The 121,896-nt window shown below is 42.5% G+C and overlaps 3 protein-coding genes across 8 annotated transcripts; 1 reads left to right on the forward strand and 2 right to left on the reverse strand.

Moving 5' to 3' along the window:
* The first annotated feature begins 9,054 nt into the window (after positions 1–9,054).
* On the forward strand, positions 9,055–52,102 carry SLC44A3 (solute carrier family 44 member 3). Of its 6 annotated transcripts, none has more exons than XM_075424963.1 (16): positions 9,055–9,181; positions 9,978–10,280; positions 11,636–11,778; positions 12,363–12,499; positions 13,891–13,984; positions 15,530–15,699; positions 16,269–16,358; positions 17,087–17,211; positions 18,795–18,981; positions 27,866–28,031; positions 34,150–34,306; positions 36,838–36,921; positions 47,577–47,714; positions 48,625–48,861; positions 50,657–50,755; positions 51,846–52,102. In XM_075424963.1, exons 2-16 carry the CDS (start codon positions 10,272–10,274, stop codon positions 51,849–51,851), a joined length of 1,842 nt encoding a protein of 613 aa, XP_075281078.1. In that variant the 5' UTR covers positions 9,055–9,181; positions 9,978–10,271; the 3' UTR covers positions 51,852–52,102. The 6 variants fall into 6 exon arrangements, with proteins under 6 accessions (XP_075281078.1, XP_075281075.1, XP_075281073.1 ...); XM_075424960.1 differs by having other exon boundaries at positions 9,978–10,085; XM_075424958.1 differs by lacking the exon at positions 9,055–9,181 and adding an exon at positions 9,714–9,772.
* A 5,398-nt stretch (positions 52,103–57,500) lies between these two features.
* On the reverse strand, positions 57,501–82,790 carry CNN3 (calponin 3). The gene is made up of 7 exons (XM_075424966.1): positions 82,607–82,790; positions 62,703–62,824; positions 62,194–62,260; positions 60,665–60,802; positions 60,067–60,183; positions 59,170–59,316; positions 57,501–58,606 (listed from the first exon to the last, which is right to left on the reverse strand). Exons 1-7 carry the CDS (start codon positions 82,661–82,663, stop codon positions 58,259–58,261), a joined length of 996 nt encoding a protein of 331 aa, XP_075281081.1. The 5' UTR covers positions 82,664–82,790; the 3' UTR covers positions 57,501–58,258.
* A 15,579-nt stretch (positions 82,791–98,369) lies between these two features.
* ALG14 (ALG14 UDP-N-acetylglucosaminyltransferase subunit) lies at positions 98,370–121,516 on the reverse strand. Its single transcript, XM_075424968.1, has 4 exons — positions 121,293–121,516; positions 118,953–119,104; positions 114,080–114,202; positions 98,370–98,751 (listed from the first exon to the last, which is right to left on the reverse strand). The coding sequence occupies exons 1-4, from the start codon at positions 121,420–121,422 to the stop codon at positions 98,521–98,523; spliced, it is 636 nt and encodes a 211-aa protein (XP_075281083.1). The 5' UTR covers positions 121,423–121,516; the 3' UTR covers positions 98,370–98,520.
* Between the last annotated feature and the right edge of the window lie 380 nt (positions 121,517–121,896).

Raw genomic sequence — 121,896 nt, forward strand, 5'->3', positions numbered from 1 at the left:
GATGTACTGCAGATGTTCTGGGGCTTCACCCTTTTCCAGTGCAGTCTGGATTAGTCCATGGCAAATGGTGGGACTGTGTTTCCACCCCTGGGGCAGTCGATTCCAGGTGTACTGGATGCCCCTCCAGGTGAAAGCAAACTGTGGCCTGCACTCTGCTGCCAAAGGGATGGAGAAGAATGCATTAGCGATGTCAGTTGTAGCATACCACTTGGCTGCCTTTGACTCCAGCTGATATTGAAGTTCTAGCATGTCTGGCACGGCAGCACTCAGCGGTGGTGTGACTTCATTCAGGCCACGGCAGTCTATTGTCAGTCTCCACTCTCCAGTAGATTTTCTCACTGGCCATATGGGACTATTAAAGGGTGAGCGAGTTTTGCTGATCACTCCTTGACTCTCCAGCTGGCGGATCAGCTGATGAATGGGGAGAAGGGAGTCTCGGTTGGTACGATACTGTCGCTGGTGCACCGTTGTGGTCGCGATTGGCACCTGTTGTTCTTCAACCCTCAGCAACCCCACAACGGAAGGATCCTCCGAGAGACCAGGCAAAATGGACAGCTGTTTAATTTCTTCCGTCTCCACAGCAGCTATGCCAAAAGCCCACCGATACCCCTTTGGGTCCTTGAAATACCCTCTCCTAAGATAGTCTATCCCAAGGATGCACGGAGCCTCAGGGCCAGTTACAATGGGGTGCTTCTGCCAGTCCTGCCCAGTGAGGCTCACTTCAGCCTCCAGTACACTCAGCTCTTGGGACCCCCCTGTCACTCCCGAAATGCAAATGGACTCTGACCTTTTGAACTCTGATGGCATTAAAGTACACTGTGCACCAGTGTCCACTAGAGCTTGATACTCTTGTGGATCTGACGTGCCAGGCCACCGAATCCACACCGTCCAATAAACACGGTTGTCCCTTTCCTCCACCTGGCTGGAGGCAGGGCCCCTCTAATCCTTGTCAGACAATTTGCTGCTCACTTGCTGTAAGAATGACTTGGAGGTCCCCTCCAGAGGATCGTAATCAAGATCAAACTGTCTACCTGGTCTGGAGAGCTGGCTTCTGGAAACTGGAGCGGCATTTTTCCTAACAGAATCCCCTTTTGTGATTGTTTTACCTCGCAACTCATGCACTCGTGCCTCTAGACTTGAGGTAGGTTTTCCATCCCACTTCCTCATGTCCTCTCTGTGGTCACGCAGGTGAAACCACAGGGTGCCCCGTGGTGTGTAGCCTCTGTATTCTCTCTTCTGAGCAGAGAAACGCTTGCCCCTAATAGCTGAGATGCTGGCCCGTACAGGTGGGGAGTAGGACATATTCTTCTCGAGGCGCTTGACCAGTTTCTCCACAGATGAGACGGGGGAGGAAGAGAGACTTTCCTCATATTGCCGGAGTCTGACAGCCACCTCATCCACTGTTGGTGCCTCCTTACCTTTCTAGTCTACTACTGCCAGTGAGTTGGCATATGAGGATGGTGCACTCTGCACAAACTTCCTCCACATAGATGCTGTGCACTGGACTTCATCTGGGTCTGTGGGTAACTGGTCATCGTCTATGTTATAGTAAACAAGCTCCCGCACACCTAATTCCCTCAAGTACTGAATACCCCTTTCCATATTGGTCCACTTGCCAGGATGACATACAAAATCGTCACTGAAGGGGTACCTCTCCCTCACGCCTGACAGAAGCGTCCTCCAGAGGCTGAGGACTTGTTCCTTTTTCCCAATGGCCTTGTCAATGCCCTCTTCCCTGGCCAGGGATCCCAGCTGCTTGGCTTCCTTGCCCTCTAACTCCGAGCTGCTGGCCCCGTTATCCCAGCACCGCAGCAGCCAGGTGACAATGTGCTCGCCTGGGTGGCGGCTGAAATCTTTCCGCATGTCTCGCAGCTCGCCCAGGGACAGGGGCAGGGTGATGATCTCTGTCTCTATCTCCCGCGATGACCCTGGCTCATTGTCATCCCTCCTGGAGCGATCTGCTCTCTTTGCGTCTTTCTTTAGTTTTACAGGGGCGACTGCTGCCGGCACAGGTTGGTCATTGGGCTCAGCCACGACGCCTGCAGCTGGAGCTGGGGCTGGAGCCGCTGCCGTGCCCGCTGGGGAAACCGGGGCTGCCCCTGCGGCTGTGGCTGCAGCGGTGGTGGTGCTGGTCGGGGGGGCTGTGACTGCCTGCTGGGCTGGAGGGGCTGCAGGGCCGGCTAGGGGGGCAGCGCCAGTTGCAGTGCCTGCCGCTTCGCTTCCCCCCCTTTCCCCTTTAGGGCACTGAGTCAGGTTGAACAGGGCTCGGTAGGCGTGGGCCAGACCCCAGCACATTGCTGTGACTTATGTCTCTCTGGAGTTCCCAGGATGGCAGCACACTTTTTTCAGATATTTTACCAGATTGTCCGGATTCTGTATTTGTTCAGGGGTGAGTTTCAAAAACACCGCAGGTGCCCACTGCCCTAGGTACTTGCCCATGCTGTCCCACACACCCAGCCACTCACAGCTATCTGGCCCCGGGGCAGGTCTCTGCATGATGTTGTTAACTACCTGTTTAACCCTAAACAAAACCTGCAACCCATTCAGGAGGCAGAACAAAAGGAGCGTGCTGGCCTGAGCATCCCACGGGTACTTGAAATTATCAAAAGCCGTTAGGAACAGCCTGAAGGAGAGAGTGGGGGCAAAAGAGTTGGGAAAGGTATCCCCTTCGGTTTTCCCCACAGATTGGGTTTGATTATTAACAAATTCTAAGGCACAGGATTCGAGGTATGGAAATGACCACAGTGCCGCAAGCAAAGACAAGCCTAATTTCATGCATAATGATGTTATCATGTCATAAGTCGACATCGTACAGTACAGTAAAATCATAATCCTGATCCTTTTCCCGGCGATGATGAACAGCACCACAGGGAACACGTACAGCAAGTACGGATTCAAAAACCACAACCACCTGATCAAAGACAGAAACATTTTTACCGGCGACTATTTAACACAGTAAATGCGTATAAAAAAAATTAACAAAATCTAAGAAAGCTGTTTTAACACCCGCTGCTCAGCCCTGCCATTATCCCCACCCCATGCTTGGGCGCCAAATTTAATGTTATGGTTTGGCTGCGGCCGGCAACAGAAGCGCCATGTGGCCGCCCCTCCCCCCGCCGGGGTGCGGAGGAGAATGGAAAGAAACAGGCAGAAACCGGTGGGTCGGGATAAGGGCAGTTTAACAGAACAGCAAACAAAGGGAACAGGAACAGAGGGCCTCATGTCCAGCCTGCAGTCCAAGCTGTCTGTCTGGATTCGATATGGTTATTATTCACCGGCAAACATTCAGTATTCGCCATGATTATATTTCTTTGGCAAACATTCAATGCCTGAGTCCATTAGTATAATTTGTCCTTACAGGAACTAAACTGTCAATGCAGGATCTTGTGCTGGCACACAAGACTTCTCTCTAGTTCCTGTAATGAATCTGTTGCTTATCTCAGTGTTGATAAAAACCACACTGCCCTGGTGTCCACCCAATTAATGAAAACCTTTTCATTCAGAACTAGACCTGACTGTGTAGGTGACAGATATTTCTACAGACTCCATGTGATCCAGCTTGATGCCATTTGCTAGTTGCCTGTTTAATTTGGGTTTATCCTAGGTTATTCCGTTCTCTTTGCTGCTCTCAAAACGAAGCTGTCCATTAATCCTTCCATTTACATAATTGACAAAGCAAGCCAGCCTTCTTCGACCTTACAAATACATGTGTTTCACTTTTCAATTTCTCTCAAACTCAAGCAATTACCTTCCCTGGCTCTTTTTTGGGGGCTTTGTGAAGAGCAATACAATCACTTCTCTGTTCTCTGTATTGATGCACTCAGATGTACTAGCATGTTGACTCTTTGGACTGGAGAGGGACATTAACAGTCGTGAACAACAGAACTACTTCCAGTTCAAAAGCTTTCATTTTATGCTACCTATGTCATTTATCAGTCAGAACACTGAGTTAAGCACATTGTAATTCTGACATCCCACAAAGCTACAGGTCTAGTGTGGTTCTTGTCTGGGTTGGTATATAAAGTATCATGCAATCCTGAAACACTGATCCTCTTGCTCTGTTCTAAAAACTTGAAATGAGTCAGGTCTGAAGTTTATGATCAGATTCAGCTCAGCAAACACACTCAAACCACTTTCCTACGGTCAGACTGTACTCTAGCTTGCGTATTGACAAAGGGCTCTTTGTGCAGATCTCTGCTTGCTCGTGTGGAAAGTGGAACAAATTAACTTTGTGGCATTATACTTCTTCCCTGAATGATTCATATGGTTGGTAAATCACAGGAGGGGTGGTTGTTAGCAGTAGTAAGCTAAAGCTATATAGCTAGGCTATAAGATGTGCACACTGTATTCCTCTAGATCCCTGGATAATCTGATCAATAATCAATACTCTGACATAAAAAAAAGCTCCTCAATGCATTGGAGATACCCAGAAGAAGGTGAGATTGATGTTCATTGGAAGCTGGAAATCAGCAGATTATTAATTTGTTATTAACTTGTTAAATTCAAGTGACTTCAAAGGCTGAGAAGTGGAGCATCTAAAAAATCATCAAATTACTAGAAAAAAATACTGTTTGTTTTATCTTCAGTGCATTTTCATGATTATATGGATAACAGAGTAATTAACTTTCCAGCTCTAAACATATTATCAGGTGGGATTTTCTAGATAAGCAAACAGAAAAGCTAACATGGAGCATCCTAAAGAAAATAACTCAAGTGATCAAAATTATTGGATTCCCTAGATACACAGGGCAGACCTCTGCCAGCTGATCCAGTGGAACAACTGACAGTGCTAGCGGGCTGATCAGTACCGTGGCAGGGTGATTTGAGTTTCTGGACAGGCCAGAGCGTGACAGTGCACTTTCGAGTCAGCATTGTGGATGTTCGCTGACAGTAGGGGAAAGCTGACATGCCGGCTGTGAAAGGGAGTGGTGGCAGACCCAGATTCCTTTGCTCATGTCCCACACAGTCTTAATCTTTTATGTACCTTCAGGACTTGTGCTATTGCTTGTTTAATCCCCACATAACTTTCATGCTTCTCTGATCTACCCTCTTCTTCCCTGGCCAGTTGTATACCTCCCTATACCAATCCTAACCTCCCTTAGCTCTCATGTTGCTTCTTTGTTGAATCTTCCCCTTCCTTTTCCAGCCAGCTCCTCCTGGCTCAGCCTCATTCACCTCCAGTCCTACCCTTCCCTCCAGCCCTGCATCCTGTCCACCTCTTCTCTCTGGCTGCCCTACCTCTGCCGTCTCAGCCTTCCATTTTCCTTCTGTTCCTAGTGTCTTTGCTGAGCCAGTCCTGCCTTGCAGTCAGTCACAGTTACTGTGGCTCAACAGAGGCATAGTAGCCCACGGTGTACAGCATTGGGTAAATGCTTTAATGATCCTCTCTGATACTGACCTTTATGAATCCCCCCAGGCTCTGCTATCCTTATTAACTAAGGTGTTTCTTACCCTCTCCAACAAGCTGTTTAACAGCAGTAGCCACTGCTCCTTTTGTTTTTCTTTACATTCTCCTCAGGATTCTTCTTTGTGTCTGGCCACCATCAGGACAATCACTGAGGCACAGGCAAAACAGTGAAACTAAGTGGCAGGTCAGAAGCACATTTCAGGGTAGTCCAAACTGTCCCAGGCAGGCTCAGAAGCACACCATGCGGTCTTCAGATTTCTTACCTATGAAGCCCGGCAAGTTAACTGAGCATACACTGTGATTTATCAAAGTGATTTGGGCAAATGTGGATGCAGTTTCTCAGGCATGAGAAAAAGAAGAAAGCACTTCTTTCTCCTTGTCCAATAAAAATCTCTGATCTCAGTAATGTATAAGAATTTCTTTATTACTACCCAAAAAGGGAATACTTCTCTAATTTCGTTCTTAGAAATGACTGAATAATTTGTCTGAAGTTGTCAAAAAATCTTCTGCCATGAGAAATTTCAGGTTGAAAGGTTCAAGTGAGGCAAGGTCATAAACAGCAGGTCTTAGAGTGGAAATTGTCAGAAAACCTGACTAGCAGCTTGAACATAATAGGTGGCATTATGTTCAGTCTCTGGATGTTTCGGTTCAGGATATTCCAAGTAACATAGCTACATATGGAGAATAGTGCCTACTTGCTAAGCTACTGTACATAAGCAAGACCATCTGAGAGTAACAGAAATTATGCTCAGGTGCACCTTTTCTAATTAGGCAGAAAATGTTTGCTTTTAGGCTGACTTTCTCAGTTGCTGTGTCCTGCTACTAAGGCAATTGGTCTCTGTTCCTTGTCTGACCCAGAAGGGGATAAAGGTAGGGGCAGTCATCGCACTTGACCAGTCCAGCAAGCAACTGTCATGCTTGCATTTAAGACCTTCCTCTCCCAGCCCACATTCCTGGCCCAGTTTTAACCAGGTAATATTCTTGGTAAGAAAGCTGAGCCTTAAGTGCAGGCAGCACCAGGGCTCATTCTCCACGAATAAACAACACACTCATAAGAAATAACAAGAACCTTGTGATTAAAGCAGAGGCTTGGCGTCGGGAAGCTTGAGTTTCTGTCTGGTTTTCTTCTATGTATTCTGGGTGGCTTTTGAAAAACAAAGAATCGAAACCAGAGAAAAATTCCCATGAGTTTTCACTGCTGCAGTATTTCTGTTGCTGATAAACATGTCTGAAGATGGGTAACATAAAAAAAGCTGTTAAAAACTACAAATCGTCTTGAAAATGTAAATATTAATCTCCCCCACCACTGTCTTAATTCACAGTTAAATCACTGTGAGTTCCTGGGTACTCCAGGATCTTAACTACTTTTTGCCTTTACAAGAATCATCACATATCTGAGAGAGCAGTGAAGATTCATAAGTGAATGTGGACCCTCATCATACTGATCTCCCAGGGAAATGGCTGTAGTTCGATATGAGATTTAGATGAAGCATATTACAGAGTCAGCATCTTGTGTATGTAGGCCAGGGGACTGAGAGCAAAGGCTCCAACCTCGGCTTCTCACCAGAGAGCGAGAGAGCACAGTGTACACCTCTCTGGCGAAGTCATTAGTGCCCTCATATAAGGAACAGTTCTGTAATCCAGCATGCTTTTTCCAGAACTCTTTTTTTCTCTCATTTCTATTTTAGATTAAACTGGATCCACCCTACCAAATGTCAGTTCTGAAATTCCCAACTCGCCACTGAGTGCTCGAACTACTCAGCTGCAGAACCAGGCTCCCTCCTCTGAAAGCGGTTAAGACCGAAAGTTTAAAATCGATCTCTGCAATTTGGGCACTTGCAGGATTGGACAAATGACAAGCAAGAGTTTTCGGCATTACCTTTTCCATGTGGGTGCTTAAATCCCTCATCCGACCTGAGCCTGCCTTCCTGGTAACAACCATAACATGGAAATCCTCATTTGCGAATACTGGCTAAGCAGGGCGTAAGCCCGCTCTCACCAGCCCGAAATGCGGAGTTCTAACCCTAGGCAAGGAGCAGAGCACCACCCAGTGACACACCATAAAATTACTCATCTGTTACTAAACAGAATAAAACTTTTGTTTGATCAAGTTTGAAATTCAGGAAAAAAAAACCTACTACAATTAAAACATTAAATTTAGACTTTAGTAAAAAATTTTGTTCTAATCCTGAGTTATTTGCTATCAAGTGTATGATAACTTTTCCTGGGACAGATAGAAGGAATACGAGAATTATAACTGATATTTCTTGGTGAAAGCAGGCCTTTACTCCTGATTCCAGTGCTTTTCCATGAACTTCAGTTGTTTGGAATCTGGGTTTTATTAAAAATATTTGTTCCTCTTGCTTTTTTCCTTTATTGACAATAAGAACGTAACACAAAGCTTAAGGAGAGTCTTTCAAAAAAGGCCAGATCAACACTGAAGGCTAATATTAGCATGCGATGACAGCAAGCCATCAAATTCTAATATCAGCCTTCATCATTGGCATTGTTCTTTTGGGATGATTTTTCTTACTCAGATAATGAGGTTACTCTTTGTATCTAGGTTAAAAGTTATTAATTATTTTGGTTATTTTTTTTAATATACTCAAAATATTCAACCTCTCTTACAGAAAAAAATTTTTCACATGAAATTTTACATTTGTATCTCAAGGAAAAATTACTTTTTTCACATATTTAAAAAGTGTAATAGTGCAAAATGAAGGAAAAGTAATTTTCTCTATTTAGGTTCTAAAGAGAGAAAATTACTTTTGCAACATGTATTAAATTTTATAATTTTATTTTGAATTTCACACAAATTACGGAAACTCTCAACAAATTGATGAATAACGAGCATTAAAATGTACAATGCTGATGAGGACAAGCACTACGAATTGGCTGGAAACTATACGGTTTAATAAATCCTTTGTAAGACACCCAGTTGTTAGAAGTCTTTCCTGTCGTGTTTTCTCAGAACCACTTCTTGGGGCAGGGGTGGCAAATTTAGATGAGAATTGTAGCAGACCTTACCAATTCAGCTCTGTTAAATCAGTTAAAAAGTCAATTTCAGAAATATTGCACAAGTTAACTTTTTTGAAAAATGTATTTATTTCCAGCTAGCTTAGAACGACTCTGAAGTGCTCTGGGGCAGAAAGTCATTCTCTTTTTTTAAATCCCAGTTTCTCATCTTACCAATTTACTTCCATGTGTGCTAGTTTGTCACCGAAGTTTCATTATGCGTTTTCCCTTGAGAACTCGAGTAAGTTCTTTTTTCTCAGCAAAGCCAGCCCAACGCTCTGTTCCGCTACAGGACGGACCGATTCTCAGACAGCTTTCAAAAATATCTTCAGTTTCATTCAATTTTCTTGCAGCTGCAGACGGTTCGCTTCTTAGAGCGACATTTTTTCCTTTGTCAGGAAGGGAACAAAATAGTACTTTGAACGCGTTTTCAATCTGTAACATTAATTTTCTCTAACGAACACACAGATAGCGAGGCAGCAGGGACAGCACGCAGAGCGCGGGTCGCCGGAAGCGGCCGCCGGCTCCGGCACCACCGCCCGTCCGAGCCGCCAACCCGGGCCGCGCTCCCTGCGGCTGCTCCCGCGTGCGGGGGCTGCGGTCCGGCACCGCGTCCCCGCGGCAGACGGGGAGCCGGAGCGGGCCTGCGACCGACAGACCGACCGCCGGCCGGCCGACCGACCGACCGACCGTGCTGCCGCCACAGCCGCGCGGGCGCCACGCAGCACAGCAGCCCGCATTTTGTACCGGCCGCAACAGGTCTGCGGCGCTTCCACAAACTAACCAAGAGCGAAGAGCAACCCTCCCGCTCTGCCCGGCGCCCGTCGGTGACCCTGCGGCCGTGAGCGGACTGCGGGCTCGGCCCCGCCCGGGCAGCCCCCCGGCCTCCCCCGCGTCCCCGAGCCGGAGCGGCCGCGCTGCCCGGGGCCGCCGTGCCCGAGCGCTGTCTGCACCCCCGCAGCGACCCGCCCGGCCGTGCGGGGCAGCCACCGTGCGAGCGCAGCGCAGGGCGGGCGAGCTCGGCCGCCGGCGCCGGGGCTCCGCCGAGGGAAATGCCGTTTCCTCCCGCGAACGCAGCAGCCCGGCGGGACCGCGGCCCGCTCGCCGTGCGGCCCCGGGAGGAGCGGCCGGGCCGGGGCTGGCAGCGCCCGGCCCCCGCGCCAGGAGGAGCTGCCGGAGCTGCCGCCGCTCGGCCCGGGCGCGCCTCCCGGGCACCGGTGCCGTCCCCCAGCCGGCGTCGCCCCGCCGCGGCCGCCGAGCCGCCTGCGCCCCAGGCCCGCCCGCCGCCCCCGCGCGGCCCGGCCCGGCCCGGCGGGCGGGAGCATGGAGCGGCGCGGGGGCCGGCGGCAGGTGAGCGCCGGGCCGGAGCGGCGCCCGGGGCAGCGGGAGGGGCGGGGGCCAGAGCCGGGCCCGCGGCGGGGCCAGGCCTGGTGCGGGGGAGCGGCGGGCGGCCTTTGGCGTGCGGGGCTGCGCTCTGCCGGGAACCGCGGCCCACGAGCTTGATCTGAGTTCACAGAAGTTTGTTTCTTCCTTTTCTTTCTTGGTTTCGTTTCAGGATTGCGGAGGTAGCGCTCGGGAGCCGAGGGAGTGGAGGCCAGCCATTCGCAGAGAGTGCACGGACCCTCTGTGGTTGCTCCTCTTCCTCCTCTTCTGGGCTGGTTTGGTGAGCGTGCTGTGTTCTGAAGGAAGAATCCGATCCGAAGCTGATGGGGTTCCGCACAGCGGTGTGCTGCATCGCCGCTGGAGTTGTGAGGGCCGTTGCCCTGGGACGGAGGGGCCGGCGTGGCAGCGCAGTGCCTCACTGCAGGGGCCGTTGCGCAGACTTCTGCCTTCTGACCACACGCTTTGGATGCCTTGTGTGCGCAAGGCTGGGCTGTTAACATTTGCTTTTTTGACAGCGAGCCTAGGCTCTGGCTGAGCTCCTACTGCTCCTCACTCACTGTAGTCTTGTTATCTTGCAACGTGTCTGTCTGATCTTGTATCAGGCCCCTGTCTGTCCTGTGTGTTGAGCAGCAGGCGAGCTTTTTGGAACAGGCTTTGTCTTTCCAAAGTAAGAATGTTCTTTTTCATTATATATCTGAGGCTACCCAGGTTTCTTGTGAATGCACTATTAATCAGTTTTAAATTCAATGCCTGGTAACTCTTTTAATGGAAGCTAATGCAGAAGAATACATGGACATTTTGAACACTGCATAAGCTGAAGCTGAACCTTGTGAACAGGATAGGGTTTTTTTACATGCTGCCTTACACGTAGTGCTCTGATCAGTGGAGGGAATGCCAAAAATTAAACCTGTCAAACGGTGAGGGTTTAGGATTTTTGTTTGTTTTCTCTCACTGTTTTTATTGCTCAGTTTCTGTGAAATAGCTTATTGCATACATGTATCTGTTTTCTTTTGTTTGATCTTATTTTTAGGAGATTAAAAAATTTTTGGTGACACTGATTTGTTCACATAGTGGAAAAAAATTGAAATCACAGTAGTAACTCTGTGGAAATGCATGTCACCGGCATGTATAGACACACCCCTCCAGCGGTCATATAGCCATCTATTACTTAACAATATTTATGGCTTATATCCAGCATTCTGCACTTAAATAAAAATAGCTCACATGTACACAGTATTTGCCATACTGATGGCAAAGGACCTGTAACATCCATCCTTAGAAGGAATTCCAGAATTTTTCTGAAAACATATTTCAGGTTGAGTTACAATGCCAGCTCATTTCTCCTTTTTCTTCTGAGAACAATTTAATTATTAACAAATATTTGCTATGTAAATAAACTGGATCTGAAAATATTTTGTTATTCTAACAAATATCACCTACACAAGTAGTTCAGCTTTAATTGTGGAGTCTCTACAAAGATCTCCATATTCAGACGGCATTAACATGCAGTTGTAAAAAAAATAAAAATTCTTTAACTAGTTAGACTGCAAGCATAGAAGCAAAAATGAGACTACACTGGGGACTAGGGAAGCACGTACTTACCTGCCTGTGTATGAGACTCAGTTTTTGACCAGATCCCATCTTTAGTCACGAGTGTTAGAAGTAGAATAAAAAATAAAGGCTCTGAACCCTCTAAGAAAGCTACTGTGCTGGATCTGATAGGTGCAATCTGGCTCCAGCACAGCTGATACTCACCAAAGTAGTAGTGTTTATTGAATGGGAAGAAAAAGCTATGGTAGCATGGTTTCACATTAAAAAATATCTTAACAGGTGTTTATAACTGGCTATGCTGTGATGGCTGGTGCTGCAGAAAGACTTGTGCTTGGATATGACAGCTTTGGGAACATATGTGGTAGGAAGAACACTCCGGTAAAAGGGGCACCTCTTTCTGGACGGGACATGACTAATAAAAAGTAAGTACATCAGATAATGTCTATATAAATCAAACGTTTGAGAACTTAATAAGATGCACATCTTCTACTTGTCAATCATATACATATCTGTTTGTAAACACGCTTATACTGAAAGGCAAAAACAAGGTGTGAGAATGGTGCAAAATGGTGAGTGAAACTAAGAAGTCAAGATAGAACTTGAGAATGTGCTGCGTTGTTATGCTTTATGCTGGCTTCTGCTAAAATAACATCTAAAGTAGGACTTCAGCCAAACAGGCCAGCATTCTATGTGGCAAATCTTTGTACTTAAGGAAGTTGCGTGTTGAAGTTCCCAGTCATTCTGGCGACTCCTAGGAACTAGTCTTTGATACCCACCTTGGCAGCTTCTGATCCCATTTAAGAACATAAAATGAAGTGTAAGAGAAGTAGCATGTTCTCAAATTGCTTCTTAATTTCTGACTTCAAACTCCATTTTTTTCCATTATATGTGGAAAAAGAGTTTCGTTTTTTTCGTAGTGCTTTAAAAAGATGAAAAGAAGGCTCAGAATTAAAACCTATAAAAAACAGAAATGTGTTTTGAAAAGAGGATCTTTTTTTCTTTCTAGGTATGTGTTCTTTCTGAATTCATGCAGCCTGGAAATGCAAAGCCTCAAAATCAGTTCAGTTTCCTTGTGCGTGTCTAGTTGTCCACAAGAGCAACTCAACTCTTTGGAAGACCTCCAGAGTTTTGCAAGGAATAATGGTGTGCAACAGGGAATATGAATATCTTAGTGTATCTGTAGAACAGTTGAGCAGCTTTCACTTTTTATTCATATGTTTGCTACGCTAGGGAGTTATTTCTTACCATTAATTTCCTGAGCAGACAATGGCAACAGAAAATAATATGTCTTCTTTCTCCTTTGTTTCAAAGCCATAGTTTCTAGAAATGTTACAGCTCTCTTATGCAAATTCAAAAGTTGTTGATTAATTCCTGCACAAGGCTGAGATTATCCAGCAGAAAACTGGCTGCTGCAAATGAACTAGTGTGGTTTGGTGGGGGTGCCCGTAGGTGAACAGAGCTCATCTGCTGCTTGAGAAACTTGTCCAACAGGTTCTTTTAAATTTAGTTAAAGCTGTGTTGGAATTATTAATTCCAGAGATACACAGGTGTTTTTATCCCTTTAGACGTCAGATCCAAAGTTTGCTATTCCACCTATATTTTTTTTTATATTCTTCTGGTGTTCTACATGGATATGATGTCAGAAGTAGCTGTTGTGCAGAAGAGGCAGCTCCAGTTCTTTCATGTCCAATATGTAAACAAAATAACCTGTAGCCTAACCCTTATTCCATAGGGTATGAGTAAACTGCAGACTATATGAATATTAGTGGCTATTTTTATTGGAGGTCAGAATTCCATTCTTTTTGTTTTGTTGTTTTTTTTTTGGCAAGGATTGCTATTTAAATTGACAACATTTGTTTTAATTTCATTTTGGGGTGTTTGTACATACCAAATGATGGTAGGAGAGCTGTAAACACCTGTGATATTATATAACTATTTTCAGTGTAACTGAATATAATTGCATGAAATGCCATCTACATGCTAAAACTGCTTGCAGGTTTATCTCGAGGGAGAGGGCAGTATTGCGTTTTGAACGGCTTGAATGTCTCCAGCCTTCCTTTCCCAGAAGCATTATATAATGGAGCAGAGCATTATTAGCACAGTACCTGGTAATATTTAGCCTAGAGCCCAGAAAATGTTAAGTTCCTGGATACGTATATATTCTGTTCTAAATCATGAGGAGCCTAGTTCTATTGTACCTTCTGTCATTTTAGGCTTTTCTGTTGTCTTAATGTGTAGTTTAGAGCTGAAGTATCGCACTGTGGAACGAATAATGTGCCTGCCCTCCAGAAAGATAGGTAAATGGTAATTATAGTTAAATCTAGAAGGCAACTGATTCTGCAGAGGTTACTTGAGATTTACCCAGTTAACTAATTTGTTATTTACATTCCCACTGGAAAATCAGGGATGAATATGGCCTGCTAAGGGATCAAAGCAGAAGTGTAAACAAAATTTAATTGACAATGTGTTTTTCTCTAAAACTTTAATTAACTTACCTTTTTTCCATTCTTGTTTTTAATTTTTTCATTTCTTAGGTTCTTGCCTTTGTGTTTACAGCCTGAACATTTCCAGTTACACACTAAGTCCAAAGGCAGATGAGCTGTGTCCCACACTGCCAGTGCCACCAAGGTAAGAGTTACTGGGTGCTTTACAACACCCTGGCGTCCAAACAGCTTCTTAAGAATTGTTAACTTCCTCACGTTTTGTATTTGACTTGGTGCTTTACAGTCAGAATGGTCTCATTTGTTTATTTATTTTTGTACATATACTCTTGTGAGTTCTCATGCGCACTTGTGAACACGCCACTGCCCTGTCCCACAGAATGAACAAGGACAGCGTTCCCTCCATTCTGCTACCCTTTAAAGACTTTTCCTCTCCAAATCAGGAGAAAAACACTCGGTTTGAGGAGCAGCTGATCTCCTGCACAGACTTTTTGTTCTCTCCCTCAATGCCAAGGAAGAGGAGTTGTGGTCTTGGGCCTTGCTTATTTTCCTGAACCCAGAAATTTCCATCAGAATCATTTCGTAGCCAGCTGGCTTGAAGCACAGGTCTGTGGATGGCACTGTCTTTGAGATTTGGCATTTGTGGGTTAAAGTCCTTAAACCCATGATTTTAAATTCCACTGTGTCATGAAAATGCAGCAAAGAACTGGAATCTCCATGTTTGGAGAGCTAAGTCATCTGCTCTGAACAAGAGAACGCAGACAAAAAAAGCGATCAGAAGAGAGCAGGAGACACATAAAAACATAACATACAGCGAATCAAAGGAGAGCATGTAACTTCATGACAATGTATGGCATGTTTTAGTTATTGCTTTGACTTATTAGGCTTTTTTTCTGTTTGGCAAGGAACTTGGCAAAGTTATTAATCTTACACAGTAGTATTTCACAGTAGAAGCAAAGCTAGTCAGAGAAGTTTTTAACTATTGATGAACAAACCTCTCCTTTTTAGGTGTGAATATGTCTTTGACTATTGTAGTGCAGCATTGCCAAAGTGGGGCAATAAATTTATTAAAGAAGCTTGGCTGGGAGTGCCAAATAATTGCATATGTAAATATATGGTGATGTTAATTATACCTTGCAAGCATTGCTTTGATGTGACTTTCAGAATGCTTAAATATCGTAAAAACAATGCAGAGTGTTTGTGGTCCAGAATTATCTACAGCAATGTAGCTTACAGCTATGTTAGCATAAGTTTAGGTTTTACATAAACACATGGGATCAAAGCAGATGAAGGCAGATCATAATGGGAATAGGAACAACATGCTAATGGTGGTGGAGACAGGAGTTCATTTTTTTCTTTCAGGTTGGTCTTGAGTGGATGTTCTGGTACAGTGACCCAGGCATGATGCTGCCAGGAGTTTATTTTGCAGATGAAATTATTCTGATGGAAATTTCTGGGTTCAGGAAAATAAGCAAGGCCCAAGATCATTTGTAACCAAGCACTCGCATGCCCAGTACCCTGTTGTGCCAGACTTTGCGTGCGAGGTCTCCTGGCCGGGGGAATGCCTGCTGGGCTGCAGGTCAGACCGGCCAGCTGCGGCTGCACAGCTGTGTGAGGATGCCGGTAGGGTACTGCACAGGGCTTGAAAGAGAATGGTGGAATGAATCTCTGTGGATTTGAAACTTTGTCCCGTAATTAACATTGTTTACCATCTTTGTTTTTAATTTTCCAGTAAATCTTTTCCATTATTTAATCGATGTGTTCCACAAAATCCTGAATGCTATTCCAAATATGCATCTGTCTTAATAAGTATGGTTAATGAAATGGATGGTTTTCACCGAATTCTGAGTGGAATATTGGCAGGAAGAGATACTGTGATAGGACTGAGTTGTCTTGCACTAGGTAAGGTTATAAATAAAAAGTGAAAAATATTATTCAGTTAATAGAAATATTTGAAACTTCATATTTTAACTTTATAATTTAAAAGTGATCTTTTTCATATATTCTGGGCAGAGTTGTTTTTAAGAAAGAGTGATTGTGTTTTATCAGGAAGCATTTAATAGACTGGTGAAATACAGCTATATGACATATCAGATTCTGTATTCCTTGGTGTGGTCATATGCCTCACTTCAAGGGACTGTAAGAAATTGTTGATTGAAAAAAAACATGGCATCAGCATGAACATTTCAACTTAAATCTTATACAAAATACTATTGAAAAGCTCATCAAGGTGCTCATTCCGAAGGTGAAATATTTGTGTTACAAGCTCACTATTAGTAAGTTATAGGTAACTGTATGTTTTAAATGTTAAAAAGGTTGCCTGCTTTACTAAATGCTGTTGCTTTTGAGACCACTAGTTAAAAAGAAAAGCCCAAATTCTGCACGAACCTTAAATTTATCTTTAAAGTAAATAAGAGTTTAGTTAAATGGATTGTGACACTCATCATAAACTTACTTTGTATATTTTTCAGCCTTCTCTTTTATACTGGTTTTAGCCTTCAGATTCATTCGGACCCTTCTGGTCCATACTTTGATTGCACTGGTTGTATTCGGGCTGTTATGTAAGTATATTTCCCTTTTAGCACATGTTTAGTTAAATGGATCAGCTCACTGAACTGGAGGAGAGGCAGCTGAACAAACAGCTGTCCTTCTCCTCCATGGCCATCCTCAGAAGCCTTAAGCTTACCACAGCCATCTCCAAGCTGGGCCCTGCTTGCCTTTGGGTGCCAAGGTCTGGCTGCGCTGTTCCAGCTGCTGAGTGCTGGGATGATGAAGATTTTGATTTTTTTATAGATGCCTGGAAACAACATTGCTTTTGGCAGATGAATGCAGTTAGGAAAATGCTACTGTTTCAAAGAAATTTTAATGAAGTTTTACATTACCTACTTTAGAAAGGGAGAACTACAGGAATGTGTCCAGCTGAAGCTAGTCGTTCTATAAAAGTTGGCTTTGTATCTCCTCAGTGAGAGTGTATGCCTGAGCTTTAGCATAACTGTGAGAAAACCAAGCGTTCTGCTGCAGTTTTACCTGAGGCCAGCAGACCATTATGTGAATTTTCTCTGTGATCATCGATAGTGTTCCTCTCTGCTACCGGACGGTGTTCCTGAGCTGAGCTTGGGTTGGGCGGCAGGGCAGGCAGACGTCAGCCTGGTGCCAGCCCTCTGCTGCAGCCCTGAGAGGGGGTGCGCAGCCCTGGGGGGTAGTGGGGGGGGTGCAGCCCCGGGGAGTGGGTGCCGCTGCTGCAGCCCCAGGGGTGCTGCCCGCCTTCACGCTGCTCTTGTCTGCTCAGTTGGCTCAGGTGTTCTCTGGTGGCTCTATTATGACTACAGGAATGATCCCAGCACTGAATTGGAAACAGAAAAGGAAAACGTAAAATTTCTACTTGGCTATGCTATCTTCTCGACAATAGTTACCGTAAGTAGCATTTTACCCGAAGCAGTGGCAGAGGCTGTAACTTGAAAACTTGAACTACAGTGGTTCTGCAACAGGAAACCTCATTCCTCTAAAATTTGAAAATGAGAATCAATTACAAGATCTGCTTACACTCATTTAAGTAGTTTTATATCTTCATTGTGAAATTTGCTTGTCAGCACAGGGCTCTGCCACACTTCAACCCTGTGCAAACAGTGTTAGCATTGTTGTTGTAGAAACGCAAGAATTGTGTTCCATCCCCGTCCTTCTCTGCATCAGCTAACGGGAGAATCATGTGGCGTGGACAGAGGTGCGCTGGCTGGATATGAACGCGAGAGCTGTGGGTTCAGCCTACCCTGTCAGTAGGAGAAAGGAGCGGCAGCTAAAATGAAAGGGGTCGTGAAGCACAGGCAGCAGCGTCTAGGCCTCAAGTTATGGGGTTAAATGCTGCTTTTCTTTCACTGACCTTGTTTCCCAACAGAAAATCTGAGTGTGGCTTGCAAATTTTAAAGTGATTTTTTTCACTTCAATGCTGCAGTGTTAAAGGAGTTGTTGCTCAGTATGAGTGTACAGACAATTTGTACTTCATGGGACATTTGTAAAAGTAATTGTTCTGTTTTCTTAAAGCAGAGTAGGTTCCATAGACTGGAATTCACCAGGTATGAACAGTCTGACAGTTTACAGTGACATAAATGTGTCACAGATCAGATTTTTTTTTATATCCTCTGTAACTTATGACTTTTTTTACTTCTGTTGATACTAAAGGGGTAAGAAAAGGTTCCTTTGTATGCATGTGTGTTCCAGTACAACTGACTGTCATTTGCAGAACTGTGGGAACATCCACTGCTGCAGGTTGCACTTCTCTTCAGAGCCAGTGGCTTCTTTCTAGAGCAGGCGAGAAAACTAGTGAAGCAGCTGCCACTGGTTGCATGTATTTTTTATAGATTCCAACCTCTCTTTTAATTGCTGCTCATAGTTGCTTGTCATATACAAAGAACTGGGGACATTATGGGGATTTTGACCCACGGTTTAGTTGTTGTTGGGTTTTTTTTTTACTCTGGGAGAAAAAGATTTGTTTAAATGAGGTTTCATTTTATGTCTGCCTGCTTTGCTTCCATACATACATAGCTCTTAAATTATAGTTTGGTTGTGCTGCTATCCTTGCTGCAGAGAAGGACTGGTCCTCCTACCAATGTGAACAGTGGCAAGCTGACCTGAGTAGGAAGAATGTTTAAATGTGCATGACATACAGGGTATGTGAAAGCAATGTGTAGCGTGTAAGGTACATTTGTGTTTGCTGTAAAGCAAAACAGGCTGTTTCCATTGGGTGAGTTACAGTTTTATGAATCCTATTTTCTTTTAAAGAAACAGTAGCAATGATTTCAGAAAATGAGATTTTAATCCACAGGCTCTTTGGGAATATAGACGGTGTCTTAAAAAGCTTTTCCAGGGTGCAGTAAGTTTGTGTAAAATGCCTTGCTGTCATGTCTTTGTGAAATCTGTACACCCTGATCTCGCATTTGACAACTCTGATATTTTCTTAAGTGAAAAAACCCAACAATTTGTCTTTTTATTTCCTGTAACAGGTTGTTCTGCTTTCACTTCTGTTTGTACTAAGAAAGCGGCTTCAGTTCACTGTACAGCTCTTTCGGATTGTTGGTAAAATCATTGGCAGAATTCCTTTCCTCCTGTTCCAACCACTCTGGACCTTTCTGATTCTCATTGTGTTCTGGGTATTTTGGGTGGCTGTACTACTTAGCTTAGGAACTGCAGGTAAGTATAGGCTTTCCATGTTTTTTGATGAATACTGTCTGTTTCCTAAGGTCACTTCTGAAATATGGGACCTCCTGATGTTACAGAAAGTGGGCTAGAATTGTTACATAGCTGTGTTACTCTTCCTTTTTTGTTTATTTTTTTCTCCGCTTGTTGGAGTCTTCAACATTGCCGTAGTTCTGTGAGTCATAGCACTACAGAAGAGCTATTTTTGCTCCTATATGTGGACTTTAGTTTTTTTCTTTCTCAGTTACTTAATTTACAAGTAGATTGTGGCAGATGCAGTATATGTTTGATATATTTACATGAAGAAAGGAAGAGGAGGGAGGAGACAGCTTTTAGTGCAGTTGTTATGAAAATGTTAATCTCCTCTGACTATAAATGATGTCCAGTTGTCATGGAGGCAGAATGTTATTTCTGAGCAGTAGTTTAGTGACAACTGCTATCATTATTTAGACTAGTACAACAGTATTTGGATTAATCCAGAGGTTCTTGCAGTTGTAGGGGAGATGCTCTGTAGAAATAGTCAGTCGCTATGAAAGATCTGCAAGAACAGATTTTGAGTGTGGAAGTGGTATTACTGAGGGCCGTACCATTGTAAGATCTGTCACTGATTGAACCGGGGTAATTTGGATGCTGTCCTTTGGCCCAGCATCATGCCATCTAAGGGAGGGGAAGGTTCTTCTTCCATGCAACATTGCCCAAAGAAGAGAAGCTAAACTCTGCGTAGCTCTGTGGGTAACTCCTCGTGCAGACATCAGCCTTTGTACATAGGCAGCATTATGATTTGGGGGTTAGGCTTTTTTTTTATTTTTCATTTTAAATTTCTAGGGCCAGTGCTGCTCAGTGGTTGTCCTTTGGGTTGGAGCTGATGCAGAACTGATGAGGATAGAGACAGTTGTTTGTCATTCCCATGTTTATTCATGAGTTTTCTATTTTCTGAATCTTGGCCATGGTTTCTGCGTGGAAAACCAAACATAGCCTAGCTCTTCAAATGCTTGCGTGTTACCATTCTACCTTGTATTTCCACCACCCCTTGACATGGTGGCTGCAGTAACTCTGTACAGGCTTACAGATTCCTGCTAGGCCAGAAAAGCCACCAACCTTTCTCTAACTGAGCCCATCTGGCAAAACTGGCAGTATTCCCTGCCTCCATGGGTCAGGTACCTCACTCCTCTTCCATCACAGCTGATTCCATCACAGTCTCACAGAGTTAATTCTGGCTCAGTACAAGACCCACTTCACTTGTACCTGAAGAGTCTGTCTGAGTCCATGCTGGCATTGCAAATTGCTCACCCATTGCTTAGGCTAGACTAGGATCTGTTTCTCTCGAGCTTTTGTTGGACAGTCGTGCAGGTTTGCAAAGGTCTCTCTGTTTCTGCTGCCTTTCCCCCAGCAGCTTGTGTCTGTCAGAAATCGCTGCTTGAAGCTGATAATCTTCTTCTGCAGAATGGTCAGACCTAGCAAGGCCAAATGTCCAACCTGGAGTCTCTTTGTAAGTTGTTCCTGGCTGACCAAATAGTCAAACAGATTCACTTTGCTTTAATTCTCATGGATATTTCTTCTCCACACTCCTCTGAGCAGGAGTTTCCCTTTACAGAGGCAGAGTTACGTGCTAGACACAGCTTTGTGTGGTTGTTAGCTTTTCTGCAGAACCTTCATCCCATTTATGCACCTATCAGCCAGGCAGCAGTAATTTTCAAACTGGCCTTGTGAGGTACCTTATCACTGGTTCAGTCCTTTATGGAAAGGAGCATCTCCTGAGCTATCAACCGACTGTTCGTTTTATGCACCTGCTTGGATCAGGTGCAATTTAAGATAAACATTAACTATAATAAATCTAGTAGCAGGTAGATAAAATGAATGATAACATACAGATTTGCTAAATATATAATTAACAAGAATTATTAGAGGAAATATTAAGTCCTTGATGTTAAGCTGAGCTGGCCCATTACCCACAGCAATGTTCACTGATACTCTTAGTATGCATGCATAGGGATGTAAAGCTTGCCCTTGTGTTCTGGTCTGGCTGCGGCCGGCAACAAAAGCGCCACGCGGCCACCCCTCCCCCCGCCGGGGTGCGGAGGAGAATGGAAAGAAACAGGCAGAAACTGGTGGGTCTGGATAAGGGCAGTTTAACAGAACAGCAAACAAAGGGAACAGCAACAACGACGATATAGAAAAGGGGAATACACAACACAAAACAGACCACACAACACAACAGAGCCGCCCTCCACGACCGCTGCCACCCCGCCCTCCCGAGCTGCGAGTGCGTTCCCGCTGCCCTGCTCCCCCCCACCGGAACCCCGCATGACGGCACATGGTATGGAATACCCGGCTCTGTTTGGCCAGGTGGGGTCAGCCCACCCGGCTGTGCCCCTTCCTGGAGTCCGGTGAAAATCACAGAATCACAGAATGGTAGGGCTTGGAAGGGACCTCTGTGGGTCATCCAGTCCAACCCTCCTGCCGAAGCAGGGTCACCTACAGCAGGCTGCACAGGACCCTGTCCAGGCGGGTCTTGAATATCTCCAGAGAAGAAGACTCCACAACCTCCCTGGGCAGCCTGTTCCAGGGCTTCATCACCCTCAGAGGGAAGAAGTTCTTCCTCATATTCAGACGGAACTTCCTGTGCCTCAGTTTGTGCCCTTTGCCCCTTGTCGTGTCACTGGACACTACTGAAAAGAGCTTGGCCCCATCCTCCTGACACCCACCCTTCAGATATTTGCAAGCATTTACAAGGTTCCCTCTCAGCCTTCTCTTCTTCAGGCTGAAAATTAACCCTGTCCTGGCTGAACCCAGGACACCTTGTTAAGCCTAAATTTAGAAAATGCCAGCTGAGTCTGTTGTGTTCAAAAGCTTTTGGAAATGCAGCAATCGTTAGAGGAGTAGGGATATTTTAGCTCATATGACAGAAAAAGCTTGATGATAAGTGCAGGATGGGGAACTAGTCAGGTATTTCTTGGATGCTTTTACAAACTTTGCTGGAAAGTAGTGATTTGTGCATTATATCCAAAAAGCAAATTCCACATATATTCACAGGGAAATAAAACCCTCTGAAAACTTCCTCTGAGAGGCTTTTAATGCCTTTTCCATGTTGTGCCATTTTCTGTTATTGGTTATATTTTCTGTTTCCTGCTAGACATTTCCATTCAATATTCCCCCCCCCCCCGCCTCCTTGGAGAGTAGAATTGAAACAGGTTATGACATGCTGTTACATTCATAGTGCACCATGTGTCTCCTGGCTCAAAGGTGGCTTATTTTTTGTCTTCTCCCTAGCATAGTAGGATTGCTGATGTTTCCAGCGAGTGACACATACAGTACAGTACAGTAGGCAGCATGCCTTCTACCTTGCTGCACAGTAGGGTGGTGGTAAATTTTCTAGGATGCTCTCAGTTTTGAAAGAATTGACTTTTTGCAGATTTAGCATAAGAAGGGAAGGTCACTTCCAGGCACTTAACTGTCAATATATTGCTCATATGAGGAATCTAGTAAAACATATGTTTTGGCGGAGATCTTCTGCCAGAATATTTTCAGTCTAGATGTCCGGCCTTGTAAGATTTTTCTGTTACCAGTTAGTGTGTTGGTATTTAGAAGGATATGCACGTGTGATAAATAATCCAAACCTATTCTAAGTTACAGCCTAAGCATGAACGCAGACAGAAAACCACCACTCTATGTATCTGATGATTTTTGTGAGTCCAGGGGCCGAGGGGTTTGTGTCGCAAACGCCCTGCAGCAGCGTCAGTGTCCGCTGGGTGCCGATAAAGCAGTGTGAGAATGGGTCTGCTCGGTTGTTTACACCGGCTGTGATTACAGAGTAACTCCTCCTGCGAGGAGTTCGAAGACTACAAAGGCAGTTTTAACCCTTTAATGATCTAGAGAGGTAGCGAAGGATTGTTTTATCCAGCTCTCAGGTTGAGGAGATTTGGCAAGGTGACACGGGAGGTCGGTGTCAGCAAGAAGTGTGGTCGTTATTTCGATTTCCAGTCCCACATTCTACCTTAGATTCGTTTTATAGTTCAAAACTTGGACCAATGAACAGTAGACTAGATTTGGTAGTGGGAATATTCCTTTAGATTTTATTTCAAATTTTCAACCCAAATATGAGTTCTCTGAAATGCTGCCTGTTAAAGTGGCTTACAGCAAGGTAGCTCACTGGGGGTTGTTTTGCTGTTCTAGGATGACTAGTACTTACACATCCTGTAAAAATAAATAAAGGTAGTACTATGTGGTTAATAATGCATTGGTGGAACAGCTTTGTGTTTTTCTGCTAGTTTTCTACAATTGCCCTGTAAATGGAAGACATTTCTTTTGATATTGAGGACTTTTTGCCACAGCTGAGAGTACTTCTCTGAGGATCTCCCAAGATAAGCCCTCTTTGAGCAATTTGTTTTCTCCGTTGACAAATAGTTGCCTGTCCAGGATTCAGTTTGTAAAATACAGGTGGTGGGTTTCTTGGTTTTGACACTTTGACTTTTTATTCTCAGAAATACATTTTCTGGGGCTATGGAGACTGTATTTTAAATGCAAACATACCAAGAAAGCTGAAAAAACGAAATGTTTACAAAAACACTGGTCTTTTGTCTACTACAGAGAGATGGGCAAGTGAAATTGGCTTGCTGCTGTGCCGCACCTGTTCTTAACCTTTTCCTTAAATCTGTACTAGTTATATGATATTTATAGCATCTCTGTATTTTAAAGCTCTGGAGCACTTGATCCTCGCTTCAGCTGTGGTGCACCTGATCATTACATGACCACACAGACACCTTATTTACATCCCCTTCAAAAGTTAGTGTTACCCGGAGAAAAGACTAACTTCTTGGGAGCCATAGAAAACTATAGCCTGCAGTTGGAAAGGTACTTATGCACATGACCAACTTGAAACACATGGATAATCCTATTAAAATCAGTGGGACTACTTATGCATTTTAAGGTAGGCACCTGCTTAAGTACCTTGGTAATTCAGAGTCTGTAAGAGCAGCAGAGAGGGAATTAATGCCAGACCTAGAAAAACAGGAGAAATGCCAGACTCCACGAGACTTGAGACAGCACAGTGGCACCAGTTAGAACCATTAGCAGGCTAGGAATGGAATTCATCTGTGCTTTGGAAAAGCTGATACGACTTAGGGTTGTTGAGTCTTATTGTTTGCTAATTTTGCGAAGCTGAAGTGGCCATGTGGCGCGGCAAAGCATGCCTTTCATCTTAGCAGCATGCAGGAGCTGTGAAGTCCACACAGCATGAATGCTGTAATGTAGGATGAGAAGGCAGTGTGAGATTTTCGTGTGATGAAGGTGCATCCTACAGGCAAGTCAGCAATAAAACTGCCATTTAGAGCTGTGCAGTAGCAAAACCAGCAATAAAAATGTATTTCCTGTAGGGTCCTTGACATTCCAATTACAGTGAGCTAGCTTAGCTGTAAATACCACTACATGGGAAAACGCTAAATAAAATAACACAATAAATTCTGTTGCAGGAAGCATGAAGATACAGTGTGTGATGCCAGAACCTTTCCTCACTTAGCAGTGGGAAGGACACATTGTATTTTCACATTAACCGGACCTGACCTGATAAACAGGTTCTAAGTATTTTCTGGTCAGTGATTCTTTGTTTCTGATAAGGAAATAGCTGCACTAGACTTCCCAGGATTTTTTGACCCTTATAACAGGCTGCTGCTCCAGGCATCAGCAAAACCTTGCAACAGCAGTTGCCAAGTAAGAGCACCTGACATAAGTCTGAAGGTACCAGAATGCAGCTAATGATACTGCATGTGCACACTGACTTTTGTATCATTGCCTCGCTGTGCTGACTGACACGATGGCACAGCGCTGGGCTGCAGAGTCAGATGGAGAAACTGCTGAACTCTGCTGCAAACACTTGTGCCTGTTTGCATTGTTAGCAGCACTTCTTTGAAGTATTTGCAGCAGATCAACATTTGTAGTGATCAGAGGTTTTCCGATTTGGTGATTCAGCTGTAGGGACTTCAGGTCTTTACTGACTTCTTCATGTTATCCCCAAGAGAGTATAATGCACCAGAAAGATTCGTGATTATGTAGTTGGAGAAGAACATTCTGTTGACAAACTGTATTTCGAGGCTTTGAGAAAGTTTAGCTTTTGTGAACAGATAGATCACAATGAAAAGAAAAATGGCATATACTTTTCTCAACAGGGTATCTAGGATAGCTTTAAAGTTTAGCTGTGCTGCTAAGACTGACATATAACAAATAGCATTGCATGTAATTCTGTTGACAAAATTATGCATGCACAGTAGGCCCAGAAGTCAGGGAATCCGTCAGACATAAATGTTTACCTTGGTAAACAGGTTTCTGTGAAGTAACAACAGCAGTTTACCGTACCTAGGCAGCAGAGTGATCAGTGGTATGCTTACATGGGGAAGTGCCTGATTGCTGGGCGGCAGAGCACAGCGCTGCGCACATGCACACGTATAAGGTGAGCCAGGAAAGACAAAGCCATTACTGTTGTTACTGCAGGTGGTTATTTGAGCAAGCTGGTAAAAATCAAACAGAATTAGTTTGCCATACATACATTTGTCAGTCTTCATGACAAAACTGTAGAAGTGAAGCCTGAAATGTGCTTTTTTTTTTTTTTTTTTTTTGAAAAGAAATGTTCAGGTTGATTGTATGGTGGAAAATGTGCTAAATTCTGCTACCAAAGGGCATAATGCCTCTGCATAAAAATGGAGAGGTAGGGGACCATCTTGTATCTCATTGACCTATCATTTCCCTAAAAGTTCCCTCAGTAAGGGCTGTAGGCTATGGTTAATGAGCATATTTGGCTAGTTGTGTGTGCTGCAGGAAAATGGCAATCTAGAGCCTCTGGAAGAGATAAGGAAGTTGAAAAATCCCTTGAATTCAGAACAAGAACGAATGGTACGGCACATAGCTTATTTTAATGTACCAAAGTAAAAGAATCTATCCTCAAAGATTCCCCTAAAAAACCTCAAACCAAACAACTTTTGCGTCCAAACTTAAAACCAGGGGAGAAGAGATCTGAGATATGAGTAGCAGCTTTTTCACACCATCAAGCATTTCACAGGCTTAAAATACATTTGCATATGATGAGATATGAAAATGTATTTGCATATAATGGAAGCAACAATGTTTCTGTGAATGACCAACTGTACAGCACTGCAAAGAGCTTGCCTGTTTAGCTGAAATTTCCTTTCAGAAACATAAAATAGCTAGAATATACGTCTGTGTTTGCACTTCAGCAAAGGCTGCCTTGAAGAACAAGTCTGATACAGTACCTACAAACTCCTCCTTGAGGCCAGCTGTGCTGTGTTGGTGGATGCAAATCATAATTACAAGAGTGCTGAGAATAAGATTGACTCAGCTCTGGGAAGAATGCTTAGTTTGCATGCTACAAATCTGTTTGTAGACTTACTCTTTTCTTGCCCTAGAATAGGATGAATTTCCTGTAGAGCTGTTATAGGAGTAAAATAATTCAATGCATGTTATGCAGATACATATTTAAGCTAACCATATAATGATTATACACCCATGTAGCATTTTTTTAATCCTTTCAAAGCACTTTAAAATAGTTTTGCAGTGCTACTGTGGGGTAGATTAATATTTTTCATAATTTACAGACAAACAGACCTTGGTTCTGAAGACTTTTAAAGCTTGTCAAAACCTGATAGTATCGCTGAAAGCAAATCTTTATTGTTTCTACTTTGAGCTATTCTTCATTATGAACTCTGGCTATAGAAAAATAGGATAGAAATGAGTGAACCATTTCATAGATGTATCTGTGGTAGTTTTGAACTTGAAGGTGATGCGCTCTCCTGTGGGAGAACGTCAGCTATTAAAGCTTGAGTATAATGTTCTAGCAGTAATAGACAATTCTATGTTGCACTTTTGTTATTTCTTTCATGGAGTTAGAATAAGAAACTGCTCACCTCCAGAGACTGTTTTATTCTGTGAACAAGTTTATCTTTAAGGTTAATAGACTTCAGTCTTGGTAAACTAAAAAAATAGCAGGTTATGGACCTAGAGACCTTTCACTAGCAACAGATGTCCTGATGCTGTTATCCCCTGACTAGACTTCAGAGTCAACCGGCATAAATAGAATTGCATAGAGAAAAGTCGGATTGCTATGTTATCTGAGTTACCCATACCTTTTCTGAAAGCCATCTGTTGATTATGGAATAAATTCTTTGTTATTAACAGAAGCAGAGGCAATTTTATTTAGCTTGAATAAGTGAATTTGGCAATGTTCTTGAATAGTAACATTGGAGCATATAACACCATACAGATGTCTGCTTTTCTATTTTTTCTTCTTTCTTTATTGGAGAGGCTGCCGTTATGTATGTGTATTTTGCACCAAGATTGCAAAGTATGGAGAGCAGAAAAGTATTTGCCATGGTTCTAACTAGTAATAGTAATTAAAATACTAATTTTGTTTTGTTGCAATTGTACATTATGCATCCTTAATATTTTTTCTGCAGTCTTTCTCTTTTGCTTCTTATTAAAAAAAATCTAAAATATTTCATAACTGACTGTGAATTTGAATGAAGAAAATTAAGATTTCCTTTACTTCTGAAGCATTTGATTACTCAAATCTTGGGCAATGTTTTCTCAGAAATCTTTACTAATTGGTAGCTGTCCTCTTGCCTTTATCGGCAGCTGTGTCTCAATCCCAATTGAAACCCAAGGTTTTACTTTTTGTAAGGTTTTATTTTTCAAAATTCTGTTCTAATTACAAAATTTTGGCTCTCTGACTTTGTTAGAGTGCATAGAATCAAATAGCACCTGAATTTATCTTTTTATAATTTTATTGAGGAAAAGTACAGAAGCACTTCGATGTACTTCCTCCCTCCCTTGTCTGGTGTGTTATAATAATACCGTGGTGTAATCCCACCTCCAGGTACTGCACAGACTACTTCAGGAGGACAGGTAGAATACAGAACTCTGTCTGGAGTTTCCTACATGGCATGGTATCATTTCGTTGGGCTTATCTGGACCAGTGAATTCATTCTTGCCTGTCAGCAAATGACGATTGCAGGGGCAGTGGTTACTTGTTACTTCAACAGGTGAGTGCAGAATTGCCCCTGATTAGTTTGGGGGATTTTCCAGTGTTTACTTTGTCTTTTTCTAGGCAATCTTTTTCTCAACCAGACTGCAATTTATGTCAATATCTTGGAATCAAATTTAATATAAAATAATGTTGCTTGATGCAAGATCCTGGGTAAGATTTTACAATGTGTATGGTATTATTGTGACTCACCCCTGCCGCTGGAGTTACCAGGCCAAACGGAGCCTTGATATAAGCCAACAGAGCTCAGCTCTCTCTGGTGAAATTACCAGTCGTAAGGCACAGGCTGCGTTTGACCCCTTTTCCAGGAGACTGCATGAACTCTGAATGGAGGTGCAATATATAGCTCCTCAGTAGTTTCATGTATTCGTAGGCAGCTTGACCTTTTCCAAAGTGTTCATCACTGCTCGAGGTTTCCATTTGTTCTGGCTGCACAAATGCCTAGTCTGCTATTCTGTTTTGCGTTCTGTGCAGATATTTTCAGTTAACTGTAAATGCTTTAACAACACTGTTAAGAGTTTAGAGATGTGTAAACAAACTTTCTTGAATTGTATGTTGCCTTGAAATGTAAATGTGGAGGAAATGAGGAATAATCGCTACTTTTCATGATTTATACTGTTTTTTAGACTTGCGATATTGTAAAATGAAATTATATTGATTTCATACACTGGAGCAGTACGATCCTGTCATTGTGGGAGACATTTAAATCTCACAGTACATTGCTGAGCTTTTTGACAATGAAGTGATTAGTATCTTGAAAATGTTTTTCCTTAGAGGTATTTTATGAGCTCTCTCATCCTCATTGCTCTGTTCCTCTGTGCCCAGCGATGAGATTTTTTGATCTGTGAAATACTCTGGCATTTTAAGGCATTTCTTGTTTCTGTATTAGAGGAGTGTGATGATAATCTCAGTTTGTTGGAAAATGAGCCCTGAGGAAGGTGGCCTGAGAGTGAGTCGGGGAGCCTGGCAGGAGAGGGACCGGGGACCCTGGAGCACTGGCTGTGGCCGCCAGGAACCGTCAAGCTTGGGCAACTGGGAAGGGAGACTTTGGGCTTCTCCAAAACCTAGGCAGCAGATTTCTGTCAGTGGCCTCTAGAACATATCCCTGGATGTCCTAGTTGCTGATAGAAAGGCCTCCTGCTGAAAGGTTCCCAGAAGGTCTGTTCCCATCTGCCCAGCAGACAGCAGCCCGGGCCCTCTTGCATCAACAGCTCCATCAGGATTTCCTGCTGCAGCCGGCAGCGGCTCTGCTCCAGTCAAAACAGCAAAGCTGGAAGACCTGGTAGCAGGCAGTGCCTACCATTGTTTTGAGCAATATTTTGTCATGCCATCCAAAAAGCCAAGGCAGGGCAGCGTTTTAACATGTGTCAGGAGCCTGTCTCTGCTAGGATTCTCTATGCAGCTGAGCCACTGAACTGGTGCTAGTAAAAGAGCAGACAAAACCTGAAATGTTGCTTTTTTCAAAGATTGAGATCTGTACACAGTCTCACACTACTATTTTACATGCCATGATAGGACCTGAAAAGAGAGGAACTCGTATTTCTTATGTCCTCTCCTTTTTGCTATTGAAGCTCTAAACAGCGGTAACTAGCATGGCTGTGGTTCTGTGGGTTGTGGGCTGCTCTTTTCTTCTAAATGAATTTATGCTCCTCAAGCTCTAGCAATCGATTCAGCTGTAGCAGCTGAATGCTGAGGGGCTAAGGGTTCATTTAAATTGGCTTGCTTGGGAAAGCACGGGAAAGAAAAGCATTTTTGCTGGCTTACTGTGTTGTGCGCTGCAGTGCATTTTGGTACCATGCTCCATCTAAATCCCCAAGGCAGAGACACTGTCTGTATCTTCTTCACACAGAGTGGGGAAGCACCTGTAGAAACGCTGTGATGACATTCACTGCTCTATTAGGGTCTTCTGCTTTCCAGCTATTTTTTACTGCTGCAGGAACTGGCCACAGAGTACAGAAGGTTCCTCCACCTAATTGTATTGAAATTGTGTTGTATGTCTACTGTCAAGACCTCCTCTTGCTTGCCAGGTGACATATGCTGTGTTCGGAGAGTTGTGCTTGGAAGGGGAAATGCAGTTTTTCTGCGGTGGCGATCCCTCTTCCTGGCCCTCAGGCTGTCAGCACAGCTCTGCAGAGATGCAGAGCGGTGCAGGAATGGGGAGAGGGTGGTTAGCTGCAAGACCAGTCGCACCATCAAGGGCAAGGGTTATCTCAAACTGTTCCAGCAATTCTGAGCTTGTCTGCTGTGTGCTTTTAATGCATTCCTTTGGGCAGCATCATAAAGACATGTCACAAGAGTTTGTTTATGATACCTCCCAGAGAGGCTTTCTTCTTTGCTTGTAAGTGCTCCGAGGAAATGGCACGGCCTTTCCCTGCGGAAGCGTCCTCCCACAGCACACACAGTGATGCGCTGCATGGCCAGCAGCCACGGTGGAGTTGCAGATGGGGAGGGCAGGGGGTCATTTTACCTGGATTAGCTTTACAGGTGACATATGTTTGACCTGTAGTACCTGTAGTACCACCACTGAAAATGGATTTTGCCTTCTTTTATTTCAGATGAAACACGAATACAGGAAAGATTTTATTAATAAAATCAGTAGAACTTTTTTGCTTATAGATTACTTTTCATGACTTGTGAAAAGGGCTCAGTCTTTTAAAAAGCCTGCTTTGTTACTATTGCTGTTTTACACGCGGGTTATTTTCATCTCAGTGTGCTTAGGTATAAAGTGTGTATTTACCTTTTCAGCGAGATGAGGTTTTTTTCCCTCTCTGGGATTAAAGGAAGGTGGTATGGTAACTTGACCCCTGTCACAGGCATCGCTGTCCTGTCCATGTTTGAGCTTATTCAGTAACTCCAGTGTATGTATGTCACTGCGTAGGGTTGAAATTAAGGAAGTGCATAAGCATTTGTAGGATCGGGGTTTGCCACCTGACTCTGAGGTGTTCAGCACCACAACTTCCCATAGATTTGGTGAGAGATGAAATACATATGACTCCCAGTAACTCAAAAATCCAGGTTTATGGATTTGCACCGAAGTCACTGAGAGACGAAGCAGGACCAAATTTTTAAAGGATTCCTCTTCCCTTTTCAAACACATCTGCAATATTTATGAGAATCCTTTGCCCTACTTACATACTTGACCTAACCCATGTAAAAGAGCCATCAGCATGTATGTAGTCAGACCTGTCCCTTGTGGTTTTGAGAGCAGGTAAAAGGGCAGCTGGAAGTACAGTCTGTGTGTTCTCTGTGTAGTCTGATAATGTACCTTTTTTTTATGAATCTTGTAATTTATTGTATTTGTTTAAAAAATGAGATTCATATTTACATATATGATTCATTCCTTAACACTTCGGAAGTATTTTACACTAAATCTCTTTTTAGGCAGTCATTGAAACAGATGAGGCAGGACTGAAGAAAACTATAAGCACAGCTCTGAAAAGGACAGGCCTTTAAAGAAATGCTTTTTTGCCTCCCTTCCAAATGTCTACATCTTTTGGGTGTGCCAAGATTACATTTTATTCTTCAGACACTAAAAAAGTGGTTTTAAAATGAAAGCTGAGGCGCATCTGTGATCATTTGATTCAAGGAACTCAGTGTTAAGAAAGATACCAAGTGTCACAGACCTCACAAGAAAATAAAGGCAATTGGCAGCACTGAAGAAAGAAAATTATTAAAAGATGATGTGGTATGGAGTATACGTTCACAGGATTTTGGAATAGTGGTGTTCTATGTAAATCAAACAATCCCCTGGTAACATAAAATAGGAATACCAAAGAGGAGAAGCAAGCTGTGGCCCTGCTCAGTCTTGTAACCAGTTCTATCAGGCAGATTCCTGTTTTTCCCTGATACCTTGTGTGCGTGCAGTGGAGTCTACGTGCACAGAATTCAATGCACAATATGAACTGCCTACAAAACCTTATACATATGGCTGTCTGTATGCTTGTGCTTAAAGTCATTTCAGGATTGCAGCCTTGTAATATACAAAACTGGGTGAAACTTCATCCTTGAGTGTAATTGGGTGAAAGTGGATGATTGTGCCGATCTTCAGCTTGTCTAGAGCCACAGGCGTCACCTGTGGGCTGTGTTTTAGCTCGCTGTTTTCCTGTGTTTCTTACCCTGAGCCAGAACTACAAGGAAAATCTTTGTTCTTTTTCTAATCTGTTTGGAAGCAAAGCAAGAAACCTAATCAGACCCTGCTCTTGTGAGAATTCCTTTGCTAGGAAAAGAAGGGATGGAAAAGCATCCAAATGTGTAGAAATTTGTCTAAACTAAAATTCAAATTTTGACATTCCTGCTCATTAATCAGTCCTGTTAAAAATATCAAAGCCCTTCTAGATTTTTGTCTTCAGTAGCAAGTAAATTGTTAACACAAGAGTAAACTTTGTCCTTTCTGTATTTCTCATCCTTGGTTAACATTTAACTTGCAGAAACGTAATCTTTTATATTCTGAGATCTGACTGAGACCGTCATATGTAAGGTAGTGTACAAAGGAAAAGGAAACAATGGTGCTATATGGATAGAATAACTCATCTATATTGTGATGTGTGTTTTTCTAACACAGAAACCTGATGACTTAAAAAAAAACCACAAACCAACCCTGCCTTATTCAGTATGAAATTGCATAACCCACAAGGAGTTCCCCTAGTTGTAAGACCAAAAACAATAAATGCAGCAACTGCTTTGCTGGAATTTCCTATTTAAAATAATGCGGTATATTCACATATTTAAATACAATTTCTCAGCTGCAAAATATTTAGTGTTTTGAATGAACTGCAGTGATACCTCCAGGATTCTTGCAGAACTGTGATACCTATCTTGATGTAGTGTGCCTGATTTAAATCCTTCCTGAAGTGAGGATTTAATAAAAATATATTTGTAGAGCTTTTTAGCCCCAGTCAGTCACTCTCTTACCACTGCTTTTTAATTTTTTTAGTTTCTTGTGCAAAGTATTAATTTTCAAAACCTCTGTTATCTTGAAGGAATCACGAAAATAGGAGATCTTATTTGTGCTCTAAGGTCTGATCTTTACTTAACTACTTAGTCAAACTGCTGCTGATTCTAAGTAACCTTTTCAGGGTTGAACCGATAGCTTAAGAGTTGCTTTGCAGAAGTGCTATTTCTGACTATTGATCAGTGGGGTTTTTTAATCCTCTGAAACATATTTTTAAGGTATTTATAGGGTTAACCTAACAGAGTTTTGTTTTTTTTTTTTTTTTTTTTTTTTTACAGTGTTTGAAGATGGATGGGGAGGGGTGGAGGAGTGGCTTTAAGTTCATTTTCTGATTTTCATATAAATTCTTGAGAGCTGTGTCATGCTACTTGCTGTATATGATTGACATTAAACTGATCTTTAGAAAGGAACCAAGAAAAGAAAAATTGTATTTACACCAATTTTTTGTCTTTGCTTTTCAATTTTGGGAAACACATTTTTCCAAAACAATACAGGGTAGTGTACAGTAGAATTGCAAGTTTTTTGGGCCAAATTATAATTCTAAATAATATAGTATGATATTCCTTTTTTGTGTATTCCATTTTAAAACAAATCCTGTTCAGTGAAAAAAAAAGTATTAATTATCTGAACAAAATTTAAAACACATTTTGATCAAATTGCAGTAACAAAAGTAGATAGTAGATCTCAATTTTACACATGAGAGCCTGAGATATTTTTTCTGGTTTTAATTTTACCACTAACGCAGAAAAAGTGGATTCATTCTTTCAGACTAGTGTCTTGCAAAAACAACAGCTGAATAAAAGATTGCAGAGAGTAAGAGAAGTGACAGAAACTGGAGAGAGGTGTTCAAGGAAGAATTCTCAGCTGTTGTTCACTTCTGGTATTTTCCATTGTAGGTTTTTTCTAGATGTTTTTCCATTACTGAATACATCAAAACAGTCATTGCTTAAGAATTAAACTAATCCAATGAAAGTTATAAACTTGGCTGCTTTCCTTTGGACTAAGGTGAACATTGAGATGAAGTCAGTAGGAAAACTGGAGTTGTTCAAGTGGGAAAGAAGATACCAGCTTAATTTTTTAAATTTCCAAATAGTGAAAAGATACAAAGTATATCTTCTTAAATAAGTTTCTAAAACATTTTTTTACTGTTTATTTTTCTTTCTAGAAACAAAAATAGCCCACCCCCTCACCCAGTCCTGTCTTCCGTATCAGTTCTTTTTTGCTATCATCTGGGAACTGCTGTAAAAGGCTCATTTCTAATCACAATACTGAGAATACCAAGGATTGTTCTCTTGTACCTTTATAACATCCTAAAACAAAAGGTAGGTATATACTTCTGTAACACTATAGAAATACTAGTTAAAAGGTGAGATTAATGAAAAAAAATGTGAAGACTATACTTTTTGCATAAAAATGGATGATATGATGATATGGATGATGGCATTTTATATTTTTCTTTTATATTTTATCCTATTTTCTTCATTAAGAAAGCTTTTTCCATGTGCTTCCTTTTTTTCTCTCAACTCAGATGTTCTTAAATGCAGAAAACAGCAACATGAAAACCCACTTTTATTTAGTGTTTATGTATAAAAACTTTTATGAAGGCTAAAGAAAAAATTGGGAGAATGCCCTATTTAAAATTTTTGCATCACAAATTTTAAAATGGCAAGGTTAAGTAAGAACATTATTGTTGCATATAAAATATCTTATAGAAAAGATTATATCTGCCTTGTAATATGAGTTATAGAAAGAATATATGAAATAAGAACTATTCCAGAGATCTGTGTAGGATCCAAACCACACCTTTTAAGATACATAAAAAATATAGCTGGGCCATTTTGGTTGTTGCTTGTCTTCTTTCTGTCTTTCATGCATTTCTGCATTTCTTACCTTCTGCTGGAAACATAGCACTGCACTTAGTTCTGGCACTTTAGCAAGGAGAGAAGGCTGTCGTGACTGCACAGCTCTGATTTTAGAGGAAGATTTAGGCAAAGTTTTTAAATGTAGGTGTTTTTCTCTAGAGTTTAACTTGGCCTTGAAGCATGTTGTGTATCGTTATGACAGGGTATTTACATTGACCGTCCCTGGTACCTATGAGGCGTGTGTGTGGGGTGTAGTTCATGAATGCTTAAAGAAAAGCCCCTTGTAATAAGATACTTCAAAGATGTGCAGGTGTCTGGGGTTATGTCACTTTCATATGAAAGCCTTGGTTACAGAACTTGGTGAAATGGGTCTCTGTTTAAAGATGATAGGTGGGATGAGTTGTGCTAAAAAGAAGACAGTATTTTCTGCCTCTAGAGGAAGCAGAATAAGTGGACTTATTGGGTATGCAGTTTTGTGATCTGAATAGCTGTAGAGGATTTAATTAGCTAAGAAATATTATTTGTGTCTATAGCAGTGTGCTACAAGCTCCTTTTGGTCCAGTTGCTGGGCATTGAGCTGAGGTTGTGACATGACCCATAGCTGCAACTGCTCCTAAAGAGGCTATAAAGTGCTCAGGCCAGCTCCTGTCCCCAGTTCATGGAAGGATGCAACCGAACTTGCTCCTTCCTGTGGGAGAAAGGGCAGGCTGTAGCCCCTTTGCATTGAGGCTCTTTCCATAGAGAGCAGAGTAGTGGTACGAAAGGATGGAGAAGTGATGCTGCATTCTTGTGGAGCTCACCCAGGCTTTGCTCCCCTTGCAAAAAATGCTGCTGTTTTCTGTGAACAGGAGGAAAAGTAAGCTTGCAAGTAAATTCACACATGTTTTCTACACAGCAGTCTTCAAGCAGATTCAGAGAGGAGATTGCAGCTGAAGTCCCTTGCTCTAGGTTTTTGATAAACAGTACTTACTGAGATTAATACCATTTTAGTAAAATCATCTCTTCAGCAATACACAGCAAGATTAAAGTATTTCTCTGCTGTCAGGAGTTTCCATGTACAGTCACCATTTTAAAGGAATTATTCCTGGACAATTTCCAAGAACTCTGGAAAAAAGTTGGGAGGTTCATGGTTTCTGCACAGACCATGGTAGTTGTGGGGACCTGAGGTTTTCAAATAGTGAGTGGAAGATCTCTGCTTTCCAAAACAAAACAAAATCATTCTGACCTCTGGAAAAAGAAGGTTAAAAAGACTCAAGTGCCACTGAACTGAATTTCCTTTTGCAGAGAAAAACAGCCAGTTAAATTTGGAAGACTACTATGGCTACCAAGATGTCTTTTGCTGTCTTGCTTGGTAAAATACATGATGAACAGTTCTGAGGTCATGATGTGAAGGGGATTCAGCAAACACTGAGCTTTTCTGCTCTGTATTTATTATGAAATTAATATAGATTGATGGGCTATGACTGGTCTGTTCTAATACATGCTTTTTTCTCCTGTCCTGAAAAATGAATGTATGCCCTGAGTCAATACACACACGTGCATACAAGCCCTTCTGCCCATTCTTTTATTTTTGTTCGTTAGGGTACCAGTCGTTTCAGAACTGTGAAGGTTTTTTGATAAACAAAAAAGTTAAAAATCTGTCAGCGTACTCTCTGATCACTACAAAGTACTGTAAGGGTTACTGACTTGCCTGCCTGTTTTGTTGTCCAAGCAGCTGTTAGCTCATAAAGCTGCTTGCAGCACTTACTTTCTTTTCCCAGACAAGAATCTTTCATCTACAGGAAGAAAAAAAATGTGCTCAACTCATCAGTCATTAATACTGAAGGGTCTAAATTAAAAACAGTACCTCTAATCCAAAAGGAAATATCTGCTGCCTAGGTGAATGCTGTAGTAGAAGAGTCAGTCACCTGTAAAGCAAGTTTTTCTAAAATGGCAGGTTTTGTTTGAGTCTAATTCTGTGTCCAGTAACCAAACATTTCATTTTATTGCAGGAGAGTGGCTGTGCAAAATGCCTGTTCAAGTGCTGTTTCTGCTGGTTTTGGTGCCAGGAAAGTGGCTTAAGATACTTTAACCAGGTACAGTCCATCATATCTCTGTCTCTCAACCATCTGCGTGCCTAGTCTAGAAACTGTGTGTGTATGCTAGCTCCGTTGAGTGTGACCAACGCAACATCCAGTGCATGCAAGCCAAAGTTTCCTGCTGGCCACCTAAACAAACAAAAAAATCTTCAAGTCTAGATGGAACTTGTTGCAAAGAAACAGGGAACTGACAAACATGCAAGGTGCAAGGTTTTAGAAAACTTGTTAATACAGCTTGAGATAGCCCTTTCAGAGGGCCACGTGCTATTTCTCAAGGTAAGAAGACTTAACATTTTGTTAAGCTGTGCCAGACAGACTACTGAAATACAGAGGGCCCTGGGTGGAAGGAAGCAGCGAAGAAGTAAGAAACCCACCTGGAGATGTGTCATTAAACTAGATACGGTATTTGCCACCTGAAAGTCCTGAATAAAGAAACTCAAACTCCTGGCTGATTTCCATTATGAATATATCTGGGAATATGACCCATGACGAAAAATCCAGATGATATAATATTCTTTTTCTTTGAAAGACATCTTTGCTTTGTTAGCAGCGTTGTTTGAAAAGTGTTTTTCTTGGAAATGGATGATTTCTGACATATAGCAGTTTTTCAGATACCTGAGTCCTACTTTTTCTGTCCTGATCCTTTTCTCCAAATGTTTTGCAGGTCTATATACGTCATTGTAAATAGTAAATTTTTCTCTGTCAGGCCCCTTTTGTTATCTGTGGTGACTGTGGTATTCTTAATGTGAAAGGGAATCAGACGTTCATGCTGATTCCTAACTCTCTGACTGTTTCATTCTTTGCTCTCATTGCGGAGGGCAGCAGTGAAGTAAACGACAATTGTGATAAAGGGTCTGACTTCTCCTCTGAAGTAGGTGCGTGAATTAAGCTTAATCTTTGACAACTACAGAAAGAAAGTTTTTCACTTAATTCAGCCTAGATTAAATACTTGTGCAGTGATATCTCTTGTTCTAGACAATGAATTTTCCAGACTTAGATTTTTTATCTTATGGTCACTGACTGACTTGGTGAGGAATCTCGGAGTTTGTTTTGACTCCAGGCTTTCCATTTGCAGTCACCCTTTCCTCTTGGCTTCCAGCCTTTCAAAGAGATGTCCAGCATCCTCGTGTTTACTTTATCCCGCTGTTGTATGCTATGTGTTTGTTAAAAGAAGAATTAATTGTAATGTTCTTCCTTTTGTTTCAGAAGGCTGTATTGTAGCCCTTGTTCTCTTAAAAGATTTCCTGTTTCCTGATCTATTGTAGGCAAATTTATGTTTTTATATGAGTTGTGGTTTTCAATCTAAATAGCATAATACTGTGTTTGCTGTTAGATAATTGTTTGAACATCTTTTTGGCAAAGATGATGGTGTTCCACATGCTCTAAATCCAGGGCAGTTTGGGCAAAGGTTAGAGGAGAAGTAAAGTAAGAACACACTGTAAGATTTTGATAGAATTTTCATCTGTGGGAAGGGGTAACATTGGTCTCAGATTATTGCATTTCGTAGCGTTAGTAATATAACATAGAGAATTAATATATGTGATTAGCTTTTTCTTTCTTTCATATAAAGAATGTATTCAAGACTATTTTTTCAATTGCGTAAAATCTGCAGCCAAATGTAAAAAAGAAAAAAAAAGGGGGGGGAGGAGAAAAGTCTGCAGTTTTAGGCAGCTTAACGTATGACTTGATTACCAGAAGTACTGAACTCTTCCGAGTTCTTACTGAGATCAGTGAAAGCTGCTGGATACAGCCTTGAAATTTCACATAGGTGTTAAACATGGACTTGAGAGTAGGACTTCGGAGGGGTTAAAAAATTGCTTGTACCTATGTTTCTAACATTTTGAAAGTATCTTTTAGTTCAGATTTTGATTTTGCTGTGAGTTGAAATTACTGAAATGTGGAACAGCTGTTAGAAAAGTTGGTCCAAAACTGATTTCCTTACTATATTTTTGCCCTTTGTTCTAGTATTACTTTCACTATAGTAATAAGCATATAATTACCTGAAATGCTAAAAAAAAAAAACCCTTCCCTGTCACTTCTGTGCTATTTTCTTCAACCTGTAGTTATATTTCTTAGATGATTTAAATTCTTTCTACTCCTTCATTCACAATTTCAATCACGGCTAAACAGAGTCCCTTGTTTTCCCTCTGGGGAACCTGCAGATGAGAAACAGGTGCTGGAGGAAGCGAGGCTGCTGATCACTGCTGATCAAGTGCAAGCTGCTTTCTTCCCGTTCAGTATCAACCAAGTGCTCTGCTGTGTTATCAAAGAGTACTTTTCAGGCCGAGGTGCCGTCTTCCCGGTGGGATTTAACACCGACTTACTTCAGGGGTGCATGCAACTATGAGACTCGTCCTCTGCAGGCTCAGCTAGGTTTTGTTCAGCTCTCCTGGAGCTTAATTGAAAGAGGGCCAACAGGTACCAGGTCGTCTTCCGGTCGTGGCAGGGTGCTGTGCTAGACGCTGACAGTTGCTGTATTTCCAGCGGCGGTTGTTGGAGGAGGGGTAATGTAAACCCAGCATTCTGTGCAGATTGCAGTGTGGATTATTACATTCTGCCTTCCTAAATTTCTCTTGGATTTGCAACTGGATCCTGTGCTAAACTGTGGTGTAGTGTTGCTATGTGCTGTTAAACAGTTCACTTCTTAAGCTGTTCCATTTCAGTCATGGGCAAAGTGATTCATGTGTGTGTATAATCCATTAGTAACAATTGTAAAGCACTCTGGGTTCTATCTGGATGAAAAGTGCTTTGTGAATATAAAGTCATTATCCTTACTTGACAGTTCTGTTTGCCAACACTTGTCAGAATTACCACAGATTTTTCATCTTCTGGCTCTGATTGTTTCAGCGTGTTCCAGATAAACATATCCAATCATCTCAAGTAAAATCTCGGAGATTGAAATTTCTCTTCCGTAAAAAGAATATACTGGTTTTTTTAATGTGGTTTGGGAGCTACAAGGTCTGTCTGTCTCCCACTTTCTTAAATTGTAGTGGCAGTCTTAAATTTTGATACATCAAAGCACTCCTTTTTTTTTTTTTTTTGCTTTACAGCCTTGTTGCAGTGACAATATATCTGTTTCAGGATAGTTTTGCTTTTCTGTCTCTGCTCTGGGTTCGTCTGCATCCAGTTGGCAAGCAACCGCTCCAGAGTGCAGCACATGGATTTCGGAAGGCGTTGCTGAGCAGTATGCGGTTTCTCTGTTTTCGTCAGCACAGTTACTTGCAGTGTAGCATTCCGGGCCGTGAGGTAGCCATTACTGAAATCGGCAGTGTGTTAGCCTGCTTTTGCTGGTACTGAGACTCTTCGCTGATACCGAAAGCCAGCAGCTGTCCAGTGTAAGGAACCAGAAGCAAGTCTGTCTAATGGTCTTATATACAATAGCAGTTGGTTGTCTCTTGAGCTTTGGATGGAAGCCTATCAGGAGGTTGTGGTTAAACTCCTTGTGGAGAAGTGACCTAGATAAAACTAAAATTCATGCATGCTAATGTAAGTACAGTTCTTTGCACTGCTAGATGCATTGTGCCTCACCCCATCAAGTATTTCTTTTGCCTCCCCAAAACAATACTGCATCTTAATGTTACTGGCAAAATTGCTTCTAGGTGTTAAGCTAAATTTTCAATCATCTTGAAAATACAGTTGGCTAAAATGTTCATCTTCAGTGAAATCGTGTTTTAAATTTGATTGTTTTCCCTCTAGAGGCTTTATATATGTGATAACAGGAAATAAGATCCCTTAAGTCTTTACTTGCTCTGTAGGGTGAACCACGTAGGGGATAGAGATGAACAAGACTGACTAACTCTTGCTTTGATACCTTTCTCCTCTTCCCTGTCCCATTAAAAAAAAAAAAAAAGAGGGAGAGAAGAGAGAAACAAAATAAAAGGCAATGAAGCAAGTGACCAAAAATTCAGTGCTTTTAGGCAGAGCAATTTATGAACAACTCTCTGGAAATGTTCAGTTTGATTTTATTTCGGAAATCCAAAATAAGAACATTGTCATGCTAACTGCAGAAGTCACTGTAAGCAGCTCCGGTTATGATGTAATCATGATGCAATGGGCATTTAAAGCAGGATCCTCGTGGTCCAGCCCCTGTGGTTGAAATGGAGCCCAGGTGTAGCAGTGCGATGCTGCAGGAAGGGACACCCAACTACCCTCTGAGGAGAAAGTTGTGTTGGTCCTACGCACTGGGTGACAGCCATGGAGGGAGTAAAAGATACACAGAGTAGGAAGCAAGGAAAGTTGAAGGACAAGATTTTCTCCAGTAAATCCAGACTGCAAATATAAGGTGAAATGGAAATAAAAGAAAGTTGTGCTTCTTGGACTGCTTGGGAAAATTCAGGAGGCTATTGAAGGGTTTCTTGCAGATGGTAATTAGCCTAAGAATCAAAAATAACTGTTTTGGGATTAGCTTGGTGCTAGTTGGTTGGAAGTGGGGAGGAGAATATTCTCCTTGTGTTTGTCAACCACAGGACAATAGCTTTTAGTTAACAAGACTGCAGAAGGTGCAGATTCAGTCCTGGAAGGTATGAGATTAAATACTTGCACCAGAAAGAGGAGGATAAATGCCTTTGTCCAAGTTGCTGGTTAGGTGATCAGGCTTGTCTCACGGGGGAGACTGGAATATCCTGGTGCATCCACTTTGACAGATGAAGGGTAAGAGCAAGCCTGTTAGCCGTCTGTGAGTACATCAAGAAGAGAAACAGCAGGGAGGGATAAGAGCCAAGACAAGATCAGCAGAATGAGTAGATGTAAACTGTTCATGAGTAAATGTTGTCTGGAAGCTGGAAGACGGTTCCTAAAGACAAGAGGGACAAATGTCTGGAATAGCTCCAAATGTAAGGGCTGGGAGAGGGAAAAGCCTTAAGAAGAGTAAAGGGGGAGCTTTCCACTTAAGAGAAGAAATTGTATAATGTGCTAATCTGAAATAGCCAGGGACTGAGTGGCTGAAAGTCCCTTCCAGTCTTACGTGCCCTCATCTCTTCAGTGGGGCCTCACAGGCCCACGTTGCTCTTATTTCCCACCACCATCTGAGAGACGTGATGCAGCTTGCTCACCGGGTTACTAAAGACTGTAGAGCAGCCACAGAAATATCATTACCTCTTGCTAACGCTGGATTTTGTTTTCTGAGGGTATCCCACCGGCAGCTGTGACACTTGCAGGCTAAGACACTTCAAGGTCCAGCCTGAGCTGCACAGTGTTGCGCTGGGTGTAGCTAACCAGGGCAGTCCCCAGGAGAGCTGGCAGCAACGAGATCAGATCAGGCTGAAAATATCAGCAGAGCAAAAAAAGCTGAAGTGGGATGAGAGACAAGCCTGTCTCCTGTTTCCTTTTTGAGAAGATTTTGTTGCTATGGCAATCTTCTCTTCACCAAGCTCGTTTTATTAAAGCAAGTCTTGGAATGGAGGACCGAATTCAGCTGTTACACAAAGTAGCAATTATTCTCAACAATTGGGGAACTTCTGGCCTGGATCTGAGCCACAGTGCCTTTCTCATGAAACTAGCAGGTCAATTTTTCCAAGACCCTTGACATTCTGTGTTGTGAGGCACAGAAGGATGTATTCTTTAAATAGGGTTTTTTTGCATACTGTGGTATTTGGAAATATGTAAACATTCACATTCCTTATTAATTCATCCTGACACTGAGAAACTGGTGTCTAGTTCCCAGGCTCCAAGCCAGAGGAGGCTACCAACGTGCTGGTGGAAGGATAAAGACTGCTCCTGACCCACCATCTCCCACGCTTTCTGATCAAGGGCGTGCTATCGATGCCATTATTACTTGCTTGTCACCATAGCAGAGACTACCATTGTAAAAAGCTGACTCGTTAAGCAAAGAGAAAAAACATAATAGCTATATTGGGCCAGACTGAGTCTCCACCTAGCTCAGTATCCCATCTCCAACACTGGCTGTGAGGAAACGTTAAGGTGGAACAAGTGTGTATTTCCCTGTCCCGGTGCTGCTTCTGAATCTGTTTTCAGCCTAGGGACTCCTTGAGCTGAGTGTGGTTTCTGTGTGTTTAATAACCATCAGTGGAATCCTTTTCCTGAAACTTTCCCAGTCTCCCTTGAGCTCATGCAAACTTTTAGCAGCTAAAGCATCCTTCGTCCAGCAGTTCATAGCTGACAGACTTACAGTGAGAAGAAATAGCATCTGTTTTTAAATTTGGCTCCTGCTACTTCATATGGTCCTCCCCCTGCCTAGCCTTTGTTCTGGAAGAAGCAGTGAGCCATCTGACCTACCTACCCTCTCCCCACTTCTCAGGATTTTGTAGCCCTCTTACCACATCCTCCTGCAGTCATCTCTTTTTCCAGACAGAAGAGCCTGCTGTAGTCGGTTGTTCCCCAGACAGAAGACATTCCTTACCTTTTGGATCATTCCTGCTGCCCTTCTTGCAAATGTTTTCAAGTCCACTGAAGCTTTTGTGCATGGGAAAAGAGGATATGTTCTGTAGAAAAACACATTTAAATAACCTGCTTCTAAAGGATAGCAGGTTCTTAACTGACCGTGGTCTACCATCTTAGCCTTTGCAACTACCTTTTCTTTGAAAGGGATTGGGGTTGTTGCACACACCCTGCAACTGGAAAATTAATGGCGTATCTAAGCTTCTTAGTCCAAAATGATTTGCAAATATTGGTAATAGCTTGCGTGTATTAGGTGTTACTTGGTGGGTGAGAATGAGAAATTATTTGAGCTCATTCTGTGCAACTCTGACTTTCATAGAAACATACATTTGCTTAAATGTTGGACATGTATTTTGTCTGCGAGAATGCGTGGATATCTGTGGGGCTGGGTGGGAGCAGGGTGGGGGGTCTGTATGGGAAACGAGAATTGTGAGGAAAGTGCCTGGAGCCACAGTCTAGGCTGAACGAGAAACCCTCCAAATATTTTTTTTTCTCAGAATTGTGTCTTGCTGACAGGTAGAGATCACTCGGCTAAGTCTTCAGCTTGTATTGGTAACATTCTTCCTTCACCTATGTCTATGACTAGTTTTGTAGCCTTCAGCAGTTCATTCCTTTCTATGTCTCTCTGGTTCCTCCTGTAGTGTTGGATTGTCACCTGGCTGCCTTTCTTGCTTGGGTGTTATCACAGAATCACAGAATGGTAGGGGTTGGAAGGGACCTCTGTGGGTCATCCAGTCCAACCCTCCTGACGAAGCAGGGTCACCTACAGCAGGCTGCACAGGACCCTGCCCAGGCAGAGTTTGAATATCTCCAGAGTAGGAGAATCCACAACCTCCCTGGGCAGCCTGTTCCAGTGCTCCGTCACCCTCAGAGGGAAGAAGTTCTTCCTCATGTTCAGACGGAACTTCCTGTGCCTCAGTTTGTGCCCATTGCCCCTTGTCCTGTCACTGGGCACCACTGAAAAGAGCTTGGCCCCATCCTCCTGACACCAACCCTTGAGATACTTGTAAGCATATTCCTAATATATTTGTAAGCATATATTAGGTCCCCTCGCAGCCTTCTCTTCTTCAGGCTGAACAAGCCCAGCTCCCTCAGCCTCTCCTCGTAGGAGAGATGCTCCAGTCCCCTCATCATCCTTGCAGCCCTCCGCTGGACTCTCTCCAGTAGCTCCTCATCTTTCTTGAAGTGGGGAGCCCAGAACTGGACACAGTACTCCAGATGGGGCCTCACTAGTGCAGTGTAGAGGGGAAGAAGAACCTCCCTCAACCTCCTGGCCACACTCCTCCTAATGCACCCCAGGATCCCATTGGCCTTCTTGGCTACCAGGGCACACTGCTGGCTCGTGGTTAACCTGTCGTCCACCAGCACTCCCAGGTCCCTCTCCACAGAGCTGCTCTCCAGCAGGTCCGCCCCAAGCCTGTACTGGTGCATGGGTTTGTTCCTCCCCATGTGCAGGACCCTGCACTTGCCCTTGTTGAACCTCATCAGGTTCCTCTCTGCCCAGCTTTCCAGCCTGTCCAGGTCACACTGAATGGCAGCACAGCCTTCTGGTGTATCCACCACACCTCCCAGTTTGGTGTCATCAGTAAACTTGCTGAGGGTACATTCTAACTCTTCATCCAGGTCATTGATGAAGAAGTTAAACAAGGCTGGGCCCAGTACCGATCCCTGAGGGACACCACTTGTCACCAGCCTCCAACTAGACTCAGCGCCGCTGATGACAACCCTCTGAGTTCTGCCATTCAGCCAGTTCTCAATCCACCTCACTGACCACTCATCCAGCCCACACTTCCTGAGGTTCCCTAGGAGGAGGTTATGGGAGACAGTGTCAAAAGCCTTGCTTGTTACTTGGTGATCCGCACATGATTTGTTGAAGTTGTAATTCGTATAAATGCCATTTTCTTATCAACTGGTTTGTAACGTGACAAATTACTATGCAGGTAGCATTCAGTCTCCAGTGTTCTTCTCAGTCTTTCCAAGATAACTATTCTAGTTCATAAATATCAGAAATTCTTTTTGTTGTGCATTCCTCAGATACCAGAGTGGCTAATTCAGGAGTGCAAACAAATGGTTATTTATTTTAAGTTTGGAAACAATGTTTGTGGACGTGCACATGCATTTTCAACATTCTTTTTAATTTTTAAAACAGAACGTTTTTTGCTATTAATAACGAATACAGAATCTCTGTTTAATTCATTGGCAAAATTTATAGCGGCCTCCCCAGATCAGGACCTGCTCTACGAGTTGAGTTCCTCAGGGACAGAAACAAGCTTGGAAGCCCCTTCCGCGCTCTGTTCCTCGGTCTCCGCCCGCTGCGGGAGCGACGGGCCGGGCCGGGCCGAGCTCCGCCGTCTGTTCGCGTTCGCGCCGTGCGCCGACAGCTGCGGGGGAAGGCGGGGAGGGCGCGGGGCTGGCGGCCCTCAGCCCGGCCCCCGGCCCGCAGCCGGGCCCTGCCGGGCCGCCCCCGCGCCGGGCCCCTCGGCCCGGGGCAGCTGGCAGGCCGCCGGGCTCCCGAGAAGGCAGAGGCGGTGCGGGCCCTGCCGGACCGAGCCGGGCACCCCTTCCTGTCCCAGCCCTGCCCGGGGGAAGGGGCGGCCCCAGGGTGCAGGAAGGCGAGGGCAGAGAGCGTTTTTCCCTGTTCAGGAACGAAGCGACCTTGCTGGTTTACACAGGTGTTTATGCGGGCACTCTGGGTGTTTCTGTAGAGTTCAGTGCAGTCTTTGATTTTTCGTAGAGTGGGCAATAAGTGCGTGGTCTGTATTTATACTTTTTCTGTCTATGGATGTATTCGCTACTGTGGCAGTACCATATTTACAGGATGCCATTGTTTACTTCTACTCTTTTTTTTGCTATCAGGGAAAAAAAATTCCTTTGTCATGTGTAAAATAAATAATATACACAAGAAAGAGACAAAGGATCTTTGACTGCATTGAAGTTCTTTCTTTCTCTGTAATATTTTAACATAATGTCAGTATAGCTTTGCTACACTACAGTATGTTACTGAAATTGCTATGGGGTAAAACTGAACTCTGCAGAAATAAATTTTCTCTGCCTTCTTCTTTACCTCTGAAGCTATTTTATATTTTGATTTGTAAGTGAGAAAAAACAGATTTGGACAGGAAGCGTTTTACAGCAGGCCAGTTTAAGTCACTTTCAGCAAACGAGGTGTTCTGGGTTTTTTTTTCACTTCCAGGTGAAGCAGAAAGTAGTCAAAGCACCAAGTACACATTGGGGTGTGTACACTCCTGCAGAACAGTGATCCCTTGCACACTGTGGTTCTCACTGACGCTACCAGATGTAACTACAGTTTTCTGGTGTAACCCACGCTCTAATATTTTGAGTAAAGGGAATCTACCGATAAGACTTGCTGGTAAAATTCAGCACACATTTCAGCTATCTTGAGTGCTGTTTTTCTCGGCTGATGTTTTGGACACAGTTTCAAAACTTTGTGCAGGAGTTCCATAAATGGGACATATATGTCGAGTTGTGCACAAGTGCTAAAATAATCCAACTCAAGAAGGTAAATATTCTGTCCTCCCCACCTGTCTCGGCAAGTTTCCAAGAAGAGACATCTTGCAAAATCTCAATACCTCAAAAAACTGTGAGTGTCCCTACTGTCTGTTGCCATTCAGCACTTGCTGATCTAGTCCAGGATCCTTTGCCTGTTCTTTTCCAGCCATTTTCACAATTGGTTTCATCTTTCACAGAAAGGTTTATTTTATGACTATAGTCATAAGCTTAAATTTCAGTAGCATAAGAATAGTTTGCAAGGGCTATGTATAAAAGCTTTTTAATCATCAACTTCGAAGTGACTTGATAACTACAGAACTTCATTGTTCCACTTAGTTTGCCAGCAGTCTTGGAGACAGATTAATAGAAAATAACCAGGTAAGTTTGGATAGTGTGACTCCAGGTAGGTAAATGTTTTGTGGTAATTGTGTCGTATTCATTAACAAAAATTAGGATATAGAACTTTGATGTTTTAAAATAAATAGGATAAAAGTGGGTTCAGAAATTTATTTAGTCACTATTCTAGCATTTGCTAATGGTGGAAATTATGTAGAAAAACTTTGAAGTTAGAAGCATAGTTATTATAGTCACTTAAAACAAAATTGCTGTATTATGCAAAATAACTCTTTATATTCATAAAGTCAGTACTTCCAAATACAGTTTAAGGCTTTGCATTTTGCTGAAGTAAAATCTAAACTGTAAGAGTCTTTCCTGTCTCACTGCATTATGATCTTCTCTCATTGCAGCATGCATACACAGCTACGGCCATAAATGGGACAAATTTTTGCACGTCAGCAAAGGATGCTGTCTTTATTTTGGCGAAGAATTCTACTAAACTTGTGTCCATTAGCTGTTTTGGAGATTTTATCCTATTTCTAGGAAAGGTAAGAGTAAGGAAAGTACTGTTCTGTAAGAATGAAGTGAAAAATCAGGGTTTGGTTCTCTTATACCTAAAGTAAATAAGGTTTATCTTTGTTAAACTCAGTGTTGTTAATGTTGTAAAATGAGTTCAGGAGAGAAGATAATGTTTGAGGAATTTAGTCCTTTTAATAGTCTTTACAGATTTATTTAGTTGTATTACAATAGTGTCCTTGGCGCCACTTTTACAGTTCCCATTGCAGCGATTCTTTGGTAAACACCTAGTAAAAGATTGCCTCTGCCCTACAGAATTTACACACTGAATTAGGGCTGTAAAGATGATGAGGGGACTGGAGCATCTGTCCTACGAGGAAAGGCTGAGGGAGCTGGGCTTGTTCAGCCTGGAGAAGAGAAGGCTGCGAGGGGACCTTTATACCTATAAATATCTCAAGGGTGGGTGTCAGGAGGATGGGGCCAAGCTCTTTTCAGTGGTGCCCAGCGACAGGACAAGGGGCAACGGGCACAAACTGAGGCACAGGAAGTTCCGTCTGAACATGAGGAAGAACTTCTTCCCTCTGAGGGTGACGGAGCACTGGAACAGGCTGCCCAGGGAGGTTGTGGAGTCTCCTTCCCTGAAGATATTCAAACTCTGCCTGGACAAGGTCCTGTGCAGCCTGCTGTAGGTGACCCTGCTTCGGCAGGGGGGTTGGACTAGATGACCCACAGAGGTCCCTTCCAACCCCTACCATTCTGTGATTCTGTAATTGAGCACAAAGTGTGACAACTATGGGATGCCGGAAACTGCATAGCTATCTCCCAGATGAGATGTTCTGTTAAAATATTGGCTGTAATATATTTGCCTTGGGGCTTTGGTTTTTTAAGAAACATTTCTATGTGATTAATGAGACTGCATTTCTCTCTCACTGCCCTTTACAGGTGTTTGTTGTATGTTTTACTGTTTTTGGAGGATTGATGGCATTTAATTACCATCGGGAATTACAAGCTTGGGTGGTTCCTTTGTTGCTGGTTGGATTTTTTTCCTACCTAATGTCCCACAGCTTTCTGTCTGTGTTCGAAGTGACAGCAGATGCCATGTTCCTTTGCTTTGCTGTTGATATGGAAACAAATGATGGATCTGCAGAGAAGCCATACTTCGTGGATCAAGAACTGCTGGTAAACCTCAGTGGTAACAGCAAAGATATCTGAGCCATTTAAAGCTTTTGGGGGCTTTTTCTTTCCCCAAGACCTTGTAATTTGAACTCACAACCCATGCTATTTCCTTTCAAATGCCTTAGAACAGCATGGGCTCAGGGACACAAATCATATGCAAATTTATAAACTGAAGTAAATGGCTCCCGCTGGCTCCTGTGTGCTAGCTATGATCTGCTGCCGCCCTTTAGATCGTACCCTGTAAGTAATGGCTGACTTCTTGGGCCTTATTAGGTATATGTTCAATATATTGTTGGTAATAAAAAATACAAATAAATAGATGAGCTAGCTGCAGAGACTGATCCATGGGGTGCCCTAAGGTTAGATGTTTATATTTGTTGTGACTTACTGTAGAGTGACAAGCGAAAGTAAACAACAAGGAGCTTCTTGTTGACAGCAGCAGGTCGGGTATCCATCCACATCCTGTGGATGCTGTAGTTCGGAACAAACTTCGTGCAATCTCGAGCTGCTCGGCTCCATACCTATACAGATCCTTTTGCCAAAATACTGTCTTCTGTCTCTTGATTAGATTCTTCTGCCCCTGGACTGATTGTTCTGTGTCTTTACCCTCAATTACTGTATTGTATTAGAAGCATTTCCATGGAGGATCACTGTGTAGCTAATAGTGGTGGAGAGCTTTAGTTAATAGCTGTATCTGAAGGATTTGAGTGTATATATGCAATCTCTTTCATATTAAGAGAATATTTGAAGATGCAGATGTTTTTTCCTTTCATGCTTTTTTTGCCAGTTCTGTATTTTCCTTCATAAACCATGCAACAAAGAAAATCTTAGCAATTCATGACAAAGAAGCTCAGCAGCCAGAATAGCTCTTACGATGTGAATCTTCTGGATGGATTTCTTTAGGACAGCGTCAGAAGAACTGTTCTGGTTTTTTTTAATGCTGCTGTTAGATTCCCTGTAATGTTCATAGAATTTTGCTGCAAACAAGAAACAACTAAAAGACAGCCTAAAGATAGGCTTAACCCTTTGGACATAATAAAGCAGATGGATATTCTTTGTCCTTGATTCAGAACAGTACTTAAGCACATGGCCCAGATAGGAATATGTTACTGAATGGAAAACTCTGAAGCCTTGACCTCTCTTCTCCCTTTGTTTTGCCAAATGCTAAAATACTTCTTAAGCCAGTTCTCCTTCATGAAACTAACAGAGGCTTTCCTTTCTCCACTTGCAAACTTTGTGGTAGTTTCTCCTTAACTCTGGTCTTAATTTCTTGTAATTAGTCATGCCTGAGGGCTTTGGGTGACGAGGGGACTGCCCACAGGGGTAAGGAGCAGGGCAGGCTGTATAACCTTGTATGGAAAAACTGAGGGTGGCACTTCCAAACTCCTCCTCATTGTGTGATTAAGAGCACAAGAACTTGGAGTTTCCTGACACATGAAAGCATTTGACTTGGGATGTCTGTGTTACCGTCAGGTTACAAATCTGGGGGTGGCAGGGAGGCTCTGTGGCCCTCGGGACAATGTGCGGCAGTGGGTGGAGAGCTGGGTGAGGGATCTCAGACAGCCAGAGTCCTCATTCCTGTAGTAGGAGATGCGCCAGAGATTCTTGACTCATCTTTCTCAGTTGCATTCATCACCCTTGCTGCCTCTGCAGAGTCCCTCCCACTATTACTTGGTGTCATCCAGGTAGGAACCAGCTACAGTTTCTTAGCCCTGAGCTAACTCTTCCTTGACCAGGTATTTGTGTTTACAGAATGGTTTGCATTCCCAAATGATCTCACCCTGGTTTTTGCTTGTAGACCTTTGTGAGTCAGAGTAACAAGTTAACAGAAGGGCAGAAACACAGAAGCAGGAGACCTTTCCAGGACAGTGAAGACGGGACAGAGCTCCAACCTATGGTGAGACAGCAGTGTGGGATATGTATTTATCTGCCAGCTAACGTGTTTGCCTTTATGTCCCAAGAAGAATGGATGTAGGCTGTCATGTATCTCCTAATGTCTCACAGCAACCAACATGCTGTACCCAGTATCCTGGTTTTCCTTCTATTGGTTTCCCTCCTCAGGAAACCCTCAGCTCATGCGAAATGGATGGATCAAATATTTGTTCTCGTCCTTCTTCCCATTTCCCAGTGTGCCCCGCAGAGGAGGAGAAAGATCAGACAATAGCAAGGGGGTGGGAGATAAATTCTATTCAGATAGTCCTTCACATGTCTGCTGCAGAAAAGTCAGAAGACTAGCTTGATTTCATGCTGGAACTGCTGAAGTTCCAGAGCTATAAGATCAGAGCTTAGAGGCCTTCCCTCTCCACCCCCACCCTTTTTCTTTCTTGCTTGCTTTCTTTCTTGCTTTGTTTCATCAGTGTATACATTTATTTACTGTGGTCTATGCTGGGGTAGAAAAGCTGAGGTGCCAGAAGGGAGTGTTCCCCCACACCCAGGCTTGGGAAAGTCCTGAGAGTAAACGCTCACTAACTGACATCTGAAAAAGTATTGCAAATTGCCCAACCTGAGAAGCTGCCCTGGCACGTTCAGAGTCTGGGCTGATTTTCCCCCAGTATTGAGGGGGCCAAGCCAGGGCTGCCCAAGATTCTGCAGCAACAGCTACTCGAGCACCTACGCCTGCCGGACGCTGCTACTGGTGTCTTGTGCCCGGTTGGTGATTTTTCTTGATCAGCTTTCAAGGGGTACCAGGCTGTAGCGAACTCCCCCGCAGGCTCGTGGCCGTTCTGCTACAGGCAGAGCACTGCTTCAGTTTATTGCTGCAGTGAGGGATAGTTGTACTTCATGTTTTCAGTCCGTTATTGCATTCTTTGGTTTTGGGGTTTTTTTGCCAAGCACAGAAACTTGGAGAGGGTTATTCCCTGTGAGAAGATTGTAGATTTGAGATACAAAAGAACCTTCATTATTTTCCCAGTTTACTCTTACAGACATTTAAATGCAGTAACAGGCCAAGTGCTACACATTTTGACTCCTTTTTTCTCTCTTTGCAGACTTGAATGTGAAGTGCATCAGAAGCATGAAGGCAGACCTGCAATAGCAAAAACAGTGATACAAAAAGAGCAAACGTTACCAATACCCCAGGACAAAGACTTAGTTCTCCAACTCTGTTGTAGCTCTGCACTGGTAAAATGACACACAATCTGTTTGGATGAATAATGTATTTTATGTGTCAACACATCTGATTTTTATTAATATGCTTGTTATGATGGTCTGGAAGTTGTTAATAAACAAACTCCTTTTAAATCTCTATGTTGTCAGACTAAAAATACCAAGTTGACAAGGTCATCGAGCTGTCCTTTTTATCTTTTTGTTGTGTCAGCTAACATGGGGCTTTTTTCATGCTTCTCTGGGAACACTGGGCCAGTCCTCTCTGAATCGGTAAACACAGAAACACTTGTAGAGGCAGCACTCTCAGGTGACCATTTCCTGATTTATTCTGTACATCTGAATGGCCAGTGCAACCAATTAAGGAACAGGATGGAGCCCACGGATGGAAATCACCGTTGATTGAAATTCTGTGTAGTCAAGGTAAGCAATGGTTATTAGGTAGGTGTCTGTCTGTTGATTATACTCTTTTCACAGAATCACAGAATGGTAGGGGTTGGAAGGGACATCTAGTCCAACCCCCCCTGCCGAAGCAGGGTCACCTACAGCAGGCTGCACAGGACCTTGTCCAGGCGGGTCTTGAATATCTCCAGAGAAAGAGAATCCACAACCTCCCTGGGCAACCTGTTCAGTGCTCCATCACCCTCAGAGGGAAGAAGTTCTTCCTCGTGTTCAGACGGAACTTCCTATGCTTCAGTTTGTGCCCATTACCCCTTGTCCTGTCACTGGGCACCACTGAAAAGAGCTTGGCCCCATCCTCCTGACACCCACCCTTGAGATATTTATAGGTATAAAGGTCCCCTCGCAGCCTTCTCTTCTTCAGACTGAACAAGCCCGGCTCCCTCAGCCTCTCCTCGTAGGAGAGATGCTCCTGTTCCCTCACCATCCTTGCAGCCCTCCGCTGGACTCTCTCCAGTAGCTCCTCATCTTTCTTGAAGTGGGGAGCCCAGAACTGGACACAGTACTCCAGATGGGGTCTCACTAGTGCAGTGTAGAGGGGGAGAAGAACCTCCCTCGACCTCCTGGCCACACTCTTCTTGATGCACCCCAGGATCCCATTAGCTTTCTTGGCAGCCAGGGCACACTGCTGGCTCATGGTCAACCTGTCGTCCACCAGGACACCCAGGTCCCTCTCCACAGAGCTGCTCTCCAGCAGCCTGTACTGATGCATGGGGTTGTTCCTCCCCAGGTGCAGGACCCTGCACTTGCCTTTGTTGAACCTCATCAGGTTCCTCTCTGCCCAGCTTTCCAGCCTGTCCAGGTCACGCTGAATGGCAGCACAGCCTTCTGGTGTATCCACCACACCTCCCAGTTTGGTGTCATCAGCAAACTTGCTGAGGGTACATTCTAACTCTTCATCCAGGTCGTTGATGAAGAAGTTGAACAAGGCTGGGCCCAGTACTGACCCCTGGGGGACACCACTAGTTACCAGCCTCCAACTAGACTCAGCGCTGCTAATGACAACTCTCTGAGCTCTGCCATTCAGCCAGTTCTCAATCCACCTCACCAACCACTCATCCAGCCCACACTTCCTGAGCTTCCCTAGGAGGATATTATGGGAGACTGTGTCGAAAGCCTTGCTGAAGTCTAGGTAGACAACAACCATGGCTCTCCCCTCATCTACCCAGCTAGTCATGTCATCGTAGAAAGCCATCAGAATGGTCAGACATGATTTCCCCTTGGTGAATCCATGTTGATTACTCCTGATAATCGGCTTTTCCTCCACTTGCTTGTTGATGACCTCCAGGATAAGCTGCTCCATCACCTTTCCCGGGATGGAGGTGAGGCTGACTGGCTTGTAGTTCCCTGAGTCCTCCTTCACAGAATCACAGAATAGTAGGGGTTGGAAGGGACCTCTGTGGGTCATCTAGTCCAACCCCTCTGCCGAAGCAGGGTCACCTACAGCAGGCTGCACAGGACCTTGTCCAGGTGGGTCTTGAATATCTCCAGAGGAGGAGACTCCACAACCTCCCTGGGCAGCCTGTTCCAGTGCTCCGTCACCCTCAGAGGGAAGAAGTTCTTCCTCATGTTCAGACGGAACTTCCTATGCTTCAGTTTGTGCCCAGTGCCCCTTGTCCTGTCACTGGGCACCACTGAAAAGAGCTTGGCCCCATCCTCCTGACACCGACCCTTGAGATACTTGTAAGCATATTCCTAATATATTTGTAAGCATGTATTAGGTCCCCTCGCAGCCTTCTCTTCTTCAGGCTGAACAAGCCCAGCTCCCTCAGCCTCTCCTCGTAGGAGAGATGCTCCAGTCCCCTCATCATCCTTGCAGCCCTCCGCTGGACTCTCTCACCTTCTTGCCGTTTTTGAAGACTGGAGTGACACTGGCCTTTCTCCAGTCCTCGGGAACCTCTCCTGTCCTCCAGGACCTTTCAAAGATGATGGACAGTGGCTCAGCAATGACATCCGCCAGCTCCCTCAGCACTCGTGGGTGCATTCTATCGGGTCCCAAGGATTTGTGGGCATTCAGATTGCTAATGGTTTTCAGAAGTTAGTACTGTAAACTTACCCATTGGCTCCTCTCCAAAGGGCAGATGAGGAACAGTTCTTTATTTGTAAATAAAAATAAAAAACTACCTTCCCTTTGCAATTGAAAAGACAAAGGAAGCAGAAAAACTTGTATCTGGATTTAAAGCTTGACAAAGATGTAGCAGATAGGCAGTGGCTGGACACAAATGAGATAAAAGGATGTTATAAATACTACTCTATAGAAATGTTAGTTGTAACGTGGGTGTGAAATATAAAGTATCATGGAGGAAGGTGGAGAAGAGAGTGTCAGGGCTCTAGTCAGAAGAGGAATAGGCTAAGTGTAGATACTTTTAAAAAAAAAAAATGTGGTAACAGTCTATCAGCATTTTCTCGTGAGCGATTCTGAGGTTTAAGCTTTGTACCTGAACCCTGGTTATAACACTTTCACGGGCTCCACCTCATGCTGAATATGGGGGTTAGTTTTAGATTTTACTCTGTTCAAAAGCTCCTTTTAACATTTTATTTGAGCAGCGGTGAGGTAGGATGAGGACTCCAACCATGGTTTTCAGTAAAGTACACATCAGTATGGAAGTGAGCCATTACTGCAGGTGAGTGACTCCTAAGCTGCTGTAATGAACCGATTGATAAACCTGTGAGTAGTCACAGCTTGGAAGTGATGTACAGAAAAGCTCATTGATGGCCTGAATGACAAATCTGTTTCAGCTCAATACTGTATCTGATCCCCTGCTGTTGAAAGCAGACTAGTTACCTGCTAGGGACTAAGTACTTGCTCTTTATTCCTGATTTAATTAACTTTTGTCTACTTTAATATGAGCCACTTCAAGAAGTTGAGGAATATGAGATAGATGATGAAAAAGGGAAAGAAGCAAAGTAATTACTTTCTGCCTGGCAGGTACTGGCTGTGACTTGCTACCTCTCATTATTTCAAACTATACGCTTGGGTACTTCTGGTGCTTGGCTTGTGGATGCTGTGGGAACCAAAAAAAGCGCGCTGAATAACCAACAGCTCTCTAACCGTGACAAAGTGTGCAGCTGTGACAGTCACAGAGGAGCAAATCTTTTCCACAGGTCCCAGTGAGATTACTTCCAAGACGTAGTGTCTCCACAATGTAAAACCCATTTACAAAGCATAGTAGGTCTGCTTGGAAGTTAAAAAAAATCAGGTCATATTACACATTGTGGTTTTTTCCTGTTTGTATACCAAATGTTTACCTTTTAACTAAATTTGGTACACAAAGCATAGCTTTATAGCTTTCAGGTGCAACACAGGACCTCCCAATCTCACATACCTTCCACGAACAATTGTGTCAACAACCTTCAACTGTGGCATTCCTGTGGGGCCAGAGTCTGCCCCGGGTTGGAGGCACAAAGCACCCCTACAGAAGTGGGTGCCATGTAGCGGTTGTTTCACACTGCTGCCTGCCCTTGCAGCATGCGGTAGTCGGGCAGTGACAAAGCAGGCTGGCGGCAGGTGGTAGGCTTGGATGCAGCACAGCTCAAGTGAATACATCGTTAGTACCAGTTCATGTACTGGTATGTGTGCAAGCCCCTTCTGGTATCTGCCCTGCAAAGCAGCCCAATACTGCGTGGACTCTTCTTTCCAGCAACTGTGGAAGATTTGATTCAGAGGAATGAAAGGTACTTTTATAACTATATTCCATAAAAATAGGAGATGAGGACTACTGCTGTCTGTATACCAGGAAACGGCTAAGTGGTACAGCTTATCGTTTTAAGCAAGGCAGTTTGTATTTGGTCTTCCTTGGTGTCTGCTTCCCACTCTCAATTCAGTTATGATTCTACTGGATATCTCTGTGGATGAAGGAGAACGGGCATACTGAGAACAGTTTGTGTGTTGTTTTGTAGCCTCTATTCAAGTACATATATCATAAATATGTGCAAGCCGATTTAAAGCATAAGTTGTGGATTCAGAAAGAGCAAGAGGGGAGGGTTCAGGCTTTCATGAAGAGACCCTGCTTTCACCCAAACTATGAAAGCAATAAAGCTTTTGTTGTTGATCATCGTACTGCCTTTCAGCATTCAATACAATAGTTCTAAATTGTTAAATAATAGTATTTTGAAGGGGGGAAATAGTATGGTTCAGGAAGAGCAGGTCTTAACAGACATATTGGTAGTAATTCTCTTGCCTCAGCTGCAGGGCTTGGGCCAGTAACATCCAGAAGTCCTTTCAAATTTGAATTCTGTGAAATAAATAGGCTTAAGACCTACTGAACAAATAGGTTAGTTGAAAGTCAGATCACCACATCACACCTGAAGATAAGAGAAAGTAATGGAGCAAAGCACAAACAATTTCTAGTCTTGGTGGACAAATCCTTTACATGTCCAGACCTTGCAAGTATAAAACATTTTATATGTTAATGTAAGTAAGTTTAATCTGCAGAAAATACTTTTAAAATACCTTTATTTTTTTTACAAAAGTTAGGATCAGCAACAGTGCCCCCCCCCAATAGTGTGCTCTTTTTTCCTCCTGCTGAAACAGCCCAGGTAAATCCGTAGAGCCTGTCTGCACTCCATGGCGAGGAAGAAAGCATTTTCCACTTAGGAATAAAACTCTGCTATCGGTAACTAAAGAACTCGGATTGCAGACCAGCAGGCACAAAGACTGGGCTATCTCTTCACATTCGCCAAAGCAAGGGTGTTTTGAGGTCTCGAAGTGCTGGTATGATGGTTACAGGCTGAAGAAGAGGCAGTGTTAAATAGGTGCAGTTCCTCATTTGCCTTGAGAAAAGGGCACGGATTTAGTGAACAGTGAAGGCTCCCTGGTCATAACCTCACAGTCACGTAGAGGGGAAGCAAACTCTGCTGCAAAGGAGCTACATCCCTTTCCTGTTTAGTCACTGTCACTCACTTCCAGGAGATTTTTACTAGGCTGTTAGATTAAATCCCATGGAAAAGAAGAAACCAGAACTGCAACAGACAGCAGTTTATTACCCTTAACAAAGGCAACTGGGATGCTGATTTGGGAATAATTTTTGTGGCATCTAATCTTGAATGGTAGCATAACAAATGAGACAGTATCTTCTACGTACCTTTAAGAAAAAAATATTTATTTATAAAAATACACTGGGATCAGTTTGAGAAGTGTGGCAATAAATACAGTTCAAGAAAGAAAAAGCATTTCTACATGGATATATTATGGCACAATAAAAGGTAAATGCACCAATCATGGGACTTCTGTTGGCTCAAGACTTTGTACAAGCTCCCTTTTTAGTAAGACAACTATTTCTAAGAGTTTGGTCAGGGTTGATAATGGAATGAATACACGATCACAAATGCAGGCTTATGTCTAATGCAGGACTTACCATGAGCAAACAATACCTTCGAAACCTAGCAATGATATTTAAATCACTAATGTGATGTCTTAGATTTAATTGGCAAAGACCACATTTAAGCATGAAATTATTTTATCTCATCTGGAAAACAGAAAAGGTGTAAATATGTCAAACGAAGGTTTAATGCAGTATGTAAATACCTACTTAAGTAGAGATTGTGAAAATGCATAGCTCCTTATTAGACGACCTGGCTGCACAAGAGCACTCCCCCTTTCACAGTATTCCTTATACTTCATATGCAGTTATTGTTTATGCTGTAGACTACAACTGTTACAGCACTAAAGGCAACTAGACAGGGAAAGGGCAGAGAAGGAAAAAGGAATGTATGTAAGGCAGTATTTCCTTAGGTACATTAAGCATAGTGTGTAGGAAAGATGGGTAACAATTCCACAAGGCTAGTTTCGTTCTTACTGAATAAAATAATGGACTAATACTGCACTTCTGATGCAAAGCTAATAATCAATGCCCTGGTCACTGTACTGACCATGGTAATCTCTTTGATAGTCATCTTGGTACTCTCCGTGATAGTCATCTGGGTATTCTGCCTGATAATCGCTATCGCTGATTTCTGACCCATTAGTTCCTGTTCCTTGGCTGCCATTATGAATGACAGGTTCTGTTGGCGCAGCACAGTACTTGGGGTCATACACTTGTCGTCCAAGCCCATACACACTCATTCCCTTCTGTGAAGCTACTTTGTTAGTACCCATTTGTAACGAAATGGTCGAGTTATCCACAGGTTGTAGTATGTGCTTCTGATCGTAGATGTCTCTCCTGGTACCTGGTGCCAACATACCAGCCTAATAAAACAGGATTGATGCGGTTCAGTAAGAAGGTCAAGAGCTGTGATTACTAGACTTATGATTACAGTTAGTACACCTTACTGGAAGGGCTAGAAAGTAAAAGTATATAACAAAACATAGCACAGCAGCATGTGTTCATTAGTTAGGTAAGTCACAGAAGAAAGTCCTTGCAGAAAGGTCCAGTTTATTTCCCTCTTCGGAAGGAATATTCTAAGTGTTCAGACTAAGGTAGTGCCCAGGAAGTAACTTTTTTTGCCTCTGTCTAGTTAGTACTTGAAACGAAATTACTGTTTTGTTCTGGTGTAACACAGCCAGCCGGAAATTCTAGAAGCACCAGGTCATTTTTATGTCTTAAGATACTCAGCACAGAACACACCGGTCAGCGATAAGAAATTGAAGTTCTTCACTTCCTGCATAAAGGCACAGCTGAACTGCACCCTCGCAGTGATGCCTGTTTGACTCTGCTACTGCACGCAACTCTCGGACCCTCCTACCCCACCGGGCTCTCCCAGGTCGAGAGCTGCATCCGCTCCAGAAGTGCCACACGCAGCCCTGCTTACCTGACTGGCTCCTTTGTTAGTGCCCATCTGTAGGCTAATCGTCGTCTGGTCAAATGGCTTATCAGTTTGCATTTTTGGATCATAGAGGTGTCTTCTAGTTCCATAAGCAGTCATGCCTGCCTGACTGGCACACTTGTTGGTGCCCATCTTTATAGGTGGAAGGAAGAGGTGGGCAGAAAAAGTGATTTTTATTTGTACAGCAACCACAGTCTAAGGCAACAAATACAGCTGGTACATGAGATGGCTGACGGAAAACGTAATTGCAGTGCATGCTTTCCTCATGTAGCTTGACCACTACCAGCAAGAAATTACTCTTTCTCCATACTGAACTTCAAAGTTAAAATGAAGGCAGCTCATCCTAAGGCATTTCAGTGGCTGGCATTTGCTCAACTGCATGTGCAATTGGAATGGGTGCATGCATCAAAATGTAATAATTAACTTTTACCATGGACAGTAATGATTCAATTACACTGCCACAACATCTGTACCACAGAAATTTTAAGGTTTTATGCCAGTTATTTTGGGTTTTATGACCATTAAGGAAAGTGGAGAGGACAAAAAAGCTTCTACCATATAAGCAGCTTTAGCTATCCAAAGACTCCTACTTTAAACCCACTTTAGGGGACAGAGATGGTACTGCTAATATTAGCTGTTCCTTTCCTCCTTGCCACTCTTACTGCCAATCTAAAACAAATCGAAAAACCTTCCAGGCAGTCACTTGAGCTTATAAAGCAAATCAACTACTTACAAGAGTTAAAACCTCCTACCTCCTTCCATGGTAAGACTGTATTGTAATTCTGCAGCTGCTTTTGCATAAAAAAATGTATCAGCTAATCAAAGCAAGAATGCTGTTCTCAAATGTAACCAATTAACTGCAAACTTGAATTTCATACTTACCTGCAGGCCAATTACACTTTGACCAGCTTTTAGTTTTCCTGCATCAAAACTCCGAGATTGTTTCTCTGCGTATTTGACACCAATATCAATTGTAGCATGAAAACCTTTAGTTTTTGCCTATTTAGGGAGAGGGAAAATAGAGAATTCAGTGTTTAGAGTATATTTTCTGCTACTGAAACAGTGTCTTCACGGCCCTGACCCTGGGCTCTCAAGTGATGCCACAGGCAGGTTAATCCCTTAGGAGACACTCCCTGTGTCAGGGGTGAGAGGAGGTAACAGTTCCCCATGCTGTTTGAAGGTGGGACTCCACAGCCACCCACGTGTCTTGTCAGAAGGGTATTCTGCAGGGATTAGTGCTCTCCTGTGAGCCTCCCCGGTTCGTGTCTGCACACACAGCTCCAGAACAAGGCCATCTGCAGTCAAGAATCCTAACTCTGAACTCCACGTCTTCCCTGGAGGCATGGGTAGGACACAGCCCTCTGCACTCTCTGTCCCCTCCTGACAGGCTGTATGCTGTTTTCTGTATTTATGTGTGTGGTAAGGGTGCACCTGGACTGGCATGTGGATTTGTGCCAGCTCCAGGGGTACAAATACTTACCAGACCTGCTAGCGCCACTAGGGTAGTCTGTACTTGAGTCATATTTCCATTTTCGAAAAGATCATTTGCTTCAAAAATATCATGTGGCTTCATGCCGTAGACTTGGATGGCTTTGATAAAATTTCCAATGTTCTCCAGCTAAACAGAAACAAAAAAGCCAGTTTTCTACTCAGCGTTTCAATTCAGAAACTACGGAATTTTAAAGCTTTCTGGTGTTGGTTGACTGGTTGGTTTCTTTATTTTGCTTGTTTTACACAAGTTCTTTGCCTTGTGCAAACTGGACAAAACAGTTGGCGTGGTTAAGAGTGACTGGTAGGATGTCTGAGAGAGATTATTTTTCATTAGTTTTAATACTGACTTCCGAAATCAAAGTGTTTATCTAGCCTGGCATCCCTCCATCAGTGAGTATCATACACTTTGTTAGAGGGGGCTTTGATGACATAACTGCCTCAACTGTGTTGCCTCTCCCTTCCAAGAGAGATCCTAATATAAAACCTGCTTCAAAATGGAAAATTTGACATGGTATCCATGCTCTTTAACTTCAGCAATTGGTAATTTTGAGTAAAATAAAAACGTGACTATGCGGATAGTAAGAACATTTAACTTGGTTCGAAGGTATTATCTTGCTTACCTCCAGGGACAATTTCCACTAAGCTTTTGAAGTTTATTAGCACTTTTTAGCACTGTGTGCTGTAGAAATTGGAAAGCAAGATGGAGTACAAGGAGTAAGTACTGAATCTCATCTTTCCTTCTGAAGTCTTAAGAGGTATTAAAACTTTTTAAAAAAAGAAAAATCCTTCACCATATTTAGAAGCATTCAAAGCCAACAAAAACAAGAGGCTGACACAGCAGTATTAAGCTAGACCCAGCAACGGTAAAGGCAGTCAGCTCTGACCAGCAGCCCTTCCAATGCTTGTTCTAAATGCAGGTTGCCTTTGACAGTCCCTTGAGGGGGCAAAAGTGCTACACAGAGCGTGTGTAAGAAATCAAATCTGAATATACTGAAATAAAATACATACTGTATACACCATTTCTTTCGAGACAGTTCAGGTCCTTTCCCTCCCCATCCTCTTCAGCTGCCTTCTCACGAGGACACTTCATACAGTGACCTCAAATGTCCAGGCAGAGGCAAGCTGTTGACCTAATATCTTGTAGCGCTGCCTGGATGGAAAACTCCAATTGTGATTTAATAAAAAAGTTAACAGCTTGTTTTTAACTTCAGAAAAGGTCTTGCTACATAGCTCTATGTTCTTCTTTCATCTGAAGTTTCATCTAACAGCTAAAGCACTACTATTAAATATGTATACTCAGCTACTATTTATGATAAACCTCGGGCATAGTTTCTTTCTGTTAAATGCTGTTCATGTATGCAGCATCCTCAACTGTTGTGTACATATCGTATACAAAACTTGGTGCTATTAAGATCTAAGGTGTACCATATTCACAGCAAATTTGTTAATGCAGAACAAAAGAACAGTTTGGGGGTTGGAGGGGTTAAAGGTGTAGTTTTGGGGAGTTTTTTGTTTTACCTGGTGCCAATTTAGTTTTGATTGATTAATTTTCTTCACTGATCCTGGCTGCAGCTTATTTATAAGCCTGGGGAGGTGAAAAAAAGGGAAATGCTTAAACAATAAATCTCATCCTTATACCACCTGTGCAGGCATTAATATTTGCATTCATGCGTTATTAGTTGCATTAGTTTCATCAAAATGGTTAATTTTTTGTTTTATACAGAGTGCCTAGCTCAGATCTCAGGTCTAACAAGTCTAACCAACCACAAGAATTTTTGTGTGCCATTTGATTATTAAAGAGCTTCACTGTTAAATTTAGGAATACTTAGACATCTTTGCTGAAATATAAAGGAGATTTAAGTTTTCACTCTTCTCCACAATTCCAAAGAAGCTGTCTCCCACCTTACTGTCAGCTATCTCTGACTACTATTATTGATGTGTTTGAAGGGGAGTCTTCAGAAAGTCCCTCCTTAGTTCCTCAAAAGTGGAAAAACTGCTAAAAATAATGTTACTTAACAAATGCTTACTCGCATAAGATTATGCCATCTTTTAATCCCAGTTGAAAGTTTGCACCAATGCTCAGCCCTGTAACCTCTTCTATCCAGTTACGCAGATCTTCTTCTATCTGTGGGTCATATTTCAGGGCAATCTGTAACACAAGCAGTTATAAAGTTACTTCACAAGAGAAAACTGCAGCTCTTTCCCCCCAAATCTGTTTCAAAGTGTATGCTATAGCATTTATCCAGTACTTCATTTTAAATATCAGAACACAGATGTAAGTCTTTATCCCTTTTACTATAATGTTTATGTCTTGACTAAATGTTTATTTGCAAATAGCACTTTGAAGCACTTCACAGTGCTTTCTGCTTTAAAGAATTGCTGGAACTTGCAAACAGCTGCAGGGGAAAGATGGCTTTGAGGGGAGAGAAACTGTACCCAAGTTGTACTTTAGCAGGAAGTACAAAAGCGAAGTGGTGTGTTATGAACAGAAGATTTCTGAACTGCTATGCCACCAGTACTACTGCTCAGATGGAGATTTCTACATGGGAACTTTTATATAATAGATTTGAAGTTATTCAGCCAAAGATGGTGGTGGGTTTGCTTTTTTAGTTAGAGTATCATTAATGGAGATGACCTAGTAAACTTTCCCCTTGTTGCTACAACATTAAGAGTTATCTTGCTGGGGGATTCTGGGGGTTGTGTGTGTGGCTTTTTCAAACTTCAGCTTTAGTATACCTGCTATTTCTCTTTTCTTTGGCCTTGCTGGAAGACTCTGATGGAATAAACTGTGATCTCATGTCTTAATTGCAAAGTTACTGCACTGTTACTTTAGAGAGAGAAAACCTGCAATGGTCTTTGAAGTTAAAGGCATCAGAGGCTCAAAGTTGTTAGCAAGGTGACTTAAAAACTCCTTTTCCAGATGTTCAGACTTCACCACTCTGTGTCAGTTTATGCTTCAGTCACTAGAAATCAATCAATGTAAATGGAATGCTTAAAACCTGTAAACTTCAGCGATGCTGGCAGCTAACGGGGCCCACGTTCCCCTCCCCTGAAGAGACTGAAAAGCAGCTCAGACTCCTTAACAGCCTAAACCCGTTACTTTTGCAATACTTCTCGATATTGGCGAGTTGGAGGAAACTGATTGTATCATTGAAAGCATTGCTACTTTTTCTGCAAACAAACCATGTTATCTGAGCACAAGATTTTGTGGCACAAATAACCTCCACTAGCGTGGCGGTTGGCAACCCTTTTCTACCTTCACTAGAAGTTGTCCCACATGGGTCAGTGAGCACGATGGAGAATGAGGGATCTACCACTCGAAACTTGACAGGCAAGGATGGAATGTACCTGCAGTATTTCTAGCAGTAGCCCAGCTACTACCAGTTACTTACAAATTTCTAACAAGCAACTCATGTAAAGCTGTTCACATTCAGCTCAAAATACAAATTTCGGTCTTTTTACATGTAGTCTTAGACTTCATCCCAGAAAGGCCAGATACAGCTATTTATAATGCAGGAGATCATAATTCCAACCTATATGAATTACTTGGATAGAGACAACTGCTACATTTTGGCTAGTGTTAGTAATCCCCAACTCCAAACTCAGCAAACTAAAAATTGCAGTGTTCTGTTCTCTATTTTTCTTCTAAGGGGAATGGAAAATTCCTGTATCTCTGGCTTTACTTCAAAAAATTGTCTGAGTAATACTTATTTTCCTTAGACTATTTGTAATGGTGCTATGGTGCCTTAGTTACGGATCAGGATGATGGGCTAGCCCATTCTCTTATTCAGATCTTAAGTTGTAAAATTTTGTGCAATATTCTGTACAAGGTGACAAATACCTCAGTGCTTAGGCCAATGCTGGTCTAAAATAATCAAAGCCAACCCTTTTTTCTTTGAAGCAAAAGGAAGAAAGCTCAGGTAATACTGCCTAGTGCGAGGACAATGTGATGACTACTTTTTTATTTGGTGTTGTTTGGCTTTTTTTTAATCATACCTGTTCTTTATTAGATAGCTAAGATGAGAAGCAGACTAGAAGAGTTAGCTGAAGTTCACAGCTCCACAAAAGAAGCTGCTGCGAAGCAGCGCAACTACAGTCTTCATTTATAGTGATGGTAGGAACAGTAAAGGGTGCGTAGCCCCTTTTCTGAGGGGGTACCAGAAAGGCTAATGCCTTGAAAATGGCGTACAAGGAAGCTGGGTATCTATCATCTGTCTCCTTCCTAACCTGGTGGTTAGTTTACAAACTACTTTTCATGGCTATTTTTATTTCCTATGGAAACAAGACGTATGTGATCACAGCCTTAATTTGTCTCCCCCAGAACATTTGGCAGAACTCAACTAGCTTGTTCAAGCTTATAGAAGAGCAGCGGCCTTGGACGTAACCAAGTCAGTTACTTTGTGTGACGTTAAGTATTTGTGCAAAGGAGAAAGATCCCAAAACACCCCCAGAAGAATGAAACATGGCATCATACTCTTCTTACACATTAGAGAACCTACAGAGATCTTACGTTGACAGTTCATACTACATTAAAACCACAGTTCTAACACGCACGTGAGTACAGAGAAGGGTTTGAACTAACCTCTTCCACAATTCTTACATTAGTTACATATGTAACGAACATTATGCCTTCTGAAAATTCAGGCAGTTTCTGTTTCAGCATAACTTAAAGAAAATGCTAAGTCATAGTTCAGCCATCCTGCAGTTGGAATTGTCTGGAATGCAACCACAATTGTCTTTCTACAACTTACTTTTCTGTAACAATTTATTTTTAAGTACTGGTAATCAATTTTTTCTTAAAAAGCGGAAATTAAGTTTATGATCATGCCATTAAGAGGCATATTTTAAAGATAAGACAGATCAGACTCTACCTCCTCTCGCCCCACACTAAAAAAGAGAGTAAATATGGAAGCCAATAAGAGTGAGAACCCTAAAGGATTCTGCAAGTGTGGCTATCTTAATCCTTCTTGGCAAGCATACAAAAGAAAAAAATGGCAAAATTTTTTCTCATTTGATGCTAAGTGCATTCCATACTTGAGATTACAGCTGAGCCGAATATTAAATTGCTACACCCATTACTTGGGGAACTTACAAGTAATCAGATGGAATTTTATCACTTCTCCTGAAAAATATTTACTTTATGTTGGAGTACTTTCACATGTGTTCAAACCTTGAGTGTTTCAAGAGGTTTTAAAGTGTCTTGGGGTATCATGACAGTGCTTATCTGGAGACAGGAAATAAAAAATGCTTGTACATGTGAAACTTGTGTTATTGCCAGTAAAAGCATTACTATTGAATCTGCTAATTTTTTGAATTATCTTCACTACTGTACAGTTTGACTTAAATATAGTAAAGTTTTTGTTTTGATTTTTGAAATGGTGGGAAACTAGGTTACAAAAAGTGAAGTGTGATGATAGTTTCTTTGAAAACTATACTCAATCTATCTGAAAAGCTAAAGACATGGAAACTTAACAATCTGGTTTTAAACATGTGACAAGAAGAGGTTAAACAGGGAAGATGATAGGTCAGGTACAACCAGAAGCGAGGCAGTGTTATGCCTGCTCCGAATTCTTCGCTCTTTTACTCCCGATAGCACAACCAGAAGTTATGTAACATTAAGTTAGCGAACGCTTCATATTTTCCACATGCCTATCAGAGTTGTTCTAGTTTTCCTTTGATTGCTATACAAGGGGAAGTTGGAAGCTTTGACAGAAATGAAAAAATTTTATGGCTTTTTCCATTACTGCTAATCACCATGCCAACATTTGATCCTTTTTAAGTACTGAACTTCCATGGAAGATACTTAAATCTTACAAGTGCACAGCAAAAGAAAACATCATCTGCTGAAGATGAAAGCGGTAGCTAAGCAGCTTCAAAGTATTCATCATCAGCGCCATGAACGCAGCTACAGTTTCAGAGCATTGTAGAAAAGATTAAACTGTAGCAATGGATATAAAGATTTTATAAAAAGTTTAAAACCAGACAGCAGAAAGCCAACTGTTAATTTCTTTACTTTGTTCTGACAAATCTTGAAAGCTATATAAAGTTGTAAATGCTGCTCACTTCGTTGATGCTTCAGAGACACAGATTTCATAGTTACAAATATTTTTGAAAGAACACTGAAGCTTATACAAGTGGTCAAAATTTTAGGTGATCTAAGGTTGTGGGAGGAAAAGAGTAGGCGTTACTTGCCTATTACAAGCTCTTGACTGCTAGTAAAGTTCGTAACATGGAGTTGTCTTTGTATTCAGTATAGAAAAAGCTGCACAAAATTTTATGATTAACTGAAAGGCAATCTTTTGAATAATTGTAAGTAGAAATTTAACAGTTCTACTACAAGTAGTCTTCAGAAGACTGACAGTATATATAGCCTTGCTACTGTAAGCCACAAGTAAGAAGAGGCTGCAGAAAAAAATAGGTTTGTGTATTACTATCCTTTTGGACTAGCTTAAAATTTCATTAAAAAAAAAAAATCACCGACTCATTTTCAACTACAGCTGTATAAAACATCAACTTTAGTTAGTTAGAACTTTGCAAAATACTCCAGTTGTATCTGAATTTTGTGAGGAAGGAAGCAGAAATCTGGAAAACTTCTCCATGCTGCAAGAGAACATTTTGAGCTTGAGACTCTTAAATACCAGTTAAGATCACATTAGATTTGACTTTTTCCTGAGCTTCACGCATTCATGTAATTTTAACATATTACTAAAGGACACAAATTTAAATTGATCAGGAACTAAAATGTCTCAGATGCTTATGCTGCTAAACAGCGTCTGTCCTGTACAGCCAAGATAAGAGACTGCCTCGTTAATGATGCAGAAGCAGCAAAACCCAGCTATACCAATACCAGTATTTCAGCTAAAAATCTCTTTTTTTCAGCATAATAATCCTCTATTACAGATAAATTAAAGTAAACACTTCTTCTCTGTTGCCCAAAACTAATACACTTCAATTGTAGGGCCGGAGTTGTGTTGTCTTTGAGTGGAAGGATGGAGGGGGTAGAACTTGGGGCACCGGGAAGTCAGTTCTCCCACTTACTAGGCAATTCCTGCTTTAAATGCCAAGTTTCATCTTTGACTGTCAGATGCAGATAATAACTAGCAGGTGATGTAACACACATACATTTATGCCAATGTATGCCTCAGGCTAGAATCCTTTGGTCAAACTCGATTCCTCTGGCAACTTCACACCTGATTCTCGTATCTTGTTCTGTTCAGGTAGCACTTTGCTGTTTGGGACCTCTTACAGTGTAAAAACCCTCCCTCCATCTGTAGTACAAGAACAGCAATCATCACTGTTTTTATCTAGTGTATGGATTCCTGGAAACAAATTAAGTTATGCTGGCCAACTTCAAGGGACACAGACAGATCATTAAAGTTACTCAGCGCGCCTGCAGCATGTTAAGTTTGAGTGATGATGTTAACCAGTATTTCACACCATAAGTGATATCATATGGACTTTCAATTGTCCTTTTATACTAATCTTTTCCAAATTACACAGTACACACTGTACACTAAGGGCTACAGATATGCCAAATCTCCAGTTTAAGAGTTCAGCTGCCTATATGCTGCTACTCTGGAAAAATACTGTAAGAGTATCTCAAGAAAGTGTTTAAGCACGCCACATAGCTTTGTACAAGTCACTGGGACTAACAAACAGAAAACTTAGTTAAAAAGCAAGTATAAAAGATAAAAACTTTCAAAGTTACCCATCGCATCACAACAGCTCGCACTTCTCCGTGCTGATGAAGCTTTTGACTGAAGCTTCAGGCTTTATCCCCTCCCCCCCGGCAGGGGCCAAATGTTTAATGTGCAGCATCCTAAATCAAAAGCACGAGTACGCATTTGAAGAAACTGCACTCTGGTCAGAAGTTAACAATAAAAGGATGTGCTTGTCAAAGTGAGTGAACAACTCTTATCTCAGGAACTGTGTTTGTCAACAAAACCTAAGATTTATGCACATATACAAGTGCAGCAAAATAGGTTGTGTGTCACTGTTTTCCAAGGTCAATAAAGTACAGGGCCATGTACTGCAAGAGAAATAGCCGGAACTTTACTCCAGGATAGTATATGAAGAGGTTACACACGTACTTTTTCACCAAAGCAAATAGAAAAATAAATAAAGCCCTGAGTTTTAGATGTTAGTATTCTTCATAGGGAGAAATCTGGTGTGCCTATATCCTTGCTTAAAGTGACACAAAATTACTAATTTTTCAGTAAAGAAAAAAAAAAAAAACCAATCGAGAAAGCTTACTGGATTTCTAACAAGTATGGGATGGGACCATATTCATCTCATACTGAATTTAATCCAGGTCTAGCCAAGGGTTTTAATATTAATTTTACTCATTTAGGACAAACTACTGAAAACAAATAAAGATAACTAAAGAGAAACTCCAGCTTTTAAGATCTAAAGCTGTTACAGTTTAAATCTTAAGCAGCAATTTGTTTTTATATCAACTTTTCAATTTTTATTAATTTGGAACCAACTTTTTTTGAAACTGACTTTTTATGTTTATGTTTTCAGTAGTGCCCACAAACATCCTTTGCATTGAAATAAGTACTACCCTCAGGAGCTATCTGTCTTGCAGAGGCCAAAGATGCTGGTACTTCTTTATCAATTGCTTGGCACCAGTTTCTGATGAGATCTTTCTTCTTCCCTTTTTAGGGCTTTATGATGGTATGAGGAAAGATTAAAGCATAATTATCTCCTGGCATCAGGGCAGAAGCTCTTGGAAGCCCTTACTCCGCAGAAGTAGCAGTGAGGCAGACTTCATGGCCAGTCCCAAATTATTCCCCAGAACTGCAGCTTCTGGCACCTCAACTACCCCATTCTGTTCACCACCTGCTGTCACAGAACACAATTCCAAATCTCACATCTAAAATTTACACAGCAAAACATCTAGGACAAGAAAAGTGTTAAGAGCTTACTGGTAATGCAAACGACCAAGAAAAAGGCACAGAACAGCATCCGCTCTTCTCATAAGCGGGAAGAATGGTTTTCTCGATTTTTTTTTTTTTTTTTAAGTTAAAACTTTCTGGTTAAAATTTCATGGGGTAAATAGATTACTGTATGTATCTAATTTTCAGCTTCAGAGGTGAGGGAGAATGACAAGGACATAATCAGTATTATTTTGCAGAACAGTTCTTGTTGTCTGCCAATGGAGTGGTTATTTAGTCACAGACTAAATAATAGCATACCCTTTAAGTTGAGACAGAGAACCTAAGACAGTGGGAAAATACAAGGTTTTGATTTTTACCTTGGAAGTGGGTGAGAAGAGGGAGTGACAGGGTACCAAGGTTTTGTCAAGTGGAGTTTTTTGCCATTTGAGCTACCAATCTAATGACCTTGCATCATAAGGATAAATTAAAATTCCCTGTTAATATCATGTGTGTTGACCAGGACTGCATGCAAAAGCAAACGTCAAAAGCAGCATATTCATGCACAAGAAACCCAAAGGTAAAGGGAATGTAAAAATCCAGGTGAATACCAAAGAGGAAAGTACTTCCAAAACTGAAAGCTACTATTAACTATGCTCTGGTATCTGAACATGTTTTTTTTTCTGTCATTATGGAATGTTGTACAGAAAGACACAGAACATCGTGTTAATGCTTATTATTAATATTGAAAGATCTCACTATATCCCACTATACTACTTAACACAAAAATTTTACAGCTGTATCTGTTTTGCTTAATATTCAACAGTATTTTTTTGTTCTGTGTAGCATAATTGATAACTTGCCAACATCTCACTGTTTTCTCTGTAAATCAAAATTTAGGCTACAATCTTTAAAGGAGGGATGGATGAGCATTAATCCAAAGTTCCTGGCACGCTTCCCATAGGCACCAGTTTAAACTCTGTAAAGTAAGAACAAGCCATGCCTCAAAGTTTCCAAGTCATCTTACAAGTACGATACCTGTAGTCATGCATGGTGTTTGTTGCCAGATCAGCAGGCTGGAAGAACTAAGAGTTCTACTCCCTGGCTGTCCATTAAGATTTTCTGACAGCTTGAAGACTATTCAAGCAGCAAACGCTACCACCTCTTCCCTTGGAGTGCACTAACAACTCGGCTGTACGCCGGCCCTTGGACTGAATACCGGTTCCCTCTCATTCTCTGCAGCTGCACTACTGCAACGCTCTCCCTCGCTCAGATGTGTTCTCACAGTTTTTTCCACATTTATTGTTCTTACCATTTCTTGGCATAGTCACAGTTTTTTGGCTTATAACTCCAGTTCTCCTTAGTCATCACTTCCACTTTCAACTGTAGCACCTTCCGGTCCTGCCACCATATGTTATTCTTCTTGATATCAAGTCCCTTTGCACTGTATCTTTAGTCTGTATATTGCTGAAGAGTTTAAATTTCTTCGCATAACACTGCTTCAGTTATACTCACTACGTATTCTTTGAAATCATTGCTGTTTTCATTTAAGAAAGCACTGGGATATGAACTTTCTTCTCAGCTAAGACAGTGCACCAACCTGGTGCACAAAAGCCCTGAGAGGAACAGCTTCTCCTTGCTTCGAAACCTGCCCCCAGTATGACATAACTTGCAGTACTGACAGACTTCGGTGATACCTAGTTGCTCATGGGGGGGAAGAATACAATCTAACAGAACAATCTAGTGCATAAACAGCAAAACCCCCTGAAATCTGCAAACAGCCCGGTTTTCCTAGCAGTAAACCAGGAAGCGTCCCCTGAGATGACTTCTACGGTAGCTCCAGTGGAACGGTCGTTCTCACAGGCTAGGCAGAGCCTGCAAGCAGGAACTGTAACGTCAGTGATCACTGTATCTTTCTGGGAGTACTTTTCTAATCTATTGCTACTACAGCAATCCAGGAAATTATATATTCTTTCAAGTTTACTTATCTTTCTCCCCCAACAGAACAGCTTTTTAAATCTGTCATGTTACAAGCAAATTGTATTGTGACTCTGTAGCCCCTCCCCAAGGCACAACTGCGTTGACAAGTACTCCAACTTCACCTTCTGAACAGGACCATAAAAACTGATTACTTTAGTCGAAGTCTCTCTCCACACCTTTTTTCTTCTCTTCAAACCCGGTCCACTTACCAGCAACACAGCAATTGCGTTTTACAGCAGCAAGCGGCTAATTAGTAACTCAAACACACCTCTCAAAGTTAGCTAAAGAAAACTGAAGTCTGTCGATGCAAGCTTTGCTAAATGTTACTTAAAATGTCACTTAAAATGCACACTCCCTCTGCCATGAAGGCACAGTCCACGCTGCATTTTCTCAGTACCTTTTTCCCAGGCAAACCTCAAGGCTCTGCTGCTTTCACACCTCTTTTGCCCCCACCCAATAAGCTCAGGCAGTTGACTGCTCACAGCCTCTTGGGATCCCAGGCACAGGCTTGACTGAAAAATGGACCAGACACCACAGCAGCTCCCAAGACAATGAGTGTCCCCCCAACTGGTAGTGCTTGGTGTTTCCCACCAATTGCCCTGATCGCATTTGGTCGCCTGTCAGCCTGCTCCTACTTCATTCCGTGAACTTACATGAGCTGAACAGGCTGAGGTGCCTGTGATAAGTATTCACAAGGAAAATACAGATTTCTCTCATTCTTACCACCACTTCATCCTTGCACAAAATGATGCAATCTGCTTTTTCATCATTTAGGCCAAGGACATGATTTCTTGCGAAGTTCCTTAGCTTATACTGGATAGCAAAGTCTCCCTGGATTTATCTTTCATCCAAGCAGTAGATCAAAGTCTCTGAATTCACACATAGCACATTTTGCTGGTTGAGGTAATTTTCCCCATACCCAGTTTTTTAGCAGAAGCACAAGAAAGGCAAATTTCACACCCTAAGCTTTAGAAGATCTTGCCTATCAGCTGTCTTATACTATTGTTTTGCTTTACCACCACAAAAAAAAAAAAAAAAAAAAAGAATAAATTCAGCACAAAGAATGAAACATAATAATCTGTTTCTGCTGCTCCCTGCCCTCCATGCCCCCTTCCCGGGTATATCTCTGACCAGTTAAAGTTCAGTAGGTTGATACACAATGTTGATTATATTCCAGGAATAGTATTTTGGGTATGGCCACCCAGGCAAGCTGTGCTTTAACCACATGAAGAGAATTAGAAGAATATGACCTACTATTAATGTGCTATTAAAAAGAGGAAAAAGTGATGAGCATGAACACGTTAGAGAATGTTTACTTAATTTTGTAATAATAGCCATCTTTAAAGGCCTACCATTGAAATTTAGAAGATTACTGAATGAAGTCTAAGAAGGGCAAGACAGAATATTTGAAATTTACATAGATCCTACTGGCAGTTCTATATACATCATAAAATCTGTGGAGCTGACAGGTAGACAGATTTTTTTTTTTTTTTAATTTATGATTAGATGAACTTTTGGCTCAACTTTTTCTTTAATGAAAACGTAGTTTAAGTTATGTAAAAACCAAGCCATAAGCCTGCTATACTGAAGTTATAACGAGTACAAAAGAAAGTACTACTGTTGAAGCAGGAAAGACAGTCAAACTCCTAAGTAAGAGGTTCTGGTTAAACACCCTGAAGTAACTTCTAAACCAGCATTTTTCAGCAATTAAGCTCGAGCAGAAAGAAGAGTTAGCACTGCTAGGGGTGGGTAGCGGATGCACACATGCACTGCATCCAAAACTCTGGATACCACTAGATAAGTTGTAGTATGGTTATGGTGCACACCTGAATTCACTGTAGGTTTGAAACACACAAGCAGCACTACGGGTGGGCAATGCTGTACTACAAACGACACGTGAGAGAGGTCCTAGTCCTCAGTTATTTCAGGTTGCATTATTCTTCTGCAGAACAAAACGCTCAGATGCCCTGACTGAACTCTAACTTTGTTAGTTATGTTTTCTTCCAATGCTTTTCCATCCATTCAAAGACCAGTTCTTTATCTCAGATGTTTAATGTCACCGCTTTTTTGTTAAATTTTTTTATTAAACCTGCTAGATTCTTTCAAACAAAAGTACCTTTCCATACCACAGACATTTTCATACCATCATTTATTAATAGGGTAAGGGATGCTTATCAAGACAGACCATAGTAAAAAGGCAACAGACTTTCTTTTCTTAGAAAATTACTTATACTTTTTACTTTTACTGGGGCACGATTAATACAATGATGTCAGCAAGGTAAGAAGACAGCTTGTTGCAAAAATAAGCAAAGAACATTTAGTCTTAGAACACCAGATATGTGTCTGAACTACATGTGCTTCATTGACTTCACACCTTATTGGCTTTCAGATACGATGTACAACATCGCTTCACACTGATCCCAGGCAGTGTTACAAAGTTAACCAAAGCAGTGGCAGCTCAGGCTGGTCAGGCACTGGGAATCTCGGCAGGAGCAGCAGTACAGGTCCTGTTCCAGCCCATCCTTCTGCTTGGTGCGCGCTGGCCTGAGCTCCGAATCATCCTCTGCCCATGCTCAACACAGCAGGGAAACGTTCTGCTGGGGCCCAGTTTAGCAGCGAGGTAAGAGCTGGCTTTCACCACGAACATTTGAATATAATCACATCCCTTCCCACGTGCATGTGTCTGTTATGGCTTTTCTTTTGCTAGGAAGGCTTCTAACGTTTAGTCAATTGATTAGGGACAGCAGAAAAATACTTTTCAATTATATTACTCTTACTCAAGCAAAACTAGAAATACTAACATACCACTGCTCTCTGTCTATAAATGAGAGGCTGTAGCAGTGGAAAAATCAACAGGAAAGCGATACAACAGGAAAGCCTTCTTAGCAGGAAAGCAAAGTAAGGTTTTCATAGTAATAATGTCTGGTTTTACTCTGGGAAGAGCCACAGTCCAAACGTGCAAGCAAAGCAGGGTAGGAAGATTTGTTTAAAATCTATCTATAATTCAGCCAGCTGGGATGTGCAGTAGATCAGATCTCACCTTCACGAAAGCATTTCACAACAGCAAGGAAGTGCAGAAATATTTAGCTTTTGCCCAAGTCTAGGAAAAGACTTTGTGTTCAAGTCCTGCAGGGTGTATGCACAAGCCACGTACAGTTTCACTTCACTGTACCTCCTAAGGATTACTCCGTAACCAAAAGGATGTCTGCCTAAATAAAGTCCTCCAGAAAAATCCTGTTTAGACCTCATCAGACCAGGTGAAGACCTGGAAGGGAAGCAGCAAAGGCACTGAAAGGTTGAAGTCCAGTTTCCAGGAGCGAGCGAGGATCGGTGACCAGAGGAAGTTCAGGCTCCCAAGGCTCCAAGCTCGCTTGGCCCAGACGCTGGGACTGGGCAAGGCAGTTTGGTGAGAGTCCGAACAGGGCACTAGACCGTAGCTGCGACCGCAGCGCTTCAAGCCTTGCTGTGTTGGTCTTCCTCTTACTGCCAGCTCCTCCAGTGTGACTAATACCTTCAAGACTTTGTATTTTATACATCCAGAATCGTATCTGCTCCAGGTAAGAGGTGGTTTTATATAAGCAATAAAAAGTTTTGTTATGTCTCCCCTGCTAATATCTACTAAATTCTGCGCTGGGGGGAGAAGGAAAAAAAAAAAAAAAAAGAGGAAGAAAAATGAGTTGTTGAGGGTTCTTTGTGTGTTTTTTTTTCCTCTTAAAGAACATCAACCCCCAAGCATAGAACCACCCACCTGAAGAAAGTCAAAACTCATTTTGAGCAAAACACTGTAATTCAATCCCGCTGAATAGAGACAACAACGTAAGTTACTCTGAGGCATTACTGCAAAACCGAAAATAACCAAAAGAGAGCATTTGCTGTATATAGCTATACAAGTTCACATTTGTTTAGAATCAGATACTTACAAAAAGCGTTTTTAAGCAAGAGTCCCTCTTAAAGAAAAAAGGAGGCTTTTCACATGATCTCACTTAGAAAAAATCTGTTTCAAATTGCCCTACGTGTCCTGGCCTCAAGCCTGTTTTTACTGAAGGCCTTTCCTGTACAGTTCCATAGGGGATGGGAATCTCTACAAAGTTTGCCTTAAAAGGATGTGTCAGATGCACAGTGTATACAGTGTTACATAGCTACAGAAGCTAACAACTCTCAGTACAAAGAAATTTCTAGCCTTTATTCTCCAAGGCAAATTATAAATTATTTGGAGGCAAGAAAGAGAATGTTCTTACAAAAAAAGCCGAGGTAAGAAAAAAAAAAAAAAATCACTGATGTGCCATTATCCCAAAACAATGCATGCATGCATCCATCTATATTTTAAGGGTACTGACTCAGCAACAGGACTGTAATAGATATTTTTCCTCTAAATTTTAAACTAAGTCCAACTCCAAAACCACACAAAAAGCACATTCATTTGTACATTTTAAACAAGCAAGCATTAGTATAATGCAAATTATACTTTATATTTTCTGAGACTATTAACTCCATTTAATCGCTGTGACTGTCAAATTGGGAGGTGTTCTGGCCATAGGAGGTATACAATGAGCTTGCATGTAAAGGATGCAAGACTTGATACTTATCCCACACCCTTAAACATTAACCTCAGCAAGTTTTATGTTTTTGCACAACCAGTAAAAGTTTTACTAAAAGTTTATTAATCCATCTGAAACAAGGTCACTATAATACACTTTACAAATTCACAGAAAGCGCTTTAAATTTCAAAATGCAGGCACAGCGTGCTTCCTAAGGTTAAACATAACAAAAGTTTACAGCAGACACCCTCACTCTTGATTTACTCCGGCACCACGCTTTGCTGGCAGCAGCACTGGCAGTTTCTCTCTGTGCCATCCTTATGCACGCACAGGAGCAGACGGGTCTAGTGCTCCACCTCTGCTTTGATGTTCAGGAGGCAGCGGTAGCTAATCCCAGCTACGCCGTGGCATTCATCACCCTCCTCCCAGAAGAAATGGTGTCAGCCAAGAGCCAGAGCTGGAAGTTACAACCCTCACACAGGGCTGAGCACAGGGCAGCGATACGTGGCTCGCCGTTCGAGGACGGCTGTGCACTGTTCCAGGTGACAGGTCTGAGACACACGAGGGCTCCAAAAGACAACCACCAACTTGGCAATGGCGTGTCAAGGTTTACTGGGGATGTAAACCACTGAGAAAAAGAAATGAACTCCTGTGTCAGGGCTCTACAGCAACAACTTTCTGATGTCACGGGGTAGCCACTTTCACAGGTTTGTTTCATCTTGCCTACTGGGGTTCACAGAAACTGGATACAGGGTACGTCTGCCTAGAGGCGCTGTGCCAGGGCTCCTGAAGGCAAGTCTCTGTGGGCTCAGGCGGGTGTGCAGAACAGGCACTGCTTGGCTGACAAACACAAGAGGCTTTAAGCAGATGGCAGGGGTGCCAACATCCATGTTGCTGGCAAGGCAAGTGTTTCCATAGCAAATTACTTGCTTCGGCTTATCACAGGTATCAACTCTCAACTCAATGCTACATAGGTTTCATCACTATCGGTTTGTACCCATTAGCAGGTCTACTTACTACTGCCGCAGTAATACTACTTCCATTGAGGTAGCCAAAGAATTGGAAAACCTATACCTGATACATGCTTGAGAGAGCAGACCAGCCCTGAAATGGTAACAGTAAAAGAGGAAAATGGATTAGACACATCGAGACAGGCAGAGCAGACACACTGAGGTAGACAGTAAAGGATGAAGATGAATGGAGACACTGCAGTTAAGATTCTCCACTGCTGGAATACCTTCCTCCTTTAAAAAAAAAAACCCTAACCAAGCCATGTAGCTATTGGACATAGGGCTACTGCATTACTACCACTTCTCAATCAGTATGAGAACTCTTCATGCATGGGATCTTACACTTGGAGAATACAAATTAATAGGTTACTACAGCTTAATAAAGCTAGTGTTTCACGGGGTTTCTTTAAAAAAAAAAAAAATCCTCTGCAAAATTTCCAGCAAAAGGCTAAACTCATGTTTCAGCAATGGAGGTAGCAAACATGTTCTCAGAAGCAAGAGTCTTCTGCCCAGAAAAGGAACACGTGTGATTTGGAAATGGATGGAAGCATGCAGCACGACAATTTTCTAGGAACTGTTGTTGAACTCAAGTTACTAAAATTTAATATTATCAGTCAAGGTAAAACTAAGTATCAGAAACAAGTAACCACCAGGGATATTGTAAATAAGTTTGAGAATTCTCATCATTTGGTTGCTGATACATTAAAAAAGAAAAGTGATACATGTAGTTATTGTGCCAAACATTAATTGACTGTAAGTTTAGCTGTGGAATTATTCCACTGTCATATTTATGTTTTGTGGGCAGTTTTGCTGTTGACTCAGTCAACAAAACTGTACCATTAAGTACTATTCTCTTGTATTGAATACATTCTGTGCATCTCTCTGACAGATTTCTTGACTAAATCTATAGCAGAAGTTTTCACTCAGCATTTCACTCTTCTCTGTGTATTACAATTATAAAGGAGGTTTGGGAACAGCTATTAAAAAAGTAGGATGCTTGAAAATCAACACAGAGATTTCTGGAAAACAATAAATATAAAAGACAAAGTCATGCAGTTGTTCCTTTGAACTGTGGATTTGTTACTAAAGCCTGGATCCAGCTGGGGAAAAAAAAAAATCACAGTTCTTTGGAAAAAATACAGAAATGGGACACAAAGTTTCAGTGCTATGCACACCAAAACTGATATTTAGCTAGGAAGTGTTAAATTCAAGAGCTATGATCAACTATCAGAAACCATGAATTAACTGGAGCAAAGAGAAGTTCAGCACTTGGTCTTGTAAAATCCTTCTGCTATTTCCTCTGAAATTCCTTTTGTAAAACCTCACTGTATATGCTTCTATCGTAATATTTCTGACTGCACCAAAATATTGGATTTTTAATTTACTCTCCATGCAACAAAGTGAAGACTTTAGTTATGGAAAAGGTCACGCAGGCTGATTTTATTTTAAACTAAACACCTGAATTTAATTCAAAACTTGTAAATTAAAGGTGTTACTACTTTAGAAGCTATATAGACATCTATGAATAAGAGAATGGGAATGCAGAGATTCTATACTATTAGTTAGCATCACAGCAGATATCCACCTGAGCTCTCCAAGCTTAAGTTTTCACTGCCTTTATCCAATACAGTCTCCATCTTTATCACATCATTTCAGACAACATTAATAAGAATACACTTTATCAGCAGCAAACATTCTTACCTAAGGTTCATAAAATTCAGGGAGCAAACCTAAAGGTTTGCTAAAGCAAAACAGTCTACAGGAAGTGTGGAATGGTAAAACAAGTACATAGTAGGAGCAGTCACATTTTAAGAAGGAAAAGGGTATTATTACTGTCTCGAAAGAAGGAGTGAGAAAGAGGAAGGAGAGCGCCCAACAGTCCAACTACATACAGCCAGAACTTCATCTAGCTATTAAGTCACTAACTAAAAAATCTGAAAGTTAATGATTCAAATCTGGTTCCCCGTTAAAAATATTCATAAAAATAATTTCTGGACAAAGCAATTAAATCCATTTATCTGACACACAGCAAGTGAAATACAGTACAAGAATTTTCTCATCAGCAGTTCCAGGAGCAACACAACAATCAAACCTAGGATTGCTTAGTATTCTTCACCACAGACTTCAATTCTTTTTCATTAACCCATATATGCCCTCGAGAAGGGAAGCAGGAAGTGCTACTGCCCTCCTGCACACTTGCAAAATAGGAGATGTTTTGTTTACAGGCTTCATTTGTCTAACAGCCTCCAGTTTAAGCAGGTTGTTTCCCTCCCTCTTCCACATTGTTAGTGCTTGACCTTTCAAGGGTGGCAGCTGCAGGGACAGACTAACTCACTCCAGCTACTCTGCTGCCTTTAAAAAGTTTGGAAAAGGGTACCGACCAGTGTCAGCTTCCTGGCAGAGGGATGGCTTGGAAGGAAGGTCAGGGGCTAGAGTCAAGACACAGGATAGTCAAACACGATGCAAAGTTTAACACCCCCCACACACCGTATTTCTGCCCATTGTTCCTTTCACACGGAGATGCAACTGGCAGTGTATCAAATGTAAGAGGAGGGAGAAGATAAATGCCTGCCTGCTACAAATCCCTTTTCCATGGGAAGGGTGGAGTCACTAGGCAGCAGCTGAACAAACTGGAACCTCTCCTTCTCCTGCCCGGCCCTCCTGTTCGCCCCACACCTTACGCAGCAAGACAATGGAGCAAAGCTTCTGCCAATTTCTTACCTGCCTCAGTTGTAAGTCAGAGACTAATACAACATTAGTTTGTAGCTTTATCTAACTGCACCACCATCTCAAGCTACGTTAACCTCACGTACTGCAGAAACTCTCCCACTGCTTAAGTGGAAAACTTGTTTATTGCCTGCAGAAGAAACTATCCTTTTCAGCCAGCTTATGGGGCTCCTCATTGAATATTTGTTTTGGATCAAGTATCTTCTGTGATCTCAAGTAAACAGGGAACCAGCTTCAAAGGGATTACACTAGTTTGACTACCTGCACATTTCTCATGCTGACAAGTCTCCTTATAGCTGGGAACCAGCACACAAATTCTATTCTTTTCTCATAGGAACGAGGAAAAGAGATCCGTAACAGAGATCTGGCATCTTACAGGTGTGAACTAAGGTAAGCAGTAAAACAAACGAAGGGTGGAGCCTCAAAAGGACAAAAAAGCAGCCCTAAACACCAAACTAAACAAAGATTTTAAGCTTGGAGATGGAATCTTACACATCAATTACATGAAATTCTTATAAAGCATCATGACATATTCTGTTCTTGTATTCAAATACCATAGAAAACAAAAGGTCTCTCTGAACACTATTACAATGCTAAATGAGAAGATAAAGAATAGAAACCAAAACCAAGAGACATTCCCATCCAGCACAGCTGGGCCCTCAGGCAGCATAGCTATCAACACGTCTGTACGCAGCAGAACAACAGGGCTTGGGGATTAGCACTGATCACTTCAAACAAGGGTATCTAACATTCAGCATCATTCAAGCAGGGAGGTACCACAGCTACTTACAAACATTACACCACCACCACATTAAAAAACACAAACATGGAACACAACAGTTTGCAGGAAGGTCAGTGTTTTAGAAAGCATGACTAAGATCAGTACCAAGAAATGATCCATTGAGAGCTGGAAACTAGATGCTGTTCCTCAAATCTTTATGAGACAGAAGGATCTGGAAAAAGGAATTTCTGATCTTTAGAGACATTATTCTCTGATCCTCTAGAACTTTATAGAGAAACAGTAATATATCTAATGCACAGACCCATGCAGGATACTAGCCAGGAGGTACACAATATATCCGACTATAACGTAATTGCTCTGAAATTTGATCTCTTACAGTGAAAGCAACATTCTCAAAGTTCAAAGTGTTATCTTCTACTGGAGTTTTTGTTGTTGGGTTGTTTGCTTCAGATTTTTAAAAGAGATGAGTTCATTTGTCTTTGGAGTATTTGAATCATTTTTATGGCACTGCTGCACTGACCTTTCCAAGCACTGCAGCAGAGCACACAAGTAAACTGAGGCCGCCACAGAACACCCAACCCCTCCGCAACACTTGCGTGGAAGGACGCAGAGAAAGTGAGCAAAATAACAAGACTCAGCACGATGAGGTAGGAGGCCCTTTGCACAAAGGAGTGAAATACACCAGTTTCAAACCCCCTGTGAATGCACGGGCCGGAACAGTTCCTCTCAGGAGGCCCTAAGGAAGCTGACGACAATAACAAATTGAAAGAACAAAAGAACTCCTTTCCATCCTCTCCCTACAAAGGGATCGCTGTTGAGCCTACATGATTCTGTCAATATTTTTTAAAGTAGAAGAGCGTTTACTTCCTTCCTAACTCACAGGCAATAATGCACAACATGTGTTTTATTGTCTGCTATTATTAGATTGTAACGGTGTAGACAAACCACTAAGTTTAGGCGTTGGAAGCAATTGCTCTGGAAGAGATTTGGTTACATGACGTCATCAAACTTTGCAGCAGAACCCCACAACCATCCCGAGACAGCCAATAAAGGAAAAAAAAAAAAAGGCAGCGTATTTTGTGAGGTTTCCAACACACCAGCTCAGGCTTTCTGCATACGCTGCGCTGTTTAAAGCGAACCGCTTCCCTCCCCCCTCAGCCACGAGCCGGACACGGCCCGGGGACGGCCACCGGTTACCGAGCACCCGGGACGGAGGCGCCGCCCTCCGGGACCGGCTCCACCGCAGAGCCCGCTCCCCGCGAGGCAGCCCCTGCGCCACGGGGCGCTAACGCGCGCGCCCTTTGTTCCACGGAGCGCGAGGGAAGTCACCGGCCCGCCCGAGCGACGCGGTGAAGCTGCGCACGAGGGAGCGCGCCGCTCCGGCACCGGAGGCCCGGCCACCGCCGGCGACGGCTTTCCCGCCGGCCCCAAGCGGGGCGCCGGGACCCCGCGCGCCTTTGTGCGCCCCCGCCGGGCGGGGCGGGGCCGGGCAGACAATGCGCCGCCTGTGCGGGGCCCACGCCGATTGGCCGCCCGCGCCCATGATGTCATGCGGCTGGAATGCGGCGCGCGGGGGGCCGGAACGCACCGCCCGTCTCATCTGCTCCGCTCCGCCGGGCGCGGGCCGGCTGCGCCCTGCCCCGGCGGGGCCGCCACTGCCCGCCGCGCCGCCCCGCTCCGCCCTGGCACCGGCTGGGGACGGCTGCGGGCCCCAGCGCCGCGCCTCGCCCGGTCCCGGCGAGACGCGCGGGGACGGCGCCCGCGGGAAGAGCGGGACGCCCCGTGACAGGGCTGCGGGCGCGGGCAGGTGCGGCGCGGGCGGGACGCGGCGCGGCGCCGCGCAGGGGCCCGCCCGGCGCTGACAACTCTCCGCTCCCCGCCGCGGCAGCCGCTTCCCGAGCGCTGTCCCGGGGCTGGCGGCGGGAGCGCCCTTCCCGCGCCGCCACCGCGCGGACCCGGTCGGGAGCCGCCGGCAACGAAGCCCCGCGCCGCCTCGCGTCCCGTCCTGCCAGGCCGGCGCAGACAAAGCCCGGGGGAGCCCCGCGCCGCCGCCCGTACCTTGTTCTTGACCTCGGCGGAGAGCCCGTAGCAGGGCCCCTTGTTGAAGTGGGTCATGTCGGCCGTCTGCCCGCTGCCTGGGGGCCCTGCTCGCAGGCGCTGGCGGCTCCGGGCTGAGGCGAGAATCCGCCCGCGGCCGCGGAAAGTTCTAGTCCCTCCCTCGCGGTCCGGCCCCACGGCCGTTGGATCCGCCCGCGCGCCAATCGGGGCCAGGGGTTGCGGCGGCCCCGCCCGACCCCGCCCCGCCCCGCCCGCCGGGTACCGCCCGCGGGATCCGGGTCGGGCCGGGCCGGGCCGGGGCAGGCCGGGGCGGGCGGAGGGGGAACGTCAGCGGGACGGAATCCGCTGCCTCCGAGGGCCGCCGCGGGCTCCTGCCGCGTGCGTGGGGGTCTCGGCGAGGGGCTGGCGCGCGGCGGGCGAGCCCGCCGTAGCGGGACGGCAGCGCTTGGCGGGGCAGCGGAGGCGCCGGGCGCTCGGGGCGGACGCTGGCGGTTCTGCGTTGCGGGATGGTAGTTTTCCTGAGGCCCTTCCCGGACGGTGCGGGGCCGGGGGCCGCCGCCCGAGGGGAGGGCAGGGCCGGGGGGGCCCGGCCTGAGGGGAGAGCCGCCGCGGGGAGGACGGGCCGGCTGCGGGGAGAGGCTCGGGCGCGACGGCTTGGGCTGCGCTTGGAATTCCTGTAAAAGGCCCCAGAATCGCGGGAAACTTGGACAACGGTGGGGGGCGGCGAAAAGGGGGAGACAACAAGCGCGCGCGTGGTTGCGGCGAGATGAAGGCGGAGCGGGGCGACGGGCTCGTCCGGCGCCGCCCGCTCCCCGCGCCGCGCTGCGGGCAGGAGGCCCCCGCGTCCTGCTGCGGGCCGCCCGCTTCCCCCGCTGCCTCCGGCGGGCCCGGCGCAGGGCGGCCCCGGCCCCGGCCGCGGCACGTCGAGGGTCCGCGCGCTGCGGCGGGCGGCGCAGGCCCCAGCTCCGGGAGCCGCGGCGGCGGGCGGCTGCGGCGCCAAGGCCGCGCCGCAAGGCGATGCGGGTCAGGGCTGGGCGCGTCGGGTGCCGTGCTGACCCGAACCTGCAGCGTGCTGCGGCGTCACGGGAACCCTGGGCGCGCAGGGTGGCCTTGCAGACACAGTCACACGTGGGCAGTTTGAAGACAAATAATAGTCGGATGACGATGCGCCGGCGGGCCCAGCTGGGTAAGGGACAGCGGTCCGGCGGCTGGAGCTGCGGCCCAGCGGCCGCCGCCTCGGCATCCCCCAGCAGGGACTGGTCTGTGCCCCCGTTTCACAGCACAAGTTCAGGACTGAGCGCCTGGTGACTCCAGCTGAAACCACTGGGGCTCTTCCCAAGGACTGGCGGCGGGAGCCCGGTCGGGCTGTGGCAGTCCCGAGGGACCCGCCCGGCAGCCGGGAGGTGGTTTTATGCTGTGGGGCTTGGATCGGCTCAGCTTAAACCGCTCCGGGGCTGCACAGCCTCTAACGAAAACAGCCAGGGCTGTTCCTAATTAAAGGAAGCAGAACTGCCTGCACTGCCCGTTGGGAAAAGGAAACTCTGCAAGAGAAGCAGGAAACTGAAGAATGGGGTGAGGGAAGTGGTGGCTCACGTAAACATAATGAAAGTTCATTAGTTTTCAGACATTCGTGTTGGGATAAACTCATCTTTCATGACTTCAGCGAACATATGATTTAAGGCTAGATTCAATGTCCTCCAAAGTCCTCGGAAATGTTTCCATTGACTTAAGTGAAGTTGGATCAGGACCTTATTTGCTAGTGCTCTCAATCATTTTTTGCTGCAATACATGGTGGCTTGGGAAGTTTGAGACATTTGCAATTGGTACACTTTTCTCAGCTCCATAAATTAGATGTTTCATCAATTTTGAAATAAAATGGTCCTGATTAGTAACAGACAAAAATATGGCAAAATATTTTCTTGCTGGACAATCAGGTTTAAATTATCCTCAAGTAAATCATTTAGTGTTTTTATTTTTTACCTCATCTGAGCAGGGCACAAATACTATTCCGTGTTTTTATGCTGATACTGAACATCTGATGAGAAAGCTACCAATCTTTTGGGGTGATTGCTGCCATTTATTCTCTGATTGGTAATATGCTCACGCCCCGTGGGAAAAGGTTGTGTAAGAAATATTTGAGTGTAGTTAAAAACACATTCTATTCTGCATCACTCTGACAACACAAAGCAAATCCATCAGTGCAGTACAAAGCAGCTGGAGCATACTGGGCAATCTGGCTCATTATGTGTAAATCTCTTATCTTTGCCCTGTTTTTCTACATTCCTTATTACTAAGGCTGTTTGTATGGAAAGAGGATTTGTACGAGAATTATTCCCCACCTGAAGTCATAATCCTCTTTGTGACATTGTAATAACTTCTTCAGCAACCACATGTAATATCATAAACATGCACTGATGACTTCAGTTGGAAACTAAGGAAAAAGGGCTCTGAAGAGACAAAGCCTGTTTTCTTGGAAACATGGACAGTCGTCTTACAAACATTCTTGCACATGAATTATTGTAAGCATATGTGTAGTCCTATTAAACTCCCTGAGCCTAAATCATCCCTTGTGTAATTCCACCGTAATCTATCGAGCTAATGTGGCTCAGTGGAAAACTATCAGATACGCATTGTGATTTCTGTGGCCTGCTCTGTGTCGGAGCCATAGTGAGCGTCGATGATCGAAGACGTGTAAGGGGGTGACGGGCGAGTCCGACACGTGGAGTCAGCCCTAGCCCTGTCTGAGATGGGTTATCGTCTTGTTCCTGCCCATCTGATCCTGATAAAGGGCCCTGGTTTAATCAACTGGCTCAGCTGAGGAGGAGCAGGAGGATTTCCCTGAGGGATAGCGGGAGCTTGTTCGGGAGAGCCAAACTGTGTGCAGGAAGGTAGTTTGCCAGGACTGGCTCCAATGGGCGCTACATGAGGGGAGGAGGAAGGCTTTGCTGAGTGGCGTGGCTGGGTCGTGGCTGGGCTCGGGAGTGGAGTGGGGTGGGGTTCTGAGTTGGGGAGGAGGGCGGTGGTACTGGCTGTGAGGCTGGGTGGGAGATGGAGAGAATACAGCGGTGGGCATTTTTTTGTGGTGAGGGTGTGTGTGTGATGTTGCCTAGAGCAGAGGAGTAGGTTCCTGGGTGGGAGGTGGCAGCTATAGTGCTCGAAAGCACAGGAGTGCAGGGGGAGATCAGAGCAGGGGGTCCCTCTGGTGCGGAGTGGGTCCTGCACTGCAGGCGACGGAGCGCACTGGCCTGCAGGTAACCCATGGGGGAGCTGGCGAAAGAAAGTGCTTTCCAGTAACCTGGTGCTTTTAGGAAGGGAAGGATCCTCTAAGCTTCGCTAGTTACAGCTGTCCTCTTCTAAGGATCAAGGGGGGAAAAATACTAGTGGGTGAGTACTAACCTGGTGAGGCAAGGAGAAGGCTGTGCTGCTCCCTTCCCCTTCGAAGCGCTTTAGCCAAGAGGCGAGGAGCTAACTAAGCTCTTTTGCAGTTCTCTTGAACTTGGGGGAGTTTTCCCAGGCTGTCCTGTCCTATGTCGGTTTGTTAACTAGTCCTGGTGCTGCGAAATGGCCAGTCCCAGGGTGCTAGTGACACTAACGCTCAGTTAAGTTTTAGCCTAATTAACTTATGTGACTAAAGTTATTAAACCAGCTATAGGATAAATACAACTTGTGACTCTAGTAAGACTTGCAACTTCCTGCTGGCTGATGCCTGTTAAGACCGAACATTCGTACAGCATGCAGCAGCACTGAAAAAACTGCAGATTAAGAACGCTACGGAAGAGCAATGGTGAGCCTCAGCAGAACCCAAAACTGTTCTCCATCTTTCATTTATTAGGATTCCTTTTGAAAATAATCAATGTCCTATGTAAGTTTGTACAACATCTCTTCATATTACCTCAAATATCTACTTAAAACATTCCTGTGCTCATACTGCTAATTACTTTGGAAGATTTGGGGGGTATGCAGTACTGCCCTTGGTACTGTAATTAAACATGCTGTGCTGTATGTGTGCCGTATTGCTTCTTGACTGCTTTAACAGACTGTTCTCATCCTGTGAGAGATCTTCTTGTCTTGTAGAACAATTAAGGGTGCTATGAGGTGTTTGTAGCCCACTCCTCTTTCCTCTGTACCAGACTACAGAAGTCAACATTTTCTTGGCAGTCGTTAATTCTACCTGAAAGGCTGGCTTACAAGGGACTTAAAATCAACATCTGGAAAAACTAAGTACATGGACTTCTTACAAATACTGCAAACTGAATCGTGGGGCCAAATTCAGCCTTGATGGAATTATTATCTGATATGTGTTTTCCCTATTTTGCTTGAGTAAATCCCCTTATATGGAGATGTCTTCAGAGGTGCACAGGATGCCAAAATGCTCAGAGAATTGCATAGGACCAAACCTAAAAGTAGAAAAAAAGAAATATAAACCTAGACTTTTTGTGAAAGGGGGTGGAAATCCCTGATTTGAGAAGGGTTTTTAAGCATCGGTTCTGGCCCCTCTAAGACTGGTAGTCTGAGTCTTAATTTTGGGAAAGAGTCCCCTTTGTGTCTAATTTTTAAGAACATGATGTTACTCACATTCATGATAAAATAACTTGCTGAAGTGAAAGACTTATCTCCATGTTTGTAGAGATCAAGCTTTCTTTAAAACAAAATAATATATTCAGATTGTTAAAATACCTAAATGCTTGCTTCTTAATCTGTCACTTTTTCATTGATTCTAACACTGAAGTCTTCTTCTGTCCTCCATCCTCTTGTGAAAATAGAGGGTTTTTTTGTTACCCGGTGGTGCGAGCTGTTGATAAAAAAGCTTAAGGCAGACTTTTGTGCTTTTTTATTTTTATTTTTATTTGAGATTCATGACCTTCCCTTAAAATGTGATAGCTGCATTCTTATCAGTGGGAGTATAGCTAGAGGATAGTTCAATGCCAAAGTATGTTTCTGGATAGAGCTAATATAAAAGAAGATGACTATTGATATAACTAACCTGCAACCTGATTAGTGTTGGGGGTGCGGTGTGGTCATGTGTGCCCCCCCCTCCCCCCCGACTGCGTGACAAGCTTGCTGCTGGCATTGGTTTTTAACTTGACAAGACCAGTACACGAGCAGAAGGCAACAAAGGACTTCGGATTGCTTGCTGTGCAATCTAAATGCCTGACATATTTCACAATTTTCTTCCTCAAGCATTGTAAGAGCAAGTAAGCTTGTTGAATTGCAGCAGGCAGGTCAGAGAGTCATTTCTCCCCCCTATTTGGTAGGCTTCACTTTGCCATCAGTAGGACCTAAAACACTTGCAGACAGTCTGTATCACCAGCGCTGAGGTGTTTGATTCCGTTTGTCAACAAGCTAAGTATTAACAGCCATCAATTTTATTTCACAGTGATGTTTACCTACAAGAATAATGTAACAAAACACACAAAGGAAATGCCCGCAGGGACAAAGTACGTTGCCAGAACTGTTCCTTGTGAGGGAGATGACACTTGCATGTCTTCCTTCTTCTTTGTTTTCTTTCATGTCTGTGAAGGAAAAAAAATAACTCAAGCTTTCATATCTCTCCTTAAGGCAGACTTTGGTAGGCAATTAACTTGGCACTGTATCTTTGTGTTCCTGTTAAAGAGAACACTAGACCCCTTAAAAATGATGGCTTTTTCCTTCTTAATTATTCTGCTTTTGATGGCTCTTCTTAAGACTTCCCATCAGTTGTACTGTTGCTCCTGAAGTTCACTGCGCTGCTTCCCTGGACGTCAGAGAGCCGAGGCCTGGACCGACTGACCAGCACACGCCAGAATTTTTCCTCGCAGTGGCAGGGAGCAGAGGACGAGCATACACACACCTATTGCCAACAGACAAACTGTATTTGAACTGTAATACTGTAGTGACAAAGAGAAGTAGCAAGTGCCCTTCACACTAGCTGGTGTTGTTAGCCTGGGAGCATGCTGCTCCGGGAGCCGAGGGAGCGCTCAGAGCCATGGGGTACCTCCACCCCGATGGGAACGGGCTGCTGGCCGAACGCCTTAAAGTTATCAAGACTTGATATTAAGTAAGTGTCCCACTCTTCTTAAACTCTGAGCAGATGCAAAAATGAATTATATAACCCATTAATTGTAACGCAGAATGACTTTGAAGCCTGAAACTTTCATTATTTTTCTATTAAGCTTCATGACTCCGTTTTCTACCCTGTTTCGGAGACGATCACCCTACTAGAGAATTAGAGGAAGGGAGAAGACAATAACTTTGTGGTATTTTGTGCTTCTGTAATTCTTGACTTTTAGCTAGCACGTTAACTTTCCATATATACATATAAAAATGTAACTTTCCCCATATGTATTTGGAAGAGGCAATTTCTGGCTCTCCAAGATGTGGACAGAGGCTATTACAGGTACCATTTGGCTGATGCCTGCTCAGCGTGATCTGAGATTGATTTGAACATTTTTATCTCCTTCCCTGAATCCCAAAACCTGCTTTTTATGCCACTTGAGCATGTTCTTCTTGCTTCTGTTTGAGTGCAGCTCTTAGCAGGGTCCGGACAAATACACGTTTCAAGGAATGGCGTGTTCAACCAATTTTTTTCTTCATCCTCCATTGTGTTCCCCCATAATAACTTCAGAACAGATTTGATTTAAAATAGAATGTGGTAACTTTTTATGCAACTTCATGCTTCATTATTTAAACTTATTTACTTGGATACCAAATGCATACTGACCTATGAATAGGTCAGTTTTCTGATGGTTAAAATCTTCACACTCACTTATTAAAACAAGGCTATGCTTGAGCAGTGCTGATATTTTAAAAGGCTGGTTAATTATCCAGTAATATTCTTGCCTTAATAGTCGAAATCTGAATACAGAAACAAGGAACAGAAACCTCCTCCTTGCTGCCCAATTCTGTGACTTCTTCCAATTTTAATTATCTAGGCAGTATTTTCTATATGAGACTAATTCCTCATCAGAACCATTCCCCCCCCCAACATGGTACTGTTACAAGCTTGAGAAGCTGTGGTGGTTTTTGCCTGTTTGTTAACTTCAGTTCATTATCCTTCTTTGAACTTCCATGGTAGTGCTTCACTTAGAAGTTACGGTAATTTCAGGAGCAAAAGTGATATTCGGAGTGCTTTGTAGGGTTATTTGGGACTGAAACAGTGCGGAGGAGAAAAGGCTGCCGAGTGCTGCATATGGTGAGTGACTAGCTGAGATACAGTGGCATTTAGCCAGAGGCTGGCTACCATGGCATGGAGGCTCAGTTGTTACAACAGTAAGGATCCCAAATCTGTTTGGATGAGCGAGGTTTCAAATAGTCTGTGTCACTGTTAATCGACTTCAATAGATGTCAGAGGATGTGATTCAGACTTTGGGGGAGAGAAGGGAATTAGGAATAGCTGATGCTCGGGTAACTGAGACTGTACCAGAATACAGAGTCCTGAGGTTTTTAGCCACTTTATCCCAGATCATTAATCTTGTCAATTTTATGCTTGTGTTGCATCCCACAAAACTTCAGAATTTCCAAAGGATGTTGAGTGTGGTGGTTTTTTGTTTTCTCATGTGTGTGCGCTGGGGAGAAGTCTTTTTTTTTTTTTTCTTTTTTCTCTTGTTTTTTTCTCCCAAACTGGAACAAAGATTTAATATCTAAAGTAGTTAATTGCTTAAGTTTTAATGCAAGGAATACCTATTCTTTAAAACTCGGTGATATTAATATGATGTACTTTGTGTGTGCTAGGTGTGCTTACTCAGCAGTAGCTGCAGTGCTGGGGATGGTACTGTTCTGTACCTGCAGTTCTCGCGCGTGCTTTGGCTGTTGGCATAGCTCCAAAAGCAGGGTGTGTGGGGTGGAGCGAGAGCTGCATGCAAGTAGAAAGTACTGGTAATGTTTACTTGTAACCACCAAGGAAGATTCTAGTTATGGAGGTTAAAAACTGTAAGTGAACAGAGACAACTTTATTTTGTATCTGCATTGTATAATAAACATTCTTTACAGGAAAAGCTTGGCAAATGAGTATGATGTTCTGGAAATATTCATTACATCACAGCCAGTACAGTTCAGCGTTACAGACCAGTAGTAAATTCAGTCTACACAGTATAAAACCTGAATTGCTTTGTGTTATATATTCTGACCCTTCAATAAACCTGAAAGAACTGGAGGAGTAGGGGGTAAGGCAGCAATAATAATTTCTTTCCTTTAAGAATTATCTGTTCAATCTTTCCTAAAGTAGTACTTTACATGGAAGCAGCGCTCTCTGTATTTCCTCAGCCTTCCTATTTGCCCTCCATTCTTGTTATTCAAGGAAAAAGTTAGACGAAGATTTTCAGGAATTCTTTCTAGTCTGGAGTTAAATAGAAAATACGCTTAGAATTGTGATTGTGCTCTGAGATAACTACCTTTGCTCGTCAGTGGCCAGCTTCCCTCTGTAAGTGACAGAAGAGTGGAGATCCCTACACCAATGATTTTTGAGGGTATCTATTTTGTATCTAACTACACTGCAAAACCTGACTTAGTGTACCCTTTTGCAGCCAGGTTACTTTTTTAAAGAATTATTACAAATATTAATGTAGAGCTCTTCATATATCACTGAAGTGCTTCTTTACAAATAATGCAGCATTACTTTTAATACTTTGCTTTTCAGTGTGGATATAAAAAGAACATTAACTGTGATTCCCAGCTGCCATGCTTGCTTTTTTACAAACGACTGCCTGCAAAAACAGGCCCTGTTTACTGCTGCTGAATAGTAATTTCTGGACTTCATCTTGGCAGTGAATGTTGGGGAGATATCCTTTAAGCCACTGAATTGGAGGTTAGGACATTCATTTTGGTGTCAGCTGACATCCCAAGCTGGATCATAAATGAAAAGCAGCGGAGTTCAATTCCACTGTATAACAATAAAGCAGGAAACACTAATTGCCAAACTACTGGCAGCTGAAAGCAGAATTTACAGTAATGCTAACTGAGCAGATCTGACTGTTGATATAACAGTACAAATACCCACTTTTTCTTAAACCAAGTAGAGGGTTTTTTGATTTTAAGAACTTACCGTGCACCAGTGCATAGAAGGGGCAGGATTATGCACAACAACTTCACTGTATGGTTTAAAATACTTCTTAAATCTAGACATAAAAAAAAATATTGTAACTTTGTGTTACGGACTCCTTTAAAACATATCTGCTGTGTAGTGCAAGGACAACTTCATCTGTCTACAAATATCCTCTTTCTCGCTTTCTGAAGTTTATACAAAATCTCTTTGAGCACCTGTCTAAATCCAGTACTGCCCAGAAGGTCATCTCATTGCATAGTCATGAATACCTGATTTCTGTATTAAAAAAATAAACCATGACACAATCAGCCCCACCCCCCCCAACCACCAACCCCTCTCCAAACCCCCAAAAGAAACATTCTGTGTGGAACACTGATGAAGATCTGGTAACACTGGACTAGTGTCTGTTCTACCATTCATGAAACGTCAATTTACAATAGACTGGTTTAATACACCTGATATCTTAATTGATATAGTGCTATAACTTGTTTGAAACATGAAACATTCCTTGCAGAGACCCCTCACTTCCCCTGTTTTTGTCTGTTAAATATTATTATTGCCCCCAGTCTCTGTCTGGTTAGAGAATAACAAACACGTCAAACATTGTTTAGCTTTGTTCCTCTGGTATGGGCAAAGATAACAAAAAGTATGTGAAAAACTGATGTTATCAATCAATCAATACATCTTTTTATAGATACATGCATCGTTAAAGCCTATCACTGGCATAGCTAAATACGAAATTGCTAATTTCTGTTGCATGCATATTTCTGTTTGACCCATTAACTGGATTATAAAACAACATGCTAAAATTGTTTTGGGCGAGGAGGTAAAAAAGATACAAGAAATATTAAATGTGAAATTTTACACTGTGCAGAATAGTCACCTGAGTTTAAATAAGCATGTTCACAAAGGTTGATCTTCTTGTATCACATGTCACTTTCTCTTCCTTCCTCATTACCACTGCAGCATGGAACAGCAATGCAGATGAAAAATGCTGTCCAAAGCTATTACAGTGAAAGCTCCTGGTTTTCTTGAATTATTGTGCAAAGTCTTGTCCCTTATGAAGCTGTTTTCTGCAAGATGACCTCTGCCTCAAAGTAATTCCTACTGATTTCAGCAGTACTGATCATGAGACTATCATTATGCTATAAGGAAGTACAGTGATTAAAGAAAGTCAAATCCAAGTTTCAGGAAGGTCTAGGTTCAAAATGTGCTGCAAACAACCATAACGGCTCAATGCTTACCTTCCTATATCCTCACCCACCTCCTAGAACAACCGGGTGTTTATCGGTACAGTCTGTGATCTCAGCATGGGCCAGCAAAGGGGAAGGAATGTCTAAGTACTGAGAGCTGGGAGCTTCTTCAAACACCTCACCCAGTGCTTGCTTGTGCTCTGCCTTACGGTGACCAGTACTAGCAGTTTTCTAACTTCTGTGACTGTCAGATCAAGTAAAAGAATACAATTCAGTTTTCTTTGAATGTACATTTTTTTAAAGCGCTCATTTTCTGCTGTAAAATTTCTGAACTGTGTTTTTCTGTCCCATAATACAGACAACACCCTCCCAGTGCATTACTGTACTGACAAATAAGCTTCAGTTAAACAATCTTTATGTCTTCATTACATGCAAGCTGTCCTAGGGAATGGTTGTCTTAAACACTACATTCAGCAAGGTGCTCATAATTACTTTCGTGAACTAGTTGCCTGAAGTCAGTCTGAAAATGCAGATTAAGGGTTGTATGGTCTATTCCTTGTGCTGGTAAGTCCCTGACACATACCTCAGTACCTGTGTCCAAACTAACAGTGAATGCATTACAGGGACAGTATGAACACAATCTGCTCTGAGCTATACAACGCTGAGAGGGGTATTGTGATCTGTTGTGGAAAATGTTTATGAAGGGAATTTTATTGCTTACCCCTACTATACTGTCTATAAATAGCCAATGTTATATATAAAAATGTACGTTTTCCATTTGCACAGTATGTTTTAAATCAAAGGAAAAAAAGTGAGTTTTTAAAGCTTCAACACTTACGACGTGCATGACCTAGTAGTAGTCTGTGTCAGGCTTTTATTAAGCACACCACTGCAAACTACCAGCAGCGAAGTGGGATGGCCACAGCTACAGCCCTTGTACGCTTGTGTTCATTCCCAGTGCCTCCAGCTGGGAGAGCAAAAGTTCCTTTAAAGAAGAAATAAAAGCAGTGTAAGATCAGCAGCTTGTGTCTGCTGTGGTACTGTAACGCCACAGCCCACCATGCTGACTTGGTTTCCAGTGTGATCAGTAGAGGGAAAGGCAACACAAGGGTTAGAAGGGAAACAGAAGTACTGTGTACGCCATGTGTTTGAGCAAACGTGAAGATGTCTAGCAAGGGTCAGTTAAGACCCTTCATTTCCATCATGAAGATGTAGGAGATGCAGTCCTTAGAGAGAAATGGTGTCGGCAACCCTTTTGTGCTATTTGCCAAGGACTGAACTGTGGGGCCAAAAAAATGTGTTCAGTTGGATCAGGCCACTTGGCACTGAACCAAGCAAAAGTTTGTGTGCAAGTGCTGCTGCCTAACTGTCTCTGAGATACTCTTTCACGCAGCCAGCCTACTTCGTCTCCTGTCCCAGGAAAACAGGCTGCTGCTTCGATGAAGTCTGTGGTAGCACGTTGGCTAAGGCACACTGATAATCTCATCTGGGGGTGAAAAAAGGATGGAAAAGATGGTCTCACTGGGTCTGTTAATGCTCTGTGGCCCCTTGCACAGATATAAGAGGATCTTTTTTCTTTGCAAACATGATTTGCATTCGTGTCTCTAAAATGGTCTATGTGCTATTTCTGTACAGCAATGTTTTGTTTCAAGGCATTAACTATCATCTGTTACAATGGGGTGTTTTTGCATGAAAAACAGGTGTCTGAAGAATTGTGTGAGTACAACTTCAGAAGTTACTTTTGAGACTTTGACTACTGTCCCCAGAAATCCTTAATGGCTTGCAAAATGTTACAGAACAGCATAACTTTATTGGAACAGTTACTGCAGAGTTGTAAGAAATTTGGTTGATTGGCTGGAAGTAGATCAGTTTGCTTAGCTTTCAGATCAGTCTGTTCAGCCTTCTTCTGGCATAACTTGGAAATAATCTCCTAAACTCTTTTTATGAAGAGTTAACCTTCTTCTCACATTGTTACTTTACTACAGTCAAACTGGTGTTCCTGTTTCATCTTCCCTTCCTCCTTTTCTAAAATACAATTCACCTGTTTTTTAATGTATATGTAACATATACTCTCCATTAGAAGACAACCAGGTTAAAAGACAAGCAACTCTGAATACTTAATATTTGTCAGCTAATGCTTATCTTGATAAAACAATCTGATAACTAAAACTCATTTAAAATTTGGCTTCCAGGCTAGGACTTGGGGAAGGAATTTTTGGATGCCTTCTGTTCTCTTTTGAATCTTTGCCAATTTTGATGATGATATTTCCATAAAGTCTTATCTGTTTTCTTTAAGAATATATTTCTTCCCTATTTTGCTTTAAATCCGTAAGATATTCCATTTTCCTCTTTTGGAAATGGAGAAAAAAAGAGGTGACGTATTTCACTCCAAATGTTCCTCATATACCCAAGACAAACAAGTTTGTCTCAGTGTTAATATTTAAGGGAAAGAATGATACACAGCAAAACCCAAGAATTTAAACATAAGGAATCCAGTGAGTGACCTTTAAGTCTGTGGATAGACCCTGGGAGCGCTGTTTTCTGTTCCATGCTGGGAGTAGGAAGAATGCAGCTTTCCCCTACAACAATGACAGTTTGGTTGTGCCCACCTACTACAAACAGAAGAGCTCCTCAATAACAAAATGCTAGTTTGGTTCAGCTCCACTGTGCTTTTGGAGAGAACTAGCAGTTACTTGAGATAATATTTTCAAGGAAAAGTCAATCTAGTTGATAACGAAAGTTCCTTTAAGAGAATTCAAGCCAGGAACTCTTTTCCGTGTTCCGTCCCCTACCGTTGCGATGCCAGCATTTTGTTGAAGACTTTGGTCAGAGTTAGGCTGTGATCTTTCCATTTCTGTGCTCTCCTGAGTAGTTCTAGCTACTTCAACTTTACAGATTTCTGGGACATTTCTAATCCGAGTTTTCACTTACTAATTATACACTGCCAAAAAGTAAATGTGCTTAAATTGGCACTTGAGCCAGTAATCAGTAAGGACAGTAGCAACAAATATAAGGAAATGGGTACCATCCCACTCTCTCATAGCTGATTATCCAGATTAAAAACCACTTTATGTGTGGTTGTTTCCCAGGTTGATGAAACAGAGTAAAGACCATGCAGTTGGGGGGACACAGGCAGAGATTCTCTTGGCTTCACTCCCCCAAAAGGCTGGCAGTGAAGTGAAGCCGCAAATGTTTTCCCAAGTCCTTGAAAATGAGATTCCTCCACACTAGATGGCCTGGAGCGGTTCAGTTTTTCAGAACAGCCTCTTGTGAAGAAATCTGCTGTTACCTTCAGAGCGTTTACATGGGAGGTTACAAGTCTGAACAGGCAAGTGATTCCCTTTAGCAGTAGTTGTTGCCATGCAGGTGACAGATGGAAGACAATTCCTGGAACTCCCCAGCATTCAAAGGTGGACTCACGAAGTTTATGAACCAACAGTCTGAAAGCGCACCAAAACCCAAAATCCCGCCCTGGGCAGGGCTCTAAGGGAGGAACCAAGCAGCCAGAGATGCTGCTTTTATATATTTTATACCTTTTCAAGGTATAAATCTAGAGGAAGACGAGGATGGGCTACATTCTGCTTTGCTCTAAACAGAAGCAGCATGTGAACTCAGCGCCATTTGAGCCTTGGCTGTGTTTACAGACAGGCGGTCTAGGAATCTGCCTCCCTGCCAGGCCAGCGGGCTATTCAGGCAAGGGATGTGGTGCATGAATGGAAGCATTCATTGCCTTTCTCTTCGGTGCTCCTCTGAGCCTCGGGGCATTGAGCCTGTGCTGCTGCCCCTTACCCGGAGCAGATGAAGAGGCTGCCTCCGTCCTCTCTCCCCTCTACTCTAGTTCCCTTGCAAAACAGAATCACACAATATCTCAAGTTGGAAGGGACCCATAAGCAAGATTCAAAGCAAGATTCGGTGCGGAGAGCACTAATCTAAAATAAACTACCATTAGCCATAATAAAGTCCAGTGTATCTCCAATTTACCAATCTATCTGCAACTGTGCAGAAAGTCCTGATAAAGTAGTGCTCACTCCAGTTCAGGGGAAAAAAGCCCCTGTACACATCAAATTTACTTCAGCCAGGTCATTTTCAAGGACCTGAGTATGTACGGCACAGAGAGTCCTTCCCATATAGTCTTAACCTATTAACTGCTCTTTAATGTCAGACATAATCTAGGTTAAAAACCACAAAACCTCTCTGTTCTGAACTCACATGTGACCACATCAAGGGACTCTACTTACGCTGAGGATTATTAAGCCTGTCGGACAGGTTATAATGGCTGGCTTCCCCACAGGGCCTCGCAACATCATGACAGTAATTTTCGGCATGTTTTCTGGACTATTTTCTGCATAAAGCAGACCGTTCCTCTAGACCCTTGCTTCCGAAGAGCAGGAACCACCGTTTCGGTTCAGCTGAATTCCAGCCTCCGCTCCCTACCAGCACAGCTGCTGCAGCGTTTTGATGCCCAACACTGAGGAGAAGGCTTCAGAGAGCGAGTCTCCTCCTGCGGCAGCGCGAGGAGCTGCTCTTGGCTTCACCAGAGTCAGGCTGTGCAGTCTGTGGAGCGCTGCTGCTTTTCTTGGAGCTTTTTTCTTTGCATATGTTTCTGTAGCCAGGCACACAGCTCTGTGTGTGTACAGATGACAGATGTGTTTATATTGCTTTATAGGTGGAACAGTCTGTAGAATTACGTTTTGCCAGATGAATGTGAAATGCTAAAGTAGACTTTCACACACTTAGCTCCAACAAAATACCTTTTAAAAGTTGTTCCGATGTACAGAATACCATTTTCCATGACAAAATCTTAAGCATGTATTGTACTGCTGAAAGTAAGGTGCTTAAAATGAGAAAACAGGATATACTGAAAGTCAAATTCATTGTATCAGGAAAAGAGAGGAAAACTCTGTTCCTTCCCCTATTACTGATAGTAACACCTTTTTTTTTTTCCTTCCTTTCCTGTATTTTAGAGCCTGAACCAGTTCGACTTTCCCAAGTGACAGCTTGTTCTCCATGATGTGAACCTGCTAAGGATCTTTGCACGTAAGCTTTGAAGAAAGTACTTATTCAAGCTATTAAGTACTGTGCCTGTAGCATGGTACTTGTCACCTCTTTATTGAGTGAGCAACAATTTTCAAAAGATGCACTACAGATTATAAGGACAGCTTTGACAAGACCAGAGGAAAAATGACACTGGTTGAATGCTTTGGGGGTTTTGGAAGACTGCAGAGTATAAACTGTCATGAAGCCAACTTAATATAACTGTTTCCTTTATACTCTGAGGATTCACAAGGGACTTCACTGCTAGCACACAGGAAGTAAAGTCTGTTGTGCTAGAACAAGACTTTGTTTCTTACAATTTAGAAAACTACACAAAGTTTCCTTACAGGAAATGCTACAATTCATTCAAATGCCCATATTTATTTGTCGACAAAAACTGCCATTCACATAGCAGGAAAACTAGATGAAAACAGAGACAGCATAGACTTAAGGCCATTATGTGGTATTGGTGAACAGACCTACATGATGGCAATAAATACAACTACACAAAAATATATTTAAATATAGAGATATCTTTATTATTGTCTCCTTTTCCAGTACCAGCCTAATTTCTTAACAGGAATCCTTGAAAACAAATTGCTACATGAATGCATTTCTTCAGTGAGGAGCTTGCAAAATTTATTTTAGGTAAAGCCTGTCTTCTGTTGTTACACTACTCGACCAAGATATACTGCTTTGGGATATTTTTCCTTTAGATCAGACCACTGAACGATGAAGTAATCTGAAAAGTAGTACAGAATCTTTCCAGACAGGGATAAAGTTTCCACACGGCAGATGCTCTCTACATACACAATGATTGTTCTCTTTATTCCTAGAAGCCCAAGAAGAAAAGCAGATATACAGACAGGAACACATGTCCCCGGTCCATTGCACAATATCTAAAAGAGATGAAACAATTTACAAAATTAAAACATGAGTTTTTTCATATGGTAAACAATTAAAAGTGTGTATATTCATCTAACATTACATTTACAAAAAAAAAAATAGTCCGAAAGATGTTTTAAAAAACAGCTGAAGCAAGTGACTATGAAAAACAGGGAGGGGGACTGGGGCAAATAAAAGACATAATTTAAGTAGCTGCCAAAAAAGATCACCTCTCTTTACATGTCGAGGAGGAGGAGAAGAGCTTTCAGATGGCACAGTCAATTTCAGTGAAGGAATTGCTTGACTCATGGGTATATAACTAAACCAGCTTCCAATCTCAGTCACAGCTTTGTGTTGTATCAATCATGAGACTTGTGCACAGATTAAGGCATAATAAGGCCAAAGAAGTTTAATTAGGATTAGTAAACCTGGGATCCAGTTATAAACCTCTTGAACTTTGGCTTAAGTCAGCAAAACACTCAAGAGTTCAGCAAAAATGTGCTGATGAATTAGGACCTTCATCAGAATCTACTAGCTGATATGCATGACTGGATTTTTTTTTTCTTTTAATAAACACTAGTACATAGAAACAAGCATACAGAAGGAAAGTGTTTTGGTAAATACATGTCACGTCCTTGTAGCAGAGGATCTCAAATTCACTTACAAATGCGAACAGTAAAAGAAATTGGTCTTTCAATTTTAGACATTGGTAAACTGAAAAACAGATTGCTTAAAAGTAAAAGGTTTAAACCAGGGCATATTAGGCACTCTACTTTGGTATCAAAAGTGATTTCAGGCAAGGAATTTCTTACTAAATTTAACTACTACCATGTAATCAGCACTTGTCTGCACAGCTGGGGGTTACATGGAAATAAAGTGTTCTTTTATAAAATCATGGCCCTGTATCATATAAACTCACATCTTTTTGTTCCAAGCTCACCAGCTTGTGAAAGCTATTACATTGGCGGGGGGGGGGAAAAATATCAGAGTTTCTGTTTCAGGGCTGTAGCAAACATTTCAGAATGTTTCCTTTCCTGGTTTGTGGCAAGATCCCACTGATAAACTGGCTAACAGCACCTTGCCTCAGTTAAAAGCAGCAGTGGCTTTGGTGCTACTGAGCTCCAAACTCTCTCACCTATACTTTTCTTTGCCTTTAAGATGGCCCCAGAAATCTAGTGACCGTAACGCAGTCTTTTCTTATCAGAATCAACAGAATATAATACTGTATGCAAAATTATTCTGATTTTATTGTTGATCTTAAGTGAACTATTTATTCCTGCAAGACTTGCTGACATTTTCCGGAAAACCCTTACAAGTGACACGCTGTATACTGTTTTAATCTTGAAATTTTAGGGTATATCAACAGCCACAAATGCTTGTATAAGAAAACTGCAACAGTGTAATTTTTTTATATTAGCAGTTCTATAGCTAAGAAGCAAAGAAACTGAACACACCAACTTTGCACACTAGATTTTATGGTTTCAAACCTCCTGCTGAACGTGATTTCAAGTATATCCATACTGGGACTTTAAAACCTACTCTACAATCTGCTGAGAATGAAGATCTGTTTTTTATACATTTGGATTGGCAAGCAAGGACAGAAACCAACCACACATGCTGCCTTTTAGGATTTCAAAGAAACTTTTCCATACCTGTGAACTAAACCAGGCATTATGCCCTATTTCTTGACAAGTTTGATTAATTTGCACTGATGTTGATTGTGCTACTGGTACATGGCTACTGATACCTAAATTAAGGCATGTTTAGGTATCTCTGTTTGTAATAACATCTGTTACTGTAGTGTAGAGGCACAGGAAACAACTTGGAGTGTTCTCCTGTGTTTGCAGGCAAAATCCACTGGGTTCCCTGATGCAGAATTGGGTCTGTTTCAGACAAGTGCATAAGAAGCACCAGAACTGTCCAAAACAGTCATTTACTGCTTTTTTTTTGTGAGCTGAATATTCAGTCTGACTACTGATTTCAGATTCAAAATTCAGCTTCAAGCGAACAGATAAAAACGTGCACCACTGCTAAACAGAATCTCTGCTTTCCCTTTCCTTTAGTAGAGCTGTCTGGAGTACAAATATTGTTTCACCTTCATTGCTCCCCAAGCCCTTTTTCTGTTGCATTACAGTCCTCTCCCCTGTCCTTTCCTCAGTGTCTTCCATTTCGATGTTTCTCTGTACTCTGCCCAGCCCTCTCTTCCCTGGTTTTCTCTGTGATCTCTGTTATTCATCTCCCCCTGTATCCCTTTTCACAGGCGCCCTTCCATGTGTCTTCCTTCTGGACTCGTGCTGGCTCTGCACTCTTTTAGATGCCGTCTACTACGAAAGCTCAACCCAGTTGTCTAAAGGAAGGAGAGAGTTTCACATCGGTCCCTTACTTTCCACAATGTGACACAAAAAATACCAATCGCAGATATGATTTAGGTCAGGTAGACGTCCTAACATTCTCCTCAGCCCAGAAGCTGAGAATGGTAGAACAGGTTTTATAAAAAGCTGGATTATTACAGTCATGGTCTTTATCAATCCACTGTGCCATACACTTCATTCTACTTCCCCCCTTGATTAGCTAGCAGCTCCAGTCTTTTTGGTATTTGGTATTCTTGTGTCTAGATGCAAACACAAAGGTAAATGCTAGAATGAATTCCAAACTAAGTGTACTCACAAAAGCTCACATAATGAAATAATAGTAAATTGGTCTATCTGTGAATCTATATGTAGCTCTAAAGGTCACAATGAGTTGCTGTTATTACTTTGCTGAGATGCAAAACAGAAAACATTTACTACATCCAGGTTTTGATATGACACACTCAATTTATACCTTCTACTGATCATTTGTAACTTGAAAGCTGCTTCTCAGATGCCCTTTGATTCATGTAAAAGTATTTGCATGCAGGAAAAAGGATCAGAAAAATTATTGACCACGCATCTCTAAAAAAACATGCTCTGATCGTAACTCATGTCCTCGGCTCTTTCCCCTTCCACACATATCAGTTCAAAAATGACAAAGCAGATATGGCTCTATAGGATCTCTGTATGCAAAATGCCCATAAAATACTCTGACTATAGATGTTCCTATTTTAAAATGCTCAGGTTTAGTAACTGTCCCCTGAAAGAGACTCTGGTATAAACCTTCTGAAGTCAACAGACAAATAGAGCCCTATCTGAATTTGGGGTCATGATCTTTAAGTCAGAACTATTAATCAACCTTTCTGACCATTAAAAATTAACCTTCAGTTAACCTTCAGTGCGTGTCTAGAGACATGTTGTACCTAGAACTGGTGCAGTTGCTCACGTGTTGGAGTGGCAATTCCCCTCCAAAAATCTGGTCTGACCAGTCCTACTAACTCCCTCTCACACCGTCAGCAGTAAGAGAGGAGACCAGCGTTCCTGCTGCTTGGAATCCAACCCTGTACACTCATGAAGGGATACAGGGGCAAATTCTGAGAAAACAAGTGTATAAATTATAAACAAGAGAAGTCATTGTGGAATCTATAATCTAGAAATGCTGCTGTTCAGCTCCTGCCAGTATACAAACTTGTTGATAGTGGAAAGGAACTGAATCATCTCCAGCCTTCCTTAAACATGTAAGAAAAGGTGAGCTGTCCTACTAGTGAATTTCAAAACACCTTTCAAAAGTAGATTTTGGAGAATGATTGATGTCTTCCACATTGAAAAGACCAAGGCTTTTGTTTTTCCTCTCCAGCAGAAAACAAGTATCCCTCAGGGAATCCAGTGGCAGTCATCAGTATGGTGTGGAGAAGAAGCAGGCATCTATTGGGCAAGAAAGGACCAGGGCCTCTACAAGGTCAACCGGCTATTCAGGGTACGTGTTTCCCAATGTCTATTTACTTTAGCTACAAGGCTGCCTGTAGAATATTTGCGTTGAATGAGATATGTCTCGAAGATCTCTAGTTTGTTTGGTTCAGCTTTCCTCTGTGAGGCAGCAGAAAGGGGGAAAGAAGGGGCCAAAGTCAATTTTTCTGTCACCCTTGTCACCTCTTGAGCTGCCACAGCCCAAGGACTTTCTTGGTCACTGGGCTATCCGACTTTGTGGCCGACAAGCTATAAGGGATTGTTCCAGAAGCCAGTGCTGCAGGTCTCACACCATTCACATTCGCCTCTATTGCAAAGAAATGTCCAGCTAACTGTTAAATTGGCTCACTGGCTGCCTGACTTCAGAGCTAGGCCTATAAACTAAATCCAACATACTAAAATCCTCTACCAATTCAATGTATCCAGTCTTTTAAACTGTACAATAAACTAATCTATATATTAATGGAAGTTTAAAAGTAAAGGATCAGACTACAATGTTTATACTTAGCAACTCTCTCTATAAATCTAATTTCATATTAATCACTGTCATATAAAAATTGAACAGTTCTTGCCTTTCTGTTTCAGACATTTTCTACAGCTGTTGAAAGAAAACAAGCTAAGCCAGCAGTCTGGCACTCTGGGAACACTGGCACACGGCACCACTGCTGATAAAAGCTGCTTTAGAGTTGGTGAATGCAGCACTGTGGCAGAGTGACATGTACCAGCTAAAACACTGAAAGCATAGCTCACAGCTTCACTGGGATTAAATGTCAGGCCACTGGTTAAAAAAAAAAATGAGTAAAGCAGAAAAACTGCAGTTTTTCTCATAAATACGTAAACGTACATTTACTGTATATCTTTAATGAACAAGTATTTGAGTACTGCTTATGTTCCCAAATTAGAACCACCAAAGGGAGGACAACATAAGTCTCCCTAAACTTCGTAGAAAGTGGAAAATTAATGTGAGATTTGCTTTGCAGAAGAAACTGTCAACACCTGCTGTTCTCCTTAATGACTTCCACAGAGATTGGCCTTTGCCACCTAGACAAGAGCAGAAAAACTGCCCAGCTTTCCAGGGCTGAGCAGGCTTGTGGTGTGGGAGTGCTGGTTGCTGCTGCAGGGTGATGCGCTCCTCGCCAGCTATGGAGCTACCTCCTGGAGCATGTTCGGGACATCCCTCAGGCCTCCTTAGCCCTGGTTAGGCTCCCTTCCCCACAATGCTAAACAACTGGAGATAAGAATAAGGGAATAGATGGTGCTAACAGAGAACTACTAAAAGAGCCAAAGGCAAGTGGAGTGATACAAAACTGACCCCGGCTGGGTTAATTGCATGATCTTTGTATATCTATGCAAGTAAACAGACCTACTTCTTTAACAATGTAGGAAAATAAAAAACAATTAGGCATTTTTTGCTTCTCAGGAACAAGTGTGGGCCTAAAAGCAGTAATATATTATTTTGTTTGTGTTTTTGCTGGACTGCTAAAACTCAGCTTTTGTTGATAAATACTTCGTTTCAATGGCTATTTAACATCTGGGAACAAAAAGTAACTGTTCAGCCTGTTAAAATTTGAAAGCTCAGAAGATATCTCTGAGGTTTGTCAGAAGAGCCAAGGAAATTTGAATAGCTGTTCCTGACATTTTAAGCAAGGCAAGAGGAAAGGAAAGGAAAAGAGGATAAAAAAAGAAGAAAGAATAGAAGAGAGGAAGCGGGAAACCAATCTGAATCACAACTGAAAAGAAGTTAGCACAGAAGAAAAAGGAGTTTTAAAAGACTGCTATCCTCTCATAGAAGAGATTAAGAAAAAAAGCTTGCCTGTTTGCAAATAAGGCTTCATTTAAAAACAAAAAAAACCCCAAACAAATCCCTTTATCAGGAGAAAGGAGGAGCATAAACCAATCTCACTCAGCTCTGATGAACAACTTAGGCCATCTACAGATCTGACAAAACTCTTCAGCCAAAGGTATTTTCAGCAGAAGGTTCCTTGATTTGGACCAAGTTTGACAAGTTTCCAGCTAGGCAAAGTGAATTCTGGCTTTGGAATGGGCTTTCAAAGGCCAGCAAGGAAATGCGCCAATTGGAGAAAGCCGCTAACAGGACTGTAATCTGTGCATTATACATTTTTATTTTCATTGCATGGTCTTAGTTGATGACAGACACCCAAATGTTGTGTTTTTGGTAGCTGGACTTGCATAATAAAAAAAACAAAGGGCCATAGCAAGTTACAATACATGGAAACCTCACAAAAATCAGCCTTAAGAAATTCTAGAAACAATGGCAGTCAAAAATAATAAAGCTTTCACAGAAGTAGCAGAAGTAACAACAAACACAATTAAATTACATACAGAAAACTAACAGCGGGCAGCAGACACTGTCTTGACACAAACAAAGCCTCCTTAATGAAACTACAAATTTGACCGTAGAATAACCTGAAGAATCTTTCAAAAACAAGGGAAATGGAGCAGAGAATGATTCCAGTGACAGGGAAACTGAACAGTCACATTTAGTGAAAGTTGAGTAGAGGTCCTCGGACACTGAAAGTAAAACTAAAAGAAAAACCGTTAACACCATACTTATTTTTGTATCAGGGCTAGTTTTGGACTCGTGCATTCATCAGATAGGAGCTAAGTGTTTTGACATCTCAGGAGTTTATTGCCTTATATAATTTCAGAGTGTAATGATCAAAAACATTTGTTTGCTGGGGGAGCTTGTTTGTTTCAATGGCACAAGAAGAGAGAGCCTGCAATGAATTCATTTGTATTCTGCCATGTAAGTTACAGCATCTCATGAGCTCATCAGCACTTGCTTGTTTTTAGTATTATCTTACTGTTTTGAAAACTTCACATTAATGCCCTGTAAGGTGAAGTATGTAGCTGAACATTTTTTCCTTCACCTACAGAAGTAATGAGTGCTATCTACAAAGGGAGCTGTAATCTGGGTTCCCGGTCTCAGCTGTTCCCCTTTCCCACCCCGTGATTCCCAAGGACCTGGTTCAGCTGACTGCCCAGCGTACCCCACACAGGCCCCAAGTCTGTGGGAAATACAACTGCAAGCATTGCAGCCCTGCGGTTGTGGGACCAGCTCTCTTAATTTTGGAGATGCTCTAACTGTAAAATTAAACTAACAAAAGCATCAATGAACAAATATCTCAATCTTTAATTGTAAATATATTTACCTTATGATCTCACGACCAAGAAGCAAGCCTGGAGAGTCAAGAAACCAGGGCTGTACTCATAGCTCTGCTGTGGACTCACCACAGGATTTGGGGCACAGCACTTACTTCCTCTCAAATCAGTATTTTCTACTTTAACATCAGGAAAACAATAACTTACTCCTCACAGAGGCTGCATTAAGATTCCTGTATATCCTCCTCAGTTAAGATCTCCAGATATGGAGTGTTGCTTTTATTAGCATGTGTTTTGATTCAGCAGTATACTTGGAGAATAAGATAAAATGTACATGCTATTTTTTTTGAATAGAATTATTTTTTTAATATGTTCAGACATATCAGGCCATATCCATGAAGAATCAATTTCTGCTAGTAACTTTGACGGCTACCTAAGCAGGGATAGCAAACAGAAAAAACATTACTTTTTTTCATAAATGAGTAACTCTGAAAGGTTTCAAAAGATACATTGTTCATCTGCATGGAGGTACAGTTATGACAGAAATAAAATCTGTTCTAGGGAATATAAATCTATTTGACAATCAGAAAAACAGGAGAAACTCGAGAATTTAAGAGAAAGGGATTTTTCCTTAGCTCACATACTTAAGCATGTGGGAGGGAATGATCTTCTTAAAGCTTTTGCTAGTCTAGCTCTTTAGCATGTCTGAAAATTCAAGTTTTGAACCTTGAAGAAAACTGGCTTAGAATCGTTAATTTTTTTTAAGTTTTTTTTTTTTTTAAAAAAAAAAGGCAGGAACCTTTTCCAACAATTCCTTATTCTTGCTATTGGTGGGGAGAAAGAATAATTTCAGGTGCTGTTTGAACAATGTAAAGGTCATTAAACCACTTACTGGCTTATTCTTTTTGAATAGTGAAGATCTTATCCAGTTCACTTCTTTCTACAACCTGTACATAAACCCAGCTAAAACTTTACAGCCTATTTCCTGTTTGAACATACCTGTGGAATGCAGACTAGAACAAAAAAATCTAGACGTGTAGTCTAATGTAAATCAAGTAACTAAGGTAGAATTGAGTTATACCTGGGTACACTTTCATCTTCTATTCTCCAAATCACTTGAATCATCAGGGTGCAAAAAGACAGTGACAGTGTTCTATAGCAACAGCTTGGGCTCAGGCTGGTCAGCAGCTATAGCTTGTAGCATTGCCATGAAAACCTTTCTAGTCCACTTCTGTGCATCTTGTTGGTACAGTTCCTGTTGTTATTATCATGCAGAACACATAGTAGGTGAGGTGCTCTTCAAAACAAGCAGTGACATGTGTGGTCCTACAGGCAGATTACTTAACTAGGATAAATAAGATCAGTGAATGCTAGAATGGGGAAGAGAGAAGTGAAAGAGTGAGCACGCTAAATTAGCGCATTGCACAGCTGGGTTTCTAATGTGCACTACTTTTTTTCTGAGTATTATTTTCACCATAGAATGAAATATATTGGGAAGCATGACCAACTCCCTCATTTCCCTAGCTCTCACTTTACATAAGCTTGGGGAGAGGAGACAATAATCCTACCTAGTGGATTTTTCTATGGGAGAAAAGGAGAGGAAAAAACACTAGGAACTAGATTTAACAACAGGATTTAAATGTAACAGCACTAGGCGTTCTCACTTCTGCCTTCTAGGCACTTAGCGGCCTGACCCAGAGTTACCAGCCCAGTGTCCTCAGGGGCAAGAGACAAGGGAAGGGGCCCAGCTGATGTGATTTGGATCACCATCCACATGCAAAGTAGTGAGGGAAGCTCCTAGTTTCTGCATCTCAGCAGAGCTCAGGAGTTTGGCTATGCTTGTGGCTATTTGACACTGTAAAGACTTAAACAGCTCAGGTCTGTTTCTGGATGTGCCTAGAGGCTTTACTGATTAAAAGAAAGATAACTGAGATCATTAAGAGCCTCAAAATTTAGGCAACAGCTTAGTGAGGACAGTTTGAGAATCTAGAGTTGTATGCATAAAGAAACAATGCAGGCTTGACTGACTTTTTTTTTTTTTTTTTATATGAAGCTAACCTTAGGCACCCCATTTCACCACCCTTGTATTTCAGGTGAAAGTTGGCAGATCCATCATTGGGATTAAAAGGTCTTTGGAGTGGTAGTTTCCATCCATATGTGTGATGCTTCTGCAGGTATGTGGAAGCAGAATGGGACATGTGAGCTCAGCATACTCCCCAAGCCTAGCTGCCAAATGTAAAATGAGAAACGTAGAACCAATCAACTGAAAATAATAATAAATAACAAGTATGCAAGTGGTACTAATGCTCAAGTCGGTCGGAATGTTAGCGTTGGTTATTAAAACATTACATTAACACCCAGACTGTCAGGGGGACCAACCAAACACCATGATCTCTGCCAGAAGTTTGTGTCAGGAAACAGTAGCACCAGTGACTCTTGTGAGAAACTGTGAGAGATGGATAAAAGGTTGGTTAAAAAAGAACAAGATTACCAAGGCAGATGCAGTGGGGAGGATAAACTAACTCCCTACATACATTACCACAAAGTGGGTCTGTGGTTTATTGCTGCTGATAAATTAGTAGGAAGTAAAGGAAATATGACTTTATGTGGATGAAAAAGTTGGTCATAAACAAATTCAGTAAAAGGCTTTTGCCAAGTAAATGAAATGGTAGTTAACGAACTTCATCTGTAGCTACAAACACTAGGTACTAGCTGTTTTTCAGCAAGCTGTTGTTCTAACTGCCACCTTGGTTGTGTCTCAACCTGACTAAAGTCTCTTGATCATAGCACCATGAGAAATACCATCTAACCTTTTAGAGCCTATTTAAAAATAAGAGCTTATCTCATCTCCTGGTATCAAAAAGTACTGCTTACTATGGCAGCCTGCTTCTACTGAAAAGGAAAGGAGAAAGTAAATCCAAAGACTTTTAAATATAATCATACATATTACTAATGGTGACCTAAAATGAGTCTCTCAGTGTCTTTCATTAGTCAGGCATTCATTTAACTAGAACTTCAAAGCAGTATTTTAGGTTAGCTAAAACTGATATTTTGTCTGTATATAAATATCTTTGAGGCTATTGCCTAATCACTGCAGTTGGTATAGCAAGAATCCGCATCAAATACCTGCCTGAAATGTCTTTACAATGCAAAACTTCGAGGTGTTATCAATCTGTATTTGCATACCAGTGGCCTGGTTCAGAGGTCAGATTTAGCCAGACTGTTTACTTGAAACCATGCTTTATAACATACATGGAAGTGCGACCTGGATGTTCATTAGGTTCGGAATGAATCTGATAGCTGATGAGTTAAGACTGATCCATCTCTAGCTTAAACTCTGCTTAAATCTAAGCTAAGATCTCAGTTCATCTTTAGTGCTACTTCTATCCTCCCTCTGAAATGTAGTGTCTATAGGCATGTCTAACTGGCAGTCACAGAAAGAGCAGAGCTACAACCTAGCTTTAAACTAACCGATTTGAAAAGCTTTAGACATTCATCTGTGTTCAGCAGAGAGTAATTCTACATTGTGGCTGCACACAGCACACAAGGTAGAGAAGTGGTGAATAAGATCCGTATTTTCATTAACACTGAGAAGTTAAACACAAATTTGGATGGCTTAACTTTGTTTTCTTTCTAGATGATACAATTTGTATCATTGATGGTCTTAATCTGATGTTCTTACTCTTGCCTATTTTGACTGTTTTGATCCTAGAACAACAACAGTAGATCAGATATACTGTAAAATCAATCAAGCCCAAAAGAATTATAAATAGCAGGGAAAGATTCAGTGTACAAAAGAATGCACCAGATAGTCTTAATACTGCATTATACAAAGTTCACTTGTTATGAAGTGAATAGAGAAAAAAATGCCACCTCCCAGATTTTATAGCTTTCCACAAAGTTCTAATAAGAACCATGATATAAGGGACAATAACTTATTATTCATCGTAGTAATTTGTTAAAGTGCTATGAACTTCAGACATTTTGGGCAGGGCACAAAGAATGGAAAATCTTTGTGAAATGAAATAATGATCTCCTTTCATACAGCTTACTGTGTGAGCACTTCTATAGCAACTCTAGAAGCTTGTGGTAGTGAATTTAACCAGTTGGGGGACCAGGCGCGTGTGATGGGATGTGCAGTCATAAAAGAATTGGTAGACTGCTAGAAGCATAATCAGCTGTGCAGGTTTCAGGCTTCTGCTAGAAGGAAGTTTAAAAAGGAGAGAGCTGTTCAGCTGACAGCTGGTGGGGAGGGAGACAGCAGAGCTTGTTGTACTTGCTGTGCAAATGTAAACTTCTTACTACAGACTTCCCACGGGAAGGAGGCCCTAATGCGGAAGGACTGCCTTCCTTGCCTGATTTAACTCAGGCCTTCCCAGATAGCAGTGATCTGAAAAGATCTGTTTATCTCAGGCACTGTAGAGCGCTGAAGCAGTAGGAACTGCTGAGAAGTGTCCCCAGAAAAGCAAAAAGAAGTCTGGTCCAAGGGTCCAGGATGCACAATACACTAATGAATGGAGCTTTACGCAGTGTTTCTGCACAATTCCAGGGGAAAATTAATTACACTAAAGGAGAGCAAATCGCTGACTCAATGACACTGCCCATCTATGGCTGAAAACAAGGACTGGATGCAATCTCTATACAGCTTTCTGCTGTGTGGTGCACGCGTATCCTTTGTTTTCAGTTTGAATTTCAGGTATGCCAGAATGACTGGAATAATCACAATATAGCCAAAGGGCTAGACCACTTGAAGACGGACAAAGGTTCTGTAAGCAACAAGAGAACTGAAGATCGGTTTCCTCTGAGCTTGTACCTACTGACTGACTGACTCAAGCATATTATAGGAAGGCTGTAGCATTAGTTTATTGCTTCTTGGACATCAAATAGTCTGTGTAAGATTCAGTCATTTTTTCTGGGAAAAAAATCTCTGTGCAGCTTGTCTAATTTTCTGCAACTGTTTAAGAAAGATTTGCATCTTTCCCCAGATGGCAGATCTTCTAACATCTTGTTCTGGTTTTACATTTCTTCTCAGCCTTTCTCCCAATGAAGGCAATGACAGTCTCTCTTCTCTGACCAGCTGCTTGTTTGCATGGTAGGAATCTGCAGTCTTTGAGGCTATGACCACATATTAAACCTGGCTGCAACTGATAATGGTTCTAAAAGCTTTTCTGGGGGAAGGAAGGTGTAGGCAGAGCATGCTGGCGAAAGCCTTGCTTTCCTGGAATTTTAGGCCTCTGCATAGAAAGCCTATCCAAGGTTGATATGTTGTAAAAGCTGCCCAGCACAGATGTGCCTGCAACACACTCCGACACCTCTATTTCTATAATTCTTGGCTATAAGAACACAAGCCGATCATCACTTCTGACATCTTAATTTTGTGACTTGGTTTAATATCTCTAAAGGGACTTAACTCTGCAGAGCGCAGATGCTTGTAACTCAGAAATGGGCCTCTTGAAGATGATCTCAAACTGAACTAAACTAACTTTTACATTTCTTAAACTCTCTTGGGACCCGTTTCAAGTGTGGGTCAAGTCCTGCAAGACAACAAAGGTCTCTTTGGAAGCTGTTCAGTTCTTTCTGAACTCACTATCTTGAACAAGGGTTAGAAGGAACTGCTTTCTCATGCAAAGTAAACTAAGAAGCTTTGCCAGAAAATCGGTGTGAGATATAAAGGGGACACAGTGCTCATGTAAATAAGCACATACAAAGTAACTCCTGTGCAGCTAGGTTTGCTGTTTCCCTTTTACAGCTATTCTGGCTCCACAGATATGCTAGTTATGCCAGCCTAAGCCTACCTGCCTCAAAACTTGCCTTTGTGCACCTGATGGTTTCAGGCTCCCTTTGCAGTACTTCCCTTGTCCTGCATTTCTTGAAAACGGCAACATTCCTGCTTTTCTCTAGCTTTTGGGTGTCTGGAGAAGACTTCAGTCATTCCTTCAAACACGCACACACTTCTGACAAGCCTAAAAGCCAGTGTAAGGATTTGGGGATCACTCATATGTACAAATGACTTAGAAGCAATTCAAAGTTGTCTTTCCCTCTTGCAATTAAACAAAAACAGTTGCCTAGACTGAAAATGCACACTACCCATAAGCTCTACTGTTTAAAAATATGAAGCTCAGCATGGTGTAATACTGTGCTTGTTTCTAAACTCAGGTGTTGATTTCTGTGCCGAAAGTTATAGATGAGTCCTGTAAACACCAACATTTGTCCCACCCTTTCTAGTTCTTTAAACTACTAAGCATTACTTTTTACCAAGAGTAGGGGGAGTTGTAATTCACCACAAACATTTTCTTCTTAAGGCAATTGAATATTACCAGTTGCTTCACATACCACACAGAATCTTTTCACTGGTAATGTGAAGCATTTTAGTTCCTGAACCCTTTGATAAGTGTTTTGAACCCTTTGATAAGTGTTTAAAAATCTTTACAGCTCTCTGACTTACTATATTTCACAGAATTCTTAAACTAAGATATGCATACAAGTAGTAGTACTCAAGCAGTTTTGAAGTGGTAAGAGATTCGGCATAATGCCGGAGATGCTTCTGCCAGTAGCAGTATCAGCTGCTAATGCGGTTGATGATGGTACCTAGCAAAAACATATTTGGTAACTCTCTCCCCTCCAGCCCTTCTCTAATCATGGATAAGGACTCTTTGGATAGCATTTTGAGCCAGTGGTTCCCGTAAAACACTACAAAAGGGCTTAAAGGCCTTGCTAAAATGTATCCTTAATTTTACAAGAAGTGTTTTTCAAAAGTGTTAGACTTTTGACAGTTTATCACTGTTTATCAACTCCAAAACCATTTCTAATAATTCTACGTGTAAATCCCACTGTCACTTTAAATTCCTCTTGTAAACAGAGAAACCATGGAATTAGATTAGTAATTTCCTGCTCTTCTCCTGTGATGTGTCTTGTTGACACTTTTGTTAATATATTCAGTTACACAGCGAGATTTTTCCAGTCAATTTCTTTTGCAACAATAAGTTAAAAGAAGTATATACATTAATTGAAACCAGTGGTGTAGCAAAGTGATTCCTAAATATTTGTTACTCACGTTTGCTGTAAGATGTCTGCTTCATGTAAACATCCCTTTGCTATTCCTCCCCTCTGATTAAAATCACTGTGAAAAGAACAGTATGCTATCTCCTCCTCCCTCCCAACTTTATCTCCAGTTTTCAAAATAGGCTTGAAGAACTAGAACTGCAAAAAGCTGCTTCTGTTGTTCTGCATGCTAAACTGCTCTGAAAGCTCCAGCAAGCAAGTAGCTTTTGATCTGATAGGAACTGACCAGCACTACTGAAACCAGAGATCAAATTATTCACAGCAGCTTCTCTAAACATTCAAAATATCACAAATATATATGAGCCTCTTTAGAATTAGCCATACAGTTCACAGTGAGAACTAAAAAAAGTCTGCTTACAAACATCCTCTGTGGGGGTATATATGCTGCTACTAAATTCTGAAAAATACCTTTTAACTGCACAAGTTTTTAGAGGTTTCATTAAAATATTTTAAAACACATAAAATATTAATTTGAAATTCTGCTAAAATAATGCTTTTTTTAAAAACTCGAGTTTGGATAACTGACTCAAGATGACAAGAACTCTAGCAAAAAGCCAGCTTTAACCAAAATAGTAGGACTTAAACCTGGGAGTCCAGAGCACTACCTTTTGAGTCTTGCATCGAAACAAAACTCTATTGATCAGATATCTCTATTTTAGTTCTATAATCTCACAACCCTGAATGCTTCTGACTTGATTAAGTATGTGGAATATTTTTAAATAAATGTCGTAATCACCATGAGAATGCAGTTTTACGAACAGCTTGAAAACATTACTAAAGTGCTGAGGAGCTGCCACTTCAGCAGTGATGTTTTTTGTCATTAGATGAGCTAATTAATGTTAGCCAGACAAAGACTAAATAAATATGCGTATAGCTGAAAAGTCCGCGTAAGCACAAGAACAGAATCTGTATATATTTCTGCTGGTCTGAACCTGCCTGTTCCCCACAGGTCGTACCGTTTCAGGAGCAAGAGCAGCCAACAGGATAACCAGGCTTTCAGGTCCAGTTTGTGCTGTTGCAGTCCTGAATCTGCAACCTTGTTTGTGCCAGCTCTACTAGCATTAACAAGGGAGTGACACACTCTCTGACGTTACCTCCAAACTTTGATGGGGAAACTGGTATTTGCTACTCTAATTCACCAGCAGTGCAACCCGTTCTCTCTTTCTTGGTGTATTGCTGCTATTTCTTTCAGTATTCATTTTACGTTCAAAAATACTTTTCCTGTGAACTGTAAATCTAAACGTACATATGAGATACAGTCTGCAATGTCTTGATATTCCAAATGGTTTTATGATGCAGATTACCAAGTTCTCAATAAATTAAAATTTACTTTACCTACCAAATCTGGTTTCAGTTTGTAGGTCAAAGGAAGGGAGTAAAGTATGGAGTAGAGGGTTGTTACCACAGAGGAGGTCCAAGATTGTCTAACCTCACGGCTTCTGGGAATGCGATCAAGGGTGAACTGGAAGAGAGCACGATAAGTTGAACTGTTATTTTTCTAAGAATGTTGTTGCTTCTCCTACAGAGTTATTAGATCTGTCTGTGCCAACTTCCCCCCCCCCATCTAGTTTGGAAATGTTTGGGTATGAAAACTTTTCTTAGATGCCTTCTTCAGTGTCGTGCTTAGCAATCCTGGCAATAAAGTAAAACGAAATACTAGAACTATACATCTATTTTTTAATCTCTTCTCATGTTACTTTAAAGCATTCCTAACTTCATAAACAATTCAGCTAGAGCGGCTCCAGCCGCAGTATGTTAACATACGGCCCCACCTCGTGGACACCGAGACACAAATCTACATCTGATTAGAGAAATCCAAGCACGGTGACTCTTCTCTCTCGTTTAAATTCTTCGTGGATTTACACTGCAGAAAATGTAACAACTTTTCACAGTTAATGTTCGGTGCATACTATTAAAAATGTAACAGCAAATATCACTGTCCTTAAGTGAATACTCAATGAGTATTCAAAAGATATGCAAGATGCATATTCAAAATGCAAAATATTTGCATAAAGGAACAGGAAAGAATATGTTAGTAATAAATAAAAAACAAGTTAAATAAATAATTTTCTTTGTTCTTCCCCTGCGCAAACATAGGGGTCATTCACTGTGTGTAAAAGGTATCAAATTAATAAAACACAGATGTTCTGTTTGTCTCAGAACACTGTAAACAATAACAGTAGTTAGGCTTCCTGCAGTTCTTCGCAGGTGGCTTTTTACCTTGATGCAGAGGAACTACACCTAAGAACTACTGCTACATCAGAAGGCAGTCCTGATGCCGATGAAGTTTTTTTCTATCTAAATGAAAAACAAATACATTGGCTGCAGTGCGCTGCTCATTGATGTTGACATATTGTTTAGATCTGGACAATGGTGACTATCTCACTTCATGTCGGACAGATCACTACCACTCTGGAAGAACTCAAATTGGGAGTGAGAGTCTAAATATCATGACAAATACCAAAAATTGCCCAGTTACTTCAAATACACCATCACTAATTAACATAGCTTAGCCCTGGTGTTTTGTGACCACGAAAGATTAAGTTGCCAATAGCTGTACAGTAAATACAAACTACAAACCAGTCTTGAACAGCAATAATTGAGGCTTTTTTAATATATAAGGTGGAAAGAAAAACCACCCTACTTATAAATGCGGAATACTTAGTTAATTTTCTTGACTCAAATTCTCCTGTTTCAATGTGATAAGGTTGCTTTCGGTGATGCTGGCAGGCATTAACAAGTTACAGATTGGTTGTTTCATGTTCTGTTTGCAAGTGTTGAAACTCTGTGTTAGTCTGACAACAGAATATGGAAAAGTAAACATGCCCTCTGCTCCCCATTCAACAGGATTCTGGTTATCACTACCTCTCTATTTCTTAGAGCTTTGGAAGAGATCAGGTGATAAAAAGAAATGCCGTAAGTGGAGTTTAGACCCTTGCATAGTATTCAGTCCTGCAAGAGATGTGTATGGTAAGGCAGTTTTAGGCAGATCAGGTCTCAGCGGAACTATTCAGGATGCTCCCTTCACTGTAAGAATGGTGTCAAACAATATTTGCCAAAACAATGTATGTGATTCTCTTCATCATAAAAAAACTGATTTCAGCAAAACTTCGCAGGGACCCCAATCAAAGTAGAAATTTACTTGTAGAATTCAAGCAAAGATCAAACTGATTTTATCTATGGTCTTCAAAAAATATGCTTGAAACTTTGTACATCAGTGTCTATGGCACATGTTAGGATTTCATCAACACTTAAATATTAAGCTAAGAAACAAAACCGGATTTGACTGTTTGTTTAAAAGCCACGGTCAGATGCTTCTGCAATCCCAGGCACTCATCTGATGTTGGCATTCCAGACAAAGGTACCTCCTGCATCTCTTGTAGCAAAACTGCATAGTATGTCTGATACCAGAAACAGACAAATTGCTCCCCCATCTTCTATAGTGTCATATTGTTGCATTTATATTTCCTTACATCTTTAGTGGAGTGAGAAACCATTTCGTTATTTGAAGACAAGTGTTCCACACTGGCAATTCTATAACAGTTGACTGGGTATTGCAATTTCAAAACCAGTGATGTAGTCCTTTACCTAGTTAATATTGTTTTGCAAGCATGCAAGGAAAAGTAGGTGGAAAATTGCCACTGCTGTGAATTATTAGAATATGCTCAACTGCAATGCTTGCAAAGAAACTGGGTTTACATGTGTCTTTTTCCTGCTGAGGAACAAGATTTCTTAGCAAGATCTGTCTCATGAAACATAAATTGGAAAAGAACACGCAGTCGGATGAGCATTATGTAAAGGTTAGTTAATCTGGTTGCTCATCTCGGACATGACAAATGGGGGTACAAGACCTAGTGAAGAATTCATGTTCTTCAGTCAACAAATCTAAGCTGTCTTTCTGATGCTAGAGTAGGTAGGCAGGAGCTGAAGCAGGTTCTCTATGCTGAGCACAGAAGGTTGCCCAAGTAACAGCTCTGAGAGCATCCACACAGAATAGTTGTGGTTACAGGCCAGGGCCAACAGAGAAAAAAAGAGGCAAGCAATAGCAGGACCAGAGATGCTTCATAGGAGGCATTTCGGTTCTGTTTTTTTCAAGAGACTTGGTGGGTAGAGGTGCAGCATTTTGCTTTTTGTAAGCAAGATGCTCATTCTGACTTCCTTTCCTCCTCCCTCAATACTGTAGTTTACAGAACTTGGCTAGACCACAGATCAAAATATAAATTGGTTATATTTGTGGTTTTTCACATCGGAATTTGTTAAATATGTACACCAATTGTCTCTTTGTTTGTTATTGTAATCTGTCTTCTGTCTAGTCCTTAGTTCTGGAAAAATTTACTTCCTTGATAAGATGAGGAAGGGAATGGCTATGAGTTGAAGCATTCAGACTTTTCCCTTTCACTTATTCAAAGCTCCAAGAAGCTACCAACACACGATTTTTAAATGCTTGATGATCTCCAGCATTCCCAGTGCCAAAAAACACAGTATTTGAAAGCACACTCTGAAAGCTAGCAAATATATGTTACAGGCACGTGACCTTTACTTTCCAAAATTAATCTTACATTTTCACTCTAAGTATTTTTGTGCAGTGGAAAAAGAATGGCCAAAGGAAAATGAGCATCTGTTATGCAGACAGCAAACTCAGATGTAGCCAAAAATGTTCCTCTGGCTTTCAGCGTTGAAGGAAAATGAGGGAGACGGTATGAAAGGGAAGCTGCTTAGCAAAACTAAGTGAACTAGTGGAAAACTGCATAATTCTTGAATACTCAAAATATGTTCAAGAAATTTAATAATATAGGGCTGGTCATTTTTCAGATAAGTGAGTATGACTGTGAATAATTACCAAACAAGATTTCTCTGAACAAGAAATACCTCCAGTCACTTTACCAGACTTTCATCCTTAATGCACAATGAGAGAAGAGACTGCCATGCTCATTATTAAACTAAGTCATCCCCACTTGATTCAGCAGCCTGTGGTAGGCAAGGAACCTTCGTTTTCCAAGGTGAAAGTGGTAAACAAACTTAAAAATGTTATTCTTAAGTGAGCCTGTTGCTCAGCTTAGCAGTAGTTGCTTTACATTAAAAGGGTTTATTCTGAAAATCTTTGGCACCAAGTCCTACAACCTTTTGGCCAAGTAGTGCTGCTGAAGACAAGGAAATATCAGAAGTGCACCATATGAATTCAGTACCATGTAAATAATTAATTTACTGCGTGTTGTACTACTGACTCAAAAGGACTAAGACTTTTGTAGTCAGAACATTCATTTCCATTGTACTTATTCCAATTCCTAAATAAAAATATAATCTTTCTACTAATTTCACTAGATGTCAGATCACACTTCAAGTCACCAGTCATACTGCTGTCTGTTAATGATACAGCAAACCAGCTCAAAGAAAGTAAACATCTGACAAAAAGATAAAGATATTTTCATTATTTTTTCCATGATTTTTTCATTATTTTTAGGAGTTTCACATTTGCTTGGGTCATCAACCAGAAAACTATCTGACATTAAGAGGTATTGCATACTTTTTAAACATGTGTAACTAATGCTCAATTTTAAAATCCAACCAAAACACAGTCTAGAAACACACAAAAATAATATAATATCAATTAAGGTTTTACTAGGTAAAACATTTTAAGATATAATTTCTTTAAAAAAAACACATTATGTCACTGAGGGAAACTAAAAAATAAAAGAAAAAAATCCCACCATATTTCTGCCTGAGTATTTTTATAACTACAAATAACATTTCCACGGCTAGCTGGTTTACAAAATTGAAAGAGATTTATTCTCAGCATGCTTTTCTTGAGGAAGAGTTAGCCTTCTTTGTACAGTCACTTTTACTATAATTATGTTCCCTCACTGTTTTAAATGGATTAACATGTTCACAGGAGGTAAAGACAATTTTAAGAGAAAGTAAGGAAGATGGTAGTGAAAATGGGTAGCAATTTGCTATTTTTAGGTATGTTTACTTTGCATCTTCAGTGTCTCTCAACAGCATTTATTTAGTTCACTTTTAGAAACGTAAAAACCAGTATGTACAGAATGGCAACTTTAGCTTAATTGTAGTGCAAGTGATTATCAATCCCTAGAAAATCAAAAGCACCTGTAGATCTTAAAAATACCTTTTTAAAGAATCACTTCCCAATTGCCTTGAATTTGAATGTCATGTTAAGATCATTTTATCTTGAAAGAGCATATTTAACAAGTTACCTGGGAATTGGAGAATGTTTCAGCCCTTTTTTGTTCAAAAGAACGTATTTTAGCTTCACTCATCTTATCTGAGTCTGCAAAAATATAATGTCTAGGAGAGTACGACTCTGACAAACAGCTAAGTAACCTCAGCATTTCTGTTGTGTGCCCACCTGTAAAAACAAAACAAACTGCAGTTAGTATATGAAAAATTCTGTAACTTTCAATTTCTTCAGCTTTCTGTTCCTTTTAAAACTTCTTAGTACTACTATTATCAGTGACGCTTCTGAGAGTAGAGGATTCAGTTAAAGCATGGTTGAGACTCTTTAAGTAACATGAAGACAATTCAGCTCCCACTGAACCCATACTGATGGAAGTTTTTCAGTTAAATGGGATTGAGCCATAATCCGCAGAAGGACAACGTTTGTGTTTAATGTCCTGTACACGATGCAAAAACAACTGGGCAAAGAGTTATACTGTAGTCCATATTCAAAATCCATACCATGGTGCAACGGTCAGAATGAAGCTGGACGGATTGGGCTCAGAGCTGCGCCGTAGAAGCAGAACTCCCACTGCCCCTACCCAGTGTCCAGTCCTACGACCTGCAAGAGCAGGGGCTGCACTATCCCAGCTCATCGTCCTGAAATCAAGCAGGCAGCCATTTCCCTGTGCAGCTACACCAGCGTAAAAGCTGAGTGCTTACAGAAGAAACAGTCCAGCTCCAGCCAAATGCTTTAACCTCTGCCCTTGAATGGATGCTGACAAACTTCTGACCGCAAGGTCGCTTTGTTCAGGCAGCTGAACTGGCACTCAACTGGAGAGCAGGGGAGGGTGCATTTACTGTGGTTTTTTGGAGATTTTTTTTGTCAGTTTGTTTTTTTTTTTTGTCAGTTGAGTTTCCTGAACTGAAGTTACAGGAATACCTGTAACAGTGGAAGAGGGGAGAGGGAAGATTGTTTGGGTAGGTAACGTGGAGCTGGCTCACCTTTTATCTGTTGGGCTGGATTGGTTTAACATCAAACTGTGCCCGTACGTACGTGCATAAATGTGTTACTTTTCACTCTGCTGGAAGTTGCAGACCAAAATAGTAAACTAAATGTATTCCTACTACCTCCTGCGGTCCAGCGTCATTAGCCTCCTAAGAGACCTTTGCTACAGAAGTCAAGCACTCTTAGCTGGCACACAACTGACAAGGAGCGAGACCTAATCTGCTGCACTAGACACAACTGTTTGCCACCTTTCCATAGAATTTCATGCAGTATTTTTCAAAAATGTTTGAAAGTATTTTCTCATGAGAGACGGTTTGTTGAAGTTTTCACAAATTTCAGTGCAATCATCTGAGTATTCACAGAAGAGCAGGGGATTCCTACTGCAAAAAAGTCTCGAAGAATAGGCTTGAACATTATATAAATCTTAACTGACTTACGAATTATTTCACCCGGTAAGCTTATGTACAGTGAATGTATTTTCTTAATATGTACAAACTAGATTCCAGAGGACCGCAGGAAAACCAGCACATTTCCAGCTCTGGTGGAAGATGACCCAAAAAATTATAAAACTGCCGTCAGACTCCGACTGCAGAAAGACCGTGGGCTTATTACTCAGTTAGTCGGTGCGCAAAAACCACAGGGGCGGCTGAGGTGACGAAATCAAAGCTTGCCTGGATTTACCAACTACAAGTTTTCAAGGTAGTCCAATCCATTGCCTCGCAACTTCGCGCAGGCCGCGAGGGGCAGGAGGAGCGCGGGGCGGCATAGCGGGGCGGCGGCCCACGGGCGCCTCCCGGCACCGCCCGCAGGGGCGGGCTGCGGGTGCGCGGCGGGCGCGGGCGGGCTGCGCCGCCCTGGACGCCGTCCTGAGGCGACACCGGCCGCTCTCTGCCGAGCCGCCGCGCGGGGTTGCCCCGCAGCGCTGCCAGTCACCTTATGCGGTAACGACTCGGGTGAAGCGCACGGTCCCGCCCGAAGGAAAGGTTCGGACACCAAGCTGCCAGCCGTAGGTGCAGACGAAAACGCCCCAAACACAGACGAAGCTGAACAGTTACTCAAACGAAGAACTAAAAAACCCACAGACCGGCGGCGGCACCGAGGGCGCCCGCCGCGGACCGGCTGGGGTCCGTGAACAGCCGCGCCGGGCACCGCGCCAGCGGCTCCCCACTACCGGCCGCCAGCGGGCGGGCCTCAGCCCGGCGCTCCCTCGCTCGCCGCCGCGACTACAACTCCCGGCGTGCACCGGGGGCACGCCGGTGAACGCCGCCTCGGTCGCCGCTCCGCGCTGCCTGCCGGGAGATGTAGTTCCTGGCAGCCGGCCGCGAGCGCTCCGCGGAGCGACCTCCTCCCGCCGGTGGCAAGCCCTACTCACCGGAGCCGGCTACCACCAGGAGCCTGAGGGGAGGCGTCGGCCGGGCGCGGCGCCTGCGCGCCAGGAGCGCCAAGGGGACAAGCAGTAAGGGGAGGAAGAGGAGGAGGGCGGCAGGCAGCCCGGGCTCCATGGCGCAGCCGGAGCTGTCCCGTCGCCCGCCGCGGAACCGGGCCGTAGCACCTCCCGGTGTACGGTAGCCGGCGCGGCTCAAACCTCCCCGCGTCTCTGGCCGCTGCACAAGGGCGCCGTGGCGGCGCCGGGGGAGCGGCCCGCGGTACGAGAGGAGTCGGCGGGCGCTGAGGGGCCGGCGGCGGTCGGGCCGTGCCGGGGCAGCGGCGCAGGGGCTCGGGGGGGGGGGGGGCAGGCCGCTGCGGGCGGGCGCAGGCCGCCGTCGTGTTCGCGGTAATAAAGTGTGAGAGGCGTCCTCCGCGTGGGAAGGCTGGGTCTGTGCTGCTGCGCGAGTGTGCTGGGAGGGCGCTGCCGTCTGCCCGTGCGGACGGCGGAGGGCGGCCACCGCCCCCGTGCCCCGGCGCGCTGCCGGTGAGCGCCGGCGCTCTCGCGCCGGGTCCTGCTGGCGCCGCCACCCCGCGCGTGGAGCGGCGCG

This window comes from Opisthocomus hoazin, chromosome 6 (assembly GCF_030867145.1).
Source record: "Opisthocomus hoazin isolate bOpiHoa1 chromosome 6, bOpiHoa1.hap1, whole genome shotgun sequence".
In the NCBI taxonomy this organism is placed as follows: Eukaryota; Metazoa; Chordata; class Aves; order Opisthocomiformes; family Opisthocomidae; genus Opisthocomus; species Opisthocomus hoazin.

Excerpts from the sequence above, each read along its gene's own strand:
- SLC44A3 (XM_075424958.1), top strand. The coding sequence starts at position 9,746 with ATGGAGCGGCGCGGGGGCCGGCGGCAG. Across the intron at positions 34,307-36,837 it reads ATAACATCCTAAAACAAAAG|GAGAGTGGCTGTGCAAAATG; the intron begins GTAGGTATATAC and ends ATTTTATTGCAG. Across the intron at positions 47,715-48,624 it reads TTATCCTATTTCTAGGAAAG|GTGTTTGTTGTATGTTTTAC; the intron begins GTAAGAGTAAGG and ends TGCCCTTTACAG.
- CNN3 (XM_075424966.1), bottom strand. The coding sequence starts at position 82,663 with ATGACCCACTTCAACAAGGGGCCCTGCTACGGGCTCTCCGCCGAGGTC. Across the intron at positions 62,261-62,702 it reads GATGGCATAATCTTATGCGA|GCTTATAAATAAGCTGCAGC; the intron begins GTAAGCATTTGT and ends TCACCTCCCCAG. Across the intron at positions 59,317-60,066 it reads AAAGTGTAATTGGCCTGCAG|ATGGGCACCAACAAGTGTGC; the intron begins GTAAGTATGAAA and ends CCACCTATAAAG.
- ALG14 (XM_075424968.1), bottom strand. The coding sequence starts at position 121,422 with ATGGAGCCCGGGCTGCCTGCCGCCCTCCTCCTCTTCCTCCCCTTACTG. Across the intron at positions 114,203-118,952 it reads AAACATTCTCCAATTCCCAG|TTCACCCTTGATCGCATTCC; the intron begins GTAACTTGTTAA and ends GCTCTCTTCCAG. Across the intron at positions 98,752-114,079 it reads ACAAACTGAAACCAGATTTG|ATATTGTGCAATGGACCGGG; the intron begins GTAGGTAAAGTA and ends CATCTCTTTTAG.